Here is a 124,853-nt window from a genome sequence, read left to right as displayed (position 1 = left end):
AATATCTTTGTCAAGAACAAGTCAGTTCTCTGTTTTGCCCTGCGAGGTGGGACAGAGAGCCCGTATATACAAAAATTGCATTTACCATTTATTGCTTAGCTAATAAAAAATACATAGTATACAATCGGTGACTCAATGTCATATTTATCCTGATACCAGATTCGAATTGACGCAAACCTAACATAACACATGTTGACATTTAGTTTTATTAATTCTGAATTTTGAAGTATTGACATTCAGCTATTTAGCTAGATTGCTGGCTGCATTTCAAAACCTAGCTGGTGTGCTAACTTGCTAACTAGCGCACGCTAATCTTGCAAACTTGCTAGCCAGGTAGTTTGCTGTAAGCCAATCCCACCTGATAATATATGTTTTTCTCTCTCTTTCTCCTTCAACAGTTACTTGAATTGAAATTGAGGAAATTCCCTGCAATCCTCAAACCATGCAGATCTCCTCTAGAACAGTGATGTTTTGGGGCTGTTGCTGGGCAACACGGACTTTCAACTCCCTCCAAAGATTTTCTATGGGGTTGAGATCTGGAGACTGGCTAGGCCAACCCAGGACCTTGAAATGCTTCTTACGAAGCCACTCCGTTGCCCGGGCGGTGTGTTTGGTATCATTGTCATGCTGAAAGACCCAGCCACGTTTCATCTTCAATGCCCTTGCTGATGGAAGGATGGAAAGAGGTTTTCCCTCAAAATCTCACAATACATGGCCCCATTCATTCTTTGCTTTACATGGATCAGTCGTCCTGGTCCCTTTGCAGAAAAACAGCCCCAAAGCATGATGTTTCCACTCCCATGCTTCACAGTAGGTATGGTGTTCTTTGGATGAAACTCAGCATTCTTTGTCCTCCAAACACGAAGAGTTGAGTTTTTACCAAAAAGTTATATTTTGGTTTCATCTGACCATATGACATTCTCCCAATCTTCTTCTGGATCATCCAAATGCTCTCTAGCAAACTTCAGACGGGCCTGGACATGTACTGGCTTAAGCAGAGGGACACGTCTGGCACTGCAGGATTTGAGTCCCTGGCGGCGTAGTGTGTTACTGATGGTAGGCTTTGTTACTTTGGTCCCAGCTCTCTGCAGGTCATTCACTAGGTCCCCCCGTGTGGTTCTGGGATTTTTGCTCACCGTTCTTGTGATCATTTTGACCCCACGGGGTGAGATCTTGCGTGGAGCCCCAGATCGAGGGAGACTATCAGTGGTCTTGTATGTTTTCCATTTCCTAATAATTACTCCCACAGTTGATTTATTCAAACCAAGCTGCTTACCTATTGCAGATTCAGTCGTCCCAGCCTGGTGCAGGTCTACAATTTTGTTTCTGGTGTCCTTTGACAGCTCTTTGGTCTTGGCCATAGTAGAGTTTGTAGTGTGACTGTTTGAGGTTGTGGACAGGTGTCTTTTATACTGATAACAAGTTCAAACAGGTGCCATTAATACAGGTAACGAGTGGAGGACAGAGGAGCCTCTTATAGAAGAAGATACAGGTCTATGAGAGCCAGAAATCTTGCTTGTTTTTAGGTGACCAAATACTTATTTTCCACCATAATTTGCAAATAAATAAATTAAAAATCCTACAATGTGATTTTCAGGATTTTTTTTTCTCATTTTGTCTGTCATAGTTGAAGTGTACCTATGATGAATATTACAGGCCTCTCTCATCTTTTTAAGAGGGAGAACTTGCACAATTGGTGGCTGACGAAATACTTTTTCCCCCCACTGTACATGAGAAGGCAGTTTTTCCAGAGGATCTTTTCCTATGTGCATCCTCAAGCTATAAGTTTAATGTAGGTACAGATGACAACAGAAAGGAACGATATGCTCAGTATATCCCTACATTGAAAGCTATGCTCAAGGATCCAGTTGTTTGGCATGAATGTACAATGCCAGTAACGGACACTACATGTACTTCTGCACATGTGATACATGATGTTTGTGATGGATCTGTGTTCTTGTTTAATGTAGTATTTATTGACTCGGGTGTAACCCTAAAGCTTGTATTGTATCAAGATGCTTTTGCTGTTGTTAACAATCTTGAATCATCAAAGAAGAAACATAAGATTCTGGGGGTCTACTTTATGCTTGCAAACTTTGATCCATTTTATTGCTCCAGCATTGATACTTCACAGCTCATGTTATTGTTTAATGACAGAGACTTTAAATACTTTGGCCATGACAAGCTTTTTTTCAACAATGCTGTCAGATCTCAGAGATTTCGAAACAAATTGGGTTGGAGATATCTGGACATGCACTAAAGGCAGCAATCTTTTGCATTACTGGGGATCATTTGGGGTCTCACAACATAGGAGGATTCACAGGAAATGTTAGTACTGCCAACTACTGCTGTCAGTACTGCCTTGCAACTCGAGGTAAACTGTTTGATTTTGATGACCCTGCTGCTGCCAGAATAGTTCAAAATTACAACGATGCAGTGAAAGCAATACAAGATGGTAACGAGACAGAATCCAGAGAGTTAAAATTTGACTCTGCCTTTCATTCCCTCAAGCAGTTTCATGTCTTACAGTCAGGCCTCCCACCATGGATTGGCCATGTTTTGTTTGAGGGGATAGTGGCATATGACCTAGACATTTAAATCATGTACTTTGTTCAAATAAATCAATTCTTTACATACTTAGAGCGTAGCCTAGTGGTTAGAGTGTTGGACTAGTAACCGGAAGGTTGCGAGTTCAAGCCCCCGAGATGACAAGGTACAAATCTGTCGTTCTGCCCCTGAACAGGCAGTTAACCCACTGTTCCCAGGCTGTCAAAGAAAATAAGAATATGTTCTTAACTGACTTGTCTGGTTAAATAAAGGTAAAAAAAAAAAAAAAAAAAATAAATAAAATAAAATGTTCAGGAGGCAAGTCTTCATGTCCTGAAGCCAGTGGAAACAAGGAAGCTGACCATGTTAAGCATGGTGAGAAAATTAGAAAATGCCTGATTCCCAACCTCTTATTTCTATCCAAGGTGTCCGGTAGTTCCTTTGCTATCCATATGTACATAACAAACTGCTAAATGGGCTATACATTTACTGTTTGAAAATTGCATATACATCCAAAACTTAAATGGGCTCTATGTATGACAATATGATTTACAATAAAATATTTTCAAGGTGGGTGTCAAGTCAGGTAATATTTGTCTAATTCAAATGGTTCAAATCATGACTTTTGGAAAGCTTTTCGAGTTATACTACCAATGATTTCAATCTACACAGACATTAGAACGGTCTCATCTATGCTCAGTTTCTCAGACTCTGATTAAGCCTAGTAGTGTAGCTCTCCTATTCATCGTGTCAAATGTAGTTTTATGGCTTTATCGAATGTTTTATGTCATAATAATCATATTATTTAACAAGCACATAATTGATAGCAGGATGTATATGTTACAATGGGAGGTAAAGTTTGGATTAGAAACTCAATGATCAATGATGATGATGTATGTGGTGTCAGGGCGTAAAATGTGGAGTCAAGAGAACCCCAAATGTGTTTCTTGTGCACTTTCACGGTGGTCGATACAACACTGAAAGCACAGGCTCAAGTTCAAGCGCATGCCCCAGTAGATGGGCAGCACTGGACAATAACTGGCACTTCAGTTTTGTAATTCCGTGGAATCTAATGCCATCTGAGGTTACAATAAAGCTGGAGAACAAGGAGCGCCCAACTCGAATGGAGAGATGTGAAGTTGTTCGCCTGATTGTAGATGAAATCCTAACTGTTTGTCCAATGCCAGGAAAGAAGCATTTGAGTGAAGTAGCCAGAAAGATGGTGCTGACTTATCCTAAGGCATTCCAAGATGTTATCGGAGGTGAAATTGTTGGTAGTGGACACGTCTCCCTCGCTAAGCAGCTGCAGAGCCGAGTTGATAACTTGAAGCGAGGGTACACCCCCCTTTCCCTAAGAAGACAGTCAAGTGAGTCTGAGGATCCACAATCCAAGAGGATATGCCTGGATTCTTATGGCCGTATCAACTGGCGACCAGGACGGCTACCAGCCAATGAAACTAGAGAAACACGGAAACATACACAAGAAGAACTGAAGAAGATGTACAAAAACAGAAGCAAAGACAACAAGAGTATTGAAAAGAAAATGGCAGCTACCTTCTACTCCCAGAGGAAAGACATCATTTGTGGTATGGAGACCTGTGACATTGCCAGAGAATGTCCAAGACCACCGGCATCAAGACTCACTTTAGAGAACTTACTGGTGTTGATCTCAATGAAGAGCATAAAAAAAAGCCATGGCGAACAAATGTGTGAGAATTGTGTGCTCCTTCAAATCTCTCCCTCGTGAGTGGAGGAGAAAGATTGCCAAGACACTGTCAGATATAGAAACTGTCAAAGAGAAGCCAGAAGCCAACCTACCTGGGTCTGTTTTGCTGTTACTTGACGTCTTCAATGAAGAAGAGAACAAGATGTTCCTCAACGTTGATGAAACTTGCCTTCCAATGGAAAGTGAATGTGCAAAGCTGCCAAGCACACCATGCATCGTTGTTTGTGGTAAGACATTTTCTGCATTTTCACTTTACCTACCCAAGCGAAATCAGTGGTTTTCCTAAAGTGTATTATTTTGGAACCACATAAGTTTTATTTTAGTACACTGAATAGTATTAAAAGTAATCGTTATATGTAAGTGTGTTAAAAATAAAACGACTAATTTTTTATACTTTCGTATACATAGAATTCAGGATTTGGAAATAGCATTTTAATATGCATAAAATATATTCCTAATTTAAACTAATAGCTTATTTTAAGTGTACCGAAATGCTATTTGTAATCCTGTATTTAAAGTATTGTGACCGGTCCTGCATAACAATAAAGCCGGACAAGTGAGACAGGAACGAGACAAAAAGAACCAAGGGCAATTTCAAGTGTTTTAAATGAAATAAACAAGGCGTTTTAATTTCCAAACAAACAAGTCAACTTATCTTTCTGGCCATTAAGGGAACTAAAATAAACAGTAAACCAATATGCACTCTAAGGAACAAAAAGGAGACTTAACAGAAGCTATACTGACGAATAGGAAGGTTGTTGCGTGAGGTCAGAAGCTTTGAACGTCATTAGGCACGTGGTGTTGTAACTTTGACAACAAGCTTCTGGTTTACTGGATTTAATTGGTAGCTCTTTGAAAACTGAACTGCATCAGAGCTTGTTTTTAAAAATATTTTTCCCCATCACCACTTATTATTATTTAAATATCATTTAAATATGATTTTAGTCCTATATAGTGTTCTAATGTACAACTTAAGTTGTTCCAAAATAATACATGTGCACACCTTTTTTCCGCTTGGGTAACAATGTGTCAAATCTGTGTGGGTGTGTGAGAGGGAGATAGAACGGGAGTTTGAGGGAGAAGGATAGAGCAGGAATAAAAGAGGAGGAGGAAGGTGAGGTTGCAGGAGGTAATGAGAGAGATGGGTAAAGAGAGGAAGAGTTTGAATGGAAGACATACAGTGGTAAAACCTTTCACCACTTGCCTGTTATTACCATACGGAGTTCTCCTCTGACTGCTGAAAACTCCACCGTTTATGTGGACCAGATCGTCCTAAATGGCATTCCTACCTGCAACGATGCCCTGGTAATGATGTTTGTATTTTCTGCTTTAACATAAATTACGCCTGTGGCCTGGCAGCAACATTGGAGTTCCTACAGAGGTATGAATTCATCCCTTATTACCCACTACAATTTCATTTGAAGTGACTGACTTTATAGTTCTTCCAGGATTTTTTTTTGTAGCACTTGGGAAAGTGGCAAGTAACATTACATTGCGCACCTATTGCAATAGACATTATTTTCTTTGCACACATTATAACTAACTTTAGTCTGGTGTTGTCATCTGTGATTCCTTAATGTTAACTACAACTTTCAATTTCAAAACAGAACCACACCAGTCCCTTTTTTTAATGTAATATTTCAGGATACACTTTATATGCACCCAATATACTTTCTGGTGAAAATACATTGTGAAACATTATCGTTCCTCTGTTACTTTAACTGTATCATAGACATGTTCTAATATCACATTGCAAACATCCTACATGTAGCCCCTTTATATTCAATAAATTGATTTTTACAAGTTAATTTTTGTTAGTCAACAAATCAAATGATTGTATCTGAAGGGGTAGAGGACCGCTGCTAGTGATTAAGAATGGCGGTCACACAAGTATAGAATGACATTATTTATGTGATTTCATCCACCGCAGGTGCCTATTCAAGATCAACCAAGATAAGGGGTCCAAAGTGGAGAAGAGTTCAAGAAAGCAGCATGCAATCAATCCAAAAGTTATTTCTCTGATCCCAAACATTGCAGAAAATGAATGGAGGGAATAGCCTTGGGCACGTACACATACAGGCACTTAAATCCACCGACTGCAGCCTGCAATCAAGAAACAGGCAGATGATAAGAAACACTTGACCAAAATCTTTGAACTGAATGTTTTTACATTAGCATGTTGCAATTTGCTTTTATGTGAATGTTTGACATAGTATATGTAAAGTTTGAGTTCAATTAATATTTTTGCATTAGGAGTGACATACCTTGGCCAACCCCCCCCCCCACCATATACGGTCGAAGTCGGAAGTTTACATACACTTAAGTTGGAGTCATTACAATTCATTTTTGAACCACTCCACAAATGTCTTGTTAAAAAACATATAGTTTTGGCAAGTCGGTTAAGTCATCTACTTTGTGCATGACACAAGTCATTTTTTCAACAATTGTTTACAGACACATTTTTTTACTTATAATTAACTATATCACAATTCCAGTGGGTCAGAAGTTTACATACACTAAGCTGGCTGTGCCTTTAAAAAGCATGGAAAATTCCAGAAAAGGGTGTCATGGCTTTAGAAGCTTCTGATAGGCTAATTGATAGGCTAATTGACAAAGTTTGAGTCAATAGGAGGTGTGGATGTATTTCAAGGCCTCAGCCAAGAACTCGGATAAAACTTTAATCTGTATAAACAATAGTATGCAAGTATAAAAACCATGGGACGATGCAACCGTCATACCGCTCAGGAAGGAGACATGTTCTGTCTCCTAGAGATGAACATACTTTGTTGGGAAAGGTGCAAATCAATACCAGAACAACAGCAAAGGACCTTGTGAAGATGCTGGAGGAAACAAGTATCTATATCCACATTATAACGAGCCCTATTTCGACATAACCTGAAAGGACGCTCAGCAAAGAAGAAGCCACTGCTCCAAAACCGCAGTAAAAAGTGGGAGACTTGCAAGCCAAAGAACACCATCCCAACCGTGAAGCACGGGGGTGGCAGCATCATGTTGTGGGGGTGTATTGCTGCAGGAGGGACTGGTGCACTTCACAAAATAGATGTTATCATGAGGCAGGAAAATTATGTGGATATATTGAAACAACATCTCAAGACAAACCTGACTCAGTTACACCAGCTTTGTCGAGAGGAATGGGCCAAAATTCACCCAACTTATTGTGGGAAGCTTGTGGAAGGCTACCTGAAACATTTGACCCAGGCAATGCTTCCAAATACTAATTGAGTTTATGTAAACTTCTGACCCACTGGGAATGTGATGAAAGAAATAAAAGCTGAAATAAATAATTATCTACTATTATTCTGACATTTCGCATTCTTAAAATAAAGTGGTCTTAACTGACCTATGACAGGGAAGTTTAACTCAGATTAAATATCAGGTATTGTGAAAAACTGAGTTTGGCTAAACTGTATGTAAACTTCTGACTTCAACTGTAGTTATGGGATAGGACGACAGATTAATAACTTAACCTGAATTTTATAACAAAAATATCAAAATACTGATATTTTGTAGTTAAAAAAATGCTTTAATTGAATTTCCTGTTTGACACGGTAACTTTCAAGCTTTGAAAATTCAATGAGAGCCGCACGCTCTAGGAGTTCAGATGCAATACTTTCATGACATAATATCTAATAATAATTTAATAATAACCTTTTAACCTAATAATAATGTACTAACCAGGTGTCCGCGGGCACGCGCACAGACGAGATGCCGCACCAGGCGGGGTAAGAAGAAACGCCTACCAGAGGCAGAGGGGACCGTTCACACGGTCCCAGAACCCACGGGACTGAGTGTCTTTAATTTATCAAGCAAGATATTGAGCCCTGCCCATGTCTCCTTGCTTAATAAAGGGTTATATTCTGTGCCTACAACTCAGTGCAATGATTTTGATGTTAAAGTAGTTTTTTTAAAGAAACATCCTTTTAAGGGAATACTTTAGCTCCCCTAATCGTGACATTTCTACTGAAAATGTAGTTTGCTCACCTGCACATACCTCGACTCCATTAAGAAGTAAGTTATTTTAATACTCCAGCCAATCGCAATCACTCTATTGAGACATATTGTAGACTCGTTGAAAAATTATCTTGTTCATCTCCTTAAGAACAAACATATCTTTCCATAATTTACCTAAGGATGAAAAACAACCTTTGCAAGATTTACAATCCGATACGTCAGTCCTTAAAGGACACCAGCAGTATGATCTCTATTATTGAATCTCTTGATCCTCCTTGAGAATACTTTGTTAGTTGCTTTTGATGTTGAGTCGTTATACACAAATATTCCACACGAGGTCGGTATTGAAGCGATGGATAATTTTCTTCTGCAACGTGACCCTAATGAACTACCTTCCAGTGCATCCATTATAACATTGGCTGAAATAGTACTCACACACAACTACTTCATGTTTCTAAATTATTTCTTTATTCAGACGAAGGGTACTTCTATGGGATCCACCATGGTTCCCAACTATGCTCATTTGTATGTGGGTTACATGGAGAAACAGTCCATTTTCAATCCTATCAAAAATGTTTTCTAGCCTAACATTATTATTTGGAAACAGTATATTGATGATATTTTTGTTCTATGGAGGGGTGATGCAAAACAGCTCCAGGCATTCCATGCTTTTCTTAACTCCTGTCCTGAGCATCTGAGATTTACTTTGCAATCTGATACACATCAAATCAGTTTCCTTGATCTTCTGATCTTGTGTGAAGATAATGTTTTATACACTGATCTTTACAGGAAACCTACTGATCGTAACAGTTTGTTGAGGGCTGATTGTTGTTTTTTTCAAGGGAAGTGGGTGACAACTATCAGATTTCAACAGAAATATGGCTGAGACGCAAAGCAGATACAAGGAGAGGGGGTACAAAAATGGACAGATTAATACTGCCATTGAGAACATTCAAAACAAAACGAGTCATGACCTTTTTCAAGGTCAAGTCTCGCAAAAAGACTCATTCTTGCGTTCTAACTACCCATTATTCAAAGCGTTCTGAACAATCGTTCATAAACATTGGCACATTCAAAGATCCGATGATAGTATCGGTAATGTGTTTTAGGACCCTCCCTTAGTCGTATTCTCGAGGGGCAGAAATCTCAGCGATCAATATCTAAACTCTGATTTACCACCAAGATATCCCTGCACAACGTCTATTTGCTCCCCTACTGGATGGAAACTACAAGTGCAATGGCTGTGATCAATGCAATGGCACTTATAAATGTAGATCCTTTAAAACACCCCCAAACAGGGAAACAGATCCCAATCAAAAGGAGTCATCACGGGCTCCATTTAGACAGTTATTTATCTCATAACTTGTCCTTGTGGTAAAAATGATCTGGGTAAAACAAAGTGCGAATTAAAAGTACGTATCTCGGAGCATCATTAGGTGCAAAAACTCGACTTACCCAGTTGCGACCCACTTTTTGGAAGAAAACCACTCGATTTCGTCTCAACGTTATATTGGCATCGAACATGTCACCCTCCCTAGGAGAGGGGGTGACCTCGACAAAATGATTGTTAAAACGAGAGGCTGCCTGGATCTTTAATTTAAAGACCCTTGCTCCCTTCGGCGTCAACGTAGACTTTGATCTGAAGCCATTCTTGTGATTATTGTGATTTCGCCTATTGTAAATGTTTGTAGGCTTATGTAGCCAAATGGTATCTATGATCGTATGCTATCCATTTCTGTTTTTTGTATGCTTTTTTAATATATGAGAATTAACCAACGATATCAGGCCACACCCGGTCATGATTATAGGCACCTGTGTGTGTCCTTTGACACTATATAAGCTAGTGACCCCGCAGTGTTTGTCATTACAACCTGATGAAGACAGCTTGTCTGTCGAAACGTTGGTTATCAGGTTATTCAATTATTGCATCGGAGCTCCTAGAGTGTGCGGCTCTCCTTTACTTTTTCAAGCGTTCTACTCCGCTAGCCAGCACCTCGCCTAAATAGGTGTACGTTTCTTTCGTCTCTAGATTGTACACTGAGTTGACCTGATACCCCTCTTCTTAACACACCTCTCCCATCCCTCCTTTTCTACCCCATTTACCTCTCTGCCATGCAACTGCACGCACAGGTTAAGGTTTGAACGTGTATTGAATAACTTAATACACGTAATAAATATTGTAAAAATATAAGGAAATCCCTAGGTAATGTCTGTTATTTAGATTTTTTTGCTGGAGAAATCTTTATTTTCACAACCAATAATAGTTACATTGAGAGTACATTTTTGTAATATTATGATAGTTTTCTGTTTTCTAGCTTTATTTTGTCATCAATTAAGTAGTTGTGTCTGTTTTTTATCTGAAAAATTCTCTATTTTCACAAATGATACCAGTTGAATTGAGAGTAGTTTTTTTGTAATATTATGACAATTGTCTGTATTTTTGTGTAACTTTGGCATCAATTAAGGAGTAATATCTGGTTTTTTTCGATGAACAATGATCTAGTTTCACAACTGATGCCAGTTAGATCAAGAGTAGGTGTTTGTAATATTATGACAATTATCTGTATTTTTGTGTAACTTCGGCATCAATTGAGGAATTATTTAATTCATTTAGATGACCAATTCTCTGTTTTCACAATTTATACCAGTTATATTGAGAGTAGTTTTTTGTAATATTGTGACAAATATCTGTGTTCTAGCTATATTTTGTCATCAATTCAGGAGTCATTTCTGGGTTTAAGCTGTCTAATTATCTATTTTCACCACTGATAACAGTTCGATTGAGAGTAGTTTTTTTGTCAAAAATTATGATCATAATCTGTGTTCTAGCTATATTTTGCCATCAATTAAGGAGTTCTTTATGCTTTTTAGCCGGCCAATTATTTATTTTCACAACCAATGCCAGCAAAAGAAAAGAGGACTCAATGTAACAAATAGGAGTTCATGTCGTAAAACTGCAGCAATAAACTTTATTTGATGGAAAGTAAATCACCGTTTTTATACAGATTATATATATGTTCATTTTTAGTCTGTGGTTTTACAGTCTATTTCCGGCACCCATGCTGCCAGACTTTTACCGTATATTAACAGGATGTTTTTTTTTTTTTACGGTGTCGCACGTCCAGGAGGATTGCATGTTGTAGTAGGCCTATTAGAACATTTTAAATGTTTTACGTAATTTTCTGATAATTCTACGATAAGGTTATCGCAACACACTGGCCAACTGGTCTATTTAGATAAGTAACGACAAAACACATCTAAAAACATGTTCATGTTAACCTGTTGACCGCAGAGATTTGGTTCTAGGTTGCCGATATTATTCCGATGATTAAAGACATATAGAGGTCTACTGCATTCATTTAAGCGTGGATATTCGCTCTCTTTCTCTCTCTCTCTCTCCCTCCCTCCCTCCCTCCCTCTCTCTGTTTTAGCAATGTTTGAGCCTTCGCAAGGCTGATGAGTGACATTGTTTAGACCTAGCCTACTGAGTACATATTAGGCACATGATGAGAGAGAAGTCTTAACGCTAAATTGTAATTATTTCGCCTCTATGGCCTATTTATTGCCTTTACCGCCCTTAATCTCACTACATTTGCACACACTGTATATAGATTGTTCTATTGTGTTATTGACTGTACGTTTGTTCATCCCATGTGTAACTCTGTGTTGTTGTTTTTGTCGCACTGCTTTGCTTTATCTTGGCCCGGTCGTAGTTGTGAATGAGAACTTGCTCTCAACTGGCCTACCTGGTTAAATAAATGTGAAATAAAATAAATAAAGTGGAGGATGCGAAAGGGAAATCCGGTAGGCCTATTGCGGTTTTGACTAGGCCAAACGTTCCCAAATGCATTCATTTTTTAACTTAAACTTAGTGAAAACCTCTTTCACTATTTGTACATCCTTTAAATTCTTACAATTTAAATGAAGCCGCAGATATGGGCTCAGAACACAAAAAACAACATTCTGACTCTATCAGAAGACAAACGACATTCTGAAATGTGTACTATACTGGCAACAGGTGAGTCAGTATATCATTTGATCATTGCTTCAGGTTTCAACGAATGAATCATTTTCAGAATTATAGTCAACTAACAAGGACCATCTGCTGCAGATCGTCTAACTACCCTAAGAATGGCACATCAGACTATCACTTGGATGAGCGCCTTCCTCTGCCTCGCGCAAGTTGTCTCGATGCCCATGCCTTGCCAGCTACAACGACATCTTGTGGGAACAACCTACAACCTACTGAGAGACATGGTAGATTTTCTAAATTACTTTTGACTTGAGATGTATTATCCAACTATGTTCAACTGAATAGCTCAACGTGAAAAATGTGTTTTCTCCTTCTTTCAGGGGGGTCATTTTCCATTGGAGTGCCTGCAGGAGAATGTCTTCATGGCATTCCCAGCCACTGCTTTCGCATCCTCCCGCGAGCCACATGTAAGCGCATGGGCGCATATCCAAGTGTCCTTTACAGCATGAAAGAGTATTTGCAACCGTTAGGATTAGAAAGTAGACAGGCAACTTTACGATGCCATTTATGTTATTTGAAATTATTGTTGTCCGTTTCAGTTTAGCAGCAGTGCTGCTAAGGCTATTTATGAAACATTGAAGAACATCGACACATTGTTTGGAACTGACGAACTGCCGACAATGTGGGACCAACAGAAGTTGGAGTATTTTCAGAACATTATCTACCGTCAGATTGAAGAGACCGAGTGTGTGAGTACCTACCTAGGCCAATACAGATAGCTTAACTGTTTAAGAGTGGTAGAGTGATGTTTGAATTATTTTCTTCTTGTGTCAGATGATGGGGAGAGTGGATACACGTGATTATCTAATCAGGTCAAAGATGCTGAATACATACTTTAGGAACATCGCGGATGTCCTAAAAGAAAAAGTAGGGTACAAGCAATTACACTATAATGGATGCATTTTAATTATTATTCATCGCCTGCCTCTTTCTTCCTTTCTGGCAGATGAGCAGTGTGGATACAAGTGATTATCCCATCAGGGCAGAGGGCCTGAAGACATACTTTGTGAACATTGCAGCAGTTTTAAAAGAAAATGTAGGATATAGGTTGAAAACAAATAGACACAAAGTATCTAAACAATCTCTATGTCCAAAAAAAAACTATATTTCCTTAACAGTACATTTTTATTTTCACAGAATTTCACTTACTGCACCTGGGAAGTGGTTCGAAAAGAACTCCTGTACACCCTAGAATTCATTCTGATACACCACTCTGACAGCCTTCTATGGTCCAACAGAACATGAATTTGAACTTGCAGAACTGATTTATATACTGTACTTGATTCTGATAGTCTACCATTCTACAATTTTGTAATGTGCCATGTCAAACTGCAATATAAGACATGTATTTATTTGTCTTTCAAGGTTATATATTTATTTACATATTTATTTATTTGACAATCGTGCCCATTGTTGCTGAAAGGCTGGTCATGGCTCACATCAACACCATTATCCCAGAACCCACTCCAATTTTCATACCGCCCCAACAGATCCACAGATGAGGCAGTCTCTATTGCACTCCACACTGCCCTTTCCCACATGGACAAAAGGAACACCTATGTGAGAATGCTATTCATTGAATACAGCTCAGCGTTCAACTGTTGTACCCTCAAAGCTCATCAATAAGCTAAGAACCCTGGGACTAAACACCTCCCTCTGCAACTGTATCCTGGACTTTCTGACGGGCCGCACCCAGATGGTAAGGGTAGGTAATAACACATCCGCCACACTGATCCTCAACACAGGGACCCCTCAGGGTTGTGTGCTCAGCCCCCTCCTGTACTCCCTGTTCACTTATGGCTGCACGGCCAGGCACGGCTCCAACACCATCATTACATTTGCCGATGACACAACAGTGGTCGGCTTGATCACCAACAACAACGAGACAGCCTATAGGGAGGAGGTCAGAGACCTGGCCATGTAGTGCCAGAACAACAACCTCTTCCTCAACATGATCAAGACAAAGGAGATGATTGTGGGCTACAGGAAAAAGAGGACTGAGCATGCCCCCATTCTCATCAATGGAGCTGCAGTGGAGCAGGTTGAGAGCTTCAAGTTCGTTGGTGTCCACATCACCAACGAACTAACATGGACCAAGCACACCATGACAGTTGTGAAGCGGGCAAGACAAAACCTATTCCCCCTCAGGAAACTGACAATATTTTGCAAGAGGCTTCTAAACAGCGTCTACCCCCAAGCCATAAGACTCCTGAACATCTAGTCAAATGGCTACCCAGACTATTCACATTGCCCCCCCCCCCCTCCCCTCTCCACACCACTGCCACTCTCTGTTGTCATCTATGCATAGTCACTTTAATTAACTCTAGCTACATGTACATACTACCTCAACTAACCGGTGCCCCCGCACATTCACTCTGTACCGGCACCCCCCTTGTATATATTATTATGTTTTACTGCTCCCATTTAATTACTTGTTACTTTTATCTCTTATTCTTATCCATATTTATTTTAACTGCACTGTCTGTTAAGGGCTCGTAAGTAAGCATTTCACTGTTGCACCGACCACTGTTGTATTCGGTGCATGTGACTAATCAAATTTAATTTGATCTGATTTGGATGAGCAATGGCTGAGCGGCATAGGTAAGATGCAATAGATGGTGTAAAATGTGAGAGGATGTTTTCCTGACACCACACTCCGAGTGCCCTCACCTCCTCCCTGTAGGCTTGTCTCGTCGTTGTTGGTAATCAAGACCACTACTGTTGTGTCGTCTGCAAACTTGATTGAGTTGGAGGCGTGCAAGGTCACGGGTGAACAGGGAGTAGAGGAGGGGGCTGAGCAGGTGCATTTGTGGGGCACCAGTGTTGGGGATCAGCGAAGTCGCGATGTTGTTTCCTACTTTCACCACCTGGGGGTGGTCCTTCAGAAAGTCCAGGGGTTCTCATTTATCAACGTTGCGTAGAAAAGCTTCTAAAATAATTACAATTTTCGCAAATACAAAAAAGTTGGTATTTATCAATTGCTCATACGCTTGATTTACACGCACTTGTACGTATTTTGCCTTGATAAATCAGACACATTCTAAAATACTGTGCTAGTGCAAATGAAGTCTCAATTACATAAAGAACCACCCTAAATGACAATTTATGGTCACAAACCTTCCTCTTAAAGCTGCCAAAAAAATATCAATTGGGAGCAGGTTAGAGCTGTGGTAAATTCTGCCTCATCTGAGTGCAGAACAGTTAAAGAAATGAGTCTTCACTGTTTGCTATGGACCAGCGCATTTACAGCATAATTGGAGAGACCTCAGTGTTTGGCATCATTTTTTATGGTGACACTAAGGACCCTCTCCCAGACCCTGAATACCAGACACACCAACTGATGGTGAGGCAATCTTTATTTTCGCAACCATATTCAGACATGGACCACAAAAAAAAAAACACCTCGACAATAAATAACAAATATATGACAAAATAAATGTAACAAAATTAATAAAAATGAAAACATGAAGTCGTCACAGACTTGGGTGATTTGCCTGCCCCTCAGCCATCCCCAGGCCTTATCAGAGATGAAGGTAAGACCCAGATGCAGACAACGGCGGATAACCAATAGTTTAATAATACCAGAGGGGCAGGCAAATAGACAGGTCAAGGTAGGCAGGGGTCAATAGTCCAGAGAAGTGGGGGAAAGGCACAAGACGGCTCAGGGTCAGGCAGAGGTCAGTAAGTATGGCAAAGGTACAGGACGGCAGGCAGGCTCAGGCAGCGTGGTCAGGCAGGCGGGCTCAGAGATAGGACATGCAAGGGTGAAAACCAGGAGGGCGAGAAAAGATTGACTGGGAGGAAAAGCAGGAGCTGAGACAAACCGCTGGTAGGCTTCAACAAAGAAGACAATCTGGCACAGATAGACAGAAAACACAGGTATAAATACACAGGGGATAAATGGGGAAGATGGGTGACACCTGGAGGAGGGTGGAGACAAGCACAAAGACAGGTGAAACAGATCAGGGTGTGCCAGGCCTACCAGAAGGGTGTCCTCGTTGGTCGAGCGCTTCAGCTGCGCTGCATATTTTGACTGACGCAGTCATGAAACAGCAAGAAGAGATCAACACATCAATTCCTGGACCGAAAAAGCATCTGGAGGATGTATGCAACGGCTTGAGAGAGATAAATCAATCATTGAAAGAACTTGTTGATTGTGTCAAACATGTGAGACAATAAAATCTGGTGCAATGTAAATGTGTTTTCCTTGTCGATTTGATTACAATATTTGGAAGGACAGATACTTAAAACCATTTATTGATATTGACTGGTCCTCAGTGCCAGGGCTACGGGTGGTGGGAAACACTCCCTGTCAGGCATGGGCTCATCGGGTCTGGGTGGATCATTCAGTGGAATGTCATTTTTGATTGCAACGTTGTGGTGCACACTGCAAGCCTTCACAATGTAGCAAACCTAAAAAGGAATTTTCACATTGTATTACATTCATGTGATGGCATTTGAAGGAATGTCATTTCAGAGGCAAACCTTGCTAGGCTGGTATTGATTTCAGTGTGCTTCGTGTCCTAGACAAGCACAGCCAACGCCCTTTTCAGCAGGCCTATGGTGCGCTCCACTGGGCTTCTTGTGCGTGCGTGAGTGGGCTTGGTTGTACCTTGAGTGGTTTGTGAGGGGAGCCCTCAGCCATGTTTTTAATGGGTCGCCCCGGTCTCCTGCAGTTATGAACACAACGTTTAGATATTGTTTCCTAGTAGAGGTCAAGCATGGCAAATAAAACCTTGCAAATAAAACATAAGTCACTTACCAATAAGCCATCCATCCTCAACAGCTCCTTCCTGGAGGTTAAGGCCGACTGAACTGTTCTGCACAATGAATGAATCATGTGTCCCACCTGGCCATTTGGCCACTACATTCAACGAAGCCAAACGTGAATCACAGATGACCTGCACATTGACCGAATGGAAACCTTTTATTTTGACGAAGTTGACTGATTCGTTCACTGATGGTGCTTTCACTGCGATGTGGGTCAACTGCTCCAATGACAATGACATCCAGCTACGGTATGGAAATCCCTTTTCACTCTGGCCTGTTGCACAGCAGTGTACGGACACTGGATGTATTGTGGGGGTCAATGAAATTGTCATGTTTTGTCATTGGTTATCATGTCTTGTCTCTGTGCTTCCCTTCTATTCGTTTCCCTCTGCTGGTCTTATTAGGTTCTTTCCCTCTTTCTATTCCTCTCTTCCCCTCCCTCTCTCCCTCTCTCGCTCTCTCTCCCTATCGTTCCGTTCCTGCTCCCAGCTGTTCCTCATTCTCCTAACTACCTCATTTACTCTTTTCACACCTGTCCCCTATTTTGCCCTCTGATTAGAGCCGCTATTTCTCCCTCTGTTTTCCGCTTCTGTCCTTGTCGGATCCTTGTATGATGTTCGCTGTTCTGTGTCATTGTCTCGCCCTGTCGTGTTTTACCTTCTTCAGATGCTGCGTGTGAGCAGGTGTCTAGGTCTGCTACGGCCGGTGCCTTCCCGAAGCAACCTGCAGTCTATGGTCGAGTCTCCAGTCAGTCCTCTCTACTGACGAGTGGATTTCAGTTTTCCTGTTTTGTTTTCACCTTGTTATATCCAGGATTATCACTTTTGTCAAATACTGGAATAAAGACTCTGTTTTCGTTAAGTCGCTTTTGGGTCCTCATTCACCAGTATAACAGAAGGATCCGACCAAGAATGGACCCAGCGACTACGGATTCTCGCAACACTGCCGTCGAGATCCAGGGAGCAATGCCCGGCAGACACGAGCAGGAATTGTCTGCTGCTCGTCATGCCGTTGAGACCCTGGCCGCTCAGGTTTCTGACCTCTCAGGACAGTTTCAGAGTCTTCGTCTCGTGCCACCAGCTACTTCCTGGTCTTCCGAGTCTCCGGAGCCTAGGGTTAATAACCCACCATGTTACTCTGGGCAGCCCACTGAGTGCCACTCTTTTCTCACCCAGTGTGATATTGTGTTCTCGCTCCAACCCAACACATACTCAAGAGAGAGAGCTCGGATTGCTTACGTCATTTCACTCCTTACTGGTCGGGCTCGAGAGTGGGGCACAGCTATCTGGGAGGCAAGGGCTGAGTGTTCTAACAATTATCTGAACTTTAAAGAGGAGATGATACGGGTTTTTGATCATTCAGTTTTTGGTAGGGAGGCTTCTAGGGCCCTGGCTTCCCTATGTCAAGGTGATCGATCCATAACGGATTACTCTATAGAGTTTCGCACTCTTGCTGCCTCTAGTGACTGGAACGAGCCGGCGTTGCTCGCTCGTTTTCTGGAGGGACTCCACGCTGAGGTTAAGGATGAGATTCTCTCCCGGGAGGTTCCTTCCAGCGTGGACTCTTTGATTGCACTCGCCATCCGCATAGAACGACGGGTAGATCTTCGTCACCGAGCTCGTGGAAGAGAGCTCGCGTTAACGGTGTTCCCCCTCTCCGCATCGCAACCATCTCCTTCCTCCGGCTCAGAGACTGAGCCCATGCAGCTGGGAGGTATTCGCATCTCGACTAAGGAGAGGGAACGGAGGATCACCAACCGCCTTTGCCTCTATTGCGGTTCTGCTGGACATTTTGTCATTTCATGTCCAGTAAAAGCCAGAGCTCATCAGTAAGCGGAGGGCTACTGGTGAGCGCTACTACTCAGGTCTCTCCATCTAGATCCTGAACTACCTTGTCGGTCCATCTACGCTGGACCGGTTCGGCTGCTTCATGCAGTGCCTTGATAGACTCTGGGGCTGAGGGTTGTTTTATGGACGAAGCATGGGCTCGGAAACATGACATTCCTTTCAGACAGTTAGGGAAGCCCACGCCCATGTTCGCCTTAGATGGTAGTCTTCTCCCCAGTATCAGATATGAGACACTACCTTTAACCCTCACAGTATCTGGTAACCACAGTGAGACCATTTCCTTTTTGATTTTTCGTTCACCTTTTACACCTGTTGTTTTGGGTCATCCCTGGCTAGTATGTCATAATCCTTCTATTAATTGGTCTAGTAATTCTATCCTATCCTGGAACGTTTCTTGTCATGTGAAATGTTTAATGTCTGCTATCCCTCCTGTTTCTTCTGTCCCCTCTTCTCAGGAGGAACCTGGTGATTTGACAGGAGTGCCGGAGGAATATCATGATCTGCGCACGGTCTTCAGTCGGTCCAGAGCCAACTCCCTTCCTCCTCACCGGTCGTATGATTGTTGTATTGATCTCCTTCCGGGGACCACTCCCCCTCGGGGTAGACTATACTCTCTGTCGGCTCCCGAACGTAAGGCTCTCGAGGATTATTTGTCTGTTTCTCTCGACGCCGGTACGGTGGTGCCTTCTTCCTCTCCCGCCGGAGCGGGGTTTTTTTTGTTAAGAAGAAGGACGGTACTCTGCGCCCCTGCGTGGATTATCGAGGGCTGAATGACATAACGGTTAAGAATCGTTATCCGCTTCCCCTTATGTCGTCAGCCTTCGAGATTCTGCAGGGAGCCAGGTTCTTTACTAAGTTGGACCTTCATAATGCTTACCATCTCGTGCGCATCAGAGAGGGGGACGAGTGGAAAACGGCGTTTAACACTCCGTTAGGGCATTTTGAGTACCGGGTTCTGCCGTTCGGTCTCGCTAATGCTCCAGCTGTTTTTCAGGCATTAGTTAATGATGTACTGAGAGACTTGCTGAACATCTTTGTTTTTGTCTACCTTGACGATATCCTGATTTTTTTCACCGTCACTCGAGATTCATGTTCAGCACGTTCGACGTGTACTCCAACGCCTTTTAGAGAATTGTCTCTACGTGAAGGCTGAGAAGTGCGCCTTTCATGTCTCCTCTGTCACATTTCTCGGTTCTGTTATTTCCGCTGAAGGCATTCAGATGGATCCCGCTAAGGTCCAGGCTGTCAGTGATTGGCCCGTTCCAAGGTCACGTGTCGAGTTGCAGCGCTTTCTAGGTTTCGCTAATTTCTATCGGCGTTTCATTCGTAATTTCGGTCAAGTTGCTGCCCCTCTCACAGCTCTTACTTCTGTCAAGACGTGCTTTAAGTGGTCCGGTTCCGCCCAGGGAGCTTTTGATCTCCTCAAGAAGCGTTTTACATCCGCTCCTATCCTTGTTACTCCTGACGTCACTAAACAATTCATTGTCGAGGTTGACGCTTCAGAGGTGGGCGTGGGAGCCATTCTATCCCAGCGCTTCCAGTCTGACGATAAGGTCCATCCTTGCGCTTATTTTTCTCATCGCCTGTCGCCATCGGAACGCAACTATGATGTGGGTAACCGCGAACTGCTCGCCATCCGCTTAGCCCTAGGCGAATGGCGACAGTGGTTGGAGGGGGCGACCGTTCCTTTTGTCGTTTGGACTGACCATAAGAACCTTGAGTACATCCGTTCTGCCAAACGACTTAATGCACGTCAAGCTCGTTGGGCGTTGTTTTTCGCTCGTTTCGAGTTCGTGATTTCTTATCGCCCGGGTAATAAGAACACCAAGCCTGATGCCTTATCCCGTCTCTTTAGTTCTTCTGTGGCTTCTTCCGATCCCGAGGGGATTCTTCCTGATGGGCGTGTTGTCGGGTTGACTGTCTGGGGAATTGAGAGACAGGTTAAGCAAGCACTCACTCACACTGCGTCGCCGCGCGCTTGTCCCAGTAACCTTCTTTTCGTTCCTGTTTCTACTCGTCTGGCTGTTCTTCAGTGGGCTCACTCTGCCAAGTTAGCTGGCCACCCCGGCGTTCGGGGTACGCTTGCTTCTATTCGCCAGCGGTTTTGGTGGCCTTCTCAGGAGCGTGACACGCGCCGTTTCGTGGCTGCTTGTTCGGACTGCGCGCAGACTAAGTCAGGTAACTCTCCTCCTGCCGGTCATCTCAGACCGCTTCCCATTCCTTCTCGACCATGGTCTCACATCGCCTTAGACTTCATTACCGGTCTGCCTTCGTCTGCGGGGAAGACTGTGATTCTTACGGTTGTCGATAGGTTCTCTAAGGCGGCACATTTCATTCCCCTCGCTAAGCTTCCTTCCGCTAAGGAGACGGCACAAATCATCATTGAGAATGTGTTCAGAATTCATGGCCTCCCCCCCCCGTCCTTGTCGAGGGCGCACCTATTTACAAGGTACGAAAGATCATGGACATGCGTTCTCGGGGACGTGGTCACCAGTACTTAGTGGATTGGGAGGGTTACGGTCCTGAGGAGAGGAGTTGGGTTCCATCTCGGGACGTGCTGGACCGTTCGTTGATTGATGATTTCCTCCGTTGCCGCCAGGGTTCCTCCTCGAGTGCGCCAGGAGGCGCTCGGTGAGTGGGGGAGTACTGTCATGTTTTGTCATTGGTTATCATGTCTTGTCTCTGTGCTTCCCTTCTATTAGTTTCCCTCTGCTGGTCTTATTAGGTTCTTTCCCTCTTTCTATCCCTCTCTTTCTCTCCCTCTCTCGCTCTCTCTCCCTATCGTTCCGTTCCTGCTCCCAGCTGTTCCTCATTCTCCTAACTACCTCATTTACTCTTTTCACACCTGTCCCCTATTTTGCCCTCTGATTAGAGCCACTATTTCTCCCTCTGTTTTCCGCTTCTGTCCTTGTCGGATCCTTGTATGATGTTCGCTGTTCTGTGTCATTGTCTCGCCCTGTCGTGTTTTACCTTCTTCAGATGCTGCGTGTGAGCAGGTGTCTAGGTCTGCTACGGCCGGTGCCTTCCCGAAGCAACCTGCAGTCTATGGTCGAGTCTCCAGTCAGTCCTCTCTACTGACGAGTGGATTTCAGTTTTCCTGTTTTGTTTTCACCTTGTTATATCCAGGATTATCACTTTTGTCAAATACTGGAATAAAGACTCTGTTTTCGTTAAGTCGCTTTTGGGTCCTCATTCACCAGTATAACAGAAATAATGCCACGAAGGACTGCAGGCAATATTCGGCTCCTGGTTGGTTGTGAAATGCCAGACCGATCCGCAATCTCCCGTTGGAATGATCCAGTGGCCAAAAATCCCAGGGTGGAGAGGGTTTGTGGATGGAGAGGGTTTGTGGATGGAGAGTGTTTGTGCGTGGAGGGTTTGGGTTTACACTGGGATGTCATGGGTGCGTTTCGTCTCCCTTTCTAATACTGGAGAGTTGGATGCAGGGACACAATAAAATATGCCCTGGAAAAGGAAATCTACTTATAAGCCAAGCCTCGCTCTCAGTAAAAAAAATCTGCACGCTCATTGAAAACACGCTCCCTGCTTAATGCAGCTTGTGCCAGATAATAATAATAATAATATATGCCATTTAGCAGACGCTTTTATCCAAAGCGACTTACAGTCATGTGTGCATACATTCTACGTATGGGTGGTCCCGGGGGATCGAACCCACTACCCTGGCGTAGATCCTCCAGCAATGCAACATTTGTATTTTGGACAAATCACAATGCCTCAGTGTTGCCTTATATATTATTTAACTGGTTTAACTAAATTGCCTCCAACTTACAATCAACTCTCTTTCTAATTGACTTTATTATACAATTGGGCATAAATGGTTTCATGTTCATGAATTCAATAGCACCCTGAGAAAACTATTAGTAGCTTAAGTGTCTATAAAATAAATACACAAATAAACTATTCATGTGTTATCTTTTTCTCTTCATAGTTTATGATTTGGTCCAGTATGTCAATCCTTTCTCCATTTGGGTGGTGGTATTTCATTCGCAGTTTGACTTTCCTACCACAAGGTGCTGTGGGTACACATGGTCCGGGGTGTGCTTCAATTTACGCACATTCTCAAGTATAAGTACAAATGGATAAATCACACACTTTGCTTAGAAATGATCGCACGCATGGTTTCCGAACACTTCTGTTCCTACTCAACATTGATAAATGAGGGCCCAGGACCCAGTTGCTCAGGGCGGGGTTGAAACCCAGTGCCACAAGCTTAATGATGAGCTTGGAGGGTACTATGGTGTTGAATGCTGAGCTGTAGTCAATGAACATCATTCTTACATTCAAGGCTGGCAGTAGAATTTGGCCTATAGCCTAATAAACAAGTCAGATGTAACAACTCAGACTCTAGTTAGGCTATATTACAAGCCTGCATTCAATGAGGATAAGTAAATGGGTTTCAGCATGGCTCGCCTATTTTGGACACAGTACTTTGAGCTTCTTACGAATTCCGTTTCAACCCCCTCCATGAAATTGCATTCCACAATAACGTAATCAGAACAATATTCGTTGAATAGAAATAACAGACGCATAGTGAATTCACAAGCAGTGAGGAATAACAGTTTTCCCTACGGTTTCCTTTTCCACTTTCAATTTCCATTTCCTCAGTGTTTTCAGGAAGTATTCACACCCCTTGACTTATTCCACATTTTGTTGTGTTACAGCCTTAATTCAAAATTGATTAAGTACTATAATTGTTTCCCTCACCTATCTACACAAAATACCCCATAATGACAAAGTGAAAACATGTTTTTAGATTTTTACTCAATAATAATAATAATATGCATAACAAAAACAAAATATTTTAGTTCTCAGTGTTTATCATGATTTTAGTGGCAAAGCAGAATAAAAAAAAAATATATATATATATATATATGAGGTAACCTCCCAGCAGAACCCCAAGTCCAATGGATATATACTCTGGCGTGTTGATATTAAAATGTTGATATTCTTCGTACCCATACCCATAGCCAGAATGATTTTGCAGTTTGTGGTGATGAACAGGTTTCTTGTTATATTCATCAGAGGTGTGGGGAGGGTGAAGTCTGTGAATCCCAAACATAGTAGTTATACAGATGATTAACAAAACGTGCACATGACAGAATTCATACCAACTGACATACCTTTGTATGCCTCCTCGTCTGTATACCAGCAGACACAGACACAAAAGAGAGCAGTTCAGTCATCTGCACCCAATACATCTAGCCTTCAACATAATTCTTATAGCCTACATAGTATTACCACTTTGATGATTGGGATCTATTGAATTGTGTCCATTTTCTGTTTTTTTAGAAAGATTTGCACAAAAACGAAACGATAGATGGTATCATCATAAAACAACATCACTTTAGATCACACAAGGGGACAAACCTTACCTTAACCCTCCTGTTGTGTTTGTTTCATGTTAATGAATTCTGTGTTCCCGGTCCAAAATGACCGCCCCGTTATAGCTGATTGTAAATCCATAATAATACATATATTATCACCTAATGTGGTGTTAGATCTTTTTAACAACGTAAGTTTGGAACTTCTATTTGCTGTTTACCTGAACTCATACAACTAGTTTTTGAGTCAAAAAAGCATAACGTATAGCTTATTTTGACCAATACTCAGATGAGAAAAATTGTGCTATTGTCCTATAAGGGGGTGTGTGTGTGTGTGTGTGTGTGTGTGTGTGTGTGTGTGTGTGTGTGTGTGTGTGTGTGTGTGTGTGTGTGTGTGTGTGTGTGTGTGTGTGTGTGTGTGTGTGTGTGTGTGTGTGTGTGTGCCCAAACACACATGTATGTGGGGGTCTGGGAGAGGAAGCGTGTCCATCTAATGAATGGGCATGTGCCTGAACTCAATTTTATACACTAATCGTAGTCTCACCTAATCATTTCTAATGACCAGTCATTTTTGACCAGGAACACCACAGTTGTACAAAAGTTCATTAAATGAAATGAAAATCATCAAAATGTATTTTGTGTGTTCAGATGCCCTGTATAGACAAAGTCATGGAACCTTATGACAAACAGATTAAATTAACTACATTTTCCAGAGAGAAAACCTGTAAATCAGTCCAATTCGACCAGAACACAGCAGGAGGTTAAATTGAGGAGATTGCTACATTTTTCAGTTAAGTGCCTGCACCTGCTGTCCTTTCAAATTCAAATCCAAATGTTCCAGTTGGGCAGTTAGGTTCCTACAAGAACCCCCACTAACTAAGGAGGTTCCTCGATGAACCCCACCTCCTATGGGGTTCTTGGAAGAACCTTTTGGAGCCAAATTTCAGTGCCAAGAACCCTAAGGTTCTTAGAAGAACCTTTGTCGAACCCTTCATTTTTAGAGTGTACTTATTGACTCGAGACATTTTAGCTTTTCATTTTTTATTAATCTGTAAACAATGTGAAAAACATAATCTATTTTGACATTATGGGGTATTGTGTGTAGGCCAGTGACAAACAAAACATCTAAATGTAATACAATTCAGGCTGTAACACAACAAAATGTGGAATAAGTCAAGGGGTGTGAATACTTCCTGAAGGCACTGTACATGCATGTAACCTATTGCTGTAGTGTTCATGTCAGGTTACAGCCAGGTGTAGTCTGATCAAATGGTGAGGTTTGACTGAGGGCCTGTTGAGCTTATTGAGAATCAAAGGATTTATGTCTAGTGGAACCAGACGGGTAAACAGAATGACACACCCTGCACCGCTCGTTATGTAAACCTGAAATAGAAACATGGAGGTGAATCATATTTTATAGTATATGATTCACTGACTTGAGATTGAAACCGACCTATATCAAAACACCACGGTTAATCAACAGGTGTCAAGGTGTTGAAGTGTTATGATTCACCACATAGACGTACATTATCACAGGTCTGATTTTTAAGCACTGCTGGCTAAAACAGAAATATCTCATCTGATTCACAGGGGATTATTATTGTAGAAGTTCATGAAGGGGCTATACATGCTGTGGTACATCTGTATGAGAACGACACCCTAGAATATGACAAGTTGGATGGGTCTGACACTGAATTAGGGCTAAATGTCAACATTTGACAGAATATTGCTAATCACTAAACAAAAGTGATTAAATGTTCGTTTTTCATATGGCTTTTTCTCATCATCACTTACCATTACATTTTGATTGACAATTAAAGATGACATTTAAATTAATAGTCTTGCGCTATTGCAGTAGTAACGTTTTAATTCTTTTTTTTAAGTCAACGTTATGGATTAACCTTAGCACGGCTCATTTGACTCAATCATTCAAATGCTAAAATATATGATTGAGGTGGAAAAACGTTCACAAGGTCAGGAAACAGCGTCTGGTTTTGTAAACCTCAGTCTCTTATAGGGCATTTATTCATCTTCTTCTGAGGTCAAGTATTACTCATCATCCTTGGCCCAATAATTGTCTTTAAAATCCCGCCAGTCTGCCACATCCACAGAACGTGTGTTATTAGTCGCAATTTAGCAGAACTAGCGCTGTGACACCAACAAGATAACCCCGGAAGATACCACAGACCTGTGGCTTTAGGCAGCCGACAATAAACCACTTCTTTTCTAATCCTCAAATCAAAAAGCTGTTGGCCAATACAGCCAAGTCCATAATTATTGTCACCCTTGATAAAAATGAGAAAAAAAGACTGCATATAAAATACAGTAAATAATATAAATACTGAGCTACAGTATGCTGTATGCGAAAAGAAAAATGTGGAAATTATATTGTTTTATACTCATACAATTGCTCAGAGAAAGAGATCTGAGAATACGTTGCGAGGGATCTTAGATCATTCCAGACCCTTGATCTCCTTTGTCTGCTCTGATGGACTGCCCCCTCAGGTTTGAGGTATATTGTAGGTATGAGGTACTTTTCTGCATATGCTTCCATTTTTTGGTGCCAAAGAGCTCTATTTTTATGTCATCTGACTATCTGGAGTTCTATAAACGGCATTGGCACTTTGATTGGAACCGGTGCTATGGTCAGATGACAATAACATTTGAGCTCTTTGACCTTGAAAATGACCTTATACCTACAGTAAAATATGGTGGTGGATCTTTGATGTCATTTTGATTCCACTGGTCCTGGAGCCCTTGTTAATTGACCACAAAATCAACATTTTGCAATGTCCATTTCAGTCTCTATACTTGAACCCCATTGAAAACTTGTGGTTTGAATTGAAGAGGGCAGTCCATTCTGAGCAGAAGAAGGAAAGATCTGGAAGGATTCTGTGTGGAGGAATAGTCTAAGCTCCCTCCCAACATCCAATCTCATAAAACATGTAACCAAAAAGGCTCACTGTTGTTATCATAGAGTATTGAAAACAGTGCCAATAATGTTGACCCCCCCCCCCCATCTTCAACAAAAACAAACACTACTTGTCAAACAACATCTGTTTCTCTGAGCAATTGTATTAGTATAAAATTATATAATTTCCCATTTTATTTCTGAGCACAAAACATAGCTCAGTATTTTTGCTCATGTTTATCAAGGGTATCAATAACTACGAATCTGACTGTAAAGTCTTCTCCCAAACCATCCATGGTTGTCTGGTTATTCTTCATCATACCAGTGTGGTTAAGTCTGAAGTCTAATGCTGACTAATATAGATTACTGTAAACTTTACAGACAACAGATTGAAACTCCAACTTTTGACACATCCCTCCCATATTGGGCTGCCAAAATGCCTGGTTACATCTCCTCATTGGATTCCAATACTAGGGCTACTGCACATCATACCGGAGTGTGGAAAAGCTATGATACAAGTCTAATGCTGACTAATACACATTACTGTACACTTCATGCCAACAAATTGAAACGTTCTATACCTAGTGTTTGGCTGTCAATCACTAAAACCTGCTAATCAAGAGGGAAAACGTACTACTACTAGATGTGTCACTGACTGCACTTCGTTGTAATTCAAGACCAAAACCATGACAACTTCAAATAAAAAATGTTTACACTTTCATCCGACAGTAACAGAGTATCGTAAAATGACGGATTCGCCACAGTGACTTCCAGTCAAACAGTCTCCCGTGCACTCATACACTTCTGATGACGCAGAGGCAGATTAGAATAGGGAGGGGTTTGGTATCCATGGCTGCAGATGTTTAGATTAGAAAACGAATACCAATGAAAGAAAAAAAACGAAATGAAAGAAGAAAACTCCCTTTGATACATTGTGATATGATCTCGTGGCATGACATACAGTAAATAGCGCTGGTGAGATTGGCAGCGGCTTGAGGAAGCTAGCTTCCCTGGGGCAGGGCACACACACACACATACACACACGAGCCAATGCTCAGTGCCTGCTGGCGGATTGTGACTCCTTTACTACCTCATTGTCATAAATCATCCACTTAGATGATTAAGCACATTTTACCACAAAACATAAACACACTGACTGGCTGCTCTAGTTCTCTCTCTCTCTCTCTCTCTCTCTAAGAGACACAAACACTTGAACATAATAAAAGGAAAGAACCACTTGTGCTTTCAATAAGGCATTGAATTGTCAAAAGTTCATAAACATTTACAGAATTTCAAAAGCATGTTATATGCAGTAGTAGTATGTCAAGATATACCGTTTTACAAAATATTCCATGAAATTTTTCCAGGTACATTCTTTAAAAAGTAACAGGAAATGTGAAGTTGTTGTTTGGCACCAGCTTGAACACAGTAAGTGCAGGTGAACACAGGTGAATTGTCTCCAGGTACATGTCACATGTTGACACTGAGTCCCCACGGTATATCCTCATTTTCCTCCTGGCCGTCAGGGTCAAATTGACTCCAGGGTATGTCATTCACCTGACAAAGAAATAAAAAGATGTTGATTCCTGAGATCAGATTTGATTTAGAACGCTTGAGTTCAACAAGACTGCGTTATGCAGAATACACAATGACATAAGCAGTCACATAAAGTCATAAAGTATAATACTAAAGTTAATATTACATACATTTTACACCAGTGACTGTCCAGTGAAGTTGCCAATAATGTAAACTGCACTTTTTATAAATACTACAATGGCCAAAATACATAGACTAAGCAACCCATATGGGTAGAAAACAATTAAAAGAATACAATGGCAATCGAATGTGTGGAATAATTGCTGTAAGAGAACAGTGTGGTACGAGTTCTTCCAGATCATCATCCTGTAAGACATAATCTCACTCCATCCTGCATCCAACTACAACTTTCGCATTGCCTGGAAGACAGACTTTTTTGTGTGTGATTACATTTGTATTCCCTTATGGCAGAGAATATCCCTGCCTATGCCTCTACTGTGCACCTAGAAGACATGAAAATATGCTGAGCTGATATCTTCAAAATGTTTCCAATGATTAGTTCACTTAGAGTTCAGGGCCTTGTTTCCCAGAGCCTTTGTAATGTTAAAATCCTTTTTAGAACCATCTTTAGTAGCCAATCTGTTTCCCCAGAGCCTTCGTTAGTAACGATCTTAAAAACCATTGCACATCTACAAGTGATCCAGACCACTCGTAGAGTAGCCAAAGTGCATCGTTAGATGTTTTTTGCCCTTCCGCGTCACTTTATTCACAGAAGATCTCTGCTAAACATAGAATCAAGATGTTGAGGCTAGTCATCTGTCTGACATTGACCACCAATCACTTCAGAATGAAGTTAACTACAAATACAAAGTTGCCAAAGTTTTTCCATTTGAAAGATAAAACCATCGACAGGGCTGTAGTGGAGCGGGTCGGGAGTTTAAAATTCCTTGGTGTCCACATCACCAACGAACTATCATGGTCCAAACATATCAAGACAGTCGTGAAGAGGGCACGACAAAACCTTTACCCCCTCAGGAGACTGAAAACATTTGGCATGGGTTCCGAGATCCTCAAAGGTTCTGCAGCTGAACCATTGAGAGTATCCTGACTGGTTGCATCACCGCCTGGTATGGCAACTGCTCCGGCATCTGACACTAAGGCGCTACAGAGGTTGGTGTGAACGGTCCAGTACATCACTGGGGCCAAGCTTCTTGCCATGCAGGACCTATATCATAGGCAGTGTCAGAGGAATGCCCATAAAATTGTCAGAGACTCCAGTCACCCAAGTTAGACTGTTTTCTCTGCTACCGCATGGCAAGCGGTACAGGAGCACCAGGTCTAGGACCAAAAGGCTCCTTAACAGCTTCCACCCCCAAGCCATAAGACTGCTGAACAATTAATTAAATCGCCACAGGACAATTTGGGGGGCATGCAGGTGGGCTGCAGAAGACAATACAGTGGTATAGAGCAATGCAGGTGGGCTGCAGAAGACAATAGAGTGGTATAGAGCAACACGGGTGGGGCATGCAGATGGGCTGCAGAAGGACTAACAGTTCTTAGCAGTTCTTCTGGAGAAAGTTCAACATATTTGCCTTCTCTGGCAGAAGTCAGGACCTCTCCTGGCTTATCGTGTTCCCTGCAGTCGAAAATACCCTCTCGCTAGGGGTGGAGGAGACTTGAGCACAGAGGTAGCTTGTTGCAATGTTTGTGAGGAGGGGCAGAGTAGCTCTATTCTCCCACCACCACATCACAGGATCTTCAGCCATGGAGATGGGAGGCAGGCCTTTGTAGAGCTTGACCTCTAGCCCAACACGCTCGCTGGGGGACGAGGTGTCCTGTTAGATTGTCAACCTCAACTCCCTCTCAACTCTGAGAACATCTCCTCCAAGACACTGGTTGTTTTGTACAATGGAGGGACTGTCTCCTCCATTTCCTCTCCTTCAGACTCCTCCTCCTGTTGCTGGTGCTCTGTTTTTATCTGCTCCGGCTCCTCTGACAGCCCTGGTGTTGCTCCTGTCACATTGGCCTCAACAGTTGCCTTCCTCAGCCTGTCCCAGGTGGCGTCACTCACCGGCCTCCCTTTAAATCTGGGGTTCATTGCTGTGGCCTCATGCAGGAAGGCTTGAATGTCCTCATCCTGATAGCGCTCGGAGCGGTTCTCCCATACCTTCTGTTTGATGGTTGCCACAAATGTTGTATCTTCATGCTTCACATTGAAGTGCTCTTCCAGTTTTTAGAGGATGGGTTTGATCTGTCCACAGGTGGCATTCGTTTCACATGACACAGTGTAGACGTATAGAGGATTCTCATGAGCTGGACAAACTACTCAACCTTATGGAAGTCCTCGTCCTTCAGACGGTCCAGGTTGTCCTTGGTCATTGCTGTTCGCAGTCGTGGGTCCAAGGCTGCTGCTTGGTTCTCTGAATACTGCTCCATGAATCTCTCATTAGATTAGTGAGTTCCATTTGGTCTTGACATCAGGCCTGCTGCTTGGTTCTCTGAATACTGCTCCATGAGTCACTCATTAGATAGTGAGTTCCATCTGGTCTTGACATCAAGGATGAGTGAATGTTGCAGAAGGCCTGAAACAACATATATTTAATTACCGCACACATGAATATTGAATTAAATAGTTAAACGTGGGAATTTCTAAATAATACTTTAATAGATTGAACTGGCTTCTTACCAAGGAGCTGCTGCTTTTCCTTCTAGACTGTTTTGGACATCAAGGATGTCTTGAACCACACGCCCACTGCTCTGATTCGGGCTGCCCATTTATCAATGGAAGTCATTTTGTAGATTTTCTGTGCTGCCAGATTCAATTATTCAATTATTATTTTTAGGATGTGTAGCCTCTTGATGGCAACATCCAGATTGCCAGCATTATCAACAGTCACAGCTACAATCTTGGTCGGCTATATCTCCTCTGCCTCTACTCCGCCAGTTTGCGATTTGTACACTGCCCTGGTGTGGATGACCTTCTGTTTTACACTGCTGTGGTGTGGAGGACCTTCTGTTTTACACTGCTCTGATGTGGAGGATCTTCTGTTTTACACTGCCCTGGTGTGGAGGACCTTCTGTTTTACACTGCTCTGATGTGGAGGATCTTCTGTTTTACACTGCCCTGGTGTGGATGACCTTCTGTTTTAAACTTCCCTGGTGTGGAGGACCTTCTGTTTTACACTGCCCTGGTGTGGAGGACCTTCTGTTTTACACTGCTCTGGAGTGGCGGACCTTCTGTTTTACACTGCCCTGGTGTGGAGGACCTTCTGTTTTACACTGCCCTGGTGTGGAGGACCTTCTGTTTTACACTGCCCTGGTGTGGAGGACCTTCTGTTTTACACTGCCCTGGTGTGGAGGACCTTCTGTTTTACACTGCTCTGATGTGGAGGATCTTCTGTTTTACACTGCCCTGGTGTGGATGACCTTCTGTTTTAAACTTCCCTGGTGTGGAGGACCTTCTGTTTTAAACTGCCCTGGTGTGGAGGACCTTCTGTTTTACACTGCTCTGGAGTGGCGGACCTTCTGTTTTACACTGCCCTGGTGTGGAGGACCTTCTGTTTTACACTGCCCTGGTGTGGAGGACCTTCTGTTTTACATTGCCCTGGTGTGGAGGACCTTCTGTTTTACACTGCTCTGATGTGGAGGATCTTCTGTTTTACACTGCCCTGGTGTGGAGGACCTTCTGTTTTACACTGCCCTGGTGTGGAGGACCTTCTGTTTTACACTGCCTTGGTGTAGCGGACCTTCTGTTTTACACTGCCCTGGTGTGGAGGACCTTCTGTTTTACACTGCCCTGGTGTAGCGGACCTTCTGTTTTACACTGCCCTGGTGTGGAGCACCTTCTGTTTTACACTGCCCTGGTGTGGAGGGCCTTCTGTTTTACACTGCCCTGGCTTGTGTAGTGCACTGTAACAGTGAGATAGTGGTCCTGACAGATGCTGGTACACCCGTCTCATGTGATTGCCAGCTTTGGCACGTCCTTCAGCTCAGTGATCACATTGGCCTTTTCAACACCATACTCGGTAGGAATTAATGTGTCACTGAGGTAACTCCTGGAGGGAGGAGTGTTGAGTGCCTTGCTCATCTCCCTACAGTAAAGAAAATATAGTTTTCATGCGTTGAATTATCATTATTGAATTGTTGTTGTTGTGTACTGTATTGTGGAGTGATGGGAATAACATGCAACCCTTTTATACTACTATATCCTAAAAAGTAATACAACTCAATAAATACTGACAGACTTGTTACCTAAAGCCCTTGGACTCCAATGTTGCGCAAAGGGGTGTAGGCCTTTCACTATGAACTTGGTCACGGCTAGGTGGCACTCTCCTCAGTCATCCTCCCACTAGCTGACAGCGTGAAGGGACTTTGGGCTTGTCTTTGCCTTGGACCAGTGGTATTAGAGGGAGGAGTGGGATGGATCATTGCAACTGCAACTTTAACAAAAAAGTTGCAAAATCTTTACATGGGTGATTAAATTTCTGAACGCACCCATAGCTAAACAATCAGCTGGCTAATGGTTACTTTTAATCCTGAACCCATGTTCGCATAAATGTTGTAACTCCGTGTGTGGGCTCTACGCTGCTAGCATACATACATAACGTAGATCGGGCAACGAGAGATGAACTACGAGCTAGGCAGTCGAAAATGGTGCATTTCTCTGTCTGTACGTGGACAGATTGCTTATGAGGGCGGAAACACGAGCAAAAGTATTGTTGCACTTGTGGCAACGAGCATTGTCAGCATCGACTCTGGTGAAGTGTAACCACACTTTAACGTGTAGCTCTCTCTACCATCGTCACTGATTAAGAGCAGCGTACTGTAACGTGTGAGACAAGTTAGAATTGTAAGTATATGCATGTCCCTTAAGGTCCTTGTGTAATTGTAATGTGATATTGTACCCCTAGCTCGATTGTCCATTGTTTGTAATCTATGTATGCTTGTGTTCCCTCATGTGCTTTATGTATTGATTTGTTGTTTAAAAAAAAGAGTAAAAAATAACAACGTGTGAGAGACGCGCGAGAGAGATCTCTTCTGGGTTGGGAAAAGCGAAAATGCATCATAGACGAATGTCTTAATTTTATTGCAAATTAGAAACGGTGGGTGAGATAAAATGTGCAAGATAACGTTTATTGTAGCAATAATAAATAGGGAATGTATTTTCTTAATGTATCCAGTACCGAAAGCAGAACCGATAACGTCGAAGCTTATCGATACTACGGCCTTTCATAATTTAGCCCAGGGGCCCGTTTAATACCTGGTTTCGGTGTCATCCCTATTCCCGAACCTATATATTGAAATCATATTGAGTGTTATTTTGCCACTAGAATACGATCACATTTTTGCCTCAATGTGTCACGAATGACACGATGTGCCCAATCAGCCGTATGGGAAAATACTCAAGTGGTGGCGGGAGCTTGGACTATCGTTTTCGCGTTCTCCCCAATTTAAATGAAGCTTTATTCACATTTTTTAAAACAAAAATACTTTAGATGTTTTGCTCACACAAAGCTAACTAGCTAGCGATTTCACATTGGCTACACCCACCTAACCAAACAAATATTGTATCTGTTGTATCATAATATAACATTGTATTGGAACATAAATGAGATCAATCTGGGGGCATTGCTGCTCCTTACTGTAACAATGTGGGTGCGCCATCCATTAAATCCCATGTAGTGATTGGCAAAGTCCTGACACTTGCTATGGCTTGGAGTTGTGAAGGAAGTTTGGATACTGCTTTGTGCTCAGCTTTACCTGGAGAACAGACAGAGAATGTACAATCAGTTGTAAATGTCAATCATTACAATGGTTATAACTTCACCGTGAACAGTGTTTAGGGCAGAAAGTGCAGCAGTGCAGAGTCAACCAGCAAGAGGCCAGTCTACAAATCATCATGGAGTGGTAAGACATTGCCATCTACAGGTCAAGGTCTGGTATTAGTTATTGGTCAAGTGTTAATGTAATGGTTCACAGCAGTTTATGAGAAAAAGACTACTCAGGGGCCTCGAAGTTGTTTTAAAATGGGGAAAAAAGTGCTTGGTTGAAAATATACACATATGTCACATAAGCAATGGTCTTATGAAATAACACAATTTAATCAAATCAATTTGCAGAGTATTTTGATATCTCTTTGGAATTTATGTTTGATAATCTGTGCTTCTACACCTGCATTGCTTGCTGTTTGGGGTTTTAGGCTGGGTTTCTGTACAGCACTTTGAGATATCAGCTGATGTAAGAAGGGCTATATAAATAAATTTGATTTGATGAGAACTACAAGCACTAAATTGTACAATGGAGTACCGCAGTATGAGTCAATACTCATAACATAAAGTGGTAAACAAGGAATCGTTTTCCCACCAATTTCTCCCATATGGGAGAAATATGGGATTTTAGAAACACTTAAAATAAGGCCTGTGTTTCATGTAAGCTTACCCTGGCAAGACAATTTGATAACGGTGTCAATCTCTCTAGGACAAGGTGACTTTTATCAATATATTTGCCTGTATTTAACCCCCAAAAATGAAATGCTAATTAGCTGCTAATGTGGCTATCATAAAGAACTACAAATGATCTGGACAAGACTGACTTATTTTAAGGGTTTCTAAAATCCACTATGGGAAAAACGAACAGTGGAGAAACCATTTTCCCGTTTGACCACTAGGTTTTATGGGTATTATGACACCTCCACTCTGGGGCTCTATAGTCTACAGCATGTGAGTAAGTTTCTCCCAGTTCCTTTACCTTCAAAGGAGAGCTCTGTAAAAAGCCTCTTCCGTGTGTGACTCTCTGCTTTAGATGCCTGGGCTGCGGAAAAGTACTTTACTTGAGCATAAAACCCTGGCTCGACCAAGGCAGCATTGGGACACACCTTTACCAGATACAGTGGTCCAAAGTTACAGAAGATGCATATAACGCACCCACAAGCTACAGGTGGCTGAAAACAACCATAGAACGAGTGACAAATTTCCGGCCAAGGATGGTCCGTTTAAAAAAACATTCCTTCCTCCCTTGCGCCTTTGTTTTTTATTTGTATTTTTTTATTCATAATACATAAATCAACAACTTACATTGCTACAACAAACATGTATAACAGAACAAAACACAGGTATTAACAAGGAAGTACTAAAACATACAACAAATATCAATAAAATAATTTCTATAAAATTAAAAATTCTAGTTGTATTCACTCTAAAAAAAATCTCATTATAATGATTCAGGAAGATGATATTCTTGTTGTTGTTCATTAGGGATAGTGTCTTAACAAGATCCTTAAATTCGATCAAAAATTTGTAATTTTGGTATAGAATTCTGGAATTTTTGTTTGTGTATAAAGTATTTGGCAACAAGAATAAAATCACAATAATTTTAATGGTCTTGTTATCATTGCAAAAGTAACATTATATCCTTCATGTCAAAAACATGGGTAATGTTCATAATGGTAAATAAGAATTCTGCTCCGTGGTCCGGGTGATTCCGTGATCATAGCTAATACAATTGTTAACAATTGTTTTTGTTTTTTAGTAACCACACACAACATACATTAGCCCAGATCAGTGGGCAAATAAAGGCCCAACAGTCACTGTATTGCCGTCTTTTGTGAGGCTTGGATATTCCTACTGTTGTCTTTCTGTCGTGTTCTTCCCATTCAACTTGACAAAAACAAACTCTAAACTTGTTCTATGTCGCTAACACAAGTAGTTAGTTTCTTTCAACATTGATAGCCAATATTAGATTGTTAACCACCTAACCCTCAATGTTGCTTTGACGGGCGAGAAAACAGTCCCTCACAGCAACGCCATCTTGGCTCCCCTCCCTCGCCCTTTGCCCTGCAAGTGTATACTCGTCAGACGTCATGAAACGTCAACATAAGTGTCCAATTAATTTGAGGGCTGAGGGGATAGGGTGTGTCTTTTAAGTGTTTGGACCGCAAGCTACCTTGCTCTCCTATCAAATATTTTGTACCAAAGTTGCATTAGTGTTCTGCAAGTTAATTTAATTGTAAAATGGAGATGTGTCCAAAACAAAGTCTTAGATTGCTTTAATCACTGTATGTAATGATGACAAATGATTTCCCCGCGCTGAAAACGTCATTTGTTACGCAGTAGATCATCTTCTTCTTCTTCTATGCTATTATGGCGGTCCGCAAACACACAGTAGAGGTGCATGCCGCCACCTACTGTATGGGGTGAAAACTGGGGAACTTTTATGCAGCAAAAGAAAGGTTGAAAAAAACAATGTTTCCGCCGTGAAGTCCTGAAGATCCAATAACCTTTTTGCCGCTTTCACAATGATATCCAGTTTCTTCTATTTGTTTTATTAGTTTGTCCTGTACAATTAATCACCTGCACAATGAATGGAACAAAAATCCACCTTCTTCACCATTAGTATTTCAGGATCTTTTATCTGATGAATGATATCAACAGGCCGCTTGCTTGTCATCCACTGCCAAAGCTTCATCATCTCTACTCTCTCCTTCAACAATGTTCACTGTCTCCACATAGGAGACCTGATTGACAGCCTTGAGCCTCGCTACTTTGACCTCCTTCACCCTAACAGGGCACTCAGGGAACTCTGGAAAATGCTTTCCATCACATTTGCAGCATTGTGTGTCCCCAGACTCTTCAACACTTATATTCCATCTGCAAATACTTGACACGTGGCCAAAGATGTTACATGCATGACATTGCTGTTACTTTTGTACATACATTGGCACTGCACATCTCATGTATCACAGCTTTACATGGGTCAGGAGAGACTCTTCATCAAACAGACTTCTCCTCCTTCTTTCCTTTCACAATAAGGGTTAAGTGATGTGAAGCCTCGATATCCAGCGAGATGACACCTTTCTTCTGTGCCCTTCTCTTGAAAATCACAACTCTCCACTTCGTATGTTGACAGTTTATAGAGCCACAGAGCTCTCCTTTTGCTGTTTTGATACACATGAAATCACCATCATACCGCTCCTAGTCACTCTGACTGACTCCACCTTTTTCGCAGATTTTCTGTACCCAACACGACCAATGAGCTCGAGCACGGGGCAGTGCTTACAGCTGCGTAACTAATGAAATTGCGAGTGAAGATACTGAAGATAAGTCCATAGATTTAGTTATGGTGGGAGTTGATGTGAGGTGGTGTGGTGCTTTTGTAAATATAAGATTCTGGTACTACTAAGACTCAACTTACTTCATATAACACTGAAATGTTCATTATGTTTAATGCATGGAACTTGTTGTTCATCATGCACCGACGCTATCCCTCTGACATCCTCAGCGCGCAAAACTCCATTGCCAAAACCTGAAAGCTAGCTTCACATCCACTGTGTGTCTTGAATGTTGAATAAAATTCCATTTGAACTTACTCTGACAATTGTCCATGGGTTTGGTTTTTGTATAGCGTGGAATTTGAGACAAAATATCTGAAGGAACATGTCAATAAACAGGTCTGCTGCATATACCCATCTTCCTCTCTGTCAAAATAAGTCTGGCACAAGTTATCGCTTGCTTGCACTTGCATGACTTTTGTTTTGACATGAGGTGTTTTGACATATTAGGCACCTGCAGGAGACCAGCCTTTTTATGTATGTTCATTTGGCTATCTTTTCTCAAATTCCGAGCTATATTAACAACCAACTCTATGGACAATCAGCAGACAAAGTTCAAATTGAGCTTTATTCAACATTCGCAACAGACAGGGGATATTTATGTACAATACGAATGTACGTGACTATGGGCTGTTTTCAATCTGTATTGCCGAAGAACAGCGTAACATCTTTAAGGTCATTTCCCGAACGAGCCTGACATATGCAGCGTTTGCGGTGAATGCCGTTTCCACGAACGCAGGGAACATTGCCTTGACATTTCAATGGAGCGTCTGCGATACGAATTGAATCCAGCCTTAAGTTGTCCAAGGGACACAATAGGAATGTTGGGGCTAGAAACTTGTAAAAAAAATGTTGATTTGAAAGATAGCAAATAGTAGCCAAGAGATCATGTATCGCAGAGAAGTTTATTGAAAACAAATCACTATTCGTTTCAAACAGTAAGATAAAGGAATGAAAATATTTTTATATTATCCATCTGTGGACATACCTAAAGATTGGAGCTCTACATGTTCCCATTTCACCCCTAAATATTAATGTATACATAAATGGCACCACCACCTTGAATCATATATCTAAATAAGACATATTTATAAACTGTTTCTGTAAATGTACTAATCTAAAATGTCCATGGATCAGTTGTAGCTCCGAGTAATGGAGTGAAAATCATAGAAAGTTGATTTCAGAGAACAAAATGCAAAATGCTTGAAAACCCCTGGAGCCAGGCTCTACCAGATCCAAATGAAATCTACTCTAGACTAAAAAAGCATGCCTAATGGAGAATCCCAGTTGAACATGCTCTTCAGTGCAGGGCAAGGTCTCATCTGTATCTGGGGAACCGAACCCTGGAGACAGGCTCTTGCTGGCTGCCGCACCGGCCCACGTTTACAGAGTGCAGTTGGCCTCCAGTGACTTCCTGCACTTAGCGACGGTCAGGTAGGTCTCAACCTTGGGACAAGAAGAATAGGTTATTAGTTGACACATTTTAATGTGCATGTTCTGAGTCACCAGGACTTTCTCGAGACCAGTCTTGATCAATGAACAATAATAGTAATAACATATGGGTTGAAGACCCAAAGATACTTCACAATGGAGATCACAAAAAAACAAAAAATATAGGAAGGCACATGCAATTGAAGGCAACATAGTCTTCCACCTTATGCATGTCCTTCTTGAAGCAGGCCAACAGTTCGTAGTTCCTCCTGACGTTGCCGTCGCCCCCCAGGTTCTGGTAGTAGTTCCCGTAGGGGGGCAGATGCTGAGAGTCATTGTCATCCAGGCTCAGTACGCCTTCCTGGCTCCCCTGTGGGAGACAGAGAGAGATGCATGGTGTGGTGGTCAGTGGAAGATAATAACCACATTGTAAACCCCAATATGCTGTCATTATTCAAAACTTTTGAGGAAACCGTTGCACTTAATATACAGAATCTGACTACAGTCACTTAAAGTGATTTTTATAGTCATTACTCAAACCCATAGAGTCGCCCTGTAGAGGGTTGAGATTTGAGTGGTATCAGCTTGACATTTTTTAGTAATGCCCCCACTAAGCCATGTCTCCAATATAATTTCCAAGTGTGCCTTGCCTTTTGAGTGAATTGTAGAGTTATCATGTTTGTTGTCATTAATTTTCATTCCTGTGAACTTCAAGTGATTTTCTAGGCAAATATTATCATTATAGTTAAACTCTTTATAACAATATATTACATATCTTATAAGGCCTTATTATGAGGTGTAGCTTTACCCAAACTCATGGTTTATGGTTTACAGGCCACATCAGGCCTGCAAGTAGGTTTGCAAAATTCCAGTACCTTGTAGGTTATTTATCTTTGTGAAAATGTAGAACAATGTACGTTATATATCTGTGTGTAGCATAAGATGAATCAATCAATCAATCACTCAATGTACTGTACGTGCAAAAACACAGATATTAAAAACAATTCCAAAAATCTAACTGTAGTAGAGCATGCTGGGTAAAAAGTTAATTTGTTATAACTTCAAAAAATTGCATTGATGTGACTCATTTAGTTTTGAGCCAGTACCACATAGACATTTTAAGTAATAATGACTTTTCATTGACTGACTTCAACTTACTAGAAGTATTTGAGTTAAAAATGCACAAAGTGCGGCACCACAAATGGTAATTGACCATTACCTCGATGAGCAGGTTGATGCCCACTTTGAGGTCGCTGAGCTTCTCAGAGATCTGGTTGGAGTTTCTGACCATTAGGCTGTTGGAGATGGTCAGGGTCTGGCTAGGGTACTCCCAGGATTCAATCAGGCGGAAAGAGATATGGAGCAGCTTCAGGACCTGTGTGTGTAGATGTAGAGAAACCACAGATTATTAGAAAATGAAGTTGAGTTGTAATTGTACAGCTTGAGATGCCATATCATTTACATGATACATTGCTGCAGAATGTAGACGTAGAGAAACCGCCAATTAGAGAGTGATGGGTTTTACTTACAATGACTATGAAATGTGGTTGTTTTTGAAGGCACTGATGTATAGCAACATTTTCCTGCCGATTTTTAAGTGTACAATTTAAAACTCCCTGTCATGGCTAGATTTAATTTCCACCATGCATGATGCTGGTTCTTCTTATCTACAGTATATATTTACCCATGGAGTTTAGACAATCGGGGATCTGCTTGCCCAATAACTAATGACTAAGTTGTATCGATTGTTCAAATTGAGATGCCCTATTATTCATGTTGGAATTGTGCATCATGGAGGATTGTCTCAGCCAGGTAACTTACTGAACTCTTCTGAGTCTCCTGCTTGTCGATGGGGCTCACGATGGAGTCAGAGTTACAGAAGTCCAGCAGGAATATCTTGTTCAGCTGTCTGCGTTCATCAGACAACAGGGTGCCTTCCTGCACAAAATCACAAAGACGGGAGAGAGAATGTTTTGCCGCTCGGTTTGCGTGAAGAGGACACCTGTCTACAAAGAAGAGGAACCACCTCTGAAACATTATCTGCTGTGTCAAAAGAAGATTCAAAAGCTGTCTTACAAAGTCGTTGAACATTTTCTGAGCCAATAGGTGGAGGTGTTGCACCCGGTTGACCACGATGTTGAAGAGCCGTTGGTTTTCCATCGCCGCCCCTTGACTCAGGAAACAACTGACCAGTAAGACTGGCATCAGCAGAAACACTAAAAGAGAGATGAAAGAAAATAAGAAATGTATAAAAACGAGTAAGTCAAATTATGTTGAGACATGTTAGTAAGACATTCTCAGCCTTTGTACATCAATAGCCTAGTGATTAAGAGCGTTGAGCCAGTAACTGAAAGGTTACTGGTTTGAATCCCTGAGCTGACTAGGTGAGAAATCTGTTGATGTGCCCTTGAGCAAGGCACTTAACCCTAATTGCTCCTGCAAGTCGCTCTGGATAAGAGCGTCTGCTACCTAACTCAAATGTAAATCTAATAGATCACGTTGTTAAAAGAAGTGGTTCTGTGTAATTAGATTAAACCCTCAGTACATTACTTGTTCACTCTTTCTCTGCCTTATTGGCCCCTGCCTCAGTGATTAAATGTTAAAGTTAAATGGTATTAAATGGTACACTGACTTCTCAATTAAAAAATCAAATAAACGCTGGTTTACCTTGTCCCATTTTCTCTCTTAATTGCCAAGGATGATTACTTCACTTGAAAGTGTGGTGGTCTGTTCAGTATGTTGCCGCTTGTTTGGGGCCACTGTTTTTATAGATGGGGAACACATGTTTTAATGTATCAACAGGAGGACAAATGAGATTTTCTCCATGTACCACCTCTCGCAGATGGGACCTGTTTTTGTATGTGACTATGGAACAATCAGTATAATGCGTCAAATCAATCATGAATTTTTCCATGAGTTCGGGAAGAGGTGACTCCTAAAAACAACAACGTACTCGATGACTTGACAAATGGGGGGCAAAACACATATGACGCAAACCTCTGTTGTCTAGCACATAATGAATGAACAAAAGTTACACTCAGTCACACAGACGGACAAAACCCCTGTAATTTGACAACAACGCCGGTTATTCTGCCGTCCCGCTGTGGTACTGTAGATGACAGGCATTATTTGACAAATATATTATATTGCTTCTTTATTAGCAACACTATTTGATTGTCTAATGTCAATTGAATGTCCTATGGTATGAGCACAGACCTCAAGGTAGACGCACAGAGAAGGACCTATCAAGGACTTGAGACGCACATCTTACAAAGTGTGTCTTTTGTTCGTTTACATAACATAAACAGCCACTTGATCAATACCCGTTTTGTCTTTTTGTGTGAGAGCCTTTGTTATACCTGACGAAGCCCAATAAAAGCCATCTGTTGGAGCAAGTGTGTAGGCCCTACTTCATTGATTGATTTTGGGGTAAAAAAAATCGATGTGCCTTTTTAATAAATAAAAAAAAAGTACACATCTCAGTGGATAACACGTGAATGCTTGCAGCCTAGTAGCATGTGCGCTTGACTACACAATGCTACTAGCCCAAAGCCTTCGCTCTGTTTGTGCTGCACAACCTTACTGTGGTGATTTGATGCGACACAGGCAGGTGTAGGTGTACTGTGTCTTGACACCGACAAAGGTTACCTGGTCAATAGTCATGACTGTAATGAGATCATGGTTGATGCGTGTCGTTGTGGCATACGGGGAGAAGACTGATACGTTGTGAACGAGGTCCATATTCAGTGTTCAGGACACGGAGACGTGCTGAATGTCAGGCTAGGCCCAGCACTGTCCTAATCCCTTCCTGGCGAAAACCGAAATCGATCTGTTAACCTGCGTCACTTTTTTGGACGGGCGGCTGCGAGTGTATTTACTGTCCACATTACCTTGTTGAATATGTGATAGCTGGCATTCAAAAGAGCATTATACAATGGGTAGTTTTGGCCATGCTATTTGACTGGATGTAGTGATGACTTGTTTTTGATAGTCCAGCAAATCAAAAATACTGTATGTACTGCATGTATCAATAAATATTTTATTCCATCAACCAACGTCTCATCATCTGGCCCCATTGCGGGATATGTATTGCCTGTAGCAAAATGTCAGAAATCACTCAAAATGTTCAGTTACTGTTTAGGTTTAGTCATACTGCATCACAGTGGTTCCTTAACTTCTCTTTCCTTCATACCCTTATTGACCCTTATGCAACATCCACACGGGGCTGCAGGGTAGCCTAGTAACCTGAAGTTGCAAGTTCAAACCCCCGAGCTGACAAGGTACAAATCTGTCGTTCTGCCCCTGAACAGGCAGTTAACCCACCTTTCCTAGGCCGTCATTGAAAATAAGAATTTGGTCTTAACTGACTTGCCTGCTTAAATAAAGGTAAAATAAAAAATGTAATCCCTTGCGAAGTGTTCCAAAAACACGTGATCACGTGATCTTATGGGAAGTTAATGTGATAACACGTGACAGCATGTAAAGTAATATCTGTGAAGTGTTCCAAAAACATATATGATTTATTTTCCACGTGTGAAATCACGTGTTCTTTCTCTAAGGGGAGCCTCACCAACTCTCTCCGTTATGTTATTTTACTCAGTCGGCTGTATGGCCTCATACCCATTTATGTTTTAACATGTTTCAAATTATCTGGATTAGCCCATTTCCAAATGAAGTGGAAATGATTCTTGAACGTTATTATCACGCTATAGAAGAAAGATATTCTATATTCCAGAAAATGTCCTGCATGGGTAATGTGTGATACTGTTTTGAGCAATTACATACAGTTGAAGTCAGAAGTTTACATACACTTACGTTGGAGTCATTAAAGCTCTTTTTTTTCAACCACTCCACCAATTTCTTGTAAAAAACTATAGTTTTGGCAAGTCAGTTTGGACATCTACTTTGTGCATGACACAAGTAATTTTTCCAACAATTGTTAACAGACAGATTATTCCACTCATAATTCTAGTGGGTCAGAAGTTTACACACACTAAGTTGACTGTGCTTTTAAACAGCTTGAAAAGTTCCAGAAAATGATTTCATGGCTTTAGAAGCTTCTGATAGGCTAATTGACACCATTTGAGTCAATTGCAGGTGTATCTGTGAATGTATTTCAAGGCCTACCTTCAAACTCAGTGCATCTTTGCTTGACATCATGGGGAAAATCAAACAAAATTGTAGACCTCCACAAGTCTGGTTCATCCTTAGGAGGAATTTCCAAACGCCTGAAGGTACCATGTTCATCTGTACATACCATAGTACGCAAGTATACACACCATGGGACCAGGCAGCCGTCATACCGCTCAGGAAGGAGACGCGTTCTGTCTCCTAGAGATGAACGTACTTTGGTACGAAAAGTACAAATCAATCCCAGAACAACAGCAAAGGACTTTGTGAAGATGCTGGAGGAAACAGGTACAAACGTATCTATATCCACAGTAAAAATGAGTCCTATATCGACATAACCTGAAGACCACTCAGCAAGGAAGAAGCCAATGCTCCAAAACCGTTTGGCCATAACGACCATTATCATGTTTGGAGGAAAAAGGGGGAGACTTGCAAGCCGAAGAGCACCATCCCAACTGTGATGCACGGGAGTGGCAGCATCATGTTGTGGGGGTGCTTTGCTGCAGGAGGGTCTGGGGCACTTCACAAATAGATGACATCATGGGGGGGAAAATTATGTGGATATATTGAAGCAACGTCTCAAGACATCAGTCAGGAAGTTAAAGCTTGGTCGCAAATGGGACTTCCAAATGGACAATGACCCCAAACATACTTCCAAATTTGTGGCAAAATGGCTTAAGGACAACAAAGTCAAGGTATTGAAGTGGCCATCACAAAGCCCTGACCTCAATCCTATAGAACATTTGTGGGCAGAACTGAAAAAGCGTGTGTGAGCAAGGAGGCCTACAAACCTCCTCACCTAACTTATTGTGTGAAGCTTGTGGAAGGCTACCCGAAAGGTTGACACAAGTTAAACAATTTAAAGGCAATGCTACCAAATACTAATTGAGTGCATGTAAACCTCTGACCCACTGGGAATGTGATGAAAGAAATAAAAGCTGAAATAAATAATTCTCTCTACTATTATTCTGACATTTCACATTCTTAAAATAAAGTGGTCCTAACTGACCTGAGACAGTGAACTTTTACTATGATTAAAATGTTAGGAATTGTGGAAAAACTGAGTTTAAATGTATTTGGCTAAGGTGTATGTAAACTTCCGACTTCAACTGTATATTATTGATTTCCGTCTATAACACAACATGTAGGGAAGTGTTCTACCCATCAAGGTTCACTTGGCTTAAACCTACCAAATTCTTTGAACACGTGTGTCATGACTGAGTGTATGAGGTTCATGTTAAATGAGTGTGTGCTCCTTTAAGAGTGCACAATATTTATAGGCTACGGGAGAGAGAACCAGAGAGCAAGAAATGGAACATACAATGTAAGACTATAGGACAGAATGTAAATAAACGAGCCCAGGATTACGCTGGACCAACCTGAACTAGAAGTTGAACTGACGTCTGTGCCCACTGGGTTGTCTTGTTACACTTACCGAGATATAGCGCTTGTATTTACATCAAGAGGATAGAGGTGAGCTACCTCTACACTGTTCTAAGGAATGAAACTGCAGCCAGGTGCCAGTGGGTGATTTATATCACTCAGTTCAGCCTCAGCTGCTCAACACCAATGAGCGAGGTACACGACCCACCGTCACTCTGTGTCAAACAAGCCTGAGACCCTGAAGCAATCAAAGGTGATATGCACATCCGAAACTTGAACCTCAAACCCTGACAATGACTTGGAGCGGAAAAGCCCATGGCCCCAGTAGCAAACACCAATACTCCCCCACCCTCGCATCCCCTGGCAAAGAGCGGCCCTCCCTGGCCCCTAGAGTCTCTCAGTGTTTGGTCCCAGGCCAAGATGTCTTCATGCCTTCTATGCTATTCAGTCCGCTGTGCCAGAGACTGTAGCAGGAGCTACATGAAGGAGAGAGAGAGAGGATAAGTGCATGGTCAGCAGGCAGGGTTTTGCCTTGTGAGTACTCTTATGTAAATCAAATGTCAGCTCCTGATATTGATTTGTAGTTTCTGTTCTTGACATATTGAGTTGTTCAGTATTTGTATACACTACATGGCCTAAAGTATGTGAACACCTGCTCGTCGAGCATCTCACTACAGAATCATATGGAGTTGGTCCCCTCATTGCTGCTATAACAGCCTCCACTCTTCTGGGAAGGCTTTCCATTAGATGTTGGAACATTGCTGCAGGGACTTGCTTCCATTCAGCCATAAGAGCATTAATCGGTCACTGATGTTGGCCGATTAGGTCTGGCTCACAGTCGGCGTTCCAATTAATCCCAAAGGTGTTAATTGGGGTTGAGGTCAGGTCTCTGTGTAGGCCAGTCAAGTTCTTCCTGATCGATCTCGACAAAAAATGTCTGTATGGACCTCGCTTTGTGCACAGGGGCATTGCCATGCTGAAACAGGAAAGGGCCTTCCACAAACTGTTGCAACGAAGTTGGAAGCACAGAATCGTCTAGAATGTCATTGTATACTGTAGCGTTAAGATTTCCCTTCATTGGAACTAAGGGGCCTAGCCGGAACCATGAAAAACAGCCCCATACCATTATTCCTCCTCCACCAAACTTTACAGATGGAATTATGCTTTGGGGCATGTAGCGTTCTCCAAACCCAGATTCGTCCGATTAGGGAAGCATGATTCATCACTCAACAGAACATGTTTCCATTGATCCAATGGCGGCTTGCTTTACACTACTTCAGCTAATACTTAGCATTGTGCTTGGTGATTTTAGGCTTGTGTGTGGCTGCTCGGCCATGGAAGCCTACCACTTCGCGGCTGATCCGTTGTTGCTCCTAGAGGTTTCCACTTCACAATAACAGCATTTACAGTTAACTGGGGCAGCTCTTGCAGGGCGGAAATTTGACAAACTGACTTGTTGGAAAGGTGGCATCCTATGACAGTGCCACGTTGAAAGTCACTGAGCTCTTCACTACTGTGCAGGGTAGCCTAGTGGTTAGAGCGTTGGACTAGTAACCGAAAGGTTGCAAGTTCAAATCCCCGAGCTGACAAGGTACAAATCTGTCGTTCTGCCCCTGAACAGGCAGTTAACCCACTGTTCCTAGGCCGTCATTGAAAATAAGAATTTGTTCTTAACTGACTTGCCTAGTATAAAATAAAAAACAGACCATTCTAATGCCAATGTTTGTCTATGGTGATTGCATGGCTGTGTGCTCGACTTTATATGCATGCAACGGGTGTGGCTGAACGAGCCTAATCCACTAATATGAAGGGGTGTCCACATACTTTCGACCATCTATTAGCCTAAATCATAAGATTTGTTTTCATCCTGATCAAATGTAGCCTATTAAACATTCTAATCCAAAGAGTGAATGTCAAAGATAATGTCCAACCTGAATTTTGATTCTTCACAACAGTGGTGATTTTAGCATGTAAATCTTGGTGGGGCAAACACCTTTTTTGGGAGGAGGGCCAGGACAAAGCCATTACACAACACAACACTAAACAATACATTAATTGCACTATATTCTGAATTTACAATTCTGAGTTGGAGGAAAGTTCAAAACATATTTTACCAGTTGTAGCTCGTTTTTCCCGAGTTCCCAGTTGTCTTGAACTCACTCAAGTCAGATTTTGCAGTTCCAAGTTAACAGTTATTCTGAGAGCGGTACAAATCATGCTTCATTGACAGCATGGACAATGTTGATTTGTTTATAATTGTAATAAGGAAGGAGACCCTTAATCTTAGACCTGGGACCACACAGCCACTCCACTGAATAGCAGGCTAATGATTGCTTTACAATGCTTGCAGTTAGCCACTGATTCCTTCTGTCACGTTCTGACCTTAGTTCCTTTTTTATGTCTCTGTTTTAGTTTGGTCAGGGCATGAGTTGGGGTGGGCATTCGATGTTTTTGTTCTAGGTTATGTATTTCTGTGTTTGGCCTGGTTCCCAATCAGAGGCAGCTGTCAATCGTTGTCTCTGATTGAGAACCATATTTAGGCAGCCTGTTTACCCACTATGATTTGTGGGTAGTTGTTTTCTGTTGTGTGTCTGGACCAGCAAGAATAGTTTCGGGCATTCTCTTTGTTGTTGTTGTTGTTGTTGTTGTTGTTGTTGTTGTTGTTGTTGTTGTTGTTGTTGTGTTCATTAAATAAATATGGACACATACCCCGCTGCACCTTGGTCCTCTCCTTCCAACAGCTGTTACACCTTCCAAACCACTCATTGTTGAATTTCTCTTCATATGACAATGATTCGTAGATTGTCAACTTGATTCATGATGATGTCCAATCAAAGCTATTGTTGACATAATTGTATGTATTTTTATCTGTGGCCAATGACCTTGAGCCTTCTTGGATGGGCACTTCTAATGTAACTCTATGCAGCACCCAAGGGGCTTGAATTTTCTAGCTCTACCCTTAGACTTGGCGGTGACGTAGTGTCCTCATGAGTGACAGAACACTGAGCCAATCACGGCGCAACGCTCTGTATTTTCTGGTGACTTGCCCTACCACCACAGAAAGCACTGAGCTAGGCTGAAACACATACATTTTGGAGCTGCCTTACTCAAGAAAACAAGAGACCATGTTTGTATGCGGTTTTATTAACTCAATGATATATATAAAAAATACATTGTTTGCAAACTGATATTAGACACGTATTAATGCCAAACATAAAATGCAAAATAGGCAAGTTCCCCCAAAATTGCTAAAAATATGGGGCTCAAAACAGGTGAGGCTCTGTACCACTTGACCTGACGGGTTGCCACTGCTTCACAACCACCATGACTTCTATCACCACCTTACGTCTTGAACTTTGATTAAGATCTTTCAGCAGAATAGAATATGAGGATGTGATACTATAGAATCCCCTATCGAAATCTAGACAGAGAGCTGAGGAGCAGCAAGGCAAGCAGTAGGTCATTAAAATTACAAGATCTATATAGAGACGCCTGTCAGAGAATATGCTTCGCTGCTCAGTGCTCACTATCACCCTCGGCATCCTAAGCGAGGATACCATTCAAGGGCGTATTTAAGTTTGGGAAGACTACCAGGCTTCGGTATTTGCTGGCACATGTCCAATGTCTTCCAGAGTGTTCTGCAGGTTCCAGTAAATGTGCTGTGATACCCTGCGAGGTCTCCTGTCCCCATACTCTGTTATCCAATCAATAAACATGTTGTTTGGTTGCTGCTCAGGAACGTCACCAGGATTGGGCTTTTGGGGCTTTAGCCCTGAATGATTTTTAGTCCCAAATCTTTTGCGCTGCTGCTGAAAAAACAAATAATATATATATATATATATATATATTTACTGAATGTGTTGCTTAGTTCATAGAACCGTGGTTAGGTGAAACTCCCAAATTCATCCAATCGTTATAATAAATGTAAAGCAATTGCCGTGTGTGGTCAACTAGATGGTAAGTAGATGTTCGCCTTTATAAATCAATCAATGGCAACAACAACAAAAAATCACTGAATCTCCGTTTGGATATTTGGTTCCAGTTAGGCCGGGAAATGTTAGCTAAGTCGAGTATTCATGATAATTCGTCTAGTAAATAGAAAGTAATGCAGATCTTCTCTACACACACAATTAGGCCTCTATAGCCTACTTGATGAGCTTCCCTAATGTTTTCCTGAACATTCCAATATTTTTCTGATGCATTTCAGTCACAGCTGGTTTCGAAAACACATTTGTACACTTTTCCCATTGGCTATTCAAGTCATTTGTCATATTTTCTTATTAGCCTTATGAACATAGCAACCAGTGGTGTAAAGTACTTAAGTAAAACATACTTTTCAGTACTACTTAGGTATTTTGGGGGGGTATCTGTACTTTACTTTACTATTTATATTTTTTGGCAACTTTTACTTTTACTCCACTACATTCCTAAATATAGTAATGTACTTTTTACTCCTTGCATTTTCCCTGAGACACAAAAGTACTCATTACATTTAGAATGCTCAAGCAGGACAACAATATGGCACCTGTCAGTATAACACTTTGTTATCCCTACTGCCTCTGATCTGGCAGACTCACAAAACACAACTATTGTGTTTGGAAATTATGTCTAAGTGTTGGAGTGTCCCCTTTCTGTCCATAATTTAAAAATAATACAAAATAGTGCTGTCAGTTTGCTTAATATAAGGGATTTGATGTATAGCATTTACTTTTACTTTGTATGACAATTTAGTACATTTTCTACCACCTCTCCAGACCTTTAAAACCAGATACTTTTAGACTTACTTTTACTCAAGTAGTATTTTACTGGGTAACTTTTACTTTATGTTAAATTAAGATATATTTACTTTTACTCAAGTATGAAAATTGACTACTTTTCCCACCACTGATAGAAACTGTGTTACCATGGTTAAAAAGTTCATAAGGCCTACATCGTTTCTATAACGATTTAGCTGAAGCCAATATTGGCTCAACAGGAAAAAGCAGTGATTAGATAAAAACATTTGTTAATTTATTTACTGAAATTGTAGGCTGCTTGCTGATAGACTATTTTAAATATTATTGTAACAGTACTGTAGGCCCGCCTATGCAATAACCTCATATTTCGTTACTGACCACAATCCATTGAATTAATACCAAGTGCTGAGTATTTTGCATTGGGTAGTGTTACATCTGCGCCTGCCACGCCCTCTACTGCTCATCCTGTGTCTCCCTAACATGCTGCCACTCCCCCATTGTGTGTGTGTGTGTGTGTGTGTGTGTGTGTGTGTGTGTGTGTGTGTGTGTGTGTGTGTGTGTGTGTGTGTGTGTGTGTGTGTGTGTGTGTGTGTGTGTGTGTGTGTGTGTGTGTGTGTGTGTGTGTGTGTGTGTGTGTGTGGGTGGAGACAGGAGTGCTGGAGGCAGAGCAGATCCCCACCAGCTGCAAGCTGTTCTATAATCAAGACCTCTACAAATACTCAGCCCTGCCACTTCCACACTGCCAGATCGTAACCTCTGCTCAGTCAGTCTCCGGTTTTAGCCATTTGCTCCTGCATAGATTCGGTTTTCTTGGTGTGCCTGTTTTCCCTTGCCTGACGCCGTTTTCCTCTCCGTTACAGTTATGTCTGCTCTGACACTGGTCCTTATCTCCAGTCCCACGTCTCGTCAGTCCTGCTACCCTGTCCTGGACCACCACTCTACTACTTCCTTGGATTCCTCTCCAGACCTGATTTCCCAGCCCCAACTCCCTTCACCTCAGCCTCAGCCTCAGCCTCAGCACCTGGCTCCCTGTAACCCGCCCAAGCTTTCCCTGGCCTGCACCCCATCTTCCCCCTGTTTTTCAACAAATACCATGGTTACCTTATCCCAGTCTCCTTGTCTGAGTCTGCTCTTGGGTTCACCTGCTTCGCACTTTGTAACAGGTAGAGAACAACGCATGGAAGAAAACATAACTGTGGTAAGGGGTTCTAGAAGTGCTGCAGATACATTATATAAATAAATGTTCCTAATTATATAATTACTCCTGTCTGTACAGAAATAAATGAAATCATTGAAAACACTACACCAAAGAGCATAATTTAGCCACAGATGATCAATAACTTCTTTTTTCAAATGCTGTTGATTGTGTTTTGTTTCATCATCAGCTCATTAAAGCCTACAGTTGGGAATCTGGAAATTGGGCAGCCTGTGGGAAATATCAAACACCTGATTGTTGATTTGTGGCTGTCAATGTGACTGTCAATGAACAGAAGGCAGCAGTTAAAAGGTCTTTCACAATATTTCAAAATGCAAAAAACGGTCTATGAGTGAGTGCCACTGGAAAGTTGGTGGACTATACTTTCCTCATATTGTACAATCTGTGCCTCTATTTTCCCTTAGCCTATATGCTATTGGTTGCATTTAAGACAGGGCTGTTCGTTTTATTATTTTTTTATTTATTGATCTCAGTATGTCTGAGTGGCCTATTTAAAAACACACTTGTAATGTCTCCATGTCATGTGAAATTATGTAGAATTGCATGAAATTATTTTACAAAATGCCATTTTTCTCGAACCTGCAAATACAATGATATGCAATGCAAGGACTGAGCCCCGAATGTTATGAAACTCTGACGCCACTGTTGGTGGAGCTGGGAGTGAGTCAGTCACGTGGTAGAGTAGGAAGCTAGCTAGATAATCACCCAGGCATTTCCTTAACAACTAATGGGGATTGCAAAGCAGCGGGAAGTGTTCAGTGTCATTCCATGTTAATGAGTGGTTATGTTTCCCTTACCACGCCACAGGTGTGCGTTTTTCTAACTCATTCTATGAATAGGAAAGGGGGGCGTGGGGAGGGGTAGAGTTGAATGATCCCGATTCCAGTTGTCTCTATTACATGCACCATCACCCACCCATCTGCCCACCTTCTCCTGAAAGTGCAAAGTTAATGTATAGTGCCATGTCTTGTCCCTTTTAGAAGTGACTCCAATAACTATTTTAGACAACTATCAAGTCTCTCTCCTATTAACATTTGAGACTGTTAATTTCACTCCTTTTATATGGTAATACAACATTTAAGTTTACACACTCCCAGGAATGTCATATATGATGGATCATTAGCTTATACACTAACTTTCACACATCTAGATGGCCGGGCAGGGTGGGTGTGGAGCCAGAGACAGCAGGGGTTCAAACTGTAGATCCCAGTTCCTACATTTGTAAATTTAAATGTAGATTTTCTCAAACAAAACTATGCTACATTTTATCTCTGGGACCCTCAGGATGACAAGTCAGAGCAAGATTACTGAATGTATCAAACCAGTTGCCATGATAAACGTGTTTTGTTGTTGTCTCCTCAAACAATAGCCTGGCATTTTTTCACTGTAATAGCTACTGTAAATTGGACAGTGCAGTTAGATTAACAAGAATTTTAGTTTTTTGCCAATATAAGACATGTCTATGTCCTGGAAAGTTTGCTGATACTTACAACGTCATGCTAATCACATTAGTGCACATTAGCTCAACCGGCCCAGTAGAGGGACACAGACCCGTAGAGGTTTTAAGCTAAAACATTTTGAAGTAGCTTACATTTTTTGCTACATTTGTAACATCTGTCCCCTACACTAGAACAAGTTGTGACTCGAGAAACCCTGGAGATCCTCAAGGAACCTCTGGAGTTCGTAAAGGAACCATTGTTAGAACCTTTGTTTAGTTGAGGGGTTCTTGGGAGGAAGCTTTAATGGTTCAATGTAACAATGGGTTTCTGGAGGAACCCTGGAGTGGGGGAGTGGCTTAGTAAGGATGTGGATTTTTGGGGGGGAGCACCCGTTAGAGTAAATGTCATTCCTGTTCATCTGTTCCGTTGTATTGTCATCACATGTTAAGGTTGAACACTGACAACTTTGTAGCTTCAATAAGTTCCTCAAGAGCCTATGCAAATCCCAAAGTTGTAATAGTTACTACTTTATTACTGTATGCAATCATCAATGTTAATATTATTCATGTTATATCACAATATGTAACATGCATAAATATTCAAGGAACATTTACATTTGCAGTGTACAAACTTAATATGATGAACAGGAATGACATTTACGTGGGCGATGATAAATAATTATCTGAAAGCCCGCCTCCAATCTGATAAGAGGCCACCTCTACAATAAATGATTAAAAAGGAAACCCAAAAGTTTCTTCCAGGCACTTTTACTTCTAAGAGTGAGTGTAAGGTATTTCATAGCTTCACTCCACAAAGTCAATTTTTACTGCACTGTAAGTATTTTATACTTTCTATATATTTTTTTATATTTGCCCCTAATTCGTAGTAGACATGTGGTTGGGTTTAAATGGTGTCATGTTTTATGGCTGCCATTTTTACGTCTCATCAGAGCGGCGGAATGGTACCTACAGTGTGTACCATGCACTAGCTCGTTGACTTCTGACCCTAATTGCCATCGGAGATCTAGGACTGGGCACCAGCTGGTTCCAGAGGGGACATACCCTCGTACCCTCTCCTCTGATCCTCTCACCCCTCCTCACTAACACCCCCCCCCCACCCCCTCTCTCTACCCCTCCTGACTATAACTCACATTTGAACGCTTGATCCCTTTCGCTTTCCCTCTCCACACGCTAACCTTCCTCCCACTGGTCTGCCCCCCTTCCTCGTTCCCTCCCACTCAGTCTTACATCAAAACACCTGTCTCCTCTCATGTTGCGACTCCCAGGAAGCTGCTGGGACTCTGGTTTGGAGAAGATTCCACGTGTTGACAGGACAAGCCCTGCCAGTGCTTCACTAGTCTCACTACATTGGGCGAAATCCACGGCACTCTCTGGCTATGCTATCCCCCCCAATCACACACACACAAGCATGTATACACACTTACACACACACACACACACACACACACACACACACACACACACACACACACACACACACACACACACACACACACACACACACACACACACACACACACACACTTACACGTCAGCGTAACGCTATAAAAACGTAAAGTACATCGGTGGGGCCGTGCTCCCACCCATCCAGGAGATCTACTAAAACAGTGCCATAGGAAGTCCCGCAGCATCATCAAGGACCCCACACACCCCAACTACAAGCTGTTCACTCCCTTATCCTCGGGGAGATGGTATCAGAGCATGAGGTCTGATACCGACAGGCTCAGAGACAGTTTTATCCACAAGCCATCAGACTGTTGAACACTTGAACTGACCATCTGTACTCACTCTCCACACCCTTAGCACACAATGCAATCACTCGCACACGCATCACAATTGTGGTTACCAACCTCTTCTATCGCACAGACTCAGATTTAATACTGCACAATTTAAACATTCCCCCCCCCCCCAAAATCCCTTCCTTCTCTCATACATGTGTAAATGTTGTACTGTAAATTGTGCATTCCTGTATTATACTTACTCTAAAATAGTTATTATATTCTACTGAGCCATTTACTTTATGTTCCTATTCTTGTTACTATGTGAGTGTAAGGAAAAGTCTCACAGCTCAGTGACTGTGAAGTGAAAACATATAGACTACACAAACAAAAGTTACACTGAAATGGCTTTTTCTAACCCTTTATAGAGCACTTATACATGACACATCTTGCAAATTGATCCTTTGAATTAAATGATAACATGATAATGGCACCATTTGTTTGTATTTTGAAACACATTTATGACACTATCAGATAGTTAGACTAGTAAGTTATATTAGCTGGCAGGTGTGATGTGATAGAATTTGAGTGAGCCTCTATTTTGCTCATTATGGTCACCACACCCAAGCCCCTTCCCTCCAGTCATCACAAGCATGTAGATAACATCTGTAGCTAATCTCCTTGACCTCCTGGTCGGTCATAGGGCCAAGCTCGGCATGTGTACCAGGGATTGGTCAGTCAGTGTGAGGAGTGAATGGGTGTAACATTATAGTCGTGGTCCCACTCCTGGTCTTGCAAACTAAAGAGAGACATGTGGAACACACAGACCCTCGCTGTCTTAAGGTCGTTACGCACCGATGACCCCTGACTTGTGCTGTATGCTTGGAACTCGGAGAGGAATAGTCCGGCAGACACTTCCAGCCAGAGGCCCCATTGCCCCCGCCAGTCTCCTAAAGGAAGGGCCTGGTTAGAGAGAGAGAGAGACCAAAAGAGAGAGTGTGTGTGTTTGTGCGCTTGTACATGTGTCTGGGGAAGAGGGGAGGGCAACTGCTCCAAACCCAACGGGTTCTGATTACAGTGCTGCTGCTGCTGCAATCATATGCCTGCTGGGTGAGACGTCCTGAAGGCACAGCTTAATGTTTTTCATGTGAAGTGAACACAACCAGAGATCAGCACTTGGAACACAGCGTTCTATTTGGTTTTTGAAACGTAATGCTGCATTGATAGTGTTGGCAGGAAACCAACTAAATGTTCTACCACTGTTTAATTATAAATTATGTTTCTCTTGGGTTGAGTTATACATTCATCATATGCATAAGGGATTTTTACAACATTTAGTGCATCCCGTATACTGTAAGTCTTTTACAATGACAGATACAGCTATGGTATGGCTGTGAGAACTATCTAATCAATGTCTTCGAGGCACGATAATAAGGTGAGAGTATTTATGGACTGTAAACTAAGTCCTAACACTATAGGTTTAAATAGATATCTGACTGCTGGTTAAGCACTGCCCACAGGAAATAGAGAAATGAACTAAATCTACAAAATCACAAATGCCTAAAGGATTACATATATTCTTGTACTCCAGAGGAAAAACGTCACATCTGGAAATTGCTACTGATCGTAACCGGGAACAAAGATGTCGTGACTCGTAAAAGTGAGATAACTGAAAGCTACTCGTGTCAGGCAGTCAAGTTGTGACATGCATAGCTCTCCAGCAGATGGCATATACAGTGTGCCTGTGAACAAAGACATCATAAAGATCCCTCCCAAAATATTTTAGAAATACAATGCAACTGGCAGAGCACCCAAACCCATATTTCATTTTTTATTTGAAATGTATTAGAATTGTTAGAAAGTAAAGCTTTAAAGCACAATATGTCCCGCTGTGTATTTGCATTTATAGTTTATCATTACATGAATTAAATGCTCTTTATGTCGATAATACAATCTACAAAAAAACTCCACAATTGAGCATTGAACATACAATATTTACAGGCAACGCTGACAGCATATTGCATTCAGCCTCAGGAAGAAAAAAATACAATATGACATCCTTCTCTATTTCTTTCACACAGTATTAGTTTTTGTAAACAATGCTGCATGATATATATGTCATTTACATTTCACAATTCCAAGGTCCTCTGCTTGAATGTTCACACGGTGCATAGAACCTGATTTAGAGGAAAACCCCTCTCACCTGTGGATGAACTGCTGTTGTAGGTAGCACTGACATATAGGCACACTTGGTTTAACAAACATGGAAGAGCTTGTACAAAATGTTAAGCAGTTGCTAACTTAGTATGTGTCCTTAATTCAAACTCAAGACCCCCTTGTAATGAAGTGCTAATTGGTTAGAATGATTGGATCACTGAAATAAATAGAACATGTGATCTAAATTGTCCTCCACACGCTGTTTTCAAAACGCAAAACGGACACACATTTGATGGTGCAGTTAGGAATTGTAGTACTAACTCAAGCTGGTTCCATGCATGTGTAATTAATCCATGTGTTTCTCATACAAGTCTCCAAAGAAATCGCAGTGTGCTTGATTGCGCTAATCGGAGTGTATTAGTATAAATAGTCAAATGTGCCTCTCCAAACAGAGATTGTGTAAGATATTGTACACACATTTATGTGAGATTGATATTAAAGTATCATTAAAAAGTAGTTAACATGACACTTTTTAATGAATAAACTGCATTCCTAACAAGGCTTCATTCTATAGTACAAATGATGTTGCAAGTGCTGTCCTACTGCATTCCCATGATTAAGACATTTCTGTGTTAAGACTTGTATGGTCATTTTAGCTGAAGCTTTTATCCGGAGCGACACAGTTAACACATATTACATTTTACATTTAGTATGTGCCCCTTGTGAAAATCAAAACAACAACTATGGTGTTACAAAGCCCCATGTTCCAATAAACAGACCAGTACATTTTCAGCATGTGCACCTATTGTGAATATATGTAATTATTATTTTCTATCATCATACTGCTTAATACCATAAATAATTGCAGATTAAAAACCGAACACTGTTAGTAGTACTTGTGTTAGGTTACTTGTGTTACTTACAATGAGAAAAAATAAAGTAAATTACCTTAAAAATCAAATCAAAGGAAATATACAGAAAATTAAGAAATCCGTAAAATCCTTTGTATATACTGTACATCCCAGTGTGAGTATTTGCTTTAATACCTTAAAATTAACAGACAAAAGTGTTGGCCAAATACGTCAAACCAAACAAATAATAACTTTTCAAAATACAATTGTATTCACTGAAAAATATATTGAACATTTTTATTTGACATTCTTATACAGGTATTTGGGAAATGATAGGGCAGAAATAAAAGTTTTGGTTAAAATGACAGAGGTACCAAAAGTCATAATTTCATATGAAAAAACTACAATACATTTTGAGAATCCTGTTTTTGGAGTCATATTTCAACTTTGAAGATACAGCTGAGAACATTGTTCGCCTTTTTTGTTGCAATTGAACACTGCAAAGTGCAGATTTGATTGGAAGAATACATCTTGAATAAAAAAGGCATAAAAATACGAAAAGGAACATATTTATTAAATTACTTTCAGGGGACTGAAAGTTATATTTTTGCGAGACGGAGTTTTATAGACTTATTGTTACCTTACACATTGCTACCTATCTCTTAGGCTATTTCATTCTCGATTGATCTCAACTATATATTACAAGGGGTCTGCTTCCACAACTGGGCTTACATCCATAAATGAGCCCAAAACTTTCAGCTCGGGCTTTGGTGATTGTCTTGCCAACAATAGCTATGATTTCTCAGTCAATTACATTCCAGGTTATCATCATCAACATCAATTAAATTGACTGCTATATTCGTTCTATCATCATCTCTTTGATTAAGTGGGCTGGGCTCTATGTGTCCCTCAGAGTCTAAGTTAGCGAGAACCCTGTCTCTGACCCAAGCCAATCATACCAAAGTTGGACATTGGAGATGAACAAGCAGTCTCATCGTCAAAGACAGAAGTACCATGATGATTCAGTGTTTATCCATTGGTTGCACTAGCCTTTCAAACATCGGACTCTTTCAGCTGTGAGATACGGATTGAGGCCGGGATGACAAAGGGGGCAGAGTGCAAGATGATCTCGTTCTGAAGCTCCACAGGCAGCGGCTCTTCAGTAGTCTCCACAGGAGGTTGTGTCTCTGTCAGTTCTTTGCTCTCCCGCTTTTCATGAGAATCCATATCTACAACTGTTTCATCCACTCCGAGTGATTGTTGGCTTCCATACAGTTTGTTCATCCTGATGGCAATCATTCCCTCCGTCTCTGGCGGCGCTTCGTCCTCCTTGGTTAACGCTTTCTTCTCGCGGTACTTGTAGGAAGCGAGTTTCAATGAACGTCTCAGCAGATGCTTACGATAGGCTCTCTGAATAACAACAGCTGCTACCTCCTCCCGCTTTCGCCTCAGGGTGGTGGTGATTGGCTCGTATGACACTTTAGAGGGGTTGTTGGCCATGAACTTCTCCTCCATGCTTTCTTTCATGGCATCCATCTCCGCTGACTCTCCCAGCACCTCTGTGGTCAGCGCCAGCAGGATGTCCAGACAGTGGATCTTATCCCCAGGGACAATGGGAAGGTCCATGGTGATCAGCTTGATTGCGTTGGGTTTGGGGATTCTGAGCGGGTCTTTAAGCGTGTCACAGAACTCCGACAAAATGTCGTAGGCGATGAATTGTGACGCGTCAGGGTCGAACTTCTCCCAGGTCTCGTAGAACATCTCGAAGTCTTCCTCACACAGAGGGTCGCCACTCTCCTCTGTGGCCACATTGAAGTTCTCGAGGATAATGGCAATGTACATGTTGACCACAACAAGGAAACACATGATGATGTAGCTGCAGAAAAAACAAATTCCCAAACCAGGGCTGCCGCAGTTGCCTCTTACATCTGTGCCGGGATTTTCCACGTCCGGGTCACAGTCCGGAGCTCTACTATTTAGAATGGGTGAGAGGAGACTATCCCAACCGGCTGAGGTTGTGATCATGAACAGACAAATTATACTGTTTCCAAAAGTTTCAAAATTGAACATATCGTCTATCCCGGCCTCCTTCTTGACATACGCAAAGTTGGACATTCCGAAAATGGAGAAGATAAACATGATAAGGAAGAGCAGGAGCCCAATGTTGAAGAGAGCAGGAAGTGACATCATCAGGGCAAACAACAGTGTCCGGATGCCTTTAGCTCCTCGGATGAGTCTCAGAACTCGACCAATCCTGGCCAGTCTTATGACACGGAAAAGGGTAGGTGAGACAAAATACTTCTCTATGAGGTCCGCCAGCAGTAAACCTGGAATGGAAAGGAAATAACAACATTTTAGTTTTCACTGTAATTACTATGTTCTTCAATCATGTTTCGTTTCAGAAAAAAATAAAGAATTCTGTAGCTACATGACTAATGAATACAATAATTTCTTCATATTTACCAACGATGGAGAGAATGACGACGACAAAATCAAAAATATTCCATCCGACGGAAAAAAAATATTGTCGCAGTCCGATCAACTTGAGGATACACTCTGTGGTGAAGACGATGATAAACACCAGGTTGATGAGGAAGAGTATATCCTCCTTCTCCTTGCTCTGGCCGTCCGTCTCCACCATCATCGTTACCATGTTGAGGCAGATCAGCACCATGATGAAGATGTCGAAGAATTGTTGGGTGATTAGGTCGAAAATAAGGCCTGCAAATTTGTTCTTCAACCACCAATCAATAGAGACCAAGAGGAGAGGGTGAAACAGACTGAATTAGAGGTATGTTAGGTCAATGACATGCACATGAAAATAACAGTATGTCTCTATACTTTGGAAGGAAAGATATTGTCATGGGGGAGGAACAGAAGCGGACAAGAGCAGATAGTGATAAAGTCTGGGCAATACCTTCTCATTGAGTGGTATTTAGCTGAATGTTGTCCTCTTCAACATTGGTGATGATACACTTGTATTTGAACTAAGAATACTGTCAATGAAATGACGTGTAGGGGTGGGTCACGTACAGTAGTACAGTAGATGCTATGGAATATACATTATTTTGTTCTTAGCCAGTAGCCCAAGAAGATGCTTACCTCGGGTCTAGGAATGGGTTTCTGTGGCTTCTTGGAACCAAGCTTTTTCATGGCATTGTAGTATTTCTTCTGTTCCTCTGTCATGAAAATGTCTTTCCCTCCAAAGTATAGAGACATACAGTTATTTTCATGTGCATGTTATTGACCTAAAATATTAGTGGTTTATACGTGCATCATATTGTTGTGGTAATGTGTTTTAGAAATGTATTTCATGCTGCGTTTGGTATTTAGTGATATTAGGCTGTAGGACAGCTACTTATCTTTTTTTTTTGTTGGTTGAAGTTGTCGATAATGACACCAATGAAGAGATTCAGGGTGAAGAAGGACCCAAAGATGATGAATATGACAAAGTAGATGTACATGTAAACATTATCCTCATATATGGGCTGGTCTTCCACCTTGTTGGAACAGAGAGTATACAATCATAATAAATTAGTTGGTTTTCATACTCCTTTCAAAGTGTATAATTATTATTACAGGATTAAGAAGGAAGTGTCTTACAAAACGTGAATCCACAGCGCCATACATTATATCCATCCATCCTTTAAACGTTGCCTGGACATGGGAAAAAAATGTATGCTGTAAGAAACCGCAGTGGTGTAAAGTACTTTAGTAAAAATACTTGAAAGTACTACTTAAGTCATTTTTTGGGGTATCTGTACTTTACTTTACTATTTATATTTTTGCAAACTTTTACTTCTACTTCACTACATTCCTAAAGAAAAGTATGTACTTTTTACTCCATACATTTTCCATGACACCCAAAAGTACTCGTTACATTTTGAATACTTAGCAGGACAGGACAACGGTTCAATTTGTGCACTTATCAAGAGAACATCCCTGGTCATCCCTACCGCCTCTGATCTGGCGGACTAACTAAACACAAATGCATCTTTTATAAATGATGTCTGAGTGTTAGAGTGTGCCCCTGGCTATCCGTACTTTAAAAAAACAAGAAAATGGTGCAGACTTCTTTGCTTAATATAAGGAATTTGAAATGATTTATACTTTGACTTTTGATACTTCAGTATATTTGGAACCAAATACTTTTAGACTTTTACTCAAGTAGTATTTTACTGGGTGACAGCAGCTTTTACTTGGGTAACATTCTATTAAGGCATCTATACTTTTACTCAAGTATGAGAATTGAGTACCTTTTCCACCACTGAGAAACAGTAGGTTATGTACAGTGAGGGAAAAAAAGTATTTGATCCCCTGCTGATTTTGTACATTTGCCCACTGACAAAGAAATTATCTGTCTATAATTTTAATGGTAGGTTTATTTGAACAGTGAGAGACAGAATACCAACATTTTAATGAAGGAAATAAGTATTTGACCCCTCTGCAAAACATGACTTAGTCTTGGTGGCAAAACCCTTGTTAGCAATCACAGAGGTCAGAAGTTTCTTGTAGTTGGCCACCAGGTTTGCACACATCTCAGGAGGGATTTTGTCCCACTCCTCTTTGCAGATCTTCTCCAAGTCATTAAGGTTTCGAGGCTGATGTTTGGCAACTCGAACCTTCAGCTCCTTCCACAGATTTTCTATGGGATTAAGGTCTGGAGACTGGCTAGGCCACTCCAGGACCTTAATGTGCTTCTTCTTGAGCCACTCCTTTGTTGCCGTGTGTTTTGGGTCATTGTCATGCTGAAATACCCATCCACAACCCATTTTCAATGCCCTGGCTGAGGGAAGGAGGTTCTCACCCAAGATCTGACGGCACATGGTCCCGTCCATCGTCCCTTTGATGCGGTGAAGTTGTCCTGTCCCCTTAGCAGAAAAACACCCCCAAAAGCATAATGTTTCCACCTCCATGTTTGACGGTGGGGATGGTGTTCTTGGGGTCATAGGCAGCATTCCTCCTCCTCCAAACACGGTGAGTTGAGTTGATGCCAAAGAGCTCCATTTTGGTCTCATCTGACCACAACACTTTCACCCAGTTGTCCTCTGAATCATTCAGATGTTCATTGGCAAACTTCAGACATGCATGTATATGTGCTTTCTTGAGCAGGGGAACCTTGCGGGCGCTGCAGGATTTCAGTCCTTCACGGCGTAGTGTGTTACCAATTGTTTTCTTGGTGACTATGGTCCCAGCTGCTGTCACGACTCCCACCGAATGTGCCTCCCCTGCCTGTTCGGGCGGCGCTCGGCGGTCGTCGTCACCGGTCTACTAGCCGCCACCGATCCCTTTTTCCTTTTCTGTTTGTTTTGGTCTTATTGGTTGCACCTGTCTCTTATTTCTTGATTTATGTCTATTTAAGCCTGTTAGGCCCGCCTATGTTAGTGGGGGATTGTTCCTCTGTTAGTTTGTGGATGTGCATTTTGTCATTTATTTTCTCCGGACTGTTTGGGTCCTGTGTTTGGGCCGGTCAGTTTTTCCGCCTGGTGTATTGGCGTGACTGTTTGTTTCCCGGAATACAATACAATGGAACGAAGGCTGGGTGCCAGGGGTTCCTACTACAGCTGGAGCTGTACCTGGCTACCGGTTGTCCGACTCCCTCGGGGGAGGAGAGCGTGAGCGTCCTTGTCTCCTGTCTGACGGGTCGAGCCCTGGAGTGGGCCAACACAGTGTGGAATGGCCCAGAGTTTATCCAGGCCGCGTTCGACCACCCACCGGAGGGCCGAGCGGCGGGTGAACGGCTGTTTCACCTGCGACAGGAGACGAGGAGCGCACAGGACTTTGCGCTGGAGTTCCGGACCTTGGCCGCCGGGGCGGGTTGGAACGACAGGGCCCTGATGGACCACTATCGCTGTAGCCTCAGGGAGGATGTCAGCAGGGAGCTAGCTTGTTGGGACATCACCCTCTCCTTCGACGAACGTATTGACATGTCCATCCGACTGGACAACCTGCTGGCTGCCCGCGGGCATCCAGAACGGGCCCTGTTGGTTCCACATCCAGGCCCTCCCGCTCCAATCCCCATGGAGTTAGGGGGGGCCGCATCAAGGGGGACCGGACCGGAGGAGGAGGCTCCTCCTGCACCAGGTGTGGTCAGAGAGGACACTGCCGATCGGTGCTGGAGGAGCTCGTCTGGGAATCGGGATGGTAGGCAGAGCACTCCTTGTTCACCCCAGGTGAGTCAGCACCAGACTCACCCAGAGCTCCCTGTTGGTCATATGTTCTTACTAATTTCTTTTTCTGAGTTTTCTCCCACTCTACAGCATAAGGCGCTAGTCGATTCAGGCGCAGCTGGGAACTTTATGGATCGTGGGCTCGCGTTAAGGCTAGGGATTCCCCTGGTGTCGTTAGACCAACCTTTCCCCGTGCACTCCTTAGATAGGTGACCATTAGGGTCAGGGCTGGTCGGGGAGGCCACGGTTCCACTGGACATGGTAACGCAGGGGGGTCATAAGGAGCGGATTAGTCTCTTCCTTATTGATTCACCTGCGTTTCCAGTGGTGCTTTGGATTCCCTGGCTGGCTAATCACAATCCTGAGATTTCATTGGCTCTCCGAGGGTGGTCAGAGGAGTGTTCAGGCAGGTGCATAGGAGTTTCCATCGGTGCGACGACGGTGGAGAGTCCAGACCAGGTTTCCACTGTGCACATTCCCTCTGAATATGCCGATTTGGCTATCACCTTCTGTAAGAAGAGGGCAACCCAATTACCACCTCATCAACGAGGGGATTGCGAGATAAACCTCCTGGTAAACGCTGCACTTCCCAGGAGTCACGTGTACCCGTTGTCCCATGAGGAGACAGTGGCTATGGAGACATACGTCACTGAATCTCTGGGACAGGGGTACATTCGGCCCTCCATGTCACCGGTCTCTTCGAGCTTCGTGCATTGATAATAGAGGTCTAAATTCCATCACAGTGGGGTTTAGTTTCTCGCTACCTCTCATCGCCACGGTGGTGGAATCATTTCACGGGGCGCGTTTCTTCGCAAAACTGGACCTTAGCAGTGTGTATAATTTGGTGCGTATCCGGGAGGGAAATGAGTGGAAGACTGCGTTTGGTACCACATCTGGCCATTATGAGTACCTTGTCATGCCGTATGGGTTGAAGAATGCTCCAGCCATTTTCCAATCTTTCTTAGACAAGATTCTCAGAGACCTGCACGGGCAGGGTGTGGTAGTGTATATACTGATTTACACTGCCACACGCGCTGCGCACGGGTCTCTGGTGCATAGGGTACTGGGGCCGACTGCTGGAGCATGAACTGTACGTCAAGGTTGAGAAATGTATGTTCTCCAAACAAGCCGTTTCCTTCCTGGGTTATCAGCCGTGCGTTACAGCCGTGCGTAATTGGCCGACTCCGACCACGGTAAAGGAGGTGCAGCGGTTTTTAGGGTTTGCCAATTACTACCGGAGGTTTATCCAGGGTTTTGGTAAGGTGGCTGCTTCCATTACCTCACTGCTGAAGGGGGGGCTGGCGAGCATGCGCTGGTCAGCAGAGGTGGGCAGAGCTTTCAGTCGCCTGAAGGAGCTGTTCACCGACGCTCCTGTGCTGGCTCATCCGGACCCCTCTTTGGCGTTTTACGATTTCCTATCGACCAGACTTCCTCAATACGAAGGCCGTCGCGCTGTCCCACCTATATGACACCGAGGAGCGGCCCTTCGATCCGACTCCCATCCTCCCAGCTTCATGTCTGGTAGCACCGGTGGTATGGGAGGTGGATGCGGTGTCACACCCTGGCCATAGAGAGGCTTTTTATTCTCTTTTTTTGGTTAGGCCAGGGTGTGACTAGGGTGGGCGTTCTATGTTCTTTTTTCTATGTTTTTGTATTTCTTTGTTTTTGGCCAGGTATGGTTCTCAATCAGGGACAGCTGTCTGTCGTTGTCTCTGATTGAGAACCATACTTAGGTAGCTCTTGCCCACATGGGTTTGGTGGGTAGTTGTTTTCTGTTTTGTGTTGCTGCACCTTACAGGACTGTTTAGTTTTTTTATTGTTTCTGTTCCTAATAAATAACATGAGCACTTACCACGCTGCGCATTGGTCCGATCCTCGTCAGAAGAGGAGGAATATCGTTAAACGCGGAGATCGAGCGGGCGTTACGGTTGGAACCTGCACCTCCTCAGTGTCCTGCAGGTGTTCAGTACGTGCCGCTTGGTGTCCGTGATCGGTTGATTCGATGGGCCCATACACTACCCTCTTAGGGTCATCCTGGTATCAAGAGGACAGTGCGGAGTCTTAGGGGGAGGTACTGGTGGCCCACTTTGGTCAAGGACGTGAGATTTGATGTCTCCTCCTGCTCGGTGTGCGCTCAGAGCAAGGCTCCTCGACACCTGCCTAGAGGGAAGTTACAGCCCTTCCCCGCTCCACAACAGCCGTGGTCGCATTTGTCGGTGGATTTTCTCACCGACCTTCCCCCGTCTCAGGGAAACACCACCGATCCTGGTTGTTGTGGATCGGTTTTCTGCCGTCTCATCCCATTGCCCGGTCTCCCTATGGCCCTACAGACTGCGGAGGCTCTGTTTACCCATGTCTTCCAGCACTACGGAGTGCCTGAGGACATTGTTTCTGATCGGTGTCCCCAGTTCATGTCCAGAGTTTGGAGGGCATTCATGGAATGGCTGGGGGTCTCGGTCAGCCTGACCTCGGGTTTCCACCCCGAGAGTAATGGGCAGGCGGAGAGAGTGAACCAGGATGTTGGTAGGTTTCTGCAGTCGTATTGCCGGGACCGGCCTGGAGAATAGGCGAGGTACGTCCCATGGGCGGAGGTGGCTCAGAATTCCCTCCGCCACTCCTCTACTAACATGTCACCATTCCAGTGCATGTGGCATCAGAGCCAGACCGAGGCTCCTGCGGTGGAGGAATGCGTGCAGCGCTCGAAGGACACCTGGAGAGCCGTCCAGGAATCATTAAAACAAGCTAGTGGAAGGCAGAAGAGGAGCGCTGACCAGCACCTCAGTGAGGCCCCCGTGTTCGCACCGGGGGACTGGGTCTGGCTTTCGACCCGAAACCTGCCCCTCCGCCTGCCCTGCCGGATGCTGGGGCCTCAGTGTGTGGGGCCATTTAAAGTCCTGAGGAGGATAAACAAGGTGTGTTATAGGTTATAGCTTCCTCCGTACTATCGTATTAACCCCTCGTTTCATGTGTCTCTCCTCAGGCCGGTGGTGGCTGGTCCCCTGCAGGAAGGCTCCTGCCTGTTCGGGTGGCCGATCCCTTTTTCCTTTTCTGTTCGTTTGGTCTTATTGGTTGCACCTGTCTCTTATTTTGTTTCTGGATTTATGTCTATTTATTTTCTACCTGTTAGGCCCGCCTATGTTTGTGCGGGATTGTTCTTCTGTTTGTGGATGTGGATGTGCATTTTGTCATATATTTTCTCCTGACTGTTTGGGCCGGTCAGTTTTATGTGCCTAGTGTTTTGGCGTGACCATTTGTACCAGAATAAAATATGATTGTCCGAACCCTCTGCTCTCTGCGCCTAACTCCAACCCACTTCTCCTAGAAGACGTGACAGCTGCCTTGATCATTGGCAAGATCCTCCCGTGTGGTTCTGGGCTGATTCCTCACCGTTCTCATGATCATTGTAACTCCACGAGGTGAGATCTTGCATGGAGCCCCAGGCCGAGGGAGATTGACAGTTATTTTGTGTTTCTTCCATTTGCGAATAATCACACCAACTGTTGTCACCTTCTCACCAAGCTGCTTGGCGATGGTCTTGTAGCCCATTCCAGCTTTGTGTAGGTCTACAATCTTGTCCCTGACAACCTTGGAGAGCTCTTTGGTCTTGGCCATGGTGGAGAGTTTGGAATCTGATTGACTGATTGCTTCTGTGGACAGGTGTCTTTTATACAGGTAACAAACTGAGATTAGGAGCACTCCCTTTAAGAGTGTCCCTAATCTCAGCTCGTTACCTGTATGAAAGACACCTGGGAGCCAGAAATCTTTCTTGTTGAGAGAGGGTCAAATACTTATTTCCCTCATTAAAATACAAATCAATTTATACAAATTTTGACATGCATGTTTTTCTGGATTTTTGTTGTTGTTATTCTGTCTCTCACTGTTCAAATAAACCTACCATTAAAATTATAGACTGATAATTTCTTTGTCAGTGGGCAAATGTACAAAATCAGCAGGGGATCAAATACTTTTTCCCTCACTGTACATGTAACACAGGCCAACACCCATATTACCACTTTAAACAATTTCAACTATTGAATGGTAGCAACCTGTTTTGAAACTCACTATTTGCAGGAGGGAGAGGTAGCCCATGCCCACGTTGTCATAGTTGACCTTTGCATTCATCCAGCGCACGTCATCATTACCCTCCATTAGTTGATAGCATTCGGTCTTGTTATTCACAACGTCAGCAGAGAACCTCTCCTCAGACGTGGTGTTGAAGCAGTAGTAGTACTTCCCAGCAAACAGGTTTACACCCATGATGCTGAAGATGAGCCAGAAGATGAGGCACACTAGAAGCACGTTGAAGATGGAAGGAATAGCCCCTACCAGAGCATTCACCACCACCTGTGGAAAGGTTTAGGGCAAATCCCTAGTAAAGGAAGAGCTTGTACAGTATGTGAAAAGGGATTCATGTTGAACAGCTGAGACCCATTGGAGTGAAATACTCTTTGGATTGTTGATCCATTCTCGAAAATGTATCAGCAAATGCATTTAATTTCTAGGGCCACAGATTTACATGTTTGGGACTCAAATACACCAGCTCTCCTGTTTCGGTTTTCTCGACTTATGAAAGACTACTCACTCACCCTCATTCCCTCAAATCTGGACAGGGCGCGGAGGGGCCGCAAGGCCCTTAAAGTTCGAAGAGATTTGATTGGTCCAAGTTCAGCATAGCCCAGGATGTTAGCCGTTAAGCTAATCAAAGACACCTAGGAGATTTGGGACGTGACAACAACATGTGAAGATAAGCTTTCTCAAATTAACTGAAATATTTCTAATTTATATTGATTAAATATGACATATAAATGTTGATAAAAATAAAATATAGCTTATTATGACGAGGATGCACTACACAGATGGGCTGGGGTTAATACTTTGACTTACATCCACAATGAGGAAGTCCAGCCAGCACCATGCGTTTGTGAAGTAGGCCTGGAATCCGTAAGCCACCCACTTCAGGAGCATCTCAATAATGAACACGTAGGTGAAGACTTGATCAGCATATTCCAGGATGATTTTTATGGTCCTGCGCTGCTCAATGTATATGTCTTCAAAGGCCTGTGAAGAATGGAGCAAAGTATTATGGACAGCTGTTTCAAAATACCGTATGTTGGTTAGTTGCGTTGCACTGAAAGAAGGCATCACTCGATCTCACCAAAGCGCCGCTGCTCATCAGGATCATGAAGATGATGAAGGTCTCAAAGTAGTTGTGCTCCACAATGAGGAAGCATGTCTTCCTGAAGTTCCACCAAGTCTTTCCTTTGCCCGCGGTGATGTCAAAATCAAGGCACGGGCATCGTCCAATGCATTCTACCAGAGATTTGAGGAAGGAGAACATATTAGTAAGAATAGGCAAAACAATCCTCGCACCCCATCTACCAGTACTATCCACATTGGTCAAATCAGGGATTTCAGAACTACAATCAGTGCAGGTGAAAAAACACATTTAATTAAAGGAGATGAGTGGGGTGCTAATAAATTAGTATTCACTTAAAGTGTTTTCTACCATTTGAACCATACAGGGAACCTCCATTTAAATAGGCAGTATAGCCACTGTCATATCAACCAGGGAAACGCAACATGACTCAAACAAATCTACACTAAGTAAGCGAGCCCTGCTCTCTCTCCCTCCTTCCTCCTGGATAACTAAGTAAATCATTGGAGGCTGATGTAGCTGAACTACAGTATACTGAACAAAAATAGAAACGTAACATGGAACACATTTTAGAGAAATGTGTTTTTTGTGCATATGGAACATTTCTGGGATCTTTTATTTCAGCTCATGGAATATGGGAACAACACTTTACATGTTGCGTTTATATATTTTTTCAGTGGATATTGACTCCCATGGCAGCATCAAGCCTGTAAGAGGGAGATCCTCTTACTCTCGGTCCAGCAGTTCTCAGGGTTGGTGGTGTCTGCCTCTTCTTCCTCCTCTTCTTCCACTTCAGGGGGATTGTCCACTGTGCTGCATATTGAAGAGGCATTGTCCGGTGCAATAGGTTTCTTTAACTGTAGTGGGAGAGACATCTGTATTAGATAATATGCGATATCCCATATGTAGCTAATCTTATAGAAAAAAAAGAAAAAAACATAAAATGTGAACAATCCCTTTAAATAAATTGTATCTTGAAATCCGAGGTTAATCATGCCCACTGGGTTGGACATGAAATGTAATTCTATATCATCAACTTAGTAAGTGACCTTTATGACCTTTATTTACTCACTGTTTTGAGCAGATTGTATAAAGATCTAGACGCTTTTGCTGAGACACAGCACAAAATGATTTGGTTTAGTAAGAGGAGGAATGACTTAAGTTACCTATGTGTCTATAACTCTTTTCCCAGTCACAGATTCATATGGTATCTCTCTTTCACGTACAGTGCCGCTTGTCACATTAGACTAATGAGTAAACACACTGTGGGAAAGAAGTAGGACATAGCAACTGTCGCCCTACAGTCTCTTTAAAGTTTGTAAACATGTCAGCTCCAAAGAATTATTCAACCCCTGCACGTGAGAACATAAAATGTAACTCAAAACGGAAAAAAGACTGGCTTTGTTTATTTATACCGTGTGTCAATATGCACTGTCTCATAATTTGACAAGATGTGGTATCTTATTTCATGTTTTGTTTATGTGATCACACTATTTATTTACCCTTTTATAATTTATTTACACCATATTCTGAGAAATGGGTCTCAGCTGGGGTAGCTGAAGCAGAGGTCAGAGTTGAAATGCCATGGGTTTAGCCGTAAGCGGAGCTGTCATGTGAACATGTCATTTGATCCATTTTAGAGGCACGCCAAAGGTATGCATTACTCAATCGTTCAGGCTTTAGCTCCTGAATGAAACAAATGTTATATGATTTGGCCTGCTTAGGAACTGACAAAGGCATGCTCTGTATTTACAAGACACTAAAACAAATATACGAGGTATATATATATATATATTTACCTCGTATAATTATATACAGTACCAGTCAAAAGTTTGGACACACCTACTCATTCAAGGGTTTTTCTTTATTTTTACTATTTTCTACATTGTAGAATTATAGTGAAGAAATCAAAACTATGAAATAACACATTTGGAATCAAATACAGTACATTATACATTTGAGATTTTTTCAAATTAGCCACCCTTTGCCTTGATGAAAACTTTGCACACTCTTGGCATTCTCTCAAAAAACTTCATGATGAATGCTTTTCCAACAGTCTTGAAGGAGTTCCCACATATGCTGAGCACTTGTTGGCTGCTTTTCCTTCACTCTGCGGTCCAACTCATCCCAAACCATCTCAATTGGATTGCGATCATGTGATTGTGGAGGCCAGGTCATCTGAGGCAGCACTCCATCACTCTCCTTGGTCAAATAGCCCTTACACAGGCTGGAGGTGTGATTTGGGTTATTGTCCTGTTGAAAAACAAATGATAATCCCACTAAGCCCAAACCAGATGGGATGACGTATCACTGCAGAATGGTGTGGTAGCCATGCTGGTTAAGTGTGCCTTGAATTCGAAATAAATCACAGACAGTGTCACCAGCAAAGCACCTCCACACCTCCTCCTCCATGCTATACGGTGGGAACCACACATGCGGAGATCATCCGTTCACCTACTCTGTGTCTCACAAAGACACGACGGTTGGAACAAAAAATCTCAGATTTGGACTCGTCCGACTAAAGGACAGATTTTCTCCGGGCTACTGTACATTGCTCGTGTTTCTTGACCCCAGGAAGTCTCTTCTACTTATTGGTGTCCTTTAGGTTTCTTTGCAGCAATTAGACCATGAAGGCCTGATTCTGAACAGTTGAGTTTCCTCTGAACAGTTGATATTGAGATGTGTCTGTTACTTGAACTCTGTGAAGCATTTATTTGGGCTGCAATCTTAGGTACAGTAAACTCCAATTAACTTATCCTCTGCAGCAGAGGTAACTCTGGCTCTTCCATTCTTGTGGCGGTCTTCATGAGAAACAGTTTCATCATAGCGCTTGATTGTTTTTGCGACTGCACTTGAAGAAACGTTCAAAGTTCTTGAAATGTCTTAAAGTAATGATGGACTGTCATTTCTCTTTGCTTAAGTCATATCACCTCCACCTTACATCATATCACCTCCACCTGACCGGCCACCCTAGACCCACTTCAATTTGCATGCTGCCCAAACAGGTCCACAGACTATGCAATCGCCATCACACTGCACACTGCCCTATCCTATCTGTACAAGAGGAATACCTATGTAAGAATGCTGTTCATTGACTATAGCTCAGCATTTTATTTTTTATTTTTTCACCTTTATTTAACCAGGTAGGCTAGTTGAGAACAAGTTCTCATTTGCAACTGCGACCTGGCCAAGATAAAGCGTAGCAATTCGACACATACAACAACACAGAGTTACACATGGAATAAACAAAACATACAGTCAATAATACAGTAGAACAAAATAAAACGTCTATAAAAGTCTATATACAGTGAGTGCAAATGAGGTAAGTTAAGGCAAAACATGGCCATTACAATATAGCAATTAAACACTGGAATTGTAGATGTGCAGAAGATGAATGTGCAAGTAGAGATACTGGGGTGCAAAGGAGCAAGATAAATAAATAAATACAGTATGGGGATGAGGTAGGATAGATGGGCTTTTTACAGATGGGCCATGTACAGGTGCAGTGATCTGTGAGCTGCTCTGACAGCTGGTGCTTAAAGCTAGTGAGGGAGATTTGAGTCTCCAGCTTCAGAGATTTTTGCAGTTCGTTCCAGGTATTGGCAGCAGAGAACTGGAAGGAAAGATGACCAAAGGAGGAATTGGCTTTGGGGGTGACCAGTGACATATACCTGCTGGAGTGCGTGTGACAAGTGGGTGCTGCTATAGTGAGCAGTGAGCTGAGATAAGGCGGGGCTCTACCTAGCAGAGACTTGTAGATAACCTGTTGCCAGTGGGATTGGTGAAGAGTATGAAGCGAGGGCCAACCAACGAGAGCGTACAGGTCGCAATGGTGGGTACTGTATGGGGCTTTGGTGACAAAACAGATGGCACTGTGATAGACTGCATCCAGTTTGTTGAGTAGAGTGTTGGAGGCTATTTTATAGATGACGTCACCAAAGTCGAGGATCGGTAGGATGATCAGTTTTACGAAGGTATGTTTGGCAGCATGAGTGAAGGATGCTTTGTTGCAATATATAAGAAGCCGATTCTAGATTTACAGTCTAACCAGACACCCAGGTAGTTGTCCACATATTCTAAGTCAGAGCCGTCCAGGGTAGTGATGCTGGACGGGCGAGTAGGTGCGGGCAGTGATCGATTGAATAGCATGCATTTAATTTTACTTGCATTTAAGAGCAGTTGGAGGCCACGGAAGGAGTGTTGTATGGCATTGAAGCTCGTCTGGAGGTTAGTTAACAGTGTCCAAAGAGGGGCCAGAAGTATACAGAATGGTGTCGTCTGCGTAGAGGTGGATCAGCGAATCACCAGCAGCAAGAGCAACATCATTGATGTATACAGAGAAGAGAGTCGGCCTGAGAATTGAACCCTGTGGCAAACCCATAGTGACTGTCAGAGGTCCGGACAACAGGCCCTCCGATTTGACACACTGAACTCTATCAGAGAAGTAGTTGGTAAAACAGGCGAGGCAATCATTTGAGAAACCAAGGCTGTCGAGTCTGCCAGTAAAAATGTGGTGATTGACAGAGTCGAAAGCCTTGATGAATATGGCTGCACAGTAATGTCTCTTGTCGATGGCGGTTATGATGACGTTTAGGACCTTGAGCGTGGCTGAGGTGCACCCATCACCAGCCCTGAAAGCAGATTGCATAGCGGAGAAGGTATGGTGGGATTCGAAATGGTCAGTAATCTGTTTGTTAACTTGGCTTTCGAAGACCTTAGAAAGACAGAGTAGGATAGAAATAGGTCTGTAGCAGTTTGGGTCTAGCGTGTCACCCCTTTTGAAGAGGGGGATGCCACGGCAGCTTTCCAATTTTTGGGAATTTCAGACGATGCAAAAGAGAATTTAGTAATAGGGGTTGAAACAATTTTGGTAGATAATTTTAGAAAGAGAGGGTCCAGATTGTCTAGCCAGGCTGATTTGTATCGGTCCAGATTTAGCTCTTTCAGAACATCAGGTATCTGGATTTGGGTGAAGGAGAAATGGTGGGGGCTTGGGCGGGTTGCTGTGGAGGGTGCAGGGCAGTAGGGGTAGCCAGGTGGAAAGCATGGCCAGCCGTAGAGAAATGCTTATTGAAATCCTCAATTATAGTGGATTTATCGGTGTTAACAGTGTTTCCTAGCCTCAGAGCAGTGGGCAGCTGGGAGGAGGTGTTCTTATTCTCCATGGACTTTACACTTTACCAGAACTTTTTTTGAGTTAGTACTACACAATGCAAATTTCTGTTTGAAAAAGCTAGCCTTAGCTTTTCTAACTGCCTGTGTATTTGTTCCTAACTTCCCTGAAAAGTTGCATATCACCACAGTACCCTCCAAGCTCATCATCAAGCTGTAGGCCCTGGGCATCAACCCCGCCCTGTGCAATTAGTTCCTAGACTTCCTGATGGACCGCCCCCAGGTAGGAAACAACATCTCCCCCTCGCTGAGCCTTAACACTGGGGCCCCACAAGGGTGCGTGTTAAGCCCCCTCCTGTACTCCCTGTTCACCTACGACTGAGTGGCCATGCACGAACCAACTCCATTATCAAGTTTGCAGACGACACAACAGTAGTGGGCTTGATTACCAACGACAAGACAGCCTACAGGGAGGAGGTGAGGGCACTCGGAGTGTTGTGTCCTCAAAACAACCTCTCACTCAACGTCAAGAAAACAAAGGAGAATGATCGTGGACTTCATGAAACAGCAGAGAGAACACATCCCTATCTACATTGAAGGGACAGCAGTGGAGAAAGTGGAAAGTTCTAAGTTCCTCGGCGTTAACATCAACAACAAACTGAAATGGTCCACCCATACAGACAGTGTGGTGAAGAAGGCGCAACAGTGCCTCTTCAATCTCAGGAGGTATCAGCCTGGTATGGCAACTCCTCCGCCCCCCAACCGCAAGGCTCTCCAGAGGGTGGTGCGGTCTGCACAACGCATCACCGGGGGCAAACGTCCTGCCCTCCATGACACCTACCTCACCCGATGTCAGAGGCATGCAAAAAAAGATAATGAAAGACAACAACCACCCGAGCCCCTGCCTGTTCACACCGCTACCATCCAGAAGGCGAGGTCAGTACAGGTGTATCAAAGCTGGGAAGAAGAACAGCTTCTATCTCAAGGCCATCAGACTGCTAAACAGTCATCACTAACTAGAGAGACTGCTGCCTACATGGACAACAAATCACTGGCCACTTTAACAAATGGATCACTAGTCACTTTAAACAACATCACTTTAAATAATGCCACTTTAATAATGTTTACATATCTTATATTACTCATATCATATGTACAGTATATACCTGTCACGTCCTGACCTTAAGTTCATTTTAGATTGGTAAGGGCGTGAGTTGGGGTGGGCATTCTATGTTTTGTTCTTGTGTTTATCTTGTGTTTCTATGTGTTTGGCCTGGTATGGTTCCCAATCAGAGGCAGCTGTCTATCGTTGTCTCTGATTGAGAACCATACTTAGGCAGCCTGTTTTCGCCCTTGAGTTGTGGGTAGTTGTATTCTGTTTCGTATCTGTACCAGACAGAACTGTTTCAGTTTTGTTTGTTCACGTTGTTTTTTTGTATTTTTCAGTGTTCTATTAAAATAATTATGAACACGTACCACGCTGCACCTTGGTCCTCAACTTCTTCCACCTACGACAACCGTTACTATACCGTATTTTCTACCATCTATTGCACCTTGCCTATGCCGCTCGGTTATCGCTCATCCATATATTTCTATGTACCGTAATTGCTGGACTATTAAGCGCACCCGAATATAAACCGCACCCACTGAATTATTAAAGAATATGTATTTTGTACATAAATAAGCCGCACATGTCTATAAGCCGCAGGTGCCTACCGGTACATTGAAACAAATGAACTTTACACAGCCTTTAAACGAAACACGGCTTGTAACAAAAATAAATAGGCTTTAACGAAACACGGCTTGTAACAAAAATTAAACAGTAGCCTACCAGTAAAGTCATTGGTCACTATCTTCCTCCTCCTGTGCACTGAAAACACTGAAGTCATCTCCTTCGGTGTCGGAGTTGAATAGCCTCAGAATTGCTTCATCCGATGTTAGATCGTTTTCATTGTCGCTCTCGTCACTTTCATCCGGAGGCAAATATCCCGCTGAGCTCATGCTGCCCCTTCAACACGCAGCAGTCCAGCCTTTCGAAACCCGTTGATGATAGTGGATTTTTTGACAATGCTTCACGTTGTAAGGAGCCACTGGCAGACTTGACCATAAGTTGCTCTTCGCATGCGGCCCGTTTTAGTGAAGGATTTCTCCCCACTTGTCATCCAAGCCTCCCACTGAACACAGAGCGGCACCTTAAATGCACGATTTACACTGATGTCGAGTGGCTGCAAATACTTTGGGCCATCTGCTTTTCTTCCCTCTGAAAGCTCCCATGCAGCAGCTCTATTTCCTTTTCCAACACCATATCGATCGCCTTCAACTTGAAAGCTGCATCATATGCATTTCTCCGTGTCTTTGCCATGATGAGGGTGACAAAATTACTACCGTAATCAGAATTATGGGAAGTTTGAGCGCGCTCGATTTACGTCACATTAATGTGACGGTGCTCAGTTTTTTGGCAGCATGAATCTTGTGAAAGAGGGAAAAATCCATAAATTAGCCGCGTCATTGTATAAACAGCGAGGTTCAAAGTGTGGGAATAAAGTAGCGGCTTATAGTCCGGAAATTATGGTACATGTTCTCATTCACCCCTTTTAGATGTGTGTGTATCATGTAGTTCTTGGGGAATTGTTAGATTACTTGTTAGATATTACTGCACTGTCCGTACCAGAAGCACCTGCATTAAGCTACACTCACATTAACATTTGCTAACCATGTGTATGTGACCAATAACATTTGTGTCAGGACCCAGTTACGAACCCAGGTCTCCGGAGTGAGAAACAGTCACTTAACCAACTGAGCCACGAATAGTCGGCAGAACCCAGAAGATGAGGCAGACACAGCAGTACTTGAGACGGTGTATTTAATGAAGTAAAAAGTGAAGTTCTTCAGGAAAACATGTAACTCCACAACCTCAAAAGGAATCCTACAAGAACAAAGGTAATCCTCCAAGACAAAAAAGGTAAATCCACAAGGTGGAAGGTAAAGCACAAAAAGCCTCAAAAGATACTCAAAAAACAAACAAACATGAACAAAAAACAGAATTCCACAAGAGAGTCCACCGGGATCAACAAGAGTTCTCAGAGTACTAGGGCTGGGTGCTAACATACAAACACAGAGCAAAGAACAGAGGAAAACAAAGGGTTTAAATACAATCAGGGGAAACGAGGCACAGGTGCAAATAATCATGGGGATCAAGGGAAAACAAAAGGTCAAAAGGCACAATGGGGGCATCTAGTGACCAAAAACCGGAACAACCCTGGCCAAATCCTGACAATTTGATTTGATTTGAGCTGTTCTTGCCATAATATGGACTTGGTATTTTACCAAATAGGGATATCTTCTGTATACCACCGCTATCTTGTCACAACACAACTGATTGGTTTAAACACATTAAGAAGGAAAGAAATTCCACAAATTAACTTTTAACAAGCCACACCTGTTAATTGAAATGCATTCCAGGTGACTACCTCATGAAGCTAGTTGAGAGAATGCCAAAAGTGTGTAAAGCTGTCATCAAAGCTACTATGAAGAATCTCAAATCTCAAATATACACTGCTCAAAAAAATAAAGGGAACACTTAAACAACACAATGTAACTCCAAGTCAATCACACTTCTGTGAAATCAAACTGTCCACTTAGGAAGCAACACTGATTGACAATACATTTCACATGCTGTTGTGCAAATGGAATAGACAACAGGTGGAAATTATAGGCAATTAGCAAGACACCCCCAATAAAGGAGTGGTTCTGCAGGTGGTGACCACAGACTACTTCTCAGTTCCTATGCTTCCTGGCTGATGTTTTGGTCACTTTTGAATGCTGGCGGTGCTTTCATTCTAGTGGTAGCATGACATTTGGCATTTGCCAGAGAACACCAAGATTGGCAAATTCGCCACTGGCGCCCTGTGCTTCCTCACAGATGAAAGCAGGTTCACACTGAGCACGTGACAGACGTGACAGAGTCTGGAGACGCCGTGGAGAACGTTCTGCTGCCTGCAACATCCTCCAGCATGACCGGTTTGGCGGTGGGTCAGTCATGGTGTGGGGTGGCATTTCTTTGGGGGTCCGCACAGCCCTCCATGTGCTCGCCAGAGGTAGCCTGACTGCCATTAGGTACCGAGATGAGATCCTCAGACCCCTTGTGAGACCATATGCGGTTGGCCCTGGGTTCCTCCTAATGCAAGACCATGCTAGACCTCATGTGGCTGGAGTGTGTCAGCAGTTCCTGCAAGAGGAAGGCATTGATGCTATTTACTGGCCCGCCCGTTCCCCAGACCTGAATCCAATTGAGCACATCTGGGACATCATGTCTCACTCCATCCACCAACGCCACGTTGCACCACAGACTGTCCAGGAGTTGGCGGATGCTTTAGTCCAGATCTGGGAGGAGATCCCTCAGGAGACCATCCGCCACCTCATCAGAAGCATGCCCAGGCGTTGTAGGGAGGACATACAGGCACGTGGAGGCCACACACACTACTGAGCCTCATTTAGACTTGTTTTAAGGACATTACATCAAAGTTGGATCAGCCTGTAGTGTGGTTTTCCACTTTAATTTTGACTCCAAATCCAGACCTCCATGGGTTGATAAATTTGATTTCCATTGATAATTTTTGTGTGATTTTGTTGTTAGCACATTCAACTACGTAAAGAAAAAAGTATTGAATTTTTAACAAGAATATTTCATTCGTACAGATCTAGGATGTGTTATTTTAGTGTTGCCTTTATTTTTTTGAGCAGTGTATTTTGATTTGTTCAACACTTTTTTGGTTACTACCATATGTGTTATTTCATAGTTTGGATATCTTCACTACTATTCTACAATGTAGAAAAAATAAAGAAAAACCCTGGAATGAGTAGGTGTGTCCAAACTTTTGACTGGTACTGTATATACAGCATAAAAATCTAGCTTTCATAGATTTTTATTTGTACCCCGACACAGTAAGAGTATGAGTGGGGTGAAGTGTTTCCTTTAGGAGTGTGTGTGAGTATGCAGGTAGCTGTGTGTGTGTCAGGTTTGCTAAACATGCTGCGCTGGTCTTCTTTCCCACGCTCCGTCTTACAGTCACATGGTCTCTCCTCTCTTTGCAACCAGACGATCAGAGATAGATGGATGTTCTCTCTGTAGCAGAGGCAGTATGTGATCTTTATGAGCTTCTATCTGGGTCTGATGACACTGATCCCAGTAAATTGTTTTGCAGACTTTACAGCAGTATTCACTGAAGTGTTTTTGTGGAGCAAAGTCTGCTGAAACTATACAGTTAATACTGTAGTGTATGCAGTTAACTATAGTATAATTAATGTAGTTAAATAAAACTGTAGTATATAGTATAGTAATTTAATGTAGTGTTTTTGCGGATTGTAGTATACTGTAGTATTTACCGTAGTGTTTTTGATGACTGTAGTATACTGTAATATTCACTGTAGTGTTTTACTTTTATCTTTAACATAGAAGTGAAGGCCTTCTCCTTGAGGAAACCTACTGGAGAAATACTAAAAGAGCAAATTTCCCATAACCTGCAGGTAGGTCGGTAGGACTGGGGTCTGAATGGATAGTTCAGAGCTTCTGCTCTTTTCTATAACTTATAGGGAACATAATATATGACCTATACTTGGCATGTAGGTTTCTCACTTGTCACAAATTGGGATATGGGGGAGGGGAATTGGTAGGGTATATGCAAATTAAATACTGTAGTATTTACAATAGTCGTGTTTTTGCGGACTGTACTGTTTTTGAGGACATGACTGGAGTATTTACTATTTGGGATCCACGGTATATCGGTGAACATATCGGAATCGGACGATATTAGCTAAAAATGCCAACATCGGTATCGGCCGTTGTCTAGTTCAACGGCGATGTTAGAAACCTATGTCAAAGCTACCATGCATTCCTATATGACGTAGATACATGACGTAACAACGCCACATAGAATTTGGCGCTACACGTGCAACACAGCATTCCTAACCTAGCCCACACAATGCCTGCTGTGCGGATCGAGCAGTCAACAAGCGAGACAACTCAAAGGCGAAATCCATGAAAGATAAGATAATGGAATTCATTGCCCTTGAACGGCAACCGTTCTCTGTCGTGGGTGATGTTGGCTTTCGCCGACTGGTCGAGCACCGGTACACAGTACCAAGTGCGCTATTTTTTAAATGTTGCCCTATCGGAGTTTCACAATAATAGCGTCACTGCTATTAGCTTCACGGCATACATACTATGGAATGCCGTTTGGGTCTTTGCATGTTAAACAAAATACAGTAGCACTGTCAAAGCTGTACAAAAAAGTCTGCAAACAAGCAAACACCGGCCACGAACGATGTGTTTACAATACCGCTTTGGTAATAAAGCATCATTTGTTCGAACGCAACTTCTGGGGTACCTAGCTTTAGCTTGGTACGTAGCTAGCACTAATACAACCAGCCTGAAAACAATGACCAGTAGAAACTGCAGTCATTTTGATTATTCTTAGCAATGATTTAGGAATCTTTGTGAGTCATATTAGCTAGGTTGCCACTTGTTGTTCGCCTATTGAAATTGAACTTCAGTTCATGAAAATAAATCGCTAGCCAGCTACTTAACCCTGTTGCCCGAAGCTAACATTATAAGCAGCCAGCTAGCTTCATCTGGCTAGTGAGGCTCAACCAGACAGGGTTATGTGTTGTCAAGCTAGCCGCAATAATGATTAGGAACAGTAGTGGAATTTGCGGTTTGCCTTCAAAATAAAATAATGTCATTGACAGTGATGCAAATAAATACAAATAGTAGAATTATGCCATACTTTTATTTTGAAGGCTAATAGATGGGTCCGACCACCATTAATCAAATAAGAACTGTCTTATAAATTAAATTTTACTGCTAATGGGGAAACAAATTTAAATAAATTTTACTGCTAATGGGGAAACACGCAAATGCCTCAAAAATAACTTCTTGGTCATGTGGTGTGTGTGTGAGTATGTGTGTGTGTGTGACCTTTACAGCCGAATGTGAAACAGCCTGGATTCGAACCAGGGTCTGTAGTGACGCCTCTTGCACTGAGATGCAGAGCCTTATACCGCTGCGTCCATGTGTGTGTTAACTATTTCACTGTACTAGAATGCTTAAAAGGCCGCAAAAATTTAAAATATCGGTTATCGTAATCGTAATTTTTTATTTTTGGGCAAGTAAAATATTGGATTTCGGTATCGGACAAACATGTCATATCGGTGCAATATTGTAGTATTTACTATAGTATTCTACAGTATACAGTACTACAACATTCTGTAGTAAGTACTACACATGATCAAGGGATACTACAGTGTGCAGTACAGTATTCAACAGTATAATACATATTACTACATAATTCTATAGTAAGTACTGTAGTATTATATAGTAAACTGTAGGATTTTTTTATGTGGGTTGTCTACCCTGCATGTCAGCAGCAGACAGAATTATTTTGATTGTCACAGCAGAACAAAAATACTGTAGTTTGCTTCAGTGATTTGGCTATAAGAAACCAAAGACCCCATAAAACGTACCAAAATGAAAATGTTCTTTATCTTATCCACATTACAATAATACTGATACTGAATAGAATAATACTAGTACTAAAAAAATTGGCAATTGATAACAATATATGATGTGCATGTGCTTGTATATTGGTTATTTCTCTTGTCAGTATGAAGCCTTAGTCTTGATAACTCTCTATATTGCTTGTAATAAACGCTCAAAATATAACCCACTGGGCACCGACATCAATTCAACATCTATTCCACGTTGGATCAACGGAATTTCATTGAACGGACATGGAAACAATGTCGATTCAATCAGTGTGTGTCCAGTGGGAACGGATGTCTGTGTCATGTTTTACTCATCAATAATGCAAAAGGTCTTACCTCAGTATCCTCTTTAGCATCTCCATTTGCACCTTCTCCTTCTTCCTCTTCAGAGATGTCATCCTCATCATCATCCGACTCCATTTTGGCAATAGGTACATCCAGGGTCAAATTGTCATTTGTAAGAAATCCACTTGGGTTAACATCATCTATCCAAACGTCAAGCATTGTGAGCTCCAAATCAGCCTTTGGGTTGTCACTGGAGATTATATTTTTCAAAGCCAAGCTGCCCTTTGGGAGGCCGTCCACATCCCCATTACTACCCCCATTACCGTCAGCCCCATCTCCATCCTCCTTAGGCTGCTTCCCTATGATAATGCAAAACTGCTGGATGACGTAGGCCTTGGCCCAGTCGATGCCTTTGGTGATCCTGCCGGTGGCGATCTGCAGGTTGTTCATCTCCCCGTCCTCCTCTGGAGCCGCCAGGTTGTCACCGCTGAACGAGCTCAGCAGCAAGGCCAAGAAGAGGTTCAACACCTGGATGGATAGTTAGAACAACTGGATTTGTTAGCACACAGTATTTGTTATTATTGTCCCCCATGCTCTTGAACCAGGGTAGTGAAATTATAATTTACCAAATTATTTTCTGGTTAATATTGTTAAAGGTTTTCTAAAATGCTTTCCAGAGGTCAGTCAGACAATGACTGTGTAACTTTACCTCTCAATAGTATCTAACAGTGGTATTGGACTGACCTCAAACGCCTGTTACATCATCAGTAGACTTAAGGTTGCCCCCTCCATGATTCCTGTAAGCCCTCTGCTATTTTCTCTATGCCACCTGCCCCAGTGGATCCCCAAACACCCCAAGGTCAGAACTGCTGGCGAATATCATGGAGCTAATAATAGCCCCTCCATTGAGTGAATGGTGTGTATCCTATTCGATGCCCCTGTTAGTCTATGGGATTCTCCCGGGAGTTCAGACAGAAAGCCCTGTTTGTCTTTGGCACATCGTTTGTTGTCAGGCTTTCGCTACCTCAACTGACATAGCTATTTCCTCTCTTCGTCCTATGAATAACCAAAGAGGAAACACAACCAGTTTCATTTACAGTGAAGTACCGCCTGGTATCCATCAAAAGAATGGAGCTGGCATAATCGACTCAACATCTCACAGCAACATAAGCGCTGCATCTGTGGTATGTGCACTGTATGCTCTCATTGCGTGTATATTACACCTTCTGAGAAATCCATGAATTAACTAAACACCAAAATAGTTCAATGCCCAACCTCCAGTGCCCACATCCCATGGTTCAATGCATCACTCACCACTAGGTTACCGATGACCATAACCATCATGAAGACAACGAGACACATGCCCTGTCCGGCCACCTCCATGCACTCCCACATGGTCTCGATCCACTCTCCGCACAGCACCCGGAAGATGATGAGAAAAGCGTGAAAGAAGTCATGCATGTGCCAGCGGGGCAGCTCGCAGTCCAAGGAGATCTTGCAGACACACTCTTTGTAGCTCTTGCCGAAGAGCTGCATGCCCACCACGGCGAAGATGAAGACGATGATGGCCAGAACCAGGGTGAGGTTACCCAGTGCGCCCACTGAATTACCAATGATCTTGATTAGCATGTTGAGTGTGGGCCAGGATTTGGCCAGCTTGAAAACACGCATCTGCCCCCAAAACAATCAGAGACATTATTAGGTTACATCGGGCTGGTTTCCCAGAAACTTGATTTTCCATTGAGCTGTGTCCAGAAAACTGGCCAATAATTAGGTTTGTAGAGTTAGTATCACTGCCTAATGTGATGTTAATCTTGCATAGGGTTGCAAAGGGAGGGCATATTACGGGTCACTTTTAAAGTTTACCAGTAAACGACCAAAGTTTTTTGTACCTTTCTAGTTTTTAAAAAGTTTTTTTTAAATCACATGACATCTAGTGATCTTTTTGGGTACTTCAGATTATCACAGATGTCTGGAATTATCTATGGCCCTCTGTGTGGCTTTATCACATGTAAACTATTTACTGAACAAAAATATAAACGCAACATGTAGAGCTGGTCCTATGTTTCATAAGATGATATAAAAGGTCCCAGAAATGTTCCATAAGCACAGATTTTGTGCACAAACTTGTTTACATTCCTTTTAGAGAGCGGTACTCCTTTGCCATAATCCATCCACCTGGCAGGTGTGGCATATCAAGAAGCTGATTAAACAGCATGATCATTACACAGGTGCACCTTGTGCTGAGGACAATAAAAAGCCACTCTAAAATGTGCAGTTTTGTCACACAACACAACGTCACAGATGTCTCAAGTTTTGACGGAGCATGCAATTGGCATGCTGACTGCAGGAAAGTCCACCAGAGCTGTTGCCAGATAATTTCTCTACCATAAACCACCTCCGATGTCGTTTTAGAGAATTTGTCAGTACGTCCAACCAGCCTCACAACCGCAGACCACGTGTAACCATGCCAGCCCAGGAGCTCAACATCCTTAATTCTTCCTCTGTGAGATGGTCTGAGACCAACTACCTGGAGAGCTGATTAAACTGAGAAGTATTTCTGTCTGTATGTAATAAAGCCCTTTTGTGAGTAAAACCTCATTCTGATTGGCTGGCCTGGCTCCCAAGTGGGTAGGCCTATGGCCTTCCAGGCCCACCCATGGCTGCGCCCCTGCCCAGTCAATGTGAAATCCATAGATTAGGGCCTAATTGATTTCCTTATATGAACTGTAATTCAGTAAAATCATTGAAATTGTTGCATGTTGCATTTATATATATATATATATATATATTTTTTTTTTTTTTACAGAAGATTGAAAACATGCAATATACCTGCAATGAAGCCTCTCAACAACTACATCACATTAGTAATCTAACAGACTCACATCCAGAGCGACACACAGAAGCAACCAGGGTCAACTCCCTGCTCAAGTGCACGTCGACAGATCTCCCAAAAGGTCAAAAACGGGCACCCGAACCAGCGATCCATCAGCAACCAGCCCAAGCTCCCAACCGCCAAGGTCACCAGCCCGTTTATATATTTTTTAGTATATATAAAATAATAAATAAGATGCTTTTTAAAATAAAAAAATGTAACCACAAAGCTCAAAGACATTATCCTAAATATAAACCATCAATTTAGTGAATGCAATTGGTGTTTGACATGAGGGTGTCAATATGTTTACAAAAGATTTTCACACCTATTTATTTGACTATGTCAATACATAGTGTTTTACTATGTCTTTATTGTAAATGTTGTAGCGTCAAACTCATGGCAGTTGTGAAAAAAAGGTCAATAGTTGGAAGTGTTGCAGAGTTGACAAAAAATAATGCCATTGTTTATTAGACGCTTCTATCAGTAATTAGGCTCTTTTCTATTCAACCATATAGTCTATCCACTAGACATTAATGGACAGTATGGACACAGATATACAAAATGAGTCATATGAATACATAATATACATGCTATTCAAGTATAAATGACCAAAGTTACCACAGATTGCCATAGATGATCTGCTAATTACCCAAATTACAGAAGATTCCCGTAACTTTGGTAAATTACCCAGCAGTTTGCAACCCTACTCTTGCAACTATTTTATGAAAATGCTTTGATCTATCGGGATCCATTCTCACTGCACAGTTACATTGAGAGAGTATGTTCTAAACTTTGGGTGGAGTTACTCTCACCAGACGGAAGGAACGTAGCACGGATAGACCTTCGACGTTGGCCAGCCCCAGCTCCACCAGGCTCATTGTCACAATGATGCTGTCAAAGATGTTCCACCCGACCTGGAAGTAGTAGTACGGATCCATGGCGATGAGCTTCAGCACCATCTCTGCTGTGAAGATTCCTGTGAAGACCTGTACAAGAGATGAGAGAGCGGAGCCTCGTGACTTATATTGAAAACTGTGCCATGTGTAGATATGCAGATTCTGCACTGTGAACCTGCATTTGTAACATGATCATTTTGAGCGAGAGATTTCTAAGGTATCCCTGTCATGGCTTCAGAAGAGGTGAAGTGGAAGAGCATCATTAAGGAAGGTAACTCACCAAGTTCCCCACACTCAGCACTTCTTCAAACTCTGGCGTCATGGGGTAGTGCTCCATGGCCATGAACATGGTGTTGAGTACAATGCAGATGGTGATACCCAAGTCCACGAATGGGTCCATCACTATGAAGTACATCCACTTCTTGAAAGTCACCCAGGGCACGCAGCAGTTCCATTTCAGGAAGATGTCTGAACACTTGTACCAGCAAGGCGGACAAGGTCTCAGTTCCTCCTCCAAATCTGTTGGAATGAGGGTAAAGGAGGAGGGTGTTAGTTATTTTGTACACAACCCTTCACGATAAGGATTTTTTTAATGGGTTCATGATTTGTTTTCAACCTTTATTTATTGTTTGCAGCACCTAAAGTTCAAAAATATTATTAAAGTCTATGTAGGTCTTGTAACGTGTAAGGCCTTGGGTTGTAGGTCTTATAGCTGAAGAAGCTGACACAATACGCCATCAGTGCATTAGATGGGAAACTTTGATGCTGAAACTCTGCATAACTCATAAAATAATATTAAAGAAGCCCTTGTTCTAGCACAGTGGCCAATTGGAACATGGGTATTGGTGGATATCACAGTCCTATACATCACTTTCCAGTCCCACACAAGGATTCCTTAGGACATTTCATTTCTCGTATACAGATCCATTGCGATTTGTGACAGTTACCATCCATGTCATCTTGGCTGTAGACACTGGATGAACTGGGTGTCTTCTTCTGCAGGCCTACTACTTCCAGCTGGTCCTTACTCCCCTTGGGTCCACTGGCCCTCTTCAACACAACAGCAGACTGTAGAACGAAGAGAAACAAGACACACTTATCCATCAGGTGCATTGCAACACACTTAAAAAAAAAATCTGTGTTTTACCCCCTTTTTCTCTCCCCAATTTCGACCTTGTCTCATCGCTGCAACTCCTCAACGGGCTTGGGAGGCGAAGGTCGCGTCATGCGTCCTCCGAAACATGACACGCCAAACCACGCTTCTTAACACTCGCCCGCTTAACCCGGAAGCCGGCTGCACAAATGTGTCGGAGGACCTGACGACCGAGGTCAACTTGAAGGCACCCGGCCCGCCCCAAGGAGTCGTTAGAGCGCAATGAGCCAAGAAAGCCCCCCCGGCCAAACCCTCCCCCTAACCCGGATGACGCTGGGCCAATTGTGCGCCGCCCTATGGGACTCCCGATCACGGCCGGTTGTGATACAGCCCGGGATCGAACACGATACAGTGCCTTAGACACTGCTGCGCCACTCGGGAGGCCAGCAACCCATTTTTTCAGAGCCAAACCGAACCTCACCAAACCAAACTGTACTGAGTTGGTTACACATTCATTGATTATGCATTCATCATTGTTCCTGAAACCGCCCTGAAAAGGAAAATGTGAATAAACAATATCCGAGCCAGCGCAGTTTGGTTCAGGTCGGCACATCAGTGTGAAAAAGGTCATAACATCAAGAGCACAGCAACCCATCTGAGCCATGCAGCTCACCTCCTGGTCTGTCAGGACCTTGTTGGCATTGGCACTGATCATGAGGCCTCCATTGGAGTCCTTTATAGCCTCGCTATAAAGGCTGGAGGACGTACACGCCTCATCATCAGCAACCTCTTCATCTGTCTTTTCAACTTTCTCTTTCTTAGATGTTCTACCGGACAGTGACGACTGACTGCCAGCAATTTCAGCGTGTTCATGGTGTTCATGATGCCTGTCATGTCTCTGTCAGTCAAATAACCAGAATCAAACAAACCAAGGACGAGAACGACCAACATGAGCAATAATCTGCAAATTAACACTTAGTATGATTACTAGGTATTTTTTGAATTCATCAAGTTCGTCAGACACTTGAATTGACTAATGAAATCTTTCTCTATCAACCATCATCTGATCAAAGAGTGCAATTTATTGTTTGTTGATTGGATTTATATATAGGGCCTTTTCTTCCCAGATGCTCAAAGCACTTTACATACATAGTAAGTTGATCACACCTCTTTGACCTCTGCTTCTCTCCTTTCCTTCAGCTGCACCATGATCATGGCATACTCCTCCTCCTTCTCCTTGGCCTCGGCCATGGTGGCCTCGTTCTGCTCGGCATACGCCATGGCCACCACAGCCAGGATCAGGTTGATCAGGTAGAACGAGCCCAGGAAGATCACCACCACAAAGAAAATCATATAGGTTTTCCCTGCTGAGCGAAGAGTCTATGGGTAAGGAGAGGGGGAAAGGCCAGTTAACTCACCAGGAAACCGATTGAGTACTCTTTCTGTATCAATATCCCTGATGACACATAAGATTGCAATCTCTCAAATTCAATCCTGGTCTACCGGCTGATGTTACAGATGTAAATTTCAGGAAATGTCAGGAGCAAATACAGCTCTATGTCGTTGTCATCGAAGCACATGACGTATACACACCAGCTGGAATAGATTTTCCCAGAAGTCCTGTGTCATGAGCCGAAATAGGGCAAGGTAGGCCCATCCAAAACTGTCGTAGCTTGTGTATCCATAGTTGGGATTCCCTCCGGCCTTCATACACGTGTATCCTTCAGGGCAATTTCTGTCAAAATGCCAATGAAGTGGCACAACAAATTGAATGGGACTTATGATCTTCAGCATTCAAAGATATGTTATATTTGAACTATGTTGAAATAATTTGCACCATATATTGCATTATCAACAGAGACAAGGCAAGACTATAAAGCTACCCATATGCTCAACTCTGATATCCCAAAAAACCTACCCAGCATCAGAAGCGTTCCCACAAAGAAGAGGGTCTAACATTCCAGGAAGGAAGTAATGGTTCACTGGGGTAAAACAGAGAAGGGACCTCCATTAGAAAGTGCACCAAGTTGATATACAGCGCATTCGGAAAGTATATTCAGCCTCTTTGACTTTTTCCACATTTTGTTAATGAACTTACAGCCTTATTTTAAAATTGATTAAATTGTTTTTTTCCTCATCAATCTACACACAATATCCCATAATGATGAAGCAAAAACAGGTTTTTATATTTTTTTGCTAATTTATAAAAAAATATATATATTTCACATTTACATAAGTATTCAGACCCTTTACTTTGTTGAAGGCCCTTTAGCAGTAATCACAGCCCTGAGTCTACTTGGGTATGATGCTACAAGCTTGGCACACCAGTATTTGGGGAGTTTCTCCCATTCTTCTCTGCAGATCCTCTCAAGCTCTGTCAGGTTGGATGGGCAGCGTTAATGCAGAGCTATTTTCAGGTCACTCCAGAGATGTTCGATCGGGTTCAAGTCCGGGCTCTGGCTGGGCCACTCAAGGACATTCAGAGACTAGTCCCGAAGCCACTCCTGCGTTGTCTTGGCTGTGTGCTTAGGGTCGTTGTTCTGTTGGAAGGTGAACCTTCGCTCCAGTCTGAGGTTCTGAGCACTCTGGAGCAGGTTTTCATCAAGGATCTCTCTGTACTTTGCTCAGTTCATCTCTGCCTCGATTCTGACTAATCTCCCAGTCCCTGCCGTTGAAAAACACCCCCAAAGTATGATGCTGCCACCACCATGTTTCACCGTAGGGATTATGCCAAGTTTAGTCCAGACATGATGCTTGGCATTCAGGCCAAAGAGTTTAATCTTGGTTTCATCAGACCAGAGAATCTTGTTTCTCATGGTCTGACAGTCTTTAGGTGCCCTTTGGCAAACTCCAAGCGGGCTGTCATGTGTCTTCTACTGAGGAATGGCTTCCGTCTGGCTACTCTAGCATAAAGGCCTGATTGGTGGAGTGCTGCAGAGATGGTTGTCCTTCTTAAAGTGGTCCTTCTGTAGCTCAGTTGGTAGAGCATGGCGCTTGTAACGCCAGGGTAGTGGGTTCGATCCCCGGGACCACCCATACGTAGAATGTATGCACACATGACTGTAAGTCGCTTTGGATAAAAGTGTCTGCTAAATGGCATATATTATAAAGTTTCTCCCATCTCCACATAGGAACTCTGGAGCTCTGTCAGAGTGATCATCGGGTTCTTGATCACCTCCCTGACCAAAGCTCTTCTCCCCCAATTGCTCAGTTTGGTCGGGCGGCCAGCTAAAGCAAGAGTCTTGGTGATTACAAACTTCTTCCATTTAAGAATGATGGAGGCCACTGTGTTCTTGGGGACCTTGAATACAGCATAAAGGTTTTGGTACCCTTCCCCAGATCTGTGCCTCGGCACAATCCTGTCTCGGAGCTCTACACACAATTCCTTCGACCTCATGGCTTGGTTTTTGCTCTGACATGCACTGTCAACTGTGGGACCTTATATAGATAGGTGTGTAACTTTCCAAATCATGTAATCATGTAATCAAATCATCAGAGCAGCTCACAGATCACTGGACCTGTACATAGCCCATCTGGAAATAGCCCATCCAATTATCTCATCCCCATACTGTATTTCTTATTCAAATGTGTATACTACTTATAGAAATATATACACTTATACAGATTTACATACTTATTTAAAACTATCATACAGTAAGTGCCATGATAAATTTCCAATTAATATAATGTAATGATTCATTAGGCCACTATCAACTCCCCTTCCACACATCAATGTGCCATCAAAAACCTGTCAATACCTTTATCGTCGATGTATGCCTTGAAGTCCCACGTACTGTTGCTGCTGTTTGTGCCATTGTAGTCCATAACGTCATTTAAACCACTGGTGTCGTTGAAGGCCATAGTGATGTTGTCCATGTTGGTAGAGTTTAAACGCCATTCCACAGGGGGCCAGTAAACACACTTCTGCTTCAGGTTTCCCATGAACAGTTGAAGGCCGACCAGAGCGAACACAGCCAGGCAGAACACTGTTAGGATCATCACATCAGCCAGCTTCTTCACTGACTGGATCAAAGCGCCCACAATGGTTTTCAGACCTTAAAATAACCCAAAAAAGCATTTAAATAATCTGTGATCTGAAAACTATTTGTCGAACAATGAATAACATATCGTTGAGAATATTTGATTGTGCTTGATATCCTTGTTCTCTGTATGGTGTCATTAATAACCCATTTTTTATTGTGTAGCTTGCGGAGCATTGTGCTTATAATATAATAATAACAGATGCAATTTAGCAGATGCCTTTTTTCAAGGTGACTTACAGTACAAAACAGTGCGGGAATACAATCCAAAACAACCCTAGGGTTGCTAGCACCACACACTTACCAACTGAGCTACACAGGACCCAAAGCAGGTGTTCAAAAGCAGGTGGTGCAGTAAACAAACACACCCCAGTGGGATTTTGGACCTTCTTATGTGACACGTACCGGGAATTACAGTGATTGTTTTAAGAGCTCGGAGCACACGGAACGTCCTGAGGGCAGACACGTTGCCCAGGTCAACAAACTCTGTGAGGTACCTGCCGAGCACAAAACATGACAACACAACCAGCACATTAGAATAGAGGAGTTGACAGTTGATGTGTCAGTTGAAAAAAAGAATCTGTTCAGATTCATGGACTTTAAATGTACATTTAATTCAATACCATTGGCTCAGTTGTTATTCTAACATAGAGGATCAGAGGGTTGCTATGGTAAAAGATATGGTTTAGCGGAGGATATGTTTAGCTCGGGGTAACTGTCCACTTCTAGAGCCAAATGGCAGTGTTATCTGTAAACTGACTGCAGAAGGCAGGCGTGCGACTAGACCAGTAAGACACCATATGGAGATGTATTTATGAAGTGGCATACGTCATGATGTGGCTGGGACTTACCAGCAAAAGTTGCAATGTTTGAAGGAGGATGACACTTACAAAAATACATTTGAAAGAAACTAGATCACATTGGGCTCCACAGAAACAAGGTCTGTTTCAGATTTTGATAGCAGGATCCTTAACCCACTTCTATGTACGGTAACTCAAATATTTGTAATATTTTATTTACATGATTGAAACTAGCTGGATGAACTGTATGGTGTTACTTTTCATCGGGGCTCCAAGGCCATATATAGTACAGTCACAGTGCATCATTTTGGACCGCCACAGAACTTCAGCCATTTGGTACTGGGACAAACAAAGCCCGGGAAGGAGGTGAGTACCTATAAATAGACCCAGAGTGTGGTGTGTGACCGTCCTTTGCAAGTGGACAAATATTTTCATTCATTTGGGGCTCCATGATAAAGCGAGGCAAGTGGTGTAGAAGGGCATTATGGAGAGAGAAAGGGATGGAGAGATATATTTTATATTTATATTTGAGTCATTTTGCAGACTGTCTTATCCAGAGCGATTTACAATTAGAACTCCTTATAGCCAAACAAAAATGAAAACTTAGCTGCTTTAAAGAAAAGGAAATACATGCAAGCTTTTTACTGGTTACAAAAGACTAGTCGACCTGAGTCACAGAGTTCACACTTTTAGCAAACTTCTGACTCTGGACGAGACACGGGGCAGGGAACATGTCCACAATAATGACAGGGCAGTGTCATGGTGGCAGAGAGTTCCATTTCAGTCCAGTCAATTCAGGAAATGGATTGACATTCCCGTCATGAATTAAACGTTTCCCAATATTTCAACTTTGGTGAATAATGAATTTCACCTCACATTCTGAATCGACTGAGTTGAAATAGGACTCGACCTAAGGTGAGTGCACAGGTGTGAGGATCGGAAGCAGGGGGGACTAGCACTTTCTAGGTGGTTTTGAGCGAATAAAGTTGTATTCTAGGTGGTTTTGACCAGGTCGTGGACGTGGAAGTCATCATTGTCGTATTTGATGTGGTAGACAGAGGGTTTAGAGAGGGAGTGAATGGGGAGAGAGAAAGAGTACATGGGGTGCTGGGGCCTGGGGGGAGGAGAGATAAGGAAGCAGACAAGGCCAGGGTCAAACTCATTAAGCCATTGGAGATGTCCTTTGACCTTCCTGACCTTTGACCTTACTCCTTACTCCTCATGCACACAGACACACAAAGAAACACAAATACACACACACTCTAACACCTGCCCCCGTGTCTAATGGTACTGCGCTGACGACTGACGGCAATCACTCTCCAAATACTCACGCCATGCTGATCACCATAAAATCCAGCCAGTTCCATGGATCTCGAAGGAATGTGAAATCTCCAACACAGAAGCCTCTGGACAACACTTTAATTGTTGCCTCAAAGGTATAGATACCAGTGAAAACATATCTGTAATGCAAAAAAAAGGAGAAGAGAGAGAAGCTTTATAAAATAGCTTTTGGTGAAACTTTGTAGTGGTCAAAATGATTCTCAATAATGTTATGACCAACCTTTTAAATAAATACAAAAAATCACTGATATTTATATGAACATTTACATGTTTTTTTTATGTGCCCCCACCCCAAAACATTAATAATCTCCTACGTAGGTTTGAAACTTACTCAACAGTTTTACTCCATGCCGGAGGGTCACTCATCGTCATGAACACACAGTTGGACATGATTGTTAACATGATGAACATGCTAAATAATGTACCCATATTAAGGAAATAACATGGCATTATAATGGTATTCAAATCTAATTCTATGGACCAATTTAATTACTTCATTTTTTAAATAACAATTTTTATTTTATTTACATCTTTGATTCATATGAATATAGTAATCGGTAGTCGCTCATGGGTGACATACTGGATTGTAAAAATCTTTAATATGACTAAAATCACATTATAAAATCACTTCCCATTTCCCATCGAATGGCAGCTTCTGATACGAGTAGGGGGAGAGGTATGTTTCCTCATCAACAATTCACAGTGTTCCCGAAATTGAAAGCATCCCGAGCTCCTGTTCACCGGACCGGTAGTTTCTGATGCTAAAACTCACTCTAATTAGATCAATTAGGTGTGTTGCAACTGTTGCCAAATAATGACATTAACATATATTGCTAAGGACGTGTGAGTAGGGTGACTCGCCTAGGTCTCAAACCCGAGCCACCAGCGCCAATGACGAACACCCTAACCACTGTCCCAAGAAGGGATATCTCTAAGGCATGTGCTTATTGGGCCAGCATAGTTAGTCCCTGTCCAGAACAAACCCTAACTCCTCCTCCCTACGTAGATCTGAAATAAATTAATATGCATAAATAATAAGGTGAATGCACTTTGAAGTAAATCTCATCTCTGTTAAAAGTACACCCAAGACAAACTTTCATTGATCCTAGTGATTCCAGAGTTTCCTTAAAACAGGTCAATATGCCCCACCAACATCAGACAGCTATGCAGAAAACCCTTACATTTTGAATGAGTCAATCAAATCAATAATGAGAGAATAGTCAAATTAACTGATAACTGACACAGACATGATGGTGTAGCAGGAATATCTGAATGCCGTGAACCATGAGGTTGTGAGTTCAAATTCCAGGTGTTGAATAATAATTACAGTATAAACTGAGTGCACAAAACATTATGGACACCTGCTCTTTCCATGACATAGTCTGTCCAGGTGAAAGCTATGATCACTTATTGATGTCACTAGTTAAATCCCCTTCAATCAGTGTAGATTAAGCGGAGGAGACAGGTTAAAGGAGTTTTAAGCCTTGACAATTGCGACATGGATTGTGTATGTGTGACCTTCAGACAGTGAATCGGCAAGACAAAATATTTAAGTGACTTTGAACAGGATATGGTAGTAGGTGCCAGGCACACCAGCTTGTGTCAAGAACTGCAACACTGCTGGGTTTTTCACACTCAACAGTTTCCTGTGTGTATCAAGAATGGTCCAGCACCCAACATACATCCAGCCAACTTGACACTGGGACAACTGTGGGAAGCATTGGAGTTAACATGGGCCAGCATCGATGTTGAATGCATTGGACACCCTGTAGAGCCCATGCCCTGATGAATTGAGGCTGTTCTGAGGGCAAAGGGGCATTCCCATGAAACGTGTCTAAAACATTAATATTGTATATACCATGGCATTGTTCAATACTCCTTTCTGGTTGGCTTGAAGGACATTCTAGAACATTTATTATTTCCCTATAACGCACGGTAGAATTCAATGGCTATAGTTCATTCTTACATGTTCTATGTTTGAGCTGCTTTTGAAAGCAAAAGTCGAACTGGAAACTGTATTGGTATTGTTGAATTAGATTTTCATAATAATAAGCTAGGACTGATTGTTTGGTTAGCTAAACTAGCAAGTCTGTTCGGTTACCACGCAACAATTGCAGCTATCTAGTTGACTTGCTAGCTACTTCAGTGAATGTTGAACACATTTCTAGTGGCAAATCTGTTCAAATATAGCCAGGGTATAAAAGGGATAATCAACTCGTGGCTCGATGCATTGTCTAGAAAATAATGTAACTCCGTGGAGTATGTTTTGTGGGACATTGATGGAAAATTCTCCCAACCCTCAGAAAACTGGACACTCAAACACTATGGGACCATTAAGTGTAACATTTCAAAAACGGTCTTTCTCCCTAGTATTGTAAACTGGGATGTAAATAAAAAATATCTATAATAAGTACAAAGCCATCCCCCTTCCCCACTTCAGCCAATTAGATCACGTCTCTCTGTTCCTACTCCCTGACCTACAAGCAGAAACTCAAGAGGGAGATACCAACACAGAGAATAGTGGGGCGCTGGACAGCGGAGGCAGACTCAATGCTGCAGGACTGTTTTGAGAATGTTGATTAGAATATATTCAAAGATTCATCCACTCAGGACTCATCCACTGACATTGAGGAATATACATTGCCTACTCATTCAAGGGTTTTTCTTTATTTTTACTATTTTCTACATTGTAGAATAATAGTGAAGATATCAAAACTATTAAATAACACATATGGAATCATGTAGTAACCAAAAAAGTGTTAAACAAATCTAAATATATTTTATATTTGAGATTCTTCAAATAGCCACCCTTTGCCTTGATGACAACTTTGCACACTCTTGACATTCTCTCAACCAGCTTTATGAGATGTGCCTTCTTAAAAGTTAATTTGAGGAATTTCTTTCCTTCTTAAGGGCTATTTTATCAAGAAGGAGAGTGATGAAGTGCTGCATCAGATGACCTAGCCTCCTCAATCACCCGCCCTCAGATTGAAGGAAAAGCAGCCAAAAAGTGCTCAGCATATGTGGGAACTCCTTCAAGACTGTTGGAAAAGCATTCCAGGTGAAGCTGGTTGAGAGAATGCCAAGAGTGTGCAAAGCTGTCATCAAGGCAAAGGGTGGCTATTTGAAGAATCACAAATAGTTTTGATGTCGTCAGTATTATTCTACAATGTAGAAAATAGTACAAATAAAGAAAAACCATTGAATGAGTAGGTGTTCTAAAACTTTTGACCTGTAGTGTACATCGTCAGTCACAGGCTTAATTTGGAAATGTGTTGATGATGTTGTACCCACAGTAACAATCCGGACATACCCAAACCAAAAACCCTGGATGAACAGAGATATCTGTACCATGCTGAGTGTCCATACTGCAGAATTCAATGTCAGCAGAACAAACCCAGATAACTTGGTGGCTTGCGACACGTACAAGGCAAGAAGATAAGAGCTCCGCAAATCCATTAGGGAAGCAAATAGACAATACAGAATCAAAATGGAATTGATGCTTGACAACTCACATGTGACAAGGACTAGACTATCACGGACTACAAAGGCAAATCCAGCAGTGTGGTGCCCCCCGAAGCCTTCCTACAAATCAAATCAAATGTATGTATTTATTTATATAGCCCTTCGTACATCAGCTGATATCTCAAAGTGCTGTACAGAAACCCAGCCTAAAACCCCAAACAGCAAGCAATGCAGGTGTAGAAGCACGGATGAGATTAACACATTCTATGCTTGCTTTGAGACAGACAATACCGATCCATCCAGGAAGAGTCTAGCTGCTCCGAACGACCAGGTGCTTTTGCTCTCCGAGGCTGATGTGAGGAAAACTCTCAAAAGAGTGAATATTCTGGCCCAGATGGCATTCCTGCGAGTGTGTGCTGACCAGTTGACGGGTGTCTTATCTGACATCTTTAATCTGTCCCTGTCCCAGGCTGTAGTCCCCACCTGCTTCAAAGAGAATTCCATCGTCCCATTGCCCAAGAAAAACAAGATAAAATGCCCAAATGACTATAGTCCCATCACGCTCACCCCGGTCGTCATGAAGTGCTTAGAGAGGCTGGTCATGGACCGCATCAAGGCCAGCATGCTAGGCACAGTGGGCCCACTCCAATTTGCCTACCGTTCCAACAGATCGACAGAAGATGCCATTTCCATTGCTATTCACACGGCCTTAACACATCTGAACAAAAGGAACACCTATGCGAGGATGCTGTTCATTGACTACAGTTCAGCATTCAACACTGTTGTTCCCTCCAAACTTAACACCAAGCTCAAAACTCTGCGTCTGGATACCACTCTCTGCACTGGATGCTGGACTTCCTGACGGGCAGACCACAGACTGTGAGGATTGGCAACAACACCTCCTCCACACTGACTCTTAACACAGGGGCCCCCCAGGGGTGTGTCCTCAGCCCTCTGCTGTACTCCCTGTTCTGCTCCCTGTGTACGACACCAACTCCATCATCAAGGTTGTAAGCCTGAACCAACAACGACAAGTCAGCATATAGGGAGGAGGTAAGTGAACTGGCATTGCGGTGCCAGGACAACAACCGCTCCCTCAAAGTCAGCAAAACAAAAGAGTTGATTATTGACTTCAGGAAGCAGAGGAGTGAACATGCCCGATCCACATCAACAGGAATGCAGTAGAGAGACTCAGCAGTTTTCAGTTCCTCAGTGTTCACATCACCAAAGACATGACATGGACCAACAACCCCACCACTCTTGTCAAGAGGGCGCAACAGTCTCTACTTCCTAAGGTGTCTGAAGAAATTCACAATGCAACCCGGGTCCTCTTCATATACTACTGCTACACCATCGAGAGCATCCTGACTAGTTGCATCACGGCCTGATACAGGAATTGTTCCATCCATGACTGCAAGGCCCTCCAGTGTGTAGTGAAGATGGCTCAGTGCCCCCACACATCCAGGACATCTACTCAAAATGGTGAAGAGGTCAGCAGCATCATCAAGGACCCCACACACCCCAGCCTCGAGCTGTTCACTCCCTTACTGTCGGGCAAATGGTTTCGGATCATGAGGTCTGATAACAACAGGCTCAGAGACAGTTTCTATCTACAGGACATCAGACTGCTGAACACTGCTGAACTGGACTAACCACCTGCTCTGACTCTCCACACCTTTGCACACATGCACACACACTCACCAACACACTCACACACACACACACACACACACACACACACACACACACACACACACACACACACACACACACACACACACACACACACACACACACACACACACACACACACACACACACACACACACACACACACACACACACACACACACACACACACACCGTAGCACATTTCTTGGACTCTGAACATTCAGCAAGATTCTAAGTTATATTTATGTATAATGTAGATCAGTGAGATATTTATATTGAAAGGATATGAATGTATGAGAATTTTGATGGATCCTCTCCTGAGAATACTGAAGGGTGTTAGAATATAGCAGGCAGGCTCAGCGTTGAACCTGAAGATTGTATTCCCTTTGGTGATGACGATAAAGGTCTGAAAAACAAGAAGTAAAGATCAGTGAAGAAATATTTGAAGTCCAATATTATCTGTACTTTAATTGAATGTATTGATGTTTGTCTCAAGGATATAAGCAACATAGAATAATAACAATATAATAATATTATTTGGAATGTGTAAATCCACCTCTGATTTGAGCTCAGTGTAAAGGAAATGACTTTGTGATGATGTCTGGTTATGTGGACACTCAGCCCTCAGGCCACTAAGGGACATGGGCTGCAGTGCTCACTTTGTGTGATTTGTAGAAAGGATCCAGTTCCTCCAGAGGCGTGTTGAACAGCTCAGGTGGCGGGTCTCCGTAGATGAATGGCAGGGCCTTTCCGGCCTCCAGGTCGACGGCTGGCTTTGGCAGGTCCTCCTCTGCCACCTCCGGAAAGGATTGAAAAAAATGATTACAAACACTTTACCATTTCTTACGAGCACTGATTTTGCGGATAGCTGCTATTTTGAAAGCAAGTTTAACTTGCAATGGCTTGACTGTGATATATGGACATTTGAATTACCTCACTTAAATCCACTGATTGTGAAGTCACTCTGGAATCTGGAGTGTCTGCAAAATGACTGAAATGTTAAATGTACCTCAATGTTCAGGGCCTTTTTTCTCTCCTGCTCCTCTGCTTCCTCGGCCATCCGCCTCTCGATCTCCGCCAGCGACTCAAGGGTGAAGCGGCGAAACACTTCGGTGCCTGTGGGAGGGAGCAGGGCGACCATCTTGGCATTCTGCTGGGCGAGAAATGCAACCACACCGGGGTCTCTCAGCAGGTGTTTTTTTATTAAATGTAACCTTTATTTAACTAGTGTGCTGTGAGTTGGAGGGATGGATCAGGAAGATGAAAAGATATTAGGCATGAAAATAGAAGTTGAAAAAATACATCTTTAAAATGCATTATTTAAAACATGTTTTGGCATATTGTTTCATTAGGGTATTTCATGGAGAGGGACAGGTACAAAGAGAAAAGACTGGGTGAGGACACTGTGCGGCAGCTTCAGCTGAAATGTGAACTCAGACATGTGGGTCCTTTTCTGTGTTTTTGAGCAGCCAAGCCTTCATCTGCACTTTTTACAACAATCCGTAGCCTTGAAACCACTTTACAGAATCCTCTTCCCTTTCGTCAACGGAAACTCCTTTACAATGACAAGACAACTTCTAAATAATATTATTTTGACCGTACCAAGGCAGTGTGGCTGGTGGCTCCACAGGCATGCATGCCAGTGGTAACCAGTCATTCAGGGCAGGACGGGCTTTGAGTCCCACATTTTTTGCCAAATTTTTTCCCCCAAAAAAATATAGACATAGAGGGGGGGGGGGGGCTTGCCTGTTTTGCATGTTATTTTAGCATTCATCCGTGTCAAATATCAATTTGCAAACAATGTAGAAGATATATACAGTGGGGCATAAAAGTATTTAGTCAGCCACCAATTGTGCAAGTTCTCCCACTTAAAAAGATGAGAGAGGCCTGTAATTTTCATCATAGGTACACTTCAACTATGACAGACAAAATGAGAAAAACAATCCAGAAAAAACACATTGTAGGATTTTTTATTAATTTATTTGCAAATCATGGTGGAAAATAAGTATTTGGGCAATAACAAAAGTTTATCTCAATACTTTGTTATATACCCTTTGTTGGCAATGACAGAGGTCAAACATTTTCTGTAAGTCTTCACAAGGTTTTCACACACTGTTGCTGGTATTTTGGCCCATTCCTCCATGCAGATCTCCTCTAGAGCAGTGATGTTTTGGGGCTGTTGCTGGGCAACGTTCAACTCCCTCCAAAGATTTTCTATGGGGTTGAGATCTGGAGACTAGCTAGGCCATTACAGGACCTTGAAAAGCTTCTTACAAAGCCACTCCTTCGTTGCCCGGGCGGTTTGGGATCATTGTCATGCTGAAAGACCCAGCCACGTTTCATCTTCAATGCCCTTGCTGATGGAAGGAGATTTTCACTCAAAATATCACGATACATGGCCCCATTCATTCTTTCCTTTACACGGATCAGTCGTCCTGGTCCCTTTGCAGAAAAACAGCCCCAAAGCATGATGTTTCCACCCCCATGCTTCACAGTAGGTATGGTGTTTTTTGGATGCAACTCAGCCTTCGTTGTCCTCCAAACACGACGAGTTGAGTTTTTACCAAAAAGTTATATTTTGGTTTCATCTGACCATATGGCATTCTCCCAATCTTCTTCTGGATCATCCAAATGCTCTCTAGCAAACTTCCGACGGGCCTGGACATGTACTGGCTTAAGCAGGGGGACACGTCTGGCACTGCAGGATTTGAGTCCCTGGCGGCGTCCCAGCTCTCTGCAGGTCATTCACTAGGTCCCCCCGTGTGGTTCTGGGATTCTTGTGATCATTTTGACCCCCCCCCCCCCATGGTGTGAGATCTTGCGTGGAGCCCCAGATCAAGGGAGATTATCAGTGGTCTTGTATGTCTTCCATTTCCTAATAATTGCTCCCACAGTTGATTTCTTCAAACCAAGCTGCTTACCTATTGCAGATTCAGTCTTCCCAGCCTGGTGCAGGTCTACAATTTTGTTTCTGGTGTCCTTTGACAGCTCTTTGGTCTTGGCCATAGTGGAGTTTGGAGTGTGACTGTTTGAGGTTGTGGACAGGTGTCTTTTATACTGATAACAAGTTCAAACAGGTGCCATTAATACGGGTAATGAGTGGAGGACAGAGGAGCCTCTTAGAGAAGAAGTTACAGGTCTGTGAGAGCCAGAAATCTTGCTTGTTTGTAGGTTACCAAATACTTATTTTCCATCATAATTTGCAAATAAATTCATAAAAAATCCTACAATGTGATTTTCTGGATTTTTTCCCCTCATTTTGTCTGTCATAGTTGAAGTGTATCTATGATGAAAATTACAGGCCTCTCTCATCTTTTTAAGTGGGAGAACATGCACAATTGTTGGCTGACTAAATACTTTTTTGCCCCATTGTATATATAATAATTTTTGCATGCCCAATTTTTCAGTTTTTGATTTGTTAAAAAAGTTTTAAATGCACAATTGTTGGCTGACCAAATACTTTTTTGCCCCATTGTATATATAATAATTTTGCACACCCAATTTTTCAGTTTTTGATTTTTTTTTTTTTTTTTAAATATCCAATAAATGTCGTTCCACTTCATGATTGTGTCCCACTTGTTATTGATTCTTCACAAAAAATACAGTTTTATATATTTTTGTTTGAAGCCTGAAATGTGGCAAAAGGTCGCAAAGTTCAAGGGGGCCGAATACTTTCGCAAGGCACTGTACATCCACAGCTACAGCTCCAATTGACTCAAAGGATGTCAATTAGCCTATCAGAAGCTTCTAAAGCAATGACATCTTTTTCTGCAATTTTCCAATCTGTTTAAAGGCACAGTCAACTTAGTATATGTGAATTTCTGACCCACTGGAATTGTGATACATTGAATTATAAGTGAAATAATCTGTCTGTAAACAATTGTTGGAAAAAATTACTTGTGTCATGCACAAAGAAGATGTCCTAACCGACTTGTCAAAACTATAGTTTGTTAACAATACATTTGTGGAGTGGTTTAAAAACTAGTCTTAATGACTCCAAACTTCCGACTTCAACTGTGCATGCTAAAATCTCCACTGATGCACGCACACACACAGACGTCACGCTCGGTTACTGAACAACAAAAACATTTTTTTAAAGTTATGTTCCAGTTGATTAATCAAGGAAATACAAATTTGTATCATATCATTTCTCAAAACTTCCAGATGCAATAATTGTAAAACAATGTGTTAAAGATTGTAAAATAATGTGTTAAAGATTGTAAAATAATGTGTTAAAGATTATAAAATAATGTGTTAAAGATGGTAAAACAATGTGTTAAAGATTGTAAAATAATGTGTTAAACATGGTAAAATAATGTGTTGAAGATTGTAAAATAATGTGTTAAAGATGGTAAAATAATGTGTTAAAGATTGTAAAATAATGCGTTAAAGATGATAAAATAATGTGTTAAAGATTGTAAAATAATGTGTTAAAGATGGTAAAATAATGTGTTAAAGATTGTAAAATAATGCGTTAAAGATGATAAAATAATGCGTTAAAGATGATAAAATAATGTGTTAAAGATGATAAAATAATGTGTTAAAGATGGTAAAATAATGTGTTAAAGATGGTAAAATAATGTGTTAAAGATGGTAAAATAATGCGTTAAAGATGATAAAATAATGTGTTAAAGATTGTAAAATAATGTGTTAAAGATGGTAAAATAATGTGTTAAAGATTGTAAAATAATGCGTTAAAGATGATAAAATAATGCGTTAAAGATGATAAAATAATGTGTTAAAGATGATAAAATAATGCGTTAAAGATGATAAAATAATGTGTTAAAGATTGTAAAATAATGTGTTAAAGATGGTAAAATAATGTGTTAAAGATTGTAAAATAATGCGTTAAAGATGATAAAATAATGTGTTAAAGATTGTAAAATAATGTGTTAAAGATGGTAAAATAATGTGTTAAAGATTGTAAAATAATGCGTTAAAGATGATAAAATAATGTGTTAAAGATTGTAAAATAATGCGTTAAAGATGATAAAATAATGTGTTAAAGATTGTAAAATAATGTGTTAAAGATGGTAAAATAATGTGTTAAAGATTGTAAAACAATGTGTTAAAGATTGTAAAATAATGTGTTAAACATGGTAAAATAATGTGTTAAAGATTGTAAAATAATGTGTTAAAGATTGTAAAATAATGCGTTGAATATCTGCTTTGCTGTACTCATCACAAAATATTGACAAAATCCAGGATAAAATCATCACAATAGAATATACGTAGATAAAATGTTACTTAGCACAACAAAACCTGTCGACTTTGGCTGAGACAATCAAACCCATTTCCTCTTGACATTTTGCTGGATTAAGACAAAAGTTCCACCTCCAGCCCCATACAGGTCGGGAAAAAAAAGTTCACATTCTAGTTGCACACCCGCACCCATAGTCTAACTTCTCTACCCGTGTGGATGTGTCGTAGCAGGGGGCACAGGGACATTGTTCTACTGAATGGAGCCACTTCATGATGGGTAGTTCTTAGAGAAATCAAGGCCAGTGGATCACTGGGTTACAGTCAAGTCACTGAACAGACACGGTCTGGAATGTAAAGAGTGAATTGTTGCAGAAAGCTTCCTATATTATGGCTAGTTAAGTTGTCTTTGATGTTTATTACTGCAATTACTATTTATGTTAATTGCAGCTGCAAGACTTATTGGACATTGTGTATAAAATCTCAATATTATCTAGTTCAAGTGAAACTACATGTTCACGATCGCAGCACTTCGAGGTGACTGTATGAGAAGTAATTACAGAGCTGTCAGACTGTCCCATATTGTCCACAACTCGAGGACAGTGATTTTGTCCTTACTTGGACTGTCCCTAATACTTCCTATCGACTTCACAAGTACGTGATTCTATCCACACAAGGGCTGTGCTCAGTGTAAAAGCCTGCTCTGCGCCAAGCTCAGCTTTGGATCACAGGAGGATCAGAGATCAGAATTGCAACACTATTGGACATGAGGGATTGCCTTGATGAGCTAAATCAGTCAACAAATTATTTTATGCAGTTTGCATAGCTATAATGACGGATGATGAGCTTGTTCTACATCATTATTCTAATAGTTGTTTTATGTATAATCTTTAGACTACAGACTGATCACTTGATTATCTCCCCAAATCTATTTACCAGTAAGCATGTTAGGAAGATAACAATTGTGTGAGGTTAAATCCAAAGCCCCAAGTCTTTGCAGAAAACCTCAATAATAAGATTCTGTCCCTCTGCAACAGAGAGGCTCATGGTTCTCCCCCCCCCCCCCTTCCATCGACTTACACAATAATTATTAAAACATTTCCGGAGGACGTCCAGCAACCTATCAGAGCTTTTACAGGATGAACGGACGTGTTATCCACCCAATCAAAGGATCAGAGAATGTCTAGTACTGACAGCATAAGATAAAGCTAGCTAGCACTGCAATGCATAAAATGTGGTGAGTAGTTGACTCAAACAGAGAGAAGGACAATAGTTTTGAACAAATGAATTTCTTCCAAAATTAAGGTGAAGCAAGAGAGAGAGAGATAGAGAGCTAGCTATATTTCGTAGTATATATATACACTACCGGTCAAAAGTTTTAGAACACCTACTCATTCAAAGGTTTTTCTTCTACATTGTAGAATAATAGTGAAGACCTCAAAACTATGAAATAACACACATGGAATCACGCAGTAACCAACATTTCTAAACAAATCAAAATCTATTTTTTCTATTTCAGGTTCTTCAATGATGACAACTTTGCTTACACTTGACATTCTCTCAACCATTTCAATTAACAGGTGTGCCTTCTTAAAAGTACATTTGTGGATTTTCTTTCCTTCTTCATGCGTTTCAGCCAATCAGTTGTGTTGTGACAAGGTGGGGGTGATACAGAAGGTAGTCCTATTTGGTAAAATACCAAGTCCATATTATGGCAAGAAAGGCTAAAATAAGCAAAGAGAAACGACAGTCCATCATTACTTTAAGACATGAAGGTCAGTCAATACGGAACATTTCAAGAACTTTGAAAGTTTCAAGTGCAGTCGCAAGAACCATCAAGCGAGATGATAAAACTGGTTCTCATGAGGAACACCACGGGAAAGGAAGACCCAGAATTACCTCTACTGCAGAGGATAAGTTCATTAGAGTTACCAGCCACAGAAATTGCAGCCCAAATAAATGCTTCACAAAGTTCAAGTAACAGACACATCTCAACATCAACTGTTCAGAGGAGACTGTGTAAATCATGCCTTCATGGTCGAATTACAGCAAAGAAACCACTACTAAAGGACACCAATAAGTAGAAGAGACTTGCTTGGAATAAAAAACATGAGCAATGGACATTAGACCTGTGTAAATTTGTCATTTGGTCTGGAGTCCATATTGGAGATTTTTGGTTCCAACCGCTGTGTCTTTGTGAGGCGGTATGGGTGAATGGATGATCTCAGCATGTCTATTTCACACCGTAAAGCATGGAGGAGGAGGTGTTATGGGGCGGGGGTGCTTTGCTGGTGACAGTCTGTGATTTTTTTAGAATTCAAATTAAACTTAACCAGCATGGCTACCACAGCATTCTGCAGTGATACGCCATCCCATCTGGTTTGGGCTTAGTGGGACCATCATTTGTTTTTCAACAGGACAATGACCAAACACACCTCCAGGCTGTGTATGGGCTATTTGACCAAGAAGGATAGTTATGGAGTGCTGCATCAGATGACCTGGCCTCCTCAATCCCTCAAGACTGTTGGAATAGCATTCCAGGTGAAGCTGGTTGAGAGAATGCCAAGAGTGTGCAAAGCTGTCATCAAGGCAAAAGGTTGTTTTTGAAGTATCTCAAATATAAAACATATTTTGGTTTGTTTAACACTTTTTGGCTACTACATGATTCCATGTGTTATTTCATAGTTTTGATGTCTTCACTATTATTCTACAATGTTAAAATAGTACAAATAAAGAAAAAACATTGAATGAGTAGGTATTCTAAAATGTTTGACCAGTAGTGTATGTTGTAAACTTTCATTTGTGGGCTAGGTTGTAGAAACCTCATGATGGGTATAGGGAAAATTCAAGCATTGAGCTGGGTGAATGGAATATGAATGACAGTCATCCAATATGCTGTAATAGAAACAGCACCGACCACCAATGGTTGGGATGTTGTCATGATGAGGGTGAGTGACTATCCAGATTTGCATGATTTTTTACCCCTGAGGTCAATGTAGAGACCTCACGTTAGAGGATGGAGTGGGCCTGCCTGGATCATATCATGGCTGGCCTAGGAAAGTAAATGGTTCCAGGGGAGTGTGGTTCTTCTACCAGTACCCTTCTCTACATGGTGGCTGCCCAGCTGCTACAGACAATCATGGTAAGGCGTCGGGTTACAGTACCGGCGATGACTCTGCTCATTCCTAGCTCCTCACCCGCTAGCCCTCCGCTCCCTCCCTGCCTTACATCGTGCCGATAAACAGGCCGTTGGCATTCCGGCTCAGAGCTTTCTGACAGCTCAGAACTCTGCCACATTCTATTTCGCATGGGGTTAAAATCCTATCCACTCTGTTTACACGTTCTAGCCCCCTCCACCCCCCATTTACCCCTGCCCCTCTCCTAGCACTTGACTGCTTCCTTCAACACACACACATGCCAACCCCTCCCTCCTTAATGTATGTGCCTGGCCTGTGACAACCCCTCTATCCTCCCCTCCCCTCCTCCTTCCAACATGTCGCTCCCAATTTGTCTTGCGTTTATCCTGGCAGAGATGGATGGCTGCCTCTGGTTTCCCACAACTATTAGGCTCCATTCTGGTCCTGGTCTACTGCTATGAAACAGGCCACTTCCAGATCATTCACTCCTGTGAAGTCTGCAGCACGCACCCAGCACAGCAACAAGACATTTAACATAATCAAATCAAACACGCTTTCTAAAAGAGTCCTATTGGTCTGTGGTTCTGTCTGTCTCTGTTTGATTCTGTCTGTCTGTCTGTCTGTCTGTCTGTCTGTCTGTCTGTCTGTCTGTCTGTCTGTCTGTCTGTCTGTCTGTCTGTCTGTCTGTCTGTCTGTCTGTCTGTCTGTCTGTCTGTCTGTCTGTCTGTCTGTCTGTCTGTCTGTCTTTCTTCCTTTCTGTCTGTCATTCTATGGAGCCTACAACACACACTCTGCACCCAACCAGAACTTTAAATAATTCAAATTCCGTTTTCATACAGAGGTCTGTCTGTCCACCTGCCTGTCTGTCTGTCTGTCTGTCTGTCTGTCTGTCTGTCTGTCTGTCTGTCTGTCTGTCTGTCTGTCTGTCTGTCTGTCTGTCTGTCTGTCTGTCTGTCTGTCCGTCTGTTCATCTGAGAACGAGCAGTACTGATGTAAATCGTGTGAATTTTTTCCCAGTCTCACGAAAACCGCAACGATGCACCTATGCAAAGCCCTCACTCTTGTCACTCAGATACGTATTCCAGTGTCTGCCTGCCAGCTGAAAATCCTTTCCAGCATGTGTGATTGTGTAGGCTACCTGCACCTCCCAACCTCTCTCTCTCTTCCCACCCACCAAAGTTCAGCCGCATCTGCGCCCTGCACTTGTCTTTCCACAGCATGTAAACATCTATAGCTTGCAAGCTCCATAGCAAGCTGCTCGAAGTAATTCAATGTCAAGCTAAATGTAAAACAAAGAAAAAGTTTTAAAAGGAACAGAGAGGAACGATATAAACCATAACTTTTTTTTTAGTTTGAACCAGTTCAGAACTTATTTTTACTGGTCGGAACATTGAAACAAAAAAAATATATAATTTTGGTTCCAACCCCTACTACATAGTATTACTTTTGACCAGAGCCCTATGAGCCCTTTCTGTGTCAGGAGGCCTCCTTCACGGAGTTGTTAACATGTGTAACTACCCTTTAGTTGTAAAGCCCTGGGCCCCAATGTATGACCTGCAGCCAGGGGGAGGGGTGGGGGGCCGTAGACGAAACTGAAGTCATCCAAACTGGGCACTATTTGATACCACAACATTTGATACTGTATGTAACAGCCGAGCAACAGGCAATAAGACAAACAGTGCAAAAATCGTCTCTGCCGCTCAGCATCAGTTATCTGGGGCCGTCAGCATATGCTATAACAGGAAGAACAGGCACCTTGCAGAGAGCTTAGACTTTGTGTTCTACAGGGTGGTATTTATGCTCGAGTCAGCCCAGTACTCTAGAGATGTGCTTGTATGAAGTGTTGTGTCTCTCTTGTTGTGAGGAGTGTTTTGTCCTATATATATATATATATATATTTTTTTTTTTCAATGCCAGGCCCCCGTCCCCGCCGGAGGCCTTTTGCCTTTTGGTTGGTCATCATTGTAAATAAGAATTTGTTCTTAAACTGACTTGCCTAGTTAAATAAAGGTTAACTAATAAAATACAATAAATTAAGGGAGATGTTTACACCGTTAGCCAAACACTTGCATGCTCTCCATATAGTCCCTCAAATAGACTCAAGATTACAGAAACCAATTTTCCATCCAACTATTTCATGCGATTGAATTACCTGACGCATGAAAAAAGTAATGACGGGGCCGAAGAAACCATTTTATACATGCTGACAGACAATTTGTTCGACATGGTGGGATCTTTTTGTGTCGGTAAAATGTATTACGCGAGAAATGGCGTGGAAACACCTTTATACGCAAATATTGATATAATAACCATCAGAGTCACGTGATGATATGTTGTGTGGTCCTCCCACTACGGCTCGGGAAACCATGCAGTTTATTAGGATACAGATGAAATAAGTTATGATGCGCTTCATAGGGTGGTGAATGTGCAAAGTGAGCTTAATGCTCCTTTCCAATAAATATCGAGGGTCTTATTCTGCTGACATGACGATGGACGCTTGGCTGCCATTTGACAAATAAAAATAATATTGCTTGTATCCATAATAATCTCATAATGTACATAGCCTACTCGCACTGTATCTGCGAGCTGTTGGCTAGAGCACATGTGGCAAGACCAGAGTGGGCACGTATATAACGCAATAGTGTTGGTAGTTTACTGGTAAACGTCAACGGTTTCCAGTAATATACCCTCCCTTTGCAACCCTAGCTGCATACAATGTGGCCTATAAACTACTTTCAAGCTAAGAAAATGTACGTAAATGTGTAATTTGAATATCACCCCTTTAAGATATTCTACACCCTAAACGTCATCTCAAGCATGGGCTAAGCACAGAAGTTTGCCTAAGCTATTATATAAACTTCATCTCAAGCATGGGGCTAAGCAGTAAGCACGGAAGTGCACTATACGTTGTGCATGTCAACATGCCGCGGTCTACAGGACTATTCTGACAAGAGACATACCAGAGGGATAGAAGCGGGTGGAAGAGAGGATACAGAGACCCGATGTGTGTTACACTAGCCAGCCAGGGAATGCAGAGTGATGGTATTCCTATCCGGAAACTAAGTTACACAGCTTTAGGCTTCTGGCTCCTGCGCAAAGATAATTTGGTAGACATTAAAGGCTGCCGGCGCTGACACGCAAGAGCGACAGGGGTGGGGGAGAGTGGGGGAGGCGCTCTGGAAGGGCTGGGTACATATCCATGTTTCTGAGGCACGGGAATCAGGGTCAACTTCAACCATGTCCAGAAATATCATCCACCAGCCGAAAAAGTTTGATGTTTTCCTCAGGAGCAGCGACTGACCCCTTTACCCCTTTAATACCAAGAAAACCTTTTGTTAACATTTGATTGGACCAAATGCAGAAGACACTCTCCTAGCTTTTGTCTGTCCTTCCTAACTGTCAAGCGCCAAGTCATCTCATGGCACCCACTCCAGACCCACGAGCCCTCGCCACGCCAGATAACGCATGTGAACTCCATGAGATCATGTCGTCCCCGTTGTTCCACCGCGTGATATGAAATACAGCAGGACCGTCATCTCACAGGGGGCCACTCGTCACCGACATGTCAGAAATACACTTATCGCTGCGATAAGGGACGCCACACACCATGCCGGGGAGCGTGTCGTGTCGGCCCAGGCTGTAAAGGACACAAACACTGGGAACTATGTTCCTTCTCTCTGTCCCCATGGCTGGCTGGCAGTACTCCCCCCCAGAGGGTACACAGCACAGTCCCCCCCCCCCCCCCCGCCTGTGAGTTTCTCTTTCTTTTCTCCTGCTCTCATGGGGAGCCATATCTCATACCTCTCGTCCCTCTCTTCAACGCCCTGTCACCCACTAGTCAACCCCACTCAGCCTCCTCACCCAGCAGAATGTGTTCATCTAGACTAGATGTAGCTGAACGACCAGCTCCAGCACACTCAGGCCAGAGGACACTGAGGCAGCTGCGTGCTGTTCTCCAAGCCCTTGCCCACCAGGGATTTTAAGTCCCTTCTGGCCTCTTTAATAATTCTGTACTGTACTGTATAGTAATACCTGAACTGTTCTGTGCTGGTTCAGACATGATCTTTTCACATTTGCCTTTCACCTGCCAATCTGACGCATGTAAAAATGTGTAATAACATAACCTCCAAACAGGTATCACAGTCATAAACAGAACATACACACATCAAAAAGAATAACGAGAATAGCACATGGTTGAGTTTGCAAAGTAGAGCCATGATGTGTGTGTAGTGCACAATATGCTGAAGGAGGAGCCATGCATAAATAGGTACAGTAAGTGTGAGGTTTAGACCTCGTCTTCAGTTGGTAAACCAATTCTCAGATTCCCCTTTGTCTATGGGGAGCTGACCAGAAGAGAAAACTGATTCCCTAACAAACTCTCACACACTCTGGGTCCAAGTGTACATGAGGCATCTGCCACTCTCCATGGCGCCTGCCTGCCTCTCCCGTTACCCCCTCTGACCCTCATCCTCCACCCAGGGGACACACCCTGTTCCCACTACTGAGCTGAGCCAAACCAAGCTGTACTGCACAAGCCTGGTTATGCATCTACCATAGTTGCTGGAACCATGCTGGAAAGGACAATGTGAAAGAAAATATAATCAAGCCAGCACAGTATTGGTTTGGATTGCCATGAAAGCACGAATTGCGTAAGTAATTTTTCTACTCTATTCCACAACAGAGACCAACAGCTATAGGAACCTTAGAAACACATCAGGTTATCCCCAAAACCCAAGTACCCCATACCAGCACAAGTCAGATGGCCTTCTTTAACTGTCACACACAGCCCACACTCAACCGAGAACAAAAAGTCCCCCTTGGCCCTCCTCGACTCCACAAGTGCCAAATTGTTTTCCCTTACAAACTGACCAAAAACTCCATGGATCCCCACAGGATCCTCTTGCCTCCGTCAGTGACCACCAACAGGAAAGCCGCCAAATGACAAAACAACGTGTTTTTGCCAACATCGTCCCCTGGAGGGAAGGCGAACAGGAGGATGGCGCAACACAAGAGGCAAGGCCGTAGGACAAGGCCCAAGGCCTCTCCACCAGCAATGTGACTTCAACGGAGGGGACAGTGCTGACAGTTAATAATACAGAAAAAGAGTTACAACCTGATCTACTGTACATGTCTAATGAGGGCAATCGAGGAGCGGCGCAAGGCCCCCGGAGACGTGCCTCCTCCGTCTGTCTTGGACGCCAGAGGCTCCGATTTGCATGGTTTGGCATAGAGGGCTGGAGGAGCAGCGGTCAAAGCTTAGACACACGTATGCAGCATCTCTTCACCCCCCTCCCCTTGTGGCTGGAAATGAAGCCATCATCTCTATAAATAAGACAACTGGGCCTAGAGGGGCAGGTGAGACAGGAGCCAAGCTGGGGGAGACAGGTGCAGGTGTCCTCTAGGCCCCCCCAACCCCCTCAACACCTCCTCCTCTCCATCACATGTACCTGTTTGTGGGGGCATCCCGCCAAGCACCAGAGACTTCTGAGAAGATCTTACTCACCCATACCAACTTCTGACACTGTCATACTCACTCATACCGCACGCAGACATTTTGTGCGTTTTCATCTTTGAATAACTCTGTCAGACAGACACACACACACTCGTGCATGCACACACGCTCGTGCACACACACACACACGCACACGCACACACACACACACACACAGACAGACAGAGAGACTCTAGCCCCATACGCTTAACTTTCACATCTAACTCTTTTAACCTGTAGCACTGGCAAAGAATCACTCTCAATTTCACTTGCTGTTAACACTCTAAGCCATTGCTGTCAAAATCACTCAAACCCCCACACATATCTTCTGCCTGTAACAGAAGTACTGCACAGCACTAACACACAAACACAGTCTAATATGTGCCTCCCTCTGACACCGATGCAATGCACCAGCACGGCAGCACGGTGGGCCGCAACACAAAACCAAACCACAGAATGCCCGGCAAACAAAGCCAGCTGAGAGGTATTTCCCCTGATGCAAATAGCACCACTGATATGGACAGAGATTGGATACAGGGTTGTCAGGATATAATGGTATCATTATCAAAGGGAATTCCCCTCCAACCACACACACACACACAGTGAGATCCTCCAGCGAGATGAGATAGTGTCCTGTGCTTTTAGTGCGCTCCTCTCCCTTCTAATCTGAGAACACACACACACACACACACACACACAGACAGACAGACAGACAGACAGACAGACAGACAGACAGACAGACAGACAGACAGACAGACAGACAGACAGACAGACAGACAGACAGACAGACAGACAGACAGACAGACAGACAGACAGACAGACAGACAGACAGACAGACAGACAGACAGACAGACAGACAGACAGACAGACAGACAGACAGACAGACAGACAGACAGACAGACAGACAGACAGACAGACAGACAGACAGATAAATATAGGCGGACATGTCTCCTTCTCCTCCAGTCTGAGATAAAAAAATAAATACAAATAATAATAAATCTGATGGAGTGCCTACGCAAATAAAGCCCAGCTAGCTGCCTACTGCAATACGATGAGGCGTTAAAGACGGACACTGTGTTCCAATGTTCAGCTTCTGCTTCCATCTTTCACGTTGCCGAAAGAAACACGCATGTGACAAATTGGGATTATGCTGTGTCCTTTGACTCCTGACCTGTGAATTTGATAAGGCCTTGATTGTTTTGATAGAGGCTCCCGGCCTGGGATGTGTCATTGAATTCAAGTAGAGGAGATTGAAAAGGAAGTAGACATTTTAAATCCATTTTGATGATCTATACCAGGGGGTATACCCTATGAGGCCCGGAGCCTGCTAGTTTTCTGCTGATAATTAATTGCACCCACCTGGCGTCCCAAGTCTAAATTTGTCCCTGATTAGAGGGGAAAAAATGACAAAAATGTGTTGGTACTGGCTTCGAGGTCCAGAGTTGAGTTTGAGGGATCTCTACTATACTGGAAGTTCCGAATCACAATGTGGCATGCACTCATCCATCATCTATGACGTACTCTGTAAAACAAAGGTGAAAACCTAACAAACGGTACGCACTCACCATATGCAAGTTAAGATGCACTCTACATTGAGCACGGGCTGGCCAGACAACGTTTCCACCATTGCCTGCTCTACCTCACGTTAAAGGGAACGTTCTGGTTATTCACTGATGCCAATCTTGATGCTTTTCACACACATACCAGTAGTAAAGGCCTAATTCATTTTCTGTAAGGGACATACACAGTTGTCCCCTGTGTCACAGCAGTGGATATTGCATAAACGCCGTGCTATGTCCGTGGCATGTTAACCTGCTGAGCATGCCATTTCTACAAATCACATCTCACAGCAGCCAGTACAGTACTTGTGTTATGGTATCGATACTTTGATCCAAGTTAAGATGTCCCCCATGAGTGTGTGTGTGTGTGTGTGTGTGTGTGTGTGTGTGTGTGTGTGTGTGTGTGTGTGTGTGTGTGTGTGTGTGTGTGTGTGTGTGTGTGTGTGTGTGTGTGTGTGTGTGTGTGTGTGTGTGTGTGTGTGTGTGTGTTGCTGTATGTTTACATCCAAAGGGTGATTTGTCTTCCTGGTAAATGAGAGAAACTGCAACAGAATCTCAAATGACGGATGACTTAACGGAACGGACAGAGAAAGCTGGTTCTTTCATGCAATTACCAGCAATTATAGGCTATTGCTGGAAATGCTTGGCTAAATCCAAAAACCTCTGAACGCTGTGCCATTTGGCTTATAAGAGAGAACCTTGTGTTGTATTTTCGATAACACAGTCAACTATGACGCATGTTGAGAGAAAAAAAACACGGTCAAGGATATATCATAGTCTTAATCTTTGTTGATATCCACGCAAGTGGGGTCAGACCAAAAATGTCCATATATCCAGTGTACAAACCAGTGTTGGGAGGACCTCCTGATGACAGCTGAAATACCATGAAACACATCAGAAGGCTATGAAATTACATCACAGAGCAAACTTATACTCTGTAAAGTCCAATATGGTTTCACCCCATGCTTATAAACTTGTGTTCACGATATCCCATAATTAACCAGCAACTGCAGCAACATGGTTAGGCTATGAAGCACTGGGGAAGTAATGACCCGTGGATGACTCCTAACGTCTTTAGGAAGCTTAATAATATACATGTTAAATAAAAATGACCAATGTGTCAGTAATTTAAATCATGATATCATAGAACTGGATCACAAGACGAGTAAACTAATCGACTGTAGCCTTTCTTGGGTGAGACAGGTGTAGGCTTGGCTATGCAGGAAACCGGCAATAGCCAAGGCACTACACTTGTTTCTATAGATAGGCTATAAAAATAACTTCCAAGATGTCAGTGATTCAATTATTTACTTGGCAGGAATAAATTCAATCTTGTAAAGCCACCGGCCATGTTGTCATGATCGCACCACACTGTAAACATAGCAAGAAGATTATGTGAAGTTCAAAGCCCCAACTGACAGACTGACTTCAAAAAGTCCAACGCAAACGAACCGCTCAAGTGCCCCACAGCGGCGCTAAAAGATTACGGACAACTCGGTGTTTTTGTTTACCCAACCTGGTTTACCTTGTCCTGTCAACAACAACAACAAAAAATGTATTCCCACAAAAGCCAAGTAACCCGGTGGTAAGTCTTCTTTCAAGCCTTCGCTGATAACCTTTCCTCCTTCTCAGAGACCGTCCACGCTGCGGGACAGCTGTTGCTGACGCATGGTGTGTCTTGAATGAAACCCGAGAGTTCGTTCAGGTAGGATCATCACTTAGTCCAAACTTCTCACACTTTTTAACCGCGGGTCGTTTCTCGTGCTTGAGTAAAGATAGGCTAATGCACTACGAAACGTTAATTTTTGTAATTTTATATACAATTGAGGACATGACAGCAACATTTACTACAGGAATAGTGAAATAGTAATGCAGTCATGACTTGAGGAGTATTTTATCCCGCTCTTCCAAAACGTTGTGGGATGCAAGAGAACATTCAAGACTATCCATTTCTGAGGTCGTCATTTAAATATAATAAAAAATTTAAAAAACTCTACAGGCGAGGAATATGCTGCTGCCTACCACTCTGACTGGCCTGTTCTGCTTTTCCTCTAGAGTGGCCTAGATAGATTGTCAATGCCATTTTTCAAGTGGTAGTCTTTCTAAAGCTCTTTTTTTTGTTAATGGTGTTATACAATTTAAGGGAAATTTGAGTGCCTGGCACTTGAGTTAATGCAATGTTATAACCTACACATGCATGCATATAGGCTACCTGCACTCTAACCTATATAAAATAGCACATGCAGTCAATCACTGAATCCTACATTACACAAATATTATAGAGATTTCGTAAAATGTTATTAATTTTAAGAAGGCTTTATATAACTTTGAGAACTGTGTAAGGCCTAAAACTCTTCAAACGAGGGAGCACTTGTAAAGGCATCTCCCCGTAGTTGCTATCTGAAAGAACGACTGTCTTGTTGTGAAGTGTGTCTGCCTGGCTGGGTACACAGTGGGAGCCATAGCCAGGCCTAAATGAATAAAACGTTACACTCTGAACTTGCTCCAGATGGCTGTCATTAAATCTGAAGGATAGCTTTAGTTCCCAGGTTTTGTATAGCGCACATTTTGAATAATCATCTTAAATTGTAGTTAATTATATCAATTACGGCATGTCACATTGTGCATAAACACATGACTGTATGAATTTACATAAATTTGCTCCATAAATGTACTCAGAATGTTATCAAAGTCTTGATTAATTAAATATATATATTTTTTTTGGTCTATTGCACAAGCATGTTTTTCCATATTGCTAGCATGGTAAATGAGTAGTTTGAAGATGCAGTCTTTTTCTGTGCAAACAGATAGTATTTAATCTCTCGACAAGACAAAGTCACATTGTAACATAGCAATTATCACCAAGCAATCCAAAAATTATGACATAATAATCTTAAACCAGAAATCTAAACACAATATTTATTTGTATCAAGTTGATTTATAAGGAGTCTATTTGTGGATATGTTCTTTGGCTTACATACATCCTTCTGGTTTGTCAATAACCAACAACTATTCCCTTGGTCAGTACAACTTCAGTAATATGATCTACCAACATTCGGGTGAGAACATACCCAGTTTCTCACCCAAGAGCAAGACAGAACAAAACCATCAATGGACCTTATAAAACAAAGCAGTCCAGATACATAAATGTCAATGACACATTTTTGTTCCATTTAGTAATGGGTCATGACTGTCCATATTTACCCTTAACCTGTACTGTGTCAGTACTGTGCCAGTATTCATCCCATTATCATTCTCCTTGTGGATAAAAAACAGGAATGAGACAATTAGTATGAGAGAATAGGGTGCATTGTAAATGGACTGGATGAATTCCTTCACATGGATAACATGTATAACCCATGTATGGAATCAGAACAGGGTGCCTCATCTTGTTTTCTCTTCCAACTGAAAAGTCTTTGAAGGTCAAATGTTTTCTGCATCTCACTATCTTTTAATGTAATTCTCTCTCTCTATCTATCTCTCTCTCTCTGTCTCTCTGTCTCTCTCTCTCTCTCTCTCTCTCTCGGAATCTTTGAGAGTGCCAGAATCTTCCCCCGGCTCCTGCCACAGATAAAGCAGCTGAGCAGAAACGTAATCCTGCCCACCATCTCTCCACATCTGATAATGTTGCCATATCGTAACATAATGAGCACACATATTCTCAGAAGGCCTGGAGCGTTCCTGCATTGACACTTGCTCCTGAAAAGACAGACTCTGTGTGTGTGTGTGTGTGTGTGTGTGTGTGTGTGTGTGTGTGTGTGTGTGTGTGTGTGTGTGTGTGTGTGTGTGTGTGTGTGTGTGTGTGTGTGTGTGTGTGTGTGTGTGTGTGTGTGTGTGTGTGTGTGTGTGTGTGTGTGTGTGTGTGTGTGTGTGTGTGTGTCTGCTGACTCTCTGCCTCTCTCTGGTTGCACAAAGCTGCTGCAGGCATCATGTTCCGAAGAGTAACCGTCTGGCGTCGTGTTGAATACAGACCCATGTATTAGATACAGGCAGACATGTCCACAGGAATTGTGAAGCTGTCACACTACTAGCTGAGGGGTGCTGATTGCAGAGATTTATAGAAAACAATTTTAAATATTATGCCTATTGCTTTAAGTTAGGAACATGACTAACAAGTCAATTCGGTTATGCTCCATGTGTGTTAATCTCATTCAAGTTGCATCATTGCAATAGGGAAACTTGTTAGAGCAGCTTACAGCACAGACAGATCATACTCAAAATAGCACAACTCACTGGTGACATGGTAAAGTGCCCTCAAAAAATATTCTAATCAAAGCAGAGAGAAGTCTCGAACTTTCAGTTGCATCAGATCCAATAGCTTAATCATACAGATATTTTCTGACTCACTATTACAGGTAATAGATTTAAGCCTTTACATTTAAACCTGATTTCCTACCTCCTGTTCATAGCATATATTTCTTTCTTGTTTAGAAAGTAATTTAAGTCATATAAAAGTAATTGTATTACATCCCTTTCCTGCAGTCGATCGCCCTCTAGTGGCCTCATAGGTGGAATGTTATTCATATTTTTCATAATTAATAAACTATGTTGAACTGTTGTGTTATATTTCAGTCTACTGGGATGTATATAAAGTATACTATTGGGATGCAAACTCAACATTTAATACATTTCAACTCTATATCTGAAATGGTACAGGTGTCTTCTTGTTTTAAACCCATAACCATGTGTGTGAGATGTATACTTTTGTTTCAAAGTAGATTTGTTTAAGCCTACCAAGGAACACTCTGTATGACCCTGATTTAGCCCACTGCAGTAAAAGGTTTAACCAACTTTAATCCATTAACTCTGATGGAACAAACATGTCATCCGGATAAACGCTGGCCCATGGTGGGTTGAAGCATGGGGCTGGGCCCGGTGGGAGATTTATGGAAATTTACGGTGAATCACATTGCTTGGTGTCTCCTGGGATGGCCCGACACGTCCGCCCCGTTACTGGCCTGTTACCTGGAGCTGATCCCAGAACCAGCTGGAGGGCCAGATCTGACACAGAGCCCACATGCCAGGACCCCAGGAGCCAAACAGAGGCTGAGTCTCAAATAGCACACTATTCCCTACATAGTGAACTAAAAGTAGTGCACTATATAGGGAATAGGGTGCCATTTGGGACTCACAGAGAGCGGCAACTGGTGCACCCCGACCCTGCAAGCCGGATAAACAGATGGCTGGATCTCTCACACCTTCCATCCCAGCGGGTCAAGCAGACACGCACACAACCTTTAAAGAGAGCAGAGAGCGGAGATCAGCTCTGTCCCAAACATCATGCAATGAGAGGAAACCATTTAAGAGTATTGGCAGGATGGTAGTCATAGTTTCTAACGATCATGTGAGATATTTAGGAGCCACGAATGGAACAAATTCCATATTGAGTGTAGTATCCCTTACGGAAAAAACACATGAATTTCACATGATCGTCATGTAAAAGCACATGTGAAAGTGCAAATTCGATTTTCACAGTGAATGTTTTTCACAGAGGAAAATGCAATTCCACAGGAGAGTTAGGTTTTCACGTGAAAGTTCAATATTTAAATTCAATATTCATGTGAAAATTGTTCCATGTGAGTCTGCAATTCATGTGAGGTGAAAACATATTATTCTTCTCACGTGAAAATTGTGGTGTTAACATGTGAACTCTAGATTGAATACATGTGAACAAGGTTTAACATGTGTAAAGATATAATGGCGCCAGAGGGGATGGCTGCCGATTTATGGGCTCTTAAACAACCGTGCTATTTTGTTTGTTTTTTCACATTGTTTGTAACTTATTTTGTAGATAATGTTGCTGCTACCATCTCTTATGACTGAAAACAGCTTCTGGACATCAGAACAGCGACTACTCATCTTGAATTGGAGGAAGAATTTTGATTTAATGAGTCGGAAGAGAGGGATTTACTCCAGACACCCGACGAGGCCCTCATCCCCGGCATTTGGAGAAATGTCCTCTGGTCTGATGAAACAAAAATAGAACTGTTTGGCCATAATGACCATCGCTATGTTTGGAGGAAAAAGGGGGAGGCTTGCAAGCCGAAGAACTCCCTCCCAACCATGAAGCACGGGGGTTGGCAGCATCATGTTGTGGGGTTGCTTTGCTGCAGGAGGACTGGTGCACTTCACAAAATAGACAACATCATGAGGCAGGAAAATTATGTGGATATATTGAAGCAACATCTCAACACATCAGTCAGGAAGTTAAAGCATGGTCGTAAATAGGTCTTCCAAATGGACAATGACTCCAAGCATACATCCAAAGTTGTGGCAAAAAAGCTTAAGGACAACAAAGTCAGGGTATTGAATTGACCATCACCAAAGCCCTGACCTCAATCCTATAGAAAATGTGTGGCCATAACTGAAAAAGTGTGTGTGAGCAAGGAGGCCTACAAACCTGACTCAGTTACACCAGCTCTGTCAGGAGGAATGGGCCAAAATTCACCCAACTTATTGTGGGAAGCTTGTGGAAGGCTACCCAAAACATTTCACCCAAGTTAAACAATTTAAAGGCAATGCTACCAAATACTAATTGAGTGTATGTAAAGTTCTGACCAACTGGGAATGTGATGAAAGAAATAAAAGCTGAAATAAATCATTCTCTCTACTATTATTCTGACTTTTCACATTCTTAAATAAAGTGGTGATCCTAACTGACGTAAAACAGGGATTTTTTACTAGGATTAAATGTCAGGAATTGTGAAAACTGAGTTTAAATGTATTTGGCTAAGGTGTATGTAAACTCAACTGTATTCTTCATTGCTGTCTATTTACCACCACAAACCGATGCTGACACTAAGACCACATGAGCTGTATACGGCCATATGCAAACAGGAAAACACTCATCCAGAGGCAGCACTCCTAGTGACCGGGGACTTTAATGCAGGGAAACTTAAATCAGTTTTACCTCATTTCCACCAGCATGTTAAATGTGCGACATTTGGAAAATCTTACCATAATTCTATCCTCCTGATTCCTGCTGACAAGCCAAAACTAGAGCAGGAAGCACCAGTGACTCAATCAATAAAAAAGTGGTCAGATGAAGTAGATGCTAAACTACAGGACTGTTTTGCTAGCACAGACTGGAATATGTTTCAGGATTCTTCCGATGGCATTGAGGAGTACACCACATCAGTCACTGGCTGCATCATTAAGTGCATTGATGACTTCATCCCCACAGTGACTGTACGTACATACCCCAAACAGAAAACATGGATTACAGTGTTGTGTCTTTGGCTATGCCGGATTAAGTGATATGACATGCTATTCTATAAAATAATTTCTCCTTAATTAATATTACCTGATTGAGCTAATCATGTAAATGTAATTAACTAGAGAGTCGGGCACCACAAAATAATATTTATAGAGCTGTTATCTTCCGAATAAACTCTTAAAGACCTCGTAGTATTTTACACCAATAGCAGTCAATATTAATCGTCATCTTAATTCAGTCTCATCTGAAAGTTGTAAATTCTTGGTTATCTGCACGAACCCTGGCTAACAATTTGAATCAGCAATACAAAATTGGGTTTAATCATTTATTTACTAAATACCTAACTAATCACCAGAATTACACATACACGTAATTAAATCTTAACTTGATTACAAATTACGTTATAAAGGAAAATGTCCCTATCGGGTCGGAACAGAAATGACAGCCTGTTGCACAAAAGACAAGGGTCTGGGTTTGAGTGAAAGAGCGGGAAGACTGAGGAACAAAGTCCGAAGCTGTGCTATCGTAAATACAGTATCTTATGCATTCTAAATTACCGCCCATTTGGAAAAGGAAAATGCAATAAATATTTACTCTGAGCTGCGCTTCGGTAGGTTGGTGGTAGATGGAAGGCCGTGTTGCCCAACCGAGTCCTTTGAAGAATGTCTCTGGTGTTCAATTGGGTACGTTGTAGTAACGTCATTGTGTGGTAGACGTGATACTCTGTCTGTTCCTTCCTAACCTGTGTTTGCAGCTGTTTGACGAACCATCAAACAGGCAAAGCATCAATACAGGACTAAGATCCAATCATACTACACCGGCTCCGACGCTCATCGGCTGTGGCAGGGCTTGCAAACTATTACAGACTACAAAGGGAAGCACAGCTAAATTACTTCTAAGCTCGCGTTGAGGCAAGTAACACTGAAACATACATGAGAGCATCAGCTATTCCGGATGACTGTGTGATCACGCTCTCCGTAGCCAATGTGAGTAAGACCTTTAAACAGGTCAACATTCACAAGGCCACAAGGCTAGATGGATTACCAGGACGTGTACTCCGAGCATGCGCTGACCAACTGTCAAGTGTCTTCACTGACATTGAAAAAAAAAAAGAGGTTGAAAAACCTCTTCCTGTCTGAGTCTGTAATACCAACATGTTTCAAGCAGACCACCATGTTACTTTTATTTATTTTGTTGTTCTATTTTTTTAAAACTGCATTGTTGGTCAAGGGCTTGTAAGTAAGCATTTCCACTGTAACCTGTTGTATTCGGCGCGTGTGACAAATACAATTTGATTTGTGAATCTGCAAATTTTACATCTTTTTTGTAAGGGAAGTAATGTAATGGTATGGCCGTGTAAGGTAAGTGGTACGCTGTTCAGCTAAAATGTGATTTTTTTTTAAAGTGTGGAAATCGTTCATCAATATGATCCCTTAGTACTGACAATATGGCTGCATCTGGAATTTGAACTCACAACCTCTGTGTTTTGATTACAGTGATATTACTGCTGCACCACAAAGACTGTAGAATTCCCAGAAGTCCCCTACAGATGTTTAACCGATAAAGATTTTTTTTTAAAGAGTGACATGTGCACTGCTATTTTAGTCTTCAGTTTAATGAACTATTTTCTCATTATTGGTTAGATTGAGTTATCTCAGCAATTTGAGGGTTTTCTGTATACTCTAATGTTGGTGGGGCATATTATTCTGTTTTAATGTTACTCCTGAATCACTATTATACACATAATAGTTTTTCTTGAGCGTATTTCTACAAAGATAAGATTTACTTTGAAGTCCAAAGTGTAGGAATACAGGTGAAACCAGTAATCGACACAGCCATGGTGGTGTAGCAGGAAGATCAGAATGCCCTGAACCAAGAGGTTATGAGTTCAAATCCCATATGAGAACATATTGAATAATTACTGTGTAAATAAATGTGCATAATGTGAAATATGTAAGTGGACAACACTGTGGATGTTTTGTGACATTACGGGGACATCCTAACGACTTCTTGATTGCAGGGAATCATGTGACAATTTGTATCCACATGTGAAATGTTATGTGATTACGTGAAGTGTTCCAAAACAAATTTTACGTGACAGGTTGTGATCACGTGAAAATCCAAATGGTTTTGGAACACATGTGATGATATTTCACGTGTACAAAACATATGGACATTTCACATGTGAAATCATGGGATTTTCCACATGTGAAATCATGTGTTTTTTTCTGTACGAGAGGGAATAGTTCCATAGGTGACAGGCCTTGCAAAACGAGACATTGTTGTATTTCAACAAATACAACTGGTTTCAGTGATGCCCTGATAACAATGCAACAAAACCAGATGCAGTGATATTCAGGTTTATGCATGAATATTTGTTTCACCTGTTTTATTTTGTATTATTAAAATAAATATGTCACTTCAAGGGATCTAGTTAGTAAGCAGTCTAAAGACCAAGGTTACTCCAGATAGCTTTGCTCTATAACTGGGTAACACTGTTCCTCACAGATGCAGTGCTCTCCAAGGTGCTGGAAAATGCTTCTTCCAGGCATCACTTTCCTTGAACCTTTACTCCAATTAACATCTCATACAAAATGAATGACAGAATGTTGAGTTTCTTATCGATCCTCACACAGCAGCCTCCCACCTAGAGGGCAGAAACAAAACGTTAATCAATGTGAAATATTGGTCTACAGCACCACCTTGTGATGAAAGATGTTCAGTCCAAAAAACGAAAGCGCCAACATAAAGTGTCTTAGGGTGTTGGGCCACCACGAGCCTCCAGAACAGCTTCAATGTGCCTTGGCATATATTCTACTTAGTGTCTGTAACTATTGGAGGGATGCGACACCATTCTTCTATGAGAAATTCCATAAATGTTCAAATGGATTGAAATCTGGTGACAGACAGACAGACAGACAGACAGACAGACAGACAGACAGACAGACAGACAGACAGACAGACAGACAGACAGACAGACAGACAGACAGACAGACAGACAGACAGACAGACAGACAGACAGACAGACAGACAGACAGACAGACAGACAGACAGACAGACAGACAGACAGACAGACAGACAGACATTTTTATACATGGGCCTAATCACGATGGGATGTTAATTGTTTGTTTAATTAACTCATGAACCACACCTGTGTGGAAGCACCTGCTTGCAATATATACTTTGTATCCCTCATTTACTCAAGTGTTTCCTTTATTTTGCCAGAACCTGTACGTTGTACTTGAAGATCTTCGAGTTGTACAAATACAGTGAGCTCCAAAAGTATTGGGACAGTGACAATTTGTTTTGTTTGTTTTGGCTCTGTACTCCAGCGCTTTGGATGAAATGATAATGACTATGGAGGTTAAAGTGCAGACTATCAGCTTCATTTGAGGGTATTTTCCTCTATATCGGGTTAACCATTTACAAATTACAGCACTTTTTGTACATCCTCCCCCCATTTTAGGGGACCAAAAGTATTGGACAAATTCACTTATATGTGTCATAAGGTAGGCAAAAGTTTAGTATTTTCTCCCATATTCCTAGCATGCAATTAATTACATTAAGCTTGTGAATCTACAAACCTGTTGGATGCATTTGCTGTTTGTTTTGGTTGTTTCAGGTTATTTTGTACCCAACAGAAATGAATGTTAACTAACTTAATGCCAAATTAGAGTCAGTTTTATTGTAAATAAGAATAAAATATGTTTCTAAATGTTATATTTGAATGTGGATGCTACCATGATTAAGGTTTATGGATAGGGTACGGGTAGGTGTTAACATTAGGGTTTAGGGTAGTGACTTCCCAAGGACCTGTATAACACTGACCCTAACACATGGGCTGACAGGAGTTTATAGTTACTATGAACACTCTACTGGTAGCATACATTCTAGTTTATATGCACTTGGTGGACTTAAGTGACTCAATTTAGAAT

The 124,853-nt window shown here is 42.2% G+C and overlaps 3 protein-coding genes, 4 long non-coding RNA genes and 1 other non-coding gene across 13 annotated transcripts in view; 3 read left to right on the top strand and 5 right to left on the bottom strand.

The window, feature by feature from the left end:
* Positions 1–12,376: 12,376 nt before the first annotated feature.
* On the top strand, positions 12,377–13,538 carry LOC124015030 (interferon alpha-H-like). Its single transcript, XM_046329882.1, has 6 exons — positions 12,377–12,502; positions 12,599–12,685; positions 12,818–12,967; positions 13,053–13,145; positions 13,225–13,314; positions 13,416–13,538. The coding sequence occupies exons 1-6, from the start codon at positions 12,377–12,379 to the stop codon at positions 13,521–13,523; spliced, it is 654 nt and encodes a 217-aa protein (XP_046185838.1). The 3' UTR covers positions 13,524–13,538.
* A 14,771-nt stretch (positions 13,539–28,309) lies between these two features.
* Positions 28,310–31,925, bottom strand: LOC124016362. The gene is made up of 3 exons (XR_006835344.1): positions 31,371–31,925; positions 31,016–31,266; positions 28,310–28,705 (listed from the first exon to the last, which is right to left on the bottom strand). It is a non-coding gene; the product is annotated as an uncharacterized LOC124016362 (long non-coding RNA).
* Positions 31,926–32,496: 571 nt separating this feature from the next.
* LOC124016363 lies at positions 32,497–34,431 on the bottom strand. Its single transcript, XR_006835345.1, has 3 exons — positions 34,327–34,431; positions 32,936–33,123; positions 32,497–32,775 (listed from the first exon to the last, which is right to left on the bottom strand). It is a non-coding gene; the product is annotated as an uncharacterized LOC124016363 (long non-coding RNA).
* LOC124016364 lies at positions 33,039–52,500 on the top strand. Its single transcript, XR_006835346.1, has 3 exons — positions 33,039–33,533; positions 34,521–34,591; positions 51,331–52,500. It is a non-coding gene; the product is annotated as an uncharacterized LOC124016364 (long non-coding RNA).
* LOC124016361 (somatotropin-2) lies at positions 38,677–42,044 on the bottom strand. Its single transcript, XM_046331923.1, has 6 exons — positions 41,889–42,044; positions 41,298–41,437; positions 41,043–41,159; positions 40,441–40,596; positions 39,445–39,591; positions 38,677–39,236 (listed from the first exon to the last, which is right to left on the bottom strand). The coding sequence occupies exons 1-6, from the start codon at positions 41,896–41,898 to the stop codon at positions 39,174–39,176; spliced, it is 633 nt and encodes a 210-aa protein (XP_046187879.1). The 5' UTR covers positions 41,899–42,044; the 3' UTR covers positions 38,677–39,173.
* A 4,177-nt stretch (positions 52,501–56,677) lies between the features above and the next one.
* On the bottom strand, positions 56,678–115,702 carry LOC124015044 (sodium channel protein type 4 subunit alpha B-like). Of its 5 annotated transcripts, none has more exons than XM_046329919.1 (27): positions 115,228–115,676; positions 99,326–99,548; positions 98,976–99,113; positions 98,604–98,722; positions 93,512–93,601; positions 93,171–93,299; positions 91,445–91,536; positions 90,758–91,054; positions 88,918–88,981; positions 88,593–88,734; positions 88,167–88,379; positions 87,673–87,897; positions 86,854–86,974; positions 86,187–86,425; positions 85,823–85,996; positions 83,450–83,806; positions 82,187–82,663; positions 69,927–70,053; positions 69,197–69,351; positions 68,926–69,099; positions 68,628–68,750; positions 68,104–68,385; positions 61,475–61,528; positions 61,234–61,371; positions 60,974–61,078; positions 60,335–60,605; positions 56,678–60,198 (listed from the first exon to the last, which is right to left on the bottom strand). In XM_046329919.1, exons 2-27 carry the CDS (start codon positions 99,455–99,457, stop codon positions 58,925–58,927), a joined length of 5,712 nt encoding a protein of 1,903 aa, XP_046185875.1. In that variant the 5' UTR covers positions 99,458–99,548; positions 115,228–115,676; the 3' UTR covers positions 56,678–58,924. The 5 variants fall into 5 exon arrangements, with proteins under 5 accessions (XP_046185875.1, XP_046185877.1, XP_046185873.1 ...); XM_046329921.1 differs by having other exon boundaries at positions 99,326–99,469; XM_046329917.1 differs by having other exon boundaries at positions 99,326–99,466.
* Positions 79,768–79,821, bottom strand: LOC124016552. Its single transcript, XR_006835365.1, has one exon. It is a non-coding gene; the product is annotated as a U7 small nuclear RNA (small nuclear RNA).
* An 8,666-nt stretch (positions 115,703–124,368) lies between the features above and the next one.
* Positions 124,369–124,853, top strand: part of LOC124015065 — an 8,782-nt gene continuing 8,297 nt past the window's right edge. For both annotated transcript variants that reach the window (XR_006835076.1, XR_006835077.1), the window contains exon 1: positions 124,369–124,427. This is a non-coding gene — a long non-coding RNA (uncharacterized LOC124015065). The remainder of the gene's footprint in view (positions 124,428–124,853) is intronic.

Source organism: Oncorhynchus gorbuscha, linkage group LG26 (assembly GCF_021184085.1).
Source record: "Oncorhynchus gorbuscha isolate QuinsamMale2020 ecotype Even-year linkage group LG26, OgorEven_v1.0, whole genome shotgun sequence".
In the NCBI taxonomy this organism is placed as follows: domain Eukaryota; kingdom Metazoa; phylum Chordata; class Actinopteri; order Salmoniformes; family Salmonidae; genus Oncorhynchus; species Oncorhynchus gorbuscha.
This window is presented reverse-complemented; position numbering and strand designations above follow the sequence as displayed.

Excerpts from the sequence above, each read along its gene's own strand:
- LOC124015044 (XM_046329919.1), bottom strand. The coding sequence starts at position 99,457 with ATGGTCGCCCTGCTCCCTCCCACAGGCACCGAAGTGTTTCGCCGCTTC. Across the intron at positions 91,055-91,444 it reads AACAATCACTGTAATTCCCG|GTCTGAAAACCATTGTGGGC; the intron begins GTACGTGTCACA and ends GGTTATTTTAAG. Across the intron at positions 88,735-88,917 it reads GGGAACGCTTCTGATGCTGG|AAATTGCCCTGAAGGATACA; the intron begins GTAGGTTTTTTG and ends GCATTTTGACAG.
- LOC124016361 (XM_046331923.1), bottom strand. Across the intron at positions 39,592-40,440 it reads GCATCAACCTGCTCATCGAG|GGGAGCCAGGAAGGCGTACT; the intron begins GTAATGGTCAAT and ends TGTCTCCCACAG. Across the intron at positions 39,237-39,444 it reads TCAAGAAGGACATGCATAAG|GTTGAGACCTACCTGACCGT; the intron begins GTGGAAGACTAT and ends TCTTGTCCCAAG.
- LOC124015030 (XM_046329882.1), top strand. The coding sequence starts at position 12,377 with ATGGCACATCAGACTATCACTTGGATGAGCGCCTTCCTCTGCCTCGCG. Across the intron at positions 12,686-12,817 it reads CATCCTCCCGCGAGCCACAT|TTTAGCAGCAGTGCTGCTAA; the intron begins GTAAGCGCATGG and ends TGTCCGTTTCAG. Across the intron at positions 12,968-13,052 it reads AGATTGAAGAGACCGAGTGT|ATGATGGGGAGAGTGGATAC; the intron begins GTGAGTACCTAC and ends TTCTTGTGTCAG.